The sequence below is a fragment of the Panicum hallii genome, chromosome 6 (assembly GCF_002211085.1).
Source record: "Panicum hallii strain FIL2 chromosome 6, PHallii_v3.1, whole genome shotgun sequence".
NCBI classification, from domain to species: domain Eukaryota; kingdom Viridiplantae; phylum Streptophyta; class Magnoliopsida; order Poales; family Poaceae; genus Panicum; species Panicum hallii.
In genome coordinates, this window is record NC_038047.1 from 45,117,293 (window position 1) to 45,253,346 (window position 136,054).

General features: G+C 47.2%; 18 protein-coding genes and 1 non-coding gene across 24 annotated transcripts in view; 12 read left to right on the forward strand and 7 right to left on the reverse strand.

The window, feature by feature from the left end:
- Nucleotides 1-1,680, reverse strand: part of LOC112897092 — a 6,891-nt gene extending 5,211 nt beyond the window's left edge. For 3 of the 4 annotated variants that reach the window (XM_025965291.1, XM_025965290.1, XM_025965288.1), the window contains exons 1-2: nt 1,555-1,680; nt 1,254-1,479 (exon numbers count right to left, since the gene is read on the reverse strand). Coding sequence is in view for 3 of the 4 variants with exons in the window: in XM_025965290.1 (XP_025821075.1) it covers nt 1,254-1,454 (201 nt within the window). In the remaining variant the exon portion in view is untranslated. Of the gene's footprint in view, nt 1-1,253; nt 1,489-1,554 lie in introns of all 4 variants that reach the window. The other variant, XM_025965289.1, reaches the window with a different exon arrangement.
- Nucleotides 1,681-9,573: 7,893 nt separating this feature from the next.
- On the forward strand, nt 9,574-13,061 carry LOC112897981 (putative low molecular weight protein-tyrosine-phosphatase slr0328). Of its 2 annotated transcripts, XM_025966387.1 has the most exons (7): nt 9,574-10,001; nt 10,649-10,761; nt 10,850-10,985; nt 11,080-11,147; nt 11,875-11,961; nt 12,670-12,774; nt 12,889-13,061. In XM_025966387.1, exons 1-6 carry the CDS (start codon nt 9,659-9,661, stop codon nt 12,745-12,747), a joined length of 825 nt encoding a protein of 274 aa, XP_025822172.1. In that variant the 5' UTR covers nt 9,574-9,658; the 3' UTR covers nt 12,748-12,774; nt 12,889-13,061. The 2 variants fall into 2 exon arrangements, with proteins under 2 accessions (XP_025822172.1, XP_025822171.1); XM_025966386.1 differs by having other exon boundaries at nt 12,670-13,061.
- A 311-nt stretch (nt 13,062-13,372) lies between these two features.
- Nucleotides 13,373-14,518, forward strand: LOC112898399 (predicted GPI-anchored protein 58). Its single transcript, XM_025966722.1, has 2 exons — nt 13,373-13,697; nt 13,794-14,518. Exons 1-2 carry the CDS (start codon nt 13,373-13,375, stop codon nt 14,291-14,293), a joined length of 825 nt encoding a protein of 274 aa, XP_025822507.1. The 3' UTR covers nt 14,294-14,518.
- A 1,073-nt stretch (nt 14,519-15,591) lies between these two features.
- Nucleotides 15,592-26,618, forward strand: LOC112897509 (peptidyl-prolyl cis-trans isomerase CYP71). Its single transcript, XM_025965814.1, has 14 exons — nt 15,592-15,930; nt 16,017-16,102; nt 16,418-16,506; nt 16,697-16,936; nt 17,031-17,152; nt 23,015-23,090; nt 23,343-23,450; nt 23,536-23,712; nt 24,161-24,378; nt 24,520-24,652; nt 24,791-25,014; nt 25,476-25,629; nt 25,724-25,825; nt 26,137-26,618. Exons 1-13 carry the CDS (start codon nt 15,698-15,700, stop codon nt 25,805-25,807), a joined length of 1,944 nt encoding a protein of 647 aa, XP_025821599.1. The 5' UTR covers nt 15,592-15,697; the 3' UTR covers nt 25,808-25,825; nt 26,137-26,618.
- An 817-nt stretch (nt 26,619-27,435) lies between these two features.
- On the forward strand, nt 27,436-30,489 carry LOC112897809 (monodehydroascorbate reductase 4, cytosolic). The gene is made up of 9 exons (XM_025966200.1): nt 27,436-27,672; nt 27,832-27,903; nt 28,225-28,276; nt 28,392-28,472; nt 28,774-28,892; nt 29,021-29,240; nt 29,343-29,461; nt 29,545-29,670; nt 29,804-30,489. Exons 1-9 carry the CDS (start codon nt 27,616-27,618, stop codon nt 30,266-30,268), a joined length of 1,311 nt encoding a protein of 436 aa, XP_025821985.1. The 5' UTR covers nt 27,436-27,615; the 3' UTR covers nt 30,269-30,489.
- Nucleotides 30,490-33,888: 3,399 nt separating this feature from the next.
- LOC112898529 (histidine-containing phosphotransfer protein 1-like) lies at nt 33,889-37,321 on the forward strand. Its single transcript, XM_025966866.1, has 6 exons — nt 33,889-34,048; nt 34,156-34,286; nt 34,390-34,458; nt 35,614-35,685; nt 36,604-36,676; nt 36,889-37,321. The coding sequence occupies exons 1-6, from the start codon at nt 33,998-34,000 to the stop codon at nt 36,922-36,924; spliced, it is 432 nt and encodes a 143-aa protein (XP_025822651.1). The 5' UTR covers nt 33,889-33,997; the 3' UTR covers nt 36,925-37,321.
- Nucleotides 37,322-42,427: 5,106 nt separating this feature from the next.
- Nucleotides 42,428-45,175, forward strand: LOC112897537 (fatty acyl-CoA reductase 1-like). Its single transcript, XM_025965850.1, has 7 exons — nt 42,428-42,710; nt 42,847-42,950; nt 43,115-43,317; nt 43,399-43,499; nt 43,628-44,358; nt 44,433-44,560; nt 44,744-45,175. Exons 1-7 carry the CDS (start codon nt 42,614-42,616, stop codon nt 44,895-44,897), a joined length of 1,518 nt encoding a protein of 505 aa, XP_025821635.1. The 5' UTR covers nt 42,428-42,613; the 3' UTR covers nt 44,898-45,175.
- Nucleotides 45,176-52,472: 7,297 nt separating this feature from the next.
- LOC112897536 (fatty acyl-CoA reductase 1-like) lies at nt 52,473-57,268 on the forward strand. Its single transcript, XM_025965849.1, has 7 exons — nt 52,473-52,944; nt 53,065-53,168; nt 54,913-55,115; nt 55,195-55,295; nt 55,424-56,166; nt 56,272-56,399; nt 56,738-57,268. Exons 1-7 carry the CDS (start codon nt 52,854-52,856, stop codon nt 56,889-56,891), a joined length of 1,524 nt encoding a protein of 507 aa, XP_025821634.1. The 5' UTR covers nt 52,473-52,853; the 3' UTR covers nt 56,892-57,268.
- A 494-nt stretch (nt 57,269-57,762) lies between these two features.
- LOC112896202 (putative fatty acyl-CoA reductase 7) lies at nt 57,763-61,791 on the forward strand. The gene is made up of 5 exons (XM_025964122.1): nt 57,763-58,130; nt 58,286-58,389; nt 59,996-60,296; nt 60,409-61,255; nt 61,405-61,791. The coding sequence occupies exons 1-5, from the start codon at nt 58,034-58,036 to the stop codon at nt 61,556-61,558; spliced, it is 1,503 nt and encodes a 500-aa protein (XP_025819907.1). The 5' UTR covers nt 57,763-58,033; the 3' UTR covers nt 61,559-61,791.
- Nucleotides 61,792-62,733: 942 nt separating this feature from the next.
- On the reverse strand, nt 62,734-66,797 carry LOC112898042 (probable uridine nucleosidase 1). The gene is made up of 9 exons (XM_025966456.1): nt 66,258-66,797; nt 64,926-65,041; nt 64,789-64,848; nt 64,132-64,314; nt 63,931-64,035; nt 63,756-63,852; nt 63,568-63,675; nt 63,337-63,472; nt 62,734-63,114 (listed from the first exon to the last, which is right to left on the reverse strand). The coding sequence occupies exons 1-9, from the start codon at nt 66,319-66,321 to the stop codon at nt 63,006-63,008; spliced, it is 978 nt and encodes a 325-aa protein (XP_025822241.1). The 5' UTR covers nt 66,322-66,797; the 3' UTR covers nt 62,734-63,005.
- Nucleotides 66,798-68,564: 1,767 nt separating this feature from the next.
- LOC112897657 (60S ribosomal protein L10a) lies at nt 68,565-71,547 on the forward strand. The gene is made up of 6 exons (XM_025966009.1): nt 68,565-68,679; nt 68,821-68,854; nt 69,459-69,678; nt 69,938-70,103; nt 70,845-71,050; nt 71,156-71,547. Exons 2-6 carry the CDS (start codon nt 68,850-68,852, stop codon nt 71,207-71,209), a joined length of 651 nt encoding a protein of 216 aa, XP_025821794.1. The 5' UTR covers nt 68,565-68,679; nt 68,821-68,849; the 3' UTR covers nt 71,210-71,547.
- Nucleotides 71,548-73,579: 2,032 nt separating this feature from the next.
- LOC112896617 (probable calcium-binding protein CML49) lies at nt 73,580-76,128 on the reverse strand. Of its 2 annotated transcripts, none has more exons than XM_025964646.1 (5): nt 75,507-76,128; nt 74,756-74,802; nt 74,106-74,281; nt 73,995-74,013; nt 73,580-73,895 (listed from the first exon to the last, which is right to left on the reverse strand). In XM_025964646.1, the coding sequence occupies exons 1-5, from the start codon at nt 75,898-75,900 to the stop codon at nt 73,791-73,793; spliced, it is 741 nt and encodes a 246-aa protein (XP_025820431.1). In that variant the 5' UTR covers nt 75,901-76,128; the 3' UTR covers nt 73,580-73,790. The 2 variants fall into 2 exon arrangements, with proteins under 2 accessions (XP_025820431.1, XP_025820430.1); XM_025964645.1 differs by having other exon boundaries at nt 75,501-76,128.
- A 291-nt stretch (nt 76,129-76,419) lies between these two features.
- On the forward strand, nt 76,420-79,505 carry LOC112896616. The gene is made up of 12 exons (XM_025964643.1): nt 76,420-76,817; nt 76,898-76,962; nt 77,107-77,185; nt 77,371-77,389; nt 77,489-77,608; nt 77,963-78,032; nt 78,125-78,168; nt 78,447-78,488; nt 78,577-78,636; nt 78,748-78,815; nt 79,029-79,086; nt 79,179-79,505. The coding sequence occupies exons 1-12, from the start codon at nt 76,525-76,527 to the stop codon at nt 79,278-79,280; spliced, it is 1,020 nt and encodes a 339-aa protein (XP_025820428.1). The 5' UTR covers nt 76,420-76,524; the 3' UTR covers nt 79,281-79,505.
- Nucleotides 79,506-79,691: 186 nt separating this feature from the next.
- On the forward strand, nt 79,692-80,517 carry LOC112896618. The gene has a single exon (XM_025964647.1). The coding sequence runs from the start codon at nt 79,819-79,821 to the stop codon at nt 80,389-80,391; it is 573 nt and encodes a 190-aa protein (XP_025820432.1). The 5' UTR covers nt 79,692-79,818; the 3' UTR covers nt 80,392-80,517.
- Nucleotides 80,516-87,251, reverse strand: LOC112896615 (kinesin-like protein KIN-5C). Its single transcript, XM_025964642.1, has 22 exons — nt 87,067-87,251; nt 86,798-86,927; nt 86,168-86,326; nt 85,708-86,057; nt 85,489-85,627; nt 85,292-85,389; nt 85,031-85,187; nt 84,191-84,260; nt 84,036-84,112; nt 83,802-83,936; nt 83,613-83,724; nt 83,320-83,406; nt 83,063-83,238; nt 82,801-82,962; nt 82,587-82,694; nt 82,327-82,485; nt 82,168-82,251; nt 81,843-82,048; nt 81,647-81,748; nt 81,296-81,405; nt 81,052-81,203; nt 80,516-80,943 (listed from the first exon to the last, which is right to left on the reverse strand). The coding sequence occupies exons 1-22, from the start codon at nt 87,123-87,125 to the stop codon at nt 80,752-80,754; spliced, it is 3,024 nt and encodes a 1,007-aa protein (XP_025820427.1). The 5' UTR covers nt 87,126-87,251; the 3' UTR covers nt 80,516-80,751.
- A 955-nt stretch (nt 87,252-88,206) lies between these two features.
- TRNAP-CGG lies at nt 88,207-88,278 on the reverse strand. The gene has a single exon. It is a non-coding gene; the product is annotated as a tRNA-Pro (tRNA).
- Nucleotides 88,279-88,702: 424 nt separating this feature from the next.
- LOC112897510 (vesicle-associated membrane protein 727) lies at nt 88,703-91,646 on the reverse strand. The gene is made up of 6 exons (XM_025965815.1): nt 91,489-91,646; nt 91,111-91,336; nt 90,782-90,983; nt 90,569-90,689; nt 89,252-89,314; nt 88,703-89,162 (listed from the first exon to the last, which is right to left on the reverse strand). The coding sequence occupies exons 2-6, from the start codon at nt 91,304-91,306 to the stop codon at nt 89,019-89,021; spliced, it is 726 nt and encodes a 241-aa protein (XP_025821600.1). The 5' UTR covers nt 91,307-91,336; nt 91,489-91,646; the 3' UTR covers nt 88,703-89,018.
- A 19,474-nt stretch (nt 91,647-111,120) lies between these two features.
- Nucleotides 111,121-114,105, reverse strand: LOC112898576 (multiple myeloma tumor-associated protein 2 homolog). The gene is made up of 4 exons (XM_025966914.1): nt 114,013-114,105; nt 112,731-112,820; nt 111,713-111,974; nt 111,121-111,558 (listed from the first exon to the last, which is right to left on the reverse strand). The coding sequence occupies exons 1-4, from the start codon at nt 114,053-114,055 to the stop codon at nt 111,258-111,260; spliced, it is 696 nt and encodes a 231-aa protein (XP_025822699.1). The 5' UTR covers nt 114,056-114,105; the 3' UTR covers nt 111,121-111,257.
- A 3,769-nt stretch (nt 114,106-117,874) lies between these two features.
- Nucleotides 117,875-119,746, forward strand: LOC112896401 (uncharacterized protein At2g27730, mitochondrial-like). Its single transcript, XM_025964356.1, has 3 exons — nt 117,875-118,178; nt 118,335-118,427; nt 119,449-119,746. The coding sequence occupies exons 1-3, from the start codon at nt 118,029-118,031 to the stop codon at nt 119,467-119,469; spliced, it is 264 nt and encodes an 87-aa protein (XP_025820141.1). The 5' UTR covers nt 117,875-118,028; the 3' UTR covers nt 119,470-119,746.
- Nucleotides 119,747-136,054: the final 16,308 nt, after the last annotated feature.

Here is a 136,054-nt window from a genome sequence, read left to right on the forward strand (position 1 = left end):
CGCCTAGCCCACCTATCCCAGCAATGTTGGAAAATCAAAGCAGCTAAATGGCAAGTAGCACCTATGCAACTGAGTAGGAAAATTCAATAAAAAAGGCTGGGCGATGTGAAAGTAGAAAGATAATTTGAGGATTAAAAAATGTGTTCCTTCAAAAGCAGTTTATTGCTACTTTCTTAAGTAATAGCTATCTTCTCTTCTGCATGGTGGGCTGTCCAAAAGGCCATCTTAAAGTTTTAATGTTTCCAAGTCATTTTTTTTCCCGAAGTTTCCAAGTCAGCCTTGGAGGACTAAAATTACAAAAGCAAAGGGTATAAAGCCTTTCCGAACATAAGTGCACTAAAACAGTGGAAGGTTATGCGAACAATTAAATTCCATTAAATTAAAATGCGTGTGACCATTTCCCTCTGTGGCTTTTGAGTTGGTTCAACGCAAACAAGCTAGAATGGAGAAAGTATTGACAGAAAGCATGATGTTTTTAGTATGTGAACAAGGCTGCAACAATTGAGCAATATGATCCTGGTAAGTGGTAACAAAACATAATCCATGACAACCATAGGTTGTATTATAAAAAGGTGGAAACAAAATTCGAGGATGCAACCAGCAAAACCAGATAACCAGCACTTGCATGAGGAAAAGCCATCATCAGGACATAACTAGCTTTTGCATAAGGAAAGGCTATCAGCAGCACCAGGTAGCCAATGTCACTTGCTAGAATTAATTGTAGCATGCTAGAATGCAAGTGTTGGCACACATGACCAGGTAGCCAATTTCAACTTTTTTTTCATGCTAGAATGAAGGAATTAAATTGTGCTAAAACAACACAAGCTTGGTAGATTTTATTTATGCGTATCTAGAAGCAAAAAAAAGGGAATACAGGACAGGAGTTCATGGCTCTTCGTTTCCTGAGGCCTTCATTCTCTAACCCCTCCTCTACCCCAACACTTTGTTTTAAAAAAAAAAAGATGGTGGGTGCCTTTGAAAGGACAAGAAAACTCCTCTTGGGTGCATATTTACGAACAGATGTCAGAATTTGCCCATTTAACCCTTTTACAATAGGTCTACTTCTATATTAGAGAAAAAAAGATTACATCGTTCAAGGACCCATGTAAGCTGAATTGGACATCTCAGTGGATAATTTCCTCTTTAAAACTTAATTACCCAGTAGATCAAGCAACAATGTTAAACACGTCTAACCTGACACCGCATCATCTGCACATATAAGCTCCGAGTTGAAAATGGTATCAAATACTGACCTGGAGAGCGTCGAGGGTGGCAAAAGACCGCAGGATCTGATCCTGGGGAACAGCTGCGGAGACGACAATGTCGAGACAGCCGGAGCTGGTGAAGAACCATCCGAACAGGATGAGCCTTGCAGAATCGGGCCCCTGCTCGAGCTGCAGCTCTTGGCGCGGCCACCAGATCCTGCATCGCTCGATGGCCATCCCGCCGGCCATGGAGCCCTCCCCCGACGACCCCGAACTGGGAACCCTAACCCAGTTACCACCATGCATCAAATCCGAGAGAGGAACGAGGAGCAGGAGCAGGAGGACCCACCTCGTTGCCGGCCGTCTACCACCACCCACCAGAGTTGGAGGTCCAGACGGCGCTTGATGCGCTCCAGGACCTGCGCCTCTCGCCGGCGCTGGACGGCTCCGGCGACCTGGAGGGGCAGATGGCACTCGCGCCTGGGCCGGTCAGTGCGCCTGGCCCATCTGCGGTGCCGCTGGCCAACAACAGCGGCCCGGCCTCTGGGGTGCTGGTTGGGCCCGTGACCACCAAGGCAAGTGGGCCGGCCCGGGGCGCGCCTGCGCAGGAGGCAACGGCAAAGGAAGGCGGCTCAGTTCGTGAGGAGCTGGCCCACGAGTCCGGCCGGGCCCTTCTCCAAACAATGGAGCCTGGGGGGCACTGCGGAGGGCACACCGTGGCCCACGGACCCTGGCACAGCGCTGCGGGCTGCGGCCGCGGTGCAGTGTGCACGCAGACGACGACGACGAAGCTCCGGCCAGTGACGGCAGCGCCCTGCGCGCTCCGGCCATCAGCGATTTCTTCACCACCCTGCTCCGGCAATGCTGCCACCGCCGGCGGGGCGCCGACAACGTAAGCGTCGCACATTCGATATGTCTGCTGTAAGAAGAAGTGCCCGCTTATCATCTAAACCCTCCATGCCAGCTGTGGAGCGCGTCCAACGCAACCTATGGCGCAAGCTCGGCCTCGCCGAAGAGGACTACGCATCCGTCGAGGGGGGCCCGCTGCCGGCGCACATCGTCGCCGCCATGACGGCCATATTCGACCTTGACGACGTCGGCGCCGACATGATCCACGACGCGCCGCTCCAGGATGCGGGGCATGCTGTGGATGACCTGCAGCCCGATGCCGTCTCGGCTGCTTGATGTTCGCCTGGACTGGGGAGTAGTTCACCACATTGCCATTTATCAGCCAAAAACTTATGTCACTGAACTGTTCGTGCACCGCCCTGCTGGCTGCGACCTTCGGGCACGACTAAGACACAAGCCTTGAATGTGCCCCGGCGAACTACGACTTGCGAACTCAATGTCGCCGTAAGACCTTCGAGCTAAACTAATCCTACGTCACACGCCGCATCGACTAAAGATCTCCACAAAACGGCAACACAGATGCATTTTAGAGTACACGAATAACGACGTCAATGTTCTTTGTTGGAACATGCTGTTGAGAATATAAGTAACCGCAGTATTAAATTTCGTATGAAATAAATCATGATGAACACATGAACTAGCATGCATAGATCTAACATACTAGACAGCATAAACAGTATAGCCAGAATTTCATAACACATGCTTAAGAGATAGATAAGATCACAGGTTATGTTCTGAGGTTTGGCTGGAGGGTCGACGACGACGAACCGTCGCTGCTGATTACGACAAAGGCAGTTGGCCGTGAGGCGACGGAGTTGGGTGGAAGACGCGTTGTGGTGAAGATCTTAAGCAGTCGCGCGAAGCGTTTCCCAAAAACCTCATTCGCGGTCTCCCGCTACAGGATCCCAAAAGACGAAGAGTTCCGGAGACCTGCTCTCCATTCACCGGCGCACGCCAGCGCTCGGGGTGAAGAAGGCTACGGTGGTGACGCAGCAGCGAGAAGAGGTAAGATCCTAGCTCGTTTAGATATGTTTTTTTGCCGATGGATCTTATACAGAGAGAGAAGTCAAACCGACCTCGTGTCACATTAGCGATCTAAACCTATTAGATTTAGAGTTTAGATTTATATATATCTTAGACTTAGAGTCCAAGTCACCAAAAATAAATCGCAAGGCGAGGGGCCGGATTTTGGCGGACCACTCACGCTGTGTTGTGCGCCCTCACCCGGGCCCCGCCCTGGCACGGTGGTGTGCGCGTGTGGTGTTTCTCATCTTTTCCCCGTCACATAGTTTAGAAAGGTGGAGATAACCTCCATGTTTATGATGGTCATCCCACTCCTCCACTGACAAGATGAGATCAAGATTTGCATCATTTTCCGTTGCACACATGGATCTTTAAGATTTAAGATTTATAGGAACTCTGAAATTTCCAATGGGACAAGCAATTAATTCTAGCATGTGCGAGGCCTCAACAATACGGCGCGATGTCTTACTGTACATCAAATGATTGTAGCTACCCACCGTCAGATTGCATGATCGGTGGTTCCTCAGGGGGTTCCGACTGAACCAGCATGCGTACAAGGCTGCCCATGGCACTAGGGTCAGAGTGAAAAAAACACTTGTATCGGGGATCGCGGAACTTATCTGACGGTAGGGAAGGATGGATCTTGTGGGGATGCGCAAGAAGTATCCGAACTGGCGCTAAAAAGTTTGGCCCGTTTATTCTTATTTATTCGTGCGGGACTCCCAGGAGCATGCAAGCGGCCAAAATGTTTGTGCCTGGGCGCCCATCCGGGCACGAAATGCTCGTAAACCTGCCGAGATAGGTGAGGCAGCGAGCTCAGCACCCGGTTGCGCCCCGGTGGTCTTATCCCCCTCCCCCGCCGCCATGCTTCTTCGCCTCATCTCATTTTGCCCTAGCTTCTCTGGATCCAGAGACCTTTCACCCAGACACCTTTCGGCCAGATCTGCCACTCGCCTTCCTCTGCCCGGTTGATGAGATTGGGATCGATGGGGCCGCTAAGGCCCTCTCCTACGGCGAGACCCCTTCTTCCATGACGACCGCGCCAAGAGACTTGGCTCCACGCCACTGCCGCCGGCGATAATAAGATGAGAGGAGCCGCCGCCACTGCTCACCAGTCAGACTGAGATTGGGAACAGATGCTAATGACCCAAAGCCCCAACGGTGGGGTGCCAGTGGCAACAACGAGGGTGGTGGCTCTGTGGCAGCAGGGGCGGGGGCGCCCATGGTGGCGGGCCGGGGGGGTGGGGGGCACGGCGACGTGAGGGGAGGCACAGCCGATGGAGCTGGATCCGACCTGGCTCATGCTGGGACACTGCGGGAAGGGAGGGAACCGCCGCCACCACCGGAAGGAGGACGGGGCGGCAGGGTTGGGGGAGAAAGAGTACCGCTGGTAGTGGGCATGAGGGGGCAACGTGGGGCCTGCCATGACAAAAGAATGCCCGGAACATCTCAAAATTGAGGGAGGGAAGTTTTCAGTTCTGCTGCGCCAGGCAAATTTTGGCATCGGCTGCCAAGCGTGGAGACGGGTGGTGTCAATTATTTTTTTTGGAAAAGCTCTGCCGATGCATCTAAGAAGGGAAGCAAGCGAGTTCGAGGATTATAAATGTAATATTACATAGCAAATTGAGACTCCTCTAAACATTAAACAAATTATAACACCGCAGGCTACCCTTCTCAGATTAATTTCATCTTTGACCAACAGCACCACCTGATGCGGCTGCAAGCTTTTTGCTGAAAGACTCTTCTATTTCTTTCCTTCCAAATGTTCCAGGCGGTGTAGGAAAGAATTGCAGCCACTGATTGAGGTGCATCGGGCTTCTTTTCCACCACTCTTCTACGCCTTCTTCCTGATTTGCCGGCGCTTGTATTAACGCCTAAGGTCCAGGTACTGATAAGATGCCAGACATGTCGAGCAAAAGGACAGTGCAAGCACAGATGTGCTGCAGTCTCGAAGGCCTGATCCACAAAGCACAAGGCCGATTCGTGGCCACAAGCTTGTCCGCTGTCAGAATTTTGTTTCGCACTAATAGCCAAGCAAAGAATATATGCTTTCTCTCAGCATGAGCATGCCAAATGGCGTCAGCATCAAAAGAGCAGTAGGTTCCTTTCATCTGAGCAAGATAAGCTGACTTGGTAGTATAAGCTCCATTAGCCGTCCATCTCCAAACAATTTGATCCGGTGCATCAGTAAGCTGAATCTGTTGCACAGCATCCCAAAGCACCACATACTGCGCCATCAGCTCTACTGTATCCATCCTCCAAAGCCCCCTCGTCCAATGTTGGTCTGTGGTATCCTCCTTCACCGTTCTATTTTCCCTCCAAGCCAACTTGAACAGCCCTAGTGCAATATCTCTCGGGGCCCTTCCATTTAGCCAACTGCAGTTCTGGAAAGTTGCTTTGTTGCCATCCCCCAAATGCACAATTGTGCTCACTCTGAAGAGTTGTTTATCGACCTCATCACATGGCGGTGCAAAACCCACCCAAAGCCTGTCAGGCTCAGTCCAAGCGTGCCACAGCCAGCGAAATCTCAATGCTCTTCCAAAAAAATTCAGGTCCAACACCCCCAATCCCCCGAGTCCTTAGGCAAGATAATCTTTTTCCATTTTACTAAGCAGTGCCCCCCATTAGCCTCTTCAGATCCTTTCCAAAGGAAACCTCTTCTTAGTCGATCTATTTTTTCGGCGCCCACTTCTTCAAGGCAAAAACAGTTAGAAAGTAAATAGGCACTGCAGTAAGCGCTTTAACCAAAGTCAGTCTGCCAGCCTTATTCAATAATTTCCCTTTCCAAGCTGGAAGCCGGCCAGCAATCTTATTGATCAAAGGTTGAACTTCTATTCTTCTTAGACATCTAGTGCTCAAAGGTACGCCAAGGTACTTGCAAGGAAAAGATTTTATTTGGCATGGGAAATTTTGCATTACCTCCTCCAAGTCAATGCTCTCACATTTGATGGGATACACTGCACTTTTACCCAGGTTGACTCTTAAACCAGATGCTGTGCCGAAAGCTTGAAAAATTTCCTTGATGACGTCAGTCTCCTCCTTAACTGGATCTACAAAGACTGCAACGTCATCAGCATAGAGGCTGCTTCTTATTTTTGCCAAACTTGTATGAATTGGTGACAGGTTTGAAACAGCCTCCTCCAAGGCCAGCAGGTGCTGAAGAGGTCCCAAGATCAGAATGAAAAGCATTGGGGATAAAGGTCCCCTGACTAAGCCCCACCGAGTGCCTGAATTTTCTACTCTGTACACCATTGATGAGGTGTCGATTTTTGTTTGACCACTACGGGGCCATCCGAGTAAAAAATACCCATGCAAGATGGAACCGAGCGGGAGTACCAGGACAAGATGTGCGGTTGGGATAAGCTCCGCGGCCGCTTATAGAAGTGGCAATGCATACCTGGTGGTGGTTGATTTAACAGCATCGGAGGTAAGACAACGTCGCAACAAGCCATCTGTGGGACCACATTATTATGGTATAAGTGGCTAAATTAATATGCATCAGTGTTATATTGAAGATATAGAAAAAAGACATCTCCACATCATCAGTGTGATATTCAAGAACCACAAACACAAGGGGATGAGGAACCAGGCTAGCACATATACATATATAGGGCTGTTTGGTTCCGCTTATTTTAAGCCCTATCAATACCAATTGTAAAGATTAAATATAGATGAATTATAAAACTAACTGCATAATTTTATGGTTTATTCACGAGACGAATCTATTAAGCCTAATTAATCCATAATTAGCACATGTTTACTTATATCATCACATGGGCTAATCACGAACTAATTAAGTTTAATAGATTCGTCTCGCGAATAAGTCTAGGGATTATGGAATTTATTTTATCATTAATCTATGTTTAGTACTTCTAATTAGCATCAAATATCCGATGTGACGGGATTTAAAATAAGTAGCTAGGAAAACCAAACACCCCTACAGTTGTCCTTTTTCTTTCTTATTGGAAAACTTTCAGAAGCAATAATGTTTTATTAAATACTAGTATATATATTTTAAGCAAATTTTGGTGACAGCACGGGCGTTGCAAAAAGAGAAAGATAATTTCCATACCCATTGCTCTTGTTCAGGGATGTTTGGTTCCACAGGACTAAACTTTAGCCCTATCACATTAAAGAGATCTTATCATTTAGAGTTTAATTATAAAACTAATTGTAGAATCCCTAGGCTAATTCGCGAGACGAATCTAATGAAGTATATTAATTCATAATTAGCGGATGATTACTGTAGCATCACTGTTGCAAGTTATGGATTAATTAGACTTATTAAATTTATCTTATGAATTAACACCTATCTATAAAAAAATTTTATAAATAGATTTTATTTAACACTTTTAAATAGCAAGATTTCTTTTTATACGATAGGACTAGTGATTCGGAAAGAGACCTTAGCGCTGCAGATGCAGGCAGATACTACATCGTGAGAGCAGTGAGGTACGAAATTAAATAAAAGCAACGACACGTGCAAAAAAGACGAGCACGGTTAACAGCGAGGCTTGAGTTGGAATAGAAAAGGCGATAGCAAGTTTGCAGGAAGGCTATTCGAGCTAGCGGAACAAACAAGAGCAACAATAATGCACGCTATCGGCTCAAGAGTATATATAAGACCACTGCTAATAAACATTTTGAAAAAGCGAGGATCCTTATAGGAATGGAAGAAGGGGCGGGAAGGAACACCACGCAAGGTGAGCGAACGAATCATCTATATTTCTAGCGTTTCTCTCTCTCTCTCTTTATATATAACCAATACATATATATATATATATATATATATATATATATATATATATAATAGGAAGTACTCCATCACCTATCTATAGTACAATTCCTCTCATTCGGCACTAAAACACCGTACAATTGCATTATCTTTATATATAATTTTCGCACCAAAACATAGCCTGAGATAGTGGTCACGTCACGAGCAAATACTGACCATCGGATCGGCCAGCCGGACGGTTCAGGAAGAACTTGTCCCGATCATTTTGCAAAAGAACCCTCCGACTTTAAAGATCCAGCCCCCTCTCTCGAGCATTTTTTCGAAAAAGCCTATAACTTTTCTCATAATCAACCGCAGTCCAACCTTTCCGATTTATGAAAATTTGCAAACAAAACCTTAAGTTCTTGTAAAATCAACCCGCCATTCTAGCCCTCTCTCAGATTTTTTTAAAAAAATTCTCAAATTTTAATTAAATCAAACCACAGGCCGTTCCATGCATTACTTCTACATGAGTAACATTATACGTACAATTTGAACAACAAAACACGTTGAAATTAAAAATTGTTAGATATAGAATTTGATTAAAAATTCAAAACTACAACTTTATTATAGAGCAAATTTTAAAATTTAAAACGCTTTCGCAATTTATTTGCACAAATGCTTGCATGCGATCCGTCGTACTACAATATGGACACCAAAACATCTTAAAATTAAAAAATATTCGATACAAAAGTTGCTCAGAATTTCAAAAACTACAACTTTATTATATAGTACAATTTCTAATTCAAAACGCTTGTTTATGTAGGATCCATTCTACCTATGATTCAGACACCGAAATGTCTTTACGTCAAAAGATTTGAATAAAAAATTGTTTAAAATTTCAAACCTAAATCTTTGCTAGGCAACAAACTTTTAAAATAAATGATAATAAAAACATACTATAACCGAAAACACTAATTCCATTTCCATACAAAAATAATATCTACCTAAATAGTGCGTCACGACAATAACGGGCTGAAAACCATACTACCTGTATATACAATAATTATTACTACTCTATATATGAATTAAAGTTCATATCAACTATAATCCGACGATACGAAATACGGGTAATTTTTAGGTTACGGGTGAGAATTGAACCTCAGCGACAGCGAGTAGTATGTTTGATCCTGGGTGGGGAACAGCTGCGGAGACGACAATGTCGAGAGAGCCGGAGCTGGTGAAGAACCATTCAAACAGGATGAGCCTTGCAGACAAGAGTTTTTTGCCAGAGGTTGCAGAGACTTTTTAGTAATCATCATCATCAGATCGATTTGGCCCTTCCTCAGTTCTTTATTTCTTCCCTTCCATTTCTTCGCCAAATACCTTTTTTGACGCGTCAAATTCGAAAATATCTCATGCTTGCTCGACATAGAATTTGATCACAAATGTTTGTTTTAAAATAAGATCACATGAATCGTAGGATGCCTCCACACAGTTAAGATTCAAGTGTCAAATGTAAACAAAAGGTTGTCCTAAAATCAGTATTTGGAAACATTCGTAGTTATATGAATTTACTCCATTTTGAATATTGAAAACGGCATTATTCATAATAAGGAAAAGAAAAGAAACGAAAAGAAAAGCAAAGGGAAATGCTCCGGGTCCGGACCCGAGGTCGAGCACCTTGGCGGGCGAATGTCTCTTGCTGTCTCGGTGCCGCCCGAGAGGGGGGGTGGTGGGGGAAGCCAGAGGCCGCGGGAGCCACTCGCTCCCAACACGAATCCTTCCTAATCCACGCGCCCTCGCCATGCCTGGAGCCGTCGCGCCCACGCTCGCTGCGGCGAGCAGCTCCACCGCCGCGGCCTCCTCGCTGGCTCCGAACCCGACAGCGCGAGGAGACCCGCTAGCTAGCAGGCCGTGCCGCATTGCTGCTCCCGCTCCACTTGTCCCACTTGCGGCCACCGGTCGACACGTTCACGGCTGCCGCGGCGCCCCCGCGCCCCTAGCAGTCGCCAGTCCCCACCAGGCGCGGAACCTTCGCCTCCGATTCGCGGCGGCTGCGGCGGAGGGGATGGCTGCGGAGGCCAGCACGGCGGACGCGGCGTCGGCGGCTCAGGCGAAGCCCTTTGCCGTCCTCTTCGTGTGCCTCGGTCAGTCCCCTCAACCCTAGTCTCCGTTGGCATCCGTCTCCGAGGTCGTGCCCGTGCGTGCTTCTAAAGTATGAACTAGTTCGAGTACCGATTCCCGATTGTCCTCGCGTGCGTGCGGATTGAACTTACCCGTTGCTGCTTCGTCTAATAGCCTTCGAATATCGCTTCGAGTCTGATCGCGATTGGCTCACATGGTGATGAGAGATGCTCATGCTCGCCTGTCAGCTTGTGTTACCGTCTTAGATCCCAATGAAGAAATTCTCACAAATTATCTGCTGCAAGATTAGGAAATATGGCGAGTTGGAAGTGCAATTTGCCCACCCTTTGTTTCGATTCCCTGCTTCATGATTGAGAATTCCGATGACTTTACCTGTGCATCGTGAGGCTTGGCAGTTATGTGTAGTGATTGTTCAACTATGTAGCCACTGCCTGTATCAGTGCACGGGCTGTATGAATTCAGATGCTCTGATACTTATGTATGATCGTGCATTGCTTTTTGCAAATGCTTGGGGTTTTGTTCAATAGTGGATAATCCCATCACGCTGCTTTATCTTGGCTGATTGCGTGTTACACTGCGGAGGTGTCTGAGATATTGGTACATATGTATTTGTCCTTTCTTCAGAGCTTGATGTAAACTATTTGTACAGGGAACATTTGCCGGAGTCCTGCAGCTGAGGCTGTTTTCCGGAATCTCGTAAGCAAGCGTGGGCTTGACTCCAAGTTTCAAATAGACTCTGCTGGTACCATAGGATACCATGAGGTGATACCCTGCATTTATTTACCTTGCTTATTTATACATTCACTCAGTTTGGTAGTGGCATCACTGATAAGGTATTCTGTGGATTCAGGGTAACAAGGCAGACTCAAGGATGAGATCAGCTTCAAAGAAGCGGGGGATTGAGGTGACCTCAATATCCAGACCTATCAAACCCTCAGATTTCCGCGACTTCGATCTTATCCTTGCAATGGACAGGCAGAACTATGGTTCTCTCTCAGGCCCTGTTATTTGTGTTTCAGTACCTCTGGATTTTTGTTGATGTATGCTGCTTGATGCAATTTTGTTTTGAACACTATGCAGAAGATATATTGAACGCATTTGAGAGATGGAGACACAAGGAGCCCCTCCCTGACGGTGCACCCAACAAGGTTAGTGCACTTATTTAAGCTCAACATCTCTCAATCTTGACAAACTAGTATTCATTTCATATACATTTGTTTGGTAATTTTGATTTTGAAGACATACTCGTTCCTTCATGGTAGAAACAAAAGTGAGCCATGTCTGTTGAGGGCAACCTAATATTACCAAGAAATATTAAACTGCACATCTGTTTTACACTTTTAATTTCTTTGCCTATGTATTACTTTCTGTAGACTGATATGGTAATAGTACATCCTTCATATATCTATAAACATGATAGTAGATGAAAGACTATGCAACATTTCAATTGCCCTATTGACTCTTGGTGTTTCTGAAATTTCTTTGGCTTGTGCTACTTTAGCAAAGTACACTTTATTTTGGCATGTGTAATTGGTTAGTTTTATACAGCGTAGGCACTCGCCTGCTCTTATTTGCTTGGTGTGATGCTTACTTTAGTTTAGGGGCTTACCTTGTTAACAATGCCTGCAAAGGGCAATTTTGTTTATTGGTTAATTATCTATGTAAAGAGCACACCTTTCCTTCTCTGCTTGATACCTTTCTTTTATTCTTGCTACTAGCATATTTAAAAAGTTGTAGGGAAACTACTGAATATTGATTCAACTTTTTTATTTTTTTGTTATATACTTAAGGTATGTAATGGCATCATATTTTTTAAAATGTTTATTCATTCACGAAAGCTAACACCTATGCAATTATTACCTGTATATTTATTAGGTTAAGCTGATGTGCTCCTACTGCAAACGACATACCGAGTCTGAAGTCCCAGATCCTTATTATGGAGGCCCTCAGGGATTTGAAAAGGTCAGTAGCATGATGTGCTTTCTACTCAGTAACAAGTTTGCAAATACTTTTTCTATCTTAAGAGATGAGATTTTGTCCCAGGGGCCAATGAGTATGAATGCTGTGGTCCCTCAACATGTTCCTGTCCTAGCTTAGTGTGAACAGGGCATACCTTGATTTATGCTTTCCATTTATGATCGTCAAGCTTGCATTCTGAGTGACTGAGACCATAGATATGCAGGAGCTCTGCCAAGTATTTGTTCATAAAATTTTAAATCTAAACAACTACTGAACTTTAGATGGATTTTGTATAATAACCGTTACATGTCAGCACTTGCTTTTGGAATACGATCATACCTGCAAAGTGAGTTTAGCGAATAATCTTCTTTTGATACGAAGAGAAAAAAAAACTTGCATGTCTAGATTATGATGGTAGCTTGAGCAGCATATGTTGCAATAATAAACTAGATTACATTAACTAACCATGGGAAATAAAAAGCTAGGATTTGTTTCACATCCTTAATTTAATTTTGCTGACAATTCGATGTTGAATCACCAGTTCATGTATACTCTGATATATTCTCTTACTCAGCACCTTGTATAGTTGGATGCGATAACCATTTTACCTTCCTAGCTATTGTCATGTATTATGCCCATCTACATGAGAAGAACATTTGCGTTTGATATGTCTCTTTATGCTAATAAGTGATCTTGGGGCAATGCTTTCAGGTCTTGGATTTATTGGAAGATGCATGTGAGTCACTGCTTGATAGCATCGTGGCAGACAATGCAAGCATTTCTGCATGACCTTGGATATGTACACCTGCAGGCGATGTAAATCTCCACTTTTTCATCAGACATCTTCTTTTCAGATGCATGGTTATCTGTATGCTGTAGCATATATGCGCTGCTGGAGTCATTTGATTGCAACATTGATCATGTTCCCAGGTGCTGGTTGGGATTTGTATCTGCCGCCATCCTTATGCAGCATTCTGATATTAATCCTGTATGTGTGTCGTGGGCTGTGGCATACAGAAACATACTCATCATGGTTCCTTTCCACCCAGATAATCAGAAACAATCTGAAGGGCCTACATTCTTATGCCCATTTGACGTACCAATTTTGTATAGAACTGTAAGAACATTTTGTTTTCTTTCTTTGAATTTTGCAGTATGTTTCTTTACATCTTACACTTCATCCTTCGATCACCAATCATCAGAAACACATTCACAGGCGACATTGGGCGCCGGTCACCGGCGGTAGCACTGCACGTGCAAGAAGAATCCACCGGGCGACTGGCCCCTCGCCGCCGTGTCGTCGGCCATCCACAGCCTGCCCTCCTTCTCCGCCCTGGCTTTGACCATGAACTGCGCCCCCGCCCCCGCGTTGCCGCCGCCCCGGCCGCCGAACCACCAGTCGTGCACGTCCCACATGACGTCGACCACCTCCCCGTCGGCCAGCACGGCGGCGCGGTTGCCCCGGAAGCCCCACCCCACCCGCCGCACCTCCGCCACCTTCTCCCCGTCGATGCTCACCCGCAGCAGCCCATCGCCGCCCCTGCACGCGTGCACGGCCACCTCGTGCTCGTCGCCGCCCTCGCGGAACCGGCACCGCGTGACGTGCGCCGCCCCCGCGCCCCGCAGCTGCTCGCGCCGGCTGACGAGGGCCGCGCCGCGGGGGACGGCGGCGCCGAGGCCGAGGCCGAGGCGGTGGGAGAGCTCGCGCGCCGCGGCGCCCGCGCCGAGGAGGAGCGCGAGTTCGGCGTCGGCCACGACGGCGAGGCCGTAGTCGCGCTCGGGCTCCGGCGTCGCGGACAGGCCCGAGGGGTACTTGGCCTCCGCGGTGTCCCAGTGAACCCCGACGGCCGTGCCGGCGCCGGTGACCAGCGTCCGGCTCCCCCGCTTCTTCTGCAGCAGCACCTGGCGGCTCCCCGCCGCCGCTGCCCATGACGCCGAGTCGCCATCGTCGAATGCGACGGCGACGCCGGCCGCTCCCGCGGCGCTGCGGGTCCACGTGACCCGGACGAGCATCTCCTTGCCCGAGGACAGCACCGCCCTGTACACGCTCGTGGTCGCCGCCTGCAGCGAGCGGTCGAGCGCGCCGCGGCCCGAGACGGAGGCCGCCGCGACGCTGACGGAGCCGTCGCCGAAGCAGGACAGCTCCCTCATTGCTCCGCCGCCGGCCGGTCCGCCGCTGTTAGCAATGGCGACGCCGGGCAGAGCGATTCAACGCCGCGAATCTGGCTGCAGGCACGCTGCCAATGCAATGCATCGGAGGCGAGGCGAGGAGACCACCGAACGGCGTTTTAATTGGGGAGCTTGCAGGGAGGTGGCGGTCAAAGGACTCATTTAACGGCAAAAACCCACTGCAGGTCTGGTCAAATAAGGAATTTTGTTAGCATTAAAACGTTAGGCAATTTGACCAAAGATTATTCTCAGCTGTCAGCATGTTGCAGCCCGTCGCCATTGCTAGGCTAGGCTGCCATCTACCCAACATATTATTTAGTATCAGTTTTTTTTCCTTTATTTTTTGCACGATGGCATTGCTGGCAAGTGACAGGGAGACCGTATCATATTCCGGGCTGGTGTTGGAGTGCTCGACGCCCTAACTCCTAACCAAGCAATGTCTTTTGTTATCGTCGCTATGGCTGTTGTCATGTCAGCACATGTGTGTGTGGGCATTGGGCTGTCAAGGAAGATACCGGTCGGCCAAATCAGGCGCCACGGCTAATCGAGCGGCGACATGGAATGACCCGTCGTGATCCGAGTGAGGATGATGGAGCGCGGGCGCGCTTGTCCTGGACACATGCATGTGTCTTTGAGCTGTGCGTGCGCTGATACCATGGCCGGAATCTTCAGTACTAACTAATCTCTTTCTTTTTCCCTGCTCGAGGTGGTTTTTTTTAATTACACGATACAACTTAGAAACTGGCTTCAAACACTATACGCGTAATGCGGTTTCGATCGGAGCATCGTCAATGGTTCAGAAGAAAAAAAGATTTCCAATAGTCTGGTTTTGGGGTTTTCTCAAAATTTATTGGAACCAAATAATACCCCTAATCTCCAACACTTCCCAAAAATCGTTTTAAAAAAACAAGTTTGCACCACATTAGCCATCAGTGGGTCCGTAACATATTGGGCATGCAATTTGGGAATTATTGGAGAGGCACAGGACTGATTTTGGTGCATAAACAGTGAAAATTGGGTGATTTGTAGGCCAAAATATTAGGCATGGATTTTGAAAAAATATCGGAGGACGGCCATTCTCTTCACATCCAAATCCAAAATTTAATAATTTATTTTTGAGAGGAAAATTTAATATTTTTTGGAAAGGTGTATTGACTATTGAGGATTATTGGAGACACTCCTAACCAAAACTCGTCCGTGGTTGGGCCGCGCTCAACTGGGCCCAATGGGCTTTTCAACGACAAGACGCCACCTCGTTACTAACAGCCCGCAATTTTTTGCGTAAGGACTCCTATACAAAGCTGTTTTCTCAATAACACCCTCCCAAGTTTGGATCGCGACTATTCTCCGCGATCCAAATCTGGGGCTCCACGCTGACCGCCGGATCGCGATCTGGCGGCCGAGATCGAGGCACGGAGGCGGTGGGGGCAGCATTTTGCCAGGGAGGCCCCGCATCTTCTCCAACCATCACGAACCGCTCCTTCCGCCGTTTCGTCAAGCTCGCGCGGTCGCGAACCTCCCCCAAAATCCCCAGAACCCTAGCAGAGCTCTAGCCCCCACCCCACTCGCGATGGCGTCGGAGAGCGAGACGACGGCGGTGTCCACCATAACGAGCGCGACGGTCGACGACGGTGGCGCGCACGAGAGCAAGCGGGAGCTCGGCAGTGGCGCGGCCAGCACCACTAGCGTTGGCCAGGAGGAGGAGGACATGATAGGGCCGGGCCCGGCGCCGGCGAAGCAGCGGCAGAAGCGCCCGCTCCAGTTCGAGCAGGCCTTCCTCGACGCCCTCCCCTCCGCCGCCATGTGCGTCTTCGCCTAACTACTCGTCGCGGTTTGGGGTCAGGATTTTGGGGTGCGTGGTGGCTCACGGTAGTGTTTTGGGTTTGCAGGTACGAGAAGAGCTATATGCATCGGGACGTCGTCACCCACGTCGCCGTCTCTCCGGCCGACTTCTTCATCACTGGAAGCGCAGATGGTGATCTCTCTCACACTCTCGTATCATATCTTAGTTCCTGTGTTATACTGGTTTTTGGTACGGGATGAATTAGCTTATTGCCACCTCTGCTATTTTTTAATTTGTCGGAATGATATGTGCAAGTGGAGAGCTGTTCTGTGCTGTGGATTCAAATTTAGGGCTTAGGTTCTGTGGAGTGCCATTGCTTGTCTTGGTGAACAGCACTATTGAATTGCTTAGATCAATGCAGGAATGTATGTTATTGAGTTAATGGGGAACGGTGTTTGCTTCAGCCTCAAATTGGTGCTTAATCGCCTTGTTTTTCTTTTGTTTTAGGGCACCTCAAGTTTTGGAAGAAGAAACCTGTTGGGATTGAATTTGCTAAACATTTTCGGTCTCATCTCAGTCCCATCGAAGGCCTAGCTGTGAGTGCCCGCATCCTTAAGTTCATTTTCTCGATTCAGAAGGGTTGCTACATTCATGCTATTAATCTTATGATGCATAATAAAGCATTCTTAGGCTTGCTAGTTGCTACTCTGAGTCATTGCTCCTACCAGTGGTAGTGGTAGTGGTAGTACGAGCAACTGCAAATTATAGCATGGTTCAGTAATGCAGGTGAGCGTTGATGGATTGCTTTGCTGCACGATATCCAGCGATCATTCTGTGAAGATATATGATGTTGTAAACTATGACATGATGTTCATGATGCGTCTCCCATTTGTTCCTGGGGCTATTGAGTGGGTTTATCGAGAGGGGGATGTCAAACCAAAACTTGCTGTTAGTGACCGAAATACACCTTTTGTTCACATATATGATACTCATTCTGGTTCAAACGATCCAATCATCTCCAAAGAGGTATTCTGCTGTTGCCATTCATTGTTTGTTTGTATATAATTCCTGTTGATTTACAAGAGGACCCTAACCGTATGAGCTTCTTTATTCTCCGCAGATTCATGCTGGTCCTGTTAAAGTAATGAAATATAACCATGTGCATGATGTTGTGATATCTGCTGATGCCAGAGGACTGTTGGATTACTGGTCTCCATCTACCCTCAACTTTCCAGATCAAGAGTATGTTGTTGCTTGTTTGCAGTTACTTTTAACTTCATGTAGCCCCTAATACATAGTTAGGAAAACATTCTCCAATTCTCCTGAAGAACCGATGCATGCTTGAGCATATGTTTCCATCTTTCACTACCGTGGAAAACTTCATAACTGGAACCGCGTACCTGCTATTATTTGTTCATCACAGTGAAATCTAATTAGGTGCTATTATGTTTAGTAAAATTGCATTTGCTCAAGAAATTACTAAGCGCGTAGAGCAGAGAATTTTGCTGCACATGTATATTCCCACCATACCATGGCTAGATCCTGGGTTGTGTGGATCGGCACCACCCGAGACTTCCTTGATTGATGTGTCTAGGATATATTTCATGTCAAGGGCCGTGTTCGGCAGGGATGCCGGACCTCGACTCCGGAGCTCGTACTCTCGCTCCGTGGTAGCTTCAGCAGGGTTATGCCCCCACGCTGATGACTCGCTCGCCGGGTTATACCCCCCTGGCTCACGGCTTGAGAGAAGAGAGAGACGAGATTGGTTTAACTTTTGCTTAATCCAACTGCGTATGGTTACAAGATATAAATGGCCTCAGGCCCAGCCAACCGGAGCAACAGGCTCCTCTAATTTAGGACTAAAAATAGCAAGCTAATCTCTCTTTCCTTCTTAGCCACGCGCTGATACTCTTTCCTTCTCAGCCACTTGCGTGAATGTTGGCCAGCTGTTCGGCGCGCTCCTGCGCACGGCGCACGTCCCTGGCTCGGCGGCGCCTGGTGTACGTGCGCCCGAACATGACATCTCCCTCCCCGCCAAGAACCAGCTCGTCCTCGAGCTGGAATGCCGGGTACTTGGCGCGGAACGCCGCCGTGTCTTCCCACGTAGCCGATGCAGCTGTAGCTCCTTGCCACTGGATGAGGGCTTGGGGCACACCACCGACGACGCGATAGCGCACGGCGCGTGCAGGCTCGGGGTCGAGGGCGCCATGTCGAAGAGGAGGCAGTGGCGGGGTTGCTGCAGGTGGCTCTCCCCGGAACTTCTTCAGCAGCCCCACGTGGAATACGTCGTGGATGCGGGCGCCGGCTGGCAGGGCAAGCCGAACAGCGACGTCGTTGATGAGCTCGATGACGCGGTACGGTCCGCAAAAACGGGGCTTGAGCTTTCCGGCGGCGGCCTGGGGTAGCGAGGAGGCCGAGCGCTGACGAAGACGAAGAAGCGCCCAGTCACCAACTTGGTAGCTGACCTGACGGTGATGGCGGTCGTAGAACAACTTCTGGGTGGCCTGTGCCTGCTCCAAGCGGCCCTTCACGTCGGCCAAGAACTCCTCGCGCTCCGCCATGGACTTGGCGACAGCCGGCAGCCTGGTGTCGCCCGGCTCATAAGAGCGGATCGACGGTGGGTCGCGCCCGTAGACGACGCGGAACGGCGTGTCCCGCAGCGAGGACTGGTAGGCAGTGTTGAACAAGTACTCTGCCCACGGCAGCCATCGAAGCCACTGTCGTGGCCGATCGCCCGTCAGACACCGCAAGTACATGATGATGACGCGGTTGGCTGACTCTGACTGTCCGTCCGACTGAGGATGGAAAGCCGTCGTCATGTGGAGCTTGGTACCCATCAGCCGCATAAGCTCCTGCCAAAACAGAGACGTGAAGACAGGGTCCCGGTCGGAGACCATGAACTGTGGGACACCATGGAGGCGGACGACTTCGGCGAAGAATGCTTGGGCGACGGACTCTGCGGAGTAGGGATGTGCCAACGGAATAAAGTGGCAATACTTGCTCAGGCGATCCACCACCGTGAGGATCACAGACTTCCCGCGGACGCGCGGCAAGGCCTCCACAAAGTCAAGCGCGACATCCGTCCACACACCCTGCGGCACCGGTAGCGGCATCAAGAGGCCCGCCGGGTGGAGGTGTTCGGACTTGTATCGCTGGCAGACTGCACATGAGCGCACCCAGTCCTGCACCAACTCCTTCATGTTAGGGAAGCGGAAATCACGTCGGAGACGATGCAGGGTGCGCTGAACGCCCTCGTGGCCGTCCTCGTGGACCGCCCGGAGTATCTCCGGTAGCAGCGGCGAGGCGGGCGGTATGTACAGCCGGCCCCCGAACAGCACCATGCCGTCGACGATGGTCCAGGTCGCAGGCCGGGTCCCGGCGGCAATCTCGGCGTGCAGGGCGACCAGGGCCGGGTCCTCGAGCTGGGCCTGGCGTAGGCGGTCAACGAAGTCGAAGCGCGGGCCAGAGATGGCCAGCAGGGCCCCATCCGCAGTGTCTCGCCTGGACAGCGCATCTGCGACGGAATTAGCCGCGCCGGGCTTGTACTCCACTGAGAAGTCGAAGCCCAACAGCTTGCCCACCCAATGGTGCTGTGGAATGGTGGCCAAGCGCTGGTCCAGCAAGTACTTGAGACTGTAGTGGTCAGTCCGGACGATGAAGCTGCGCCCCCATAAGTATGGCCGCCAATGGCGAACCGCCTGGACCAAACCAATGAGCTCCCGCTCATAAGCAGCGAGCGCCCGGTGCCGTGGCGCCACAGGCCGGCTGTAGAAGGCGATCGGGTGTCCGTCTTGGATGAGAACAGCCCCGAATCCATGAGACGACGCGTCGCACTCGACGATGAAGGGCTTGGCGAAGTCCGGCATGCCCAACACCGGCGCGGTGGTGACCGCGGCTTTGAGCTCGGTGAAGGCCGCGGCAGCCTCGGCACTCCAGGCGAAGCCGTCCCGTTTGAGCAGGGCGGTGAGTGGTGCGGCGATGGAGCCGTAGTTGTGGATGAACTTGCGGTAGTAGCCCGCCAAGCCGAGGAATCCGCGGACCGCCCGCGGTGAACGTGGCACCGGCCAGTCCATGATGGCCTGCACCTTGGCCGAGTCCATGGCCACGCCGGCCGCCGAGACCGTGTGGCCGAGGTAGGCGACCGTCGGAACGCCGAACGCACACTTGGAGCGCTTGACGAACAAGGTGTGGCGACGGAGCTCGGTGAGGACGATGCGAAGGTGCCTGAGGTGGTCCGCCCAAGATTTGCTGTAGATCAAAATATCATCAAAAAACACAAGCACGAAGCGTCGGAGGAAGGGGCGGAGCACGTCATTCATGAGTGCCTGGAACGTGGCCGGGGCGTTGCACAGCCCAAACGGCATCACGAGGAACTCATAGAGGCCGTCATGTGTGCGGAAAGCCGTCTTGTGGACGTCGTCGGCCCACATCTGCACCTGGTGGTACCCCGACCTCAAGTCGAGCTTGGTGAAGAACTGCGCTCCATGGAGCTCATCCAGTAGCTCGTCGACGACAGGAATGGGGTAGGCATCCTTCACCGTGATGGCGTTCAGCTCGCGGTAGTCGACGCAGAAGCGCCACGAGCCGTCCGGCTTCTTGACGAGGAGCACCGGGGAGGAGAACGCGGAGTCGCTGCGCCTCACGATGCCCTGCGCTATCATAGCCGCGCACTGCCTCTCCAGCTCGTCCTTGTGCGCGGCAGGGTAGCGATATGGCCGGACTGCCACGGGGGCCGAGCCGGGCTTGAGAGTGATGCGGTGGGCGCGCCCCCGGGCCGGTGGCAGGCCGGTCGGCGCCGCGAAGACGTCCTCGAAAGCGTCCAGCAGCTCTTCGAGGAGGGGCTCGGTCACTGGAGCGGCCGCATGAAGGCGGGGAGTGGCCGGAGGTGCAGTGCCGTGCCAACAGACGTCCCGCCCCGCATGCGTGAAGGCCATGGTGCCTGCCGCCACGTTCCAGACGATGTCCCCCAATAGGGCCATCCAGTTGGTGCCGAGAACAACATCGTAGCCCGCCAAAGGCATGACGTAGAGGTCGACGCGGAACTCCAACCCATCGATGATGACCGGCGCCTGACGAAGAACGCCCGGGCAAGAGATGCGCTCCCCGTTGGCCACTGTGGCTGTTAGGCGAGGGCGCGTCTCAACGGGCAGCCCCGTGCGCTGGGCCGCGGCCTCCCCGATGAAGCTGTGTGTGGAGCCGGTATCGACGAGCGCGGTGAAGGTCGCCGACCCCACGTGCACGCGGAGTTGGATGGTGCTGGTGACAGGCACCCCGGCGACGGCGTGTAGAGAGAACACGGGCGCCTCCTCCTCCGGCTCGTCCTCAGCGAGTTCGAAGCCGTCGATGTAGAAGATGCGGCGACACACCCTGTTGTGGCCGCGCGAATATGGCTCATTGCAATTATAGCAAAGGCCGAGACGGCGCCGTTCCGCCTGCTCCTCCACCGAGAGGCGCTCGTTGGCTGGGCCCCCGTCTCTGGGCGGTGGCGCTGGAAGGGCCAGAGGCGCCTTTGGAGCGGGCAGCGCTGGTTGCGCGGGCACCGAAAGGACGGCCACCGCGGGTGCCGCCGGGCGTGGAACGGGCGCCGGCAGGATCGCCCGGGTCGCCGCCTTGGGGGCCGCCTGGTTGAGGCGATCCAACTCCACCAGCTCCATTTGGCGAGCCAAACTCATGGCCGCCGCGAGTGATGCCGGGGCGTGGACGCGCACCTGGTGGCTGAGCGGGGGCAGCAGACCGCCGGTGTAGAGCTGCACCCGCTGGTCTTCCTCAAGGCGGCCGGCGCGCGGAAGGAGCGCCTGGAACCTGTTGGAGTACTCCTCGACGGTCCCCGTGCGGCGGCATTCGGAGAGTTCGAACAACGGCGCTGAACGCAAGGCCGGCCCGAATCGCAGGTGGAGAAGCTCCTTGAATCGCCCCCAAGGAGGCGTGCCTTCATCGTCTTGGAGCTGGATGAACCAGAACTGGGCAATGTCCTCCAAGTTGTAGGAGGCCATCCACACCTTCTCCTCCGGCATGATGCGCTGCTGGCGGAAATAAGATTCGCACCGATTGATGAACAACAGCGGATCAGTCTTGCCGTCATAACGGGGAAAATCCAGCTTCTGGAACCTGGGCGGCCGATCGGTGTGGTGCTGGCCGTCGGGGCGGCTGTCAGCGTCCGACGACGAGGCCGCTTGCGCCTTGAGGCCCGCCACATCGGCGGACAGGGTCTTCAACATTTTGACGACGTCGGCGAGGCTTGGTTCTTTGTCACCCATGGCCGGATGCACAGAGGAGGACGGGGCCGAGAGTGGTGGTGACGGTGGTGGGGCTGGTGGTGGCGCTGTGGCGGATGGAGGGCTGGTGGTGGCGGTGGGATGGGATGCAGCGGTGGTGGATCGGAAGGATCGGCGTGACACTGATACCAGGTTGTCAAGGGCCGTGTTCGGCAGGGATGCCGGACCTCGACTCCGGAGCTCGTACTCTCGCTCCGTGGTAGCTTCAGCAGGGTTATGCCCCCACGCTGATGACTCGCTCGCCGGGTTATACCCCCCTAGCTCACGGCTTGAGAGAAGAGAGAGACGAGATTGGTTTAACTTTTGCTTAATCCAACTGCGTATGGTTACAAGATATAAATGGCCTTAGGCCCAGCCAACCGGAGCAACAGGCTCCTCTAATTTAGGACTAAAAATAGCAAGCTAATCTCTCTTTCCTTCTTAGCCACGCGCTGATACTCTTTCCTTCTCAGCCACTTGCGTGAATGTTGGCCAGCTGTTCGGCGCGCTCCTGCGCACGGCGCACGTCCCTGGCTCGGCGGCGCCTGGTGTACGTGCGCCCGAACATGACATTTCACATGTGGATGAATAAAGCCTAGCTCTATATTGCTTTAAAAAAAGGGAAATAACATAATCAATGTACAGCTTTAATCCTGTTTTAAATCAATTCCTTGTGTGATAATAGCCTACATAGTTGTTTTTGGTTTGGATCTCTATTAATCCTATAACTATGTCAGCATATTCCTGTGGTTTCCCTTTGTGATGCACTAATATCCTCCCATCTTAACCCCTAGGCTAATGCATCAACTTGGACTTGCAAATAATTGGTATTTCTATGTGTTTTGTGCAGAGTGAGGTTTCGTCTGAAAACAGATACAAATCTATTTGAAATTGTAAAATGCAAGACAAGTGTGTCTGCTATCGAGGTAATTTTTTTATTACTGATATGATTTAATTAGTTTCTTCATTCAGACTAAGTATGCATTTGTATCTGAATTTGTAAACATACTGAACCATATATGATTGACTGAATTTGAAATCAAAGTAAATCATTAGATACAGTAAACAGTGTCTAGTGTATTTTGAAATTTGGCACTCTAAAGAAATAATGGGTTGGACAGTGTTATCCTTCAGGTTGCGCATTGAACAACTATGCTAAATGATTTGGTGCTGTTCAGGTGAGCAGTGATGGAAGTCAATTTGCTGTCACATCCCCTGATCGCAGGATACGAGTATTTTGGTTCAAAACTGGAAAACTAAGACGTGTTTATGATGAGTCCCTAGAGGTAAGAAACTTCCCCCGGCAAATATTTGCGGAGCAAAGGTTATAATATTGTATTCTTATTCCCAATTGAATGTTGTCATTTCTAGGTGGCACAAGATCTTCAAAGAAGTGATGTTCCATTGTATCACCTTGACGCTATTGATTTTGGGCGCCGAATGGCCGTGGAGAAGGAACTAGAGAAAACAGAAAATGTTCCACAACCTAATGCCGTCTTTGATGAGAGCTGCAACTTTCTTATTTACGCTACTCTTTTGGGTATAAAGGTAAGCTATGCTTCTTTCTTTCCCACATTTTCCTTGTTATGGTTTGTACATTTCAGTATTATTAGACTGTATATTATATTCCTTTTGTTATCTTACATTCGTAATGATCAAAGTTTCTGCCAGAGATTCTGTAAGGCTAAAATGTCATAGGATTTTCTTATTCCTATGGGTTTATATCTTATATGGGCCAATTGATGGTTTTACTAGAAGATCATGCCACTGAGATCTTTTTAGTCATTTACTCAAGTCCAAACAAATAAAAATAAGTCATTCAGTGTCTTGATTTCTTCTGTGTCAAGCTGGGGCTCTTCCATGTTTCTCCTGTTGAGTTACATTGCATAAAAATAAGTCATTCTTTACTTTTTGCTGATTGCATATATCATATATGAATCATACTGTTCTTAAATCTTCTGTAAAACCTATTAACCTTGTCATACATGTTACCCAGATTGTAAATTTGCACACGAATAAGGTTTCCCGCATCCTGGGGAAGGTAGAGAACAATGAGAGGTTTCTGAGAATCGCTCTATACCAAGGCGACAAAGGCAACAAGAAGGTTAGAAAAATTCCTTCAGTAGCTGCCAATGTCAATGATAGCAAGGAACCCTTATCAGACCCAACTCTGCTATGCTGCGCTTTCAAGAAGCATCGAATATATCTCTTTAGGTATGCTACTCAATCATCTCCGGAGAGTTTCTTATTGGCCAGTTCTATAGTTTTTGCATGGTGAATTCCTCTTTAAAAGTCTGTTCCATCTGTAGTTTTTGCGTAACATGGTGCTGCCTTTGTATTCTTTTATTGTACCAGTCGTAGGGAACCTGAGGAACCTGAAGATGCAACTAAGGGTAGAGATGTGTTCAATGAAAAACCGCCACCAGAAGAGCTTTTGGCTGTATCAGATTTAGGAAAAACTGCTACGACATCATTGCCCGATAATTTGGTATGTTACTCCTTCGTTTGAAGGAACTTTGGTATCTGAATTGTTTTCTCAAAATTGCTTTTCTTGTGACTTGTGAGGGACTTGATTTCTTTCTTTGATTTTTAACCTATGAATCATCGGCCTTATGCCATATTTCAGGTGCTGCATACTTCTATGGGTGACATTCACTTGAGACTATATCCAGAAGAGTGTCCAAAAACTGTGGAGAACTTCACTACCCATTGCCGGAACGGTTATTATGACAATCTTATATTTCATCGTGTAATTAAAGGATTCATGATTCAGACTGGGGATCCTTTGGGAGATGGCACTGGTGGGCAATCCATCTGGGGCAGTGAATTCGAAGATGAATTTCACAAAAGGTATTTTATATGTTGTTTTTCCCATAGATGTGCAAATAGGAGTATTTGTTTCTGCATCTTATACAACTGGGGCTCTATAAGTTCTTTAGCCACGAAATTTCTTTTTTCCACCCTACTTTTGTCCAGAACACATGTATTCATTTTGCTTTCTAGTTTATCCAAGATACAGCGTTGACCCAGATAATGCAACAAGATGTATTTCATTCTTTTCTGTTCATACCATTTTGATGTGGCCGACCTCTATGGTTGAAAAAAATATTAGCGGAACATTGACAGCTGAATGCAACATTCGTCAGCAGCTTATATTTTTTTGGTGGTGTTAGTTTCTGGCATGCTTATAGGATAAGGATAAGGATAACATTTTGACACTAGTCATTGTTTTTAAAGTGTGGTCAGATGTCATGTGAGCCACCTCTTATCCCTTATAATGTAAGTGACATCTCTGGCGTTTTTTCATGCAGCTTGAGGCATGACAGGCCTTTTACACTTTCCATGGCCAATGCGGGACCTAATACCAATGGTTCTCAATTCTTCATCACCACTGTGGCCACTCCATGGCTGGATAACAAGCACACAGTGTTTGGTAGAGTTGTGAAAGGGATGGATGTTGTCCAGGTATTGAACTTTTTGCAATTCATTTTAGTGGCTGAATTATCTCTGTTCATTTCTATTGCTTTTTTCGTCCTAACTTTATGTTTTGTGCTTGAAGCAAATTGAGAAGGTCAAGACTGACAAGAATGACAAACCATATCAAGATGTAAAGATCTTAAATGTTACAGTTCCCAAGACATAAGCTGCTGCTGATCAGCAGGTCAGTGATTCTTGTCCCGTTCATTCTATTCCTTCAATAATTTTGAAGATTTGGTTCTTGACTCTTGAGCTTATATTTATGAACAAGGCTTGTCTGTTTGGCCCTGATACGTCCATTTTGTTTTTTTAGTTGTCTTTGTTTTTGCATCTTTGTCTGTTTGGCCCTGAACCCCTGATACATCCATTGGGCTTTTTTAGTTGTCTGTCTTCATTTTTGCATCTTTTCTTGTGAACTACCGTGACCGTGGGCTTTTCAATGTATTTTATAGGCTGTCCTTGTTCTCATTGTCTAATGTCTTGTGGCTGGTGTAGGGTTGGGACATTGCGCCTGCACTTCCTTTAGTTCCTTGGTTGGACATTGCTTACCCGCCAAAGACAACGTGCTCGCGTTCTACAAGAAGTTATGCATGCTTTGGTGAAGTGAGCACGGCTTCCGCTACTAAAGACTTTGTCTTATTGGGACCATGCAGTTTTCAGGATCGATGGTGTCTCAGGAATTATCTGAGAACTTAACTAAGTTATTTTCGAGTCCAGAATCTTGGAGCGGAGTGTTTGTATCTTTATAACGAGGAATTAATCTTGCAGGGTTAAATTGGGGGACAAACCCCCCTGGTCTTAGCTGTTTAATTCATGGCAACTGTATGTGGAAGATGTGTCCAGCTGTCCAATGTATAATCATATTCCTTTAAGAGCTGCTGGAACGCCTTTGTAAGGTTGTCCCATATACAAAATTTTTGCGATGTTTCGGCCAAAACTTGTAGTCAGCCATACTGGGTAGACATTATTTTTGTTTTTTGCGTTTTTGTTTGTGCCTGAGATGTACCTTTCAGGGAAGCCGTCTGGGTGTCTCTTTTTTGACGGTCCTATAAAAACTGTTGATGTTGTGGTTTAGATTTGTTAATGGCATGAGAGGACGATCTGTCGAGTAGGACGCGTATGAGCGGAAGCTTGGGTGCGGGTTTTTGTTTAGCCTTTAGCCAAGCTGATGAACTCATCGTCGTTGTCTTCTCCTGAGCTCTTCGCTTGTGTGTTGAAGCAGCCACGAAACTGATTGGATTGAACGGCGTTTGGACTTGGACCCATCAGAGTTACCGTCTGGACGACTCTTGTTTGACTACGAGCCTGTATCTGGTATGCAGGGTGGATTGAATGCGTATGGAATCGGATTTAGATAGCATTTTTTATCATATTTTAACTTGGATACGGATACGGATCCAGATATTCTCGAATATGAATGTAAAATGGATATTTCAAATTCGGATTCGAATTTGAATATTTACTCGATATATAGGATAATATAATTTGGATACATCTATATTTTGGGGAATGGACGGAGCAGTTGGCAAAGTGAAAAAGAATTGACCTGAGACGGGCGTCGTCGTCAGCAGTGACGTGGATGCAACGCCAGCCCGTGTGAGCGGGTGGGGGAGTCAAAGATGCTGACGCGACCATTCCCATGGGGGGAGGAAGGTTGGGTAGGAGGCCTGCTCGTGCCGCGGCCGCCGGCTCGCCACGTGGCACCTGAATTCGTGGGAAACGGCCTCGGAGTCGGAAAGATGCGGGCGGGCGAATGGGAATTGGGGTGGACGGCGAAGCGTTTTCCGGGAAATGGCAACACCGGCCGGAGCTCTCATAAAAAGTAAAGTGAGCGAGCCAACACCCGCAGTTCCCGTCTCGCCTTCCATCTCCCCTCTCTTCTCCCGACGCGATCGATCATCCATCGCCTGCTGCTCCTCTTGCCTCCGCCTCCGTCCGGCGGGCCGGGCTTCCCCATCATCAGATTCAGATTAGATGGCGGCGGAGGCCAAACACTTCAAGTACGTCATCCTCGGCGGCGGCGTCGCGGCGGTCAGTGCCCACCCACCCCTCTCCCTCCCTCCCTCTCTCTCTCTCTCTCTCTCCCCCCTCCTTTGATTCGATTCGATTCTCTCCCTGAACCTGCTCGCCCGATCACCAACCAATTCACCACCATGAGTCCATAACTCGCTTGACTGCTGCATCGCGCAGGGGTACGCGGCGAGGGAGTTCGGCAAGCAGGGCGTCAACCCCGGCGAGCTCGCCATCATCTCCAAGGAACCCGTACGTATTCCCTGCTGCACCCCATCCGTCGTCGATCGGATTAGGGTCCCAAGTTTCGTCCCGATCCTGCCATCTTCACCAACTTTACCTGCGATGCGATTTTAGCGCGCCGTCGAATTATTAGAGTCCGAAAGAAATCTCGTAATGATAATAAGGTGCTTCTTCGATTTAGTACGTCAGGGAACCTGATGGTGGTGCAGTGCTCGATCGGGGTAGTTGAAACAAGGGAACGATCACTTTACGCTTTTGTGAACCTGATGGTGTGTGCGCAGCTGATCACCTAAATGCTTAACCCGATCACTTTACGCTTTGACCTTTCAGGTGGCCCCGTACGAGCGCCCTGCACTCAGCAAGGGATACCTCTTCCCTGAGAGTAAGCCCTGAACGCAAATGCAGAGCAGCGCATCACCACACACTCTGTTTTTCTGATGATCCTTCACACCTTGTTTCCCTACTACTGATCAACGGATGCTTCTGCTGTCAAACAGATGCTGCAAGACTGCCTGGGTTCCACACGTGTGTGGGGAGCGGCGGAGAGAGGCTACTTCCTGAATGGTACTCAGAGAAAGGTAAGCTTTCTCATTTGACCAACATTGCTGTACTTGCAGTATGTTATTTTAGATAAAAAAAACAGTTGCTTTTGCACTCAGCTGCAACTATTATAGGTTTAAGATGCATGCCGAGTTGTGCCTGCTCAATAACCTGGAAAACATTCATCTCCATGATCAAGTTTTGCTTTATTTATTTTGTGCTTGGAGCTCTTGTGAACTGAATACAGCACTGGCAGCAAACTGGAGTCTATTTGACATCTTCAACAAAAACGTGTGGAAATAATTACGTTTTCACAGTTCTGATTATGTTTATTTTCAGGCATTGAGCTGATCCTGAGCACTGAGATTGTGAAGGCTGACCTTGCCTCCAAGACACTGACAAGTGCAGCTGGGGCAACCTTTACATATGAGACCTTGCTCATTGCTACTGGCTCCTCGGTGAGTCCTCAGTTGCAATTCTTCTCCTAAAATATAAAACATCTCCTTTTATGTAATTTTTTAGTGCCAACTTGTTATTCTTTTTATTATCTGATCACTCATGGCATTTATTCTGTTCACGTGCTCAGGTCATAAAGCTCACGGACTTTGGCGTTCAAGGAGCAGAATCTAACAACATATTGTATCTAAGGGATATTGCTGATGCGGACAAGTTAGTCGCAGCTATGCAAGCAAAGAAGGATGGAAAGGTTGTGATTGTTGGAGGTGGTTACATAGGGCTTGAGCTTAGTGCAGCCTTGAAAATGAACAACTTTGATGTCACTATGGTGTACCCTGAACCCTGGTGTAGTAAGTCTCGTTAACCTGCAAGCTTATCAGGCATGTTGTTTTTGCTGAAATCTGAAGCAAGCACTGACCTTTTCTTTACATCCTGAATCTGATCTCTTGTAGTGCCACGTCTCTTCACCTCCGGTATCGCTCATTTCTATGAGGGCTACTACTCTAAAAAAGGAATCAAGATTGTGAAGGGTACAGTTGCTGCTGGCTTCGAAGCTGATGCCAATGGAGATGTGAGCACTGAACCATCTGCAAATTCAGCTTCATAGTGTTTACTCTGAATCTGAAGGCTAACGTTCATCTGAATTAATGACAGGTCACTGCAGTGAAGCTGAAGGATGGAAGAGTACTGGAAGCTGACATTGTTGTTGTTGGCGTCGGCGGCAGGCCATTGACGGCTCTCTTCAAGGGTCAAGTTGCCGAGGAGAAAGGTGGACTCAAGGTCAGTTCACTGCTGTTTGTTTACCTTCATTCAGTAGAAGTAGAAGCCACACTACAGCAGATTCCTGTTGTGAAAGTCAACTGTTGTGTTGATCTCTTGTGCCTTTTGTGACCTGACATTTGTTTTTCTTCAGACGGATGCATTCTTCGAGACAAGCGTTCCCGGAGTCTACGCCATCGGCGACGTGGCCACCTTCCCTCTGAAGCTCTACAACGAGCAGCGGCGAGTGGAGCACGTGGACCACGCCCGGAAGTCAGCCGAGCTGGCCGTGCGGGCGATCAAGGCCAAGGAGTCCGGCGAGTCTGTGGCCGAGTACGACTACCTGCCCTACTTCTACTCCCGGTCGTTCGACATCGCGTGGCAGTTCTACGGCGACAACGTCGGCGACGACGTGCTCTTCGGCGACAACGACCCGGCCTCGGCCAACCACAAGTTCGGGAGCTACTGGGTGAAGGACGGCAAGGTCGTCGGCGTGTTCCTGGAGGGCGGGTCGGCTGAGGAGAACCAGGCCATTGCCAGGGTCGCCAGGGCCCAGCCGGCGGTGGCCGACGTCGAGGCGCTCAAGACGGAGGGGCTGGAGTTCGCTGCCAAAGTCTGAAGCAATTCGACAGATGTAACAAAAACAAATTTAAAGACTGCCATTTGAGCATATTTCTTGGCAATTCTGCTCTGAGCTTTTCACATCACTCGGTGCTTCATAGTAGTTCAAATAGTTGCTAGTCTGTACTGGAGTACCTAATAATCTGGCCTTCTGATTGTGATTTGTAGCATCTATCTCTGTGCATAACTTATCGATCGGGATGTGTTTTAGCTAGTGAATATCTTATTCTTATCGCCATCTTTTCTTTCCATGGGCTCAGCTGCTATAGAGTCCGACAGGAGGAATCATGCCCACCCCTGAAAGCAACCAGATTAAAAGAACCTGAGGATGCCTAGCTAGATCTTCCTGCCAGGCATATCCCTGAATCGAAGCCGCAACTCTGTCCGGTGGATTCTGACAAGATTGAGTGATTCTTTGTCGGACGTCTGACAAACTGAATCAGGCCTAACTACTACTGTCACTTTCCATTTCCCATTTCCTAGGTTTTTAGCTAGGATCTGCATTAGGTCCCAATCTGCATAGAGCAGAATGCAGTCGTTGTCTAATAAGTAACAGCTAGGAGATGCAACAACATTTGTTCACCCTTGTTACATCGACACATCCACTACATATGGAGTTTTTGTATTTCTTGAAAATGTTGTCTAGTTATTATTATCGGAATGGTGCCGAGCTATAAATATTTGCAACAATTTACATATATAACTAAACTTAGTTAAATTTTAAACAAAAGATTTAATAGTTCTTGCTCTATTATTGCTAGATTAGATTGCTGTTGCAAAAAAAAATATCAATGACAAAATTAGAGATCTACTTGTAGACTCTATATTGTTTATATAGATTATTTCTATATATTTTTAATGGGTAAATTAACATGATAAGAAATGATATTTATAAAAATAAATACAAATGAATACCTGCCTCTTGAAGAATTAATATTTACTTGCTACTAACAACATATCTACAATAAATTTAGGTGGTTGGTGGATCATATTAATTTTAACTATTGTATTTGATTGTTTACCAAGACAGATTTCAATTTCTACACTTCTAATATTGAGCTGGCGCCACCTTTATTCCAACAATTAAATTTGTTAGCTACAGACAAAATTAGTTTCACTAGTTGCTTGGTTGGTGGCAGATTTTATTTGCTAGCCTTTCACTTCACGGTTGGCGGTATCTCTTGGTTGATGCCAACTCATGATCCAACGGCTACGGCTAGATTAAGAGATGGCATCCATCAGGAAGTGAAACAATAGTGATTAAGAACAAGGAAATTTGGCATTCTTGCAAATGAGCCCTTGATGCTTGTCGGTTTTAGCTTTTGTATTTGAGGTTGGGTTCAGTTTGCTATCTATGGAACTTTAGAGTTTTTATGCAAAGTAGCATGGCTACGAAAAGTCAAATGATGTTTGTTTGAATATTTGCAATGTTTATATGATTTTCTAAAATTCCTAAAAAATGTATATATCTTTATTTATGAGCGAATTGATAGTGATATGTTTATATATAATGAATTCATGAAATGCATGTCATTTGGGTTTTGCCATGGTAAATCTCCATGGCTTCTCTCTAGAGAAGCAGACATTTCCAAAAGAAACATCTTCTCCCCCTGAGAACATACACGCATGAATGTATGATCTAGGTATATGAAATTAGAACATGTTCAAAAACTTCCTATATTTCCATGAATGAAGAAAATTATATATGTATGCACATACGTATGTGATGAGCATGAGATAGGAAGTTAGGTAGGTATATGGTTTTCAGTCTAGAGAAGCAGTCTAATAATCATGGTAACAGTCGCTAGAGTTTTGTAGAAACGCATACACAAATGATAATATTGTATCATCTATTTAATTCCTTTATGTGCATGACATTCATCTACACCAGGTGCTAACACATTTTAATAATTCAAATTTATAGTATATATGTAACGGCTTGGAGATGCAACATTGTTCGCAATTATATAATATTGATACATCCATTAGATATGGAGCTTTTGTATTTTTTTCTTAAGAAGGTTGTCTAGATATTATTAGAATATTCATCCAAATTGCGCATTACCATATTTCAATAATTTATAGTTTTTTTATATGATAATGGCTCAGAGATGCAATATTTATTCACCATTATTACATCGATTCATACCTTAGATACAACTCTTTTGTATTTCCATGAGAAGGTTGTCTAGATATTGTTGAAGCATTCATTCACGCGAAGTATTACCACATTTCAATAACTTATAGTTTGTTGTATATAGGTAACGGCTTGGAGACGCAACATTTGTTCGTTATTATTACATCAATATATCCATTCAACATGGAGCATTTATATTCTCTTGAGAAGGTTGTCCAGATATTGTCAGAATATTCATCCACACCGGGCGTTATCATAATTTGTCGTATATAGTAAATGGCTCGGAGATGCAACATTCTTTGCCATTACCATACCGGTACATCCATTGAATATAAAGGTTTTGCATTTTATTGAGGAAGTTATCCATATATTGTCGGAATATTCATCCACACCGGATGTTACCATATTTCAATAATTCATAGTTTGTTGTATATGGATAATGGCTCCGAGATAATATTCTTCGCTATTATTATATCGATACATTCATTGATATGAAGGTTTTGTATTTTGTTGAGAAGGTTATCCATATATTGTTGTAATATTCATCCACGTCGGACGTTACCAATTGAATAAATTCATAGTTTGTCGTATATAAGTAACTGCTTGGAGATGCAACATTCGTTCACTGTTATTACATCAACACATCCGTTGGGTACGGAGTTTTTGTATTTCCTTGAAAAGATTGTCTAGTTATTGCCAGAATAGAGTTGAACAATAAATATTTGCAATAATCACAAATATAACTAAACTTGGATAAATTTTAGAAAAATTAATAGTTCTCGCCTTATTTTCTATACTACTCTACTATTTCTAGATTGATGTTGCAAAAAAGAATGAATGACGGGATAAGAGGTCTACTTATAGTTTATTTTTATATACTTTAAATCGGTGAATTAACATAAGAAGAAATGATAATTATGAAAATAAATACAAACGAATACCTTCCTCCTGTAGAATTAATATTTACTTGCTACTAACAATGTATCTATATTAACTTTAGGTGATTGCTGCATCTTATTAATTTGAACTATTGCATTTGATTGTTTAACAAGATAGATTTCAATTTCTACCTTTCTAATTATGGGGAAATTGAGTTGGCGCCACCCTTACTCCAACAACTAAATTTGTTAGCTACAGACAAAATTTGTTTCACTGGTTACTCACTCGTCTTTTATTTCGCGGTAGGTGGTATCTCTTGGGTGCCAACTCATATTCCAACGGTTAGACTAAAAGCTGGCACATACCAGGAAGCGAAACAGTAGTGATTAAAAAATGGCACCAACCAAGTAACAAGTGAAAGCAATCTTATCCGTAGCTAACAAATTTTGTTGTTGTAGTAAATACTGCCTGCTAACCATCCAAAAATTGATTACAGCTAAGATATACAGTAGTCGAGTTGAACGCTTCTACCTCGTTGGGCTAGGCCGGGGAATCTTATTGCTCCCTATAAATAGGGGCCCTCCCGCTCCCATCTCAATCACCTGCTCCATTCCCATTCCAGTTCCCCACACTCACCCCGCTACCCGATTCCCGACGACGAGCTCGGAGCTCCCCCTCCCCTGCTCGGTGCTCGCCGCGACAACCGCAGCCATGGCCGCCGCCAACCAGCTGAGCGCCCTCCTCAACAACATGTACGCCACGGTAAGGGCCTTCCTCCGCCGCACGACCGCTTGGATTTTCGTATTTCGGTGTTATTCGTGCGGAATTCCGGTGGTGGCTGACGAGATTGCGCTTTGCTTTGGTGCTAGGGTTTGCTGGACGAGCAGTTCCAGCAGCTGCAGATGCTCCAGGACGCCAGCGCCCCTGACTTCGTCTCCGAGGTCGTCACGCTCTTCTGCCAGGACGGCGAGAGGATCATCGGCGAGCTCGCCAAGCTGCTGTAAGTTTGATTCCTCACTTGCCATTTCATGTTTGTGATCCGATCGTTGCCTTGGGTCGATTAACTCTGATTCTTGTAATTTCGTGGTTCTGTGCCTGTGCAGGGAGAAGCCCAGCGTGGATTTTGACAGGGTCGACGCATTTGTGCATCAGCTCAAGGGGAGCAGTGCAAGGTGATTTCTTGTTCATACTCTGTTCCTGAAATGCACGTGTAATACTGGTAGGACAGGACATTATTTGTTGTGCTGCCATTTTAGCGCAGGAATCGGGTATGCGGTGCCATTAAAATGGGGGGAATTTAAATTTTGTGTCGTGAAGCGACTGATCTGGCATACACAATTAATTATCCGTATGGATCGGACCACTCAAAGATCAGTTTCCACATTCTATTTGGTCTCTGTGTGGGAACGGTTGCCATTGATTTCATAAATGTCGTGTTCCGTGATGTGGATCCGATAAATATCCTCCATCATGCAGCTCAAAGAGGAAAACTTCACGTTTCCTATTTTAAGTTGTTTATCACATCCGTTTAGGGAAGGGGTTGTTATCTATTTTGTCGATATAGTGTTCCATGACATAGATCTGACAAGCATGCCCTATTCAGCACACTAGTCGAATAACTCCAATAGCATCACCCTACACTGTTCCATTGTATTTTGCTATTCGTATCCCTTTTGGAAAGTGTTTTCATCTATTTTGTCGTTATAGTGTTTCATGGCGTAGATCTGTCGAACATACTCCACTCAGCACACTAATTGAATAGCTCCAATAGCAGCATCTTGCAGTGTTCCGTCTTGAGTGGCACTTCAGATCCAGATGCAGGAAACACGATCCATCCCGGGAATTGACCGTGCTCAAAGAGCACTAGTAAACCCCCTTCCATTTTAGTTCGATGGCTCCATGCTGCCCTGAATTCATGGCCTGGATTTTAAATGGTTTGTTTTTAGGCATGATTTGGTTTTTCCTTATCATGAATGCAAAACATTTTAGGATTTTTGTGTATAAATAGCAACTCTGCTATGGCATTTTGAATAAGCGTGTCATGAAAATAGAGGATAGAATAAGTAGGACGATTAAGGTTCACAAAGTAATTTGTTGTGATTCGATCTCTGTTTGTAGAATTTGGAAGTTTCAGTATAGAATCTGGCTTGCTAAAGTTATCAAATTTTTCAAGGCTTGTACTTGGATATATAAGATCAAAGTGTAGAATATGTATTTGATTAACTCGCAGATCTGAATACAAAGAGCTATGATATGGTATTTGCTTTTTTGTTCTTTTTATTGAATTAATTTTGTGAGTCCTTGATTTTGTATATTTGCCATTTCAGTGTCGGTGCCCAGAAAGTCAAAAACACCTGCATCCAATTTCGCGAATTCTGCCAGTCAAGGAGCAAGGATGGGTTAGTACCTAGTATCATATGCATGAGCTGCTATTTTTATTGGCATTTTTTATATGCATATACTAATGGTCTAATGTCATGTGGTAGCACCTATTATTGATGTATATTGTTCTCTGGCTGAAACTGTCTCATCACTTTTGCACTGAATTAGCTCAGTCTTAATAGGCAGTAGAAATTGCTTGAGTCTTCACAGGTTGCTGGGTTAGGATTATTAGTGCAACGGTCCAAATGAAACAGTTGGCTTCTTATACAAGTCTGAGTGCTTTTCCAGTACACCCAAATTATTATGGCATTCATTTTCAACTGAGGTTGTTGAGTTAGGATAGTAATATCTCTAGTTCAGTTTTGCAGCTAATAGCCACTTTACTTCTTGTCTGCATTTAAAATGGAACAGCCTAACTGGCTTTCATGTATGCCCTAAATATTGTAGGATTCAGCTCTCTGCTCTGTAGAAATAATTTCTCCCATCTGATTTTAATTTTGGAGAACTAACTAGTAAATTTATCTTGCACTAGTTAATCGTCCAATCTGTCAATCCATTTGACTTTCATCCTGCCATATTCTGAAACACAGTTCTTATTTTTACAATTACTACTTGTCTATGTTGATGATTGTGGTGGAATCATTTGCTTGATTGCTTCATGTAACTGCCTATGGGTATAAACAGCTGTTTGTAGATTTAGTACCCATGATCCAAGTATTTATTTGGTAGGGAGGCATGTCCATGGTGAGCAGTAAAGCTCCCTCTTGAGTAGCTTATTGTTCACATTACTTGAAATTTTGGACCCCTAAGGTCATTACTGTGAACAGAAATTCATTGCAACAAGCATTTTCACGCATAGTTACCAATTGTGTGTTCTTTCATGAATTACCAATTAATATTATCTGCACAGTTCACTGAAGTATATTCCTTGCCAGATGCCTCAAAACACTGGACTCAGTAAGGACTGAGTTTTATGATCTACGCGGCAAATTCCAGACTATGCTTCAGGTATTACAATTTGTTTGGTCCCAACCCGGTCTCTCCTTAGCCTGAATGGACCATATGTTTTGATTCTGTTGATATCTATTTGGCTTCTTGTTATCTAGAGTCTGCACAGATGACAAGTACTTTATTATGGCTTTCTTGGCTATTACATGTTGATACCTTATGATGGTTAACTGAAATCATGTATAGAACTGATATTTTGTTCTCTGATGCAGTTGGAGAGGCAGATTCAAGGCTTCTACCCCAAGTAAACCAGAGTTGGGGAGTGGAGCTGCATGTTGGGATGATGCTTACACCTCTCAAGTTTCAAGAACATGCCGAATGCACTCCTCAGTTGGCTTCTGTGAAGCCTGTAATAACGTAGCTGCGAGATCAGCACTGACACCTCTGTGTTTCCTTAGTCGCCATTGTCGTCATCATCTTAGTATCGTCCGTGTCGGGTGATCCATCTTCCTGCAACCAGTCGCAGGTCGTATGGTCACTCCTAGTACTAGTTGCCATTTCGTATTATCCCTTAGGTACCCAATCCGCATAGCGGTTTGAGCTGAAACGGTGTCAAGCTAGTTGGTCGCCTGTGTCCTGGTGGTGTTATTTGGTGAAGCAGAACAATGCTCAGGTTAATGTGGATGAATCTGTTGCTTGGTGACATGTACTGTGCTGTTTGATGTGCTATATTATGTGCAGGTGAGCCTGTTATAGTTATTGGATGGATCATGGTATGATTTGCAGAGTTTCAGGCTGGTGGCTGGCACGTCAAGGGAGGGCAGCAACAGGCAACAGCTGAGCTAGCGGTGGTGGCTGCCTGCTGGTGATGGCCTGTTCAATCGTCAATGGTGGGGAATGGGTCGGCACCTCTAGCCTTCCGTCCCCTCCATCTCCAGGTGACTTGTGCTGTGAATCTGCTTCGGTTGGGTCCCATTGAATTTGTATCTGAAGGATCCAGATAGACATAGCCGCATCTGGTTTCTGGGCTTTTGCAATTCTGCAATGAACTTGGGCACTAGCAGTTCTGAGCATGCCAATGAATGGATCACCACTGAATCTGAATGTCAGTGCCTTGGTCTTTGGCTGCAGAGAAGGTTGAAGTGAAGTGCAGATGGGATGTACCTGTGTGAACAAAGAATGGACGGTCACATGGTGGTGGCGCTTGGACGAAAGGTGTGGCTGAAGCAAAGCTTGTTTGGTGTTGTGACCTAATAACACTCCACTCCAGTTTGGAGAACGTGGTCCAAATGCTACTACAGGATAAATGGCGTTGCCGCGGCAACAGTTGCCACTGGATTTCCTTGGCTTTTATCAACCATCAGCTACCTTGGTTTTCGGTTGCTTGGGCACCATAAAACTTACTAGCCGACAGTGGTTTGTTAGCTACCTTCAAAGTTGGTTCAACTCCTAGTTGTTTAGTTCTGTTGGAGAGAAAAAGAGCATCCAAAGCTAAAGCTAAGGGCGAGAAGAAGAAGAAGAAGAGTAGCAATCATTTTGCCCATCTAGGAAGGAGCCAAGCACATCCCCTTAGCCTTTTGGTGTCACGCTCTTGCCGAGCACAAGCAGGTCAGCAGCATCGATGGCGATTCGCGTCGCAACGCCTGACGCAGATACGGTGATCCAGCTGATGGAGCTGCTTGCAGGACGCAGGTAGTACCATGAACAAACAGATTTTGCTTTCAGGGGTGATCCAGCTGATGGAGCTGCTTGCAGGACGCAGGTAGGACCATGAACAAACAGATTTTGCTTTCAGGGCTCTCAAAGAGTCAAGAGGAGATAATGGCTCAGCCCAGCTCATCCTCCTCCGTATAAGTGCGGACACCAATGGCCACCAGCCAACTAATTAATAATGGCACTATTATTCGCCATTAACGAAATGACAGGCTCATAAACCATGGCAGCAGCAAACGAGAAAAGGATTGCTGCAAGTCACCATCATCAAGTGAAGTCAAATTAGCAGTGGCATTAGTGGTGGCTTAGTCGTTATTTTTGACCGGAGGGAGTAGGTTATTTTAGAATTGTAATAAGTTAAATCTTTTACCTTCATATGATATAAATTTCTTTATCTAAAATATAGTGTACGTTTTAAAAAATATACAAGTCGGTGCCATACTGGAGTACTGGACGCCATGCTAATAATCAACCAGTCTAGTGCTTATCAGCATTAATCATTAGTACCTGTATGCCATGACAATAAGTCCGCAAGGGGCAGCGCGACGTTGAATGAATGCTTTGCTTGCCGGTGTTCCCAGTATCAGACCTACCAGTGATATGATTTCTATAAATTTTGTTCAAATTACACTGAAATTTCAAATCGTTACCTCTGACTTAAAATTTTTAAAGTTAGCTCGGATCCCTGCTACCCCAGCTATAGTAATATTGTTTTAATTACTAAGGTAACTAAGGGCTTAAGGGCATCCCCACCCTCCGTAGGATGATTTTTATAGCATTAATTATACCGTCACATACAATTTTTAGTTTACGTGGCACCATAGTAAATGAGAGAGAGAGAGAGTGGAGGGAGAGGAAGAATCTGGATCTTATGCAAGATCCAGTGTCAACACATAAACCAATACACTAGACACTGCAAGTTGTGCATTGGGAGTGAGGTGATGTCTTCATAATAAATGGAGAACAAATATGATAGGTGGAGAAAAAGAGAACAAATATGATAGACGGAGAAAAAGAGTGAGTTTAATAGAAATCCACACCAAGATATCATGGGCTGTAGAGATCCTGTTTGGTTCCCATAACTAAAGCAAACTGACTAAAGTTTAGTCAATTTATTAGTTTATTAGGGACTAAAGTTCCAAACAAAATGACTAAAAGTGCCTAAAAACGTTTTAGTCCTATTAGCTTCCAAAGAGTAACTAAAAGGAGCTAAAACGAGGAGTTAAGAGGTCTTGCCCTCATTTTAATCACTTTGTTTGGAACTTTAGTCACTTTTAGTCACTTGATCCAAATAGGGCGTGACTAAAATTTAATCGCTAGTCACTTGATCCAAACAGGCCTAGATTGTAGTTTCTAAATGTAGTTTCCGCAATGTAGACACTATCCATAGACACAATGGTTTAAAATTACCCTAGGTGGCAGTTTCCACAGCATTGGTTAGGATGTTAGTCGTACCATAACTCATCTGTATTTTTTTTACCTATATTAGGATGGTGACCATGCTACATGTCTACATTGACCTCCAATAAGAGGAGATAAATGCGACAGTATCAGGTGTTAAGAGAAGGCAGCTACCTTGATGGAGGATGGAAGCTGGACTACCTTGATGAGGCCCCCAAGAGTGGTGCTGGTACTCCTTGATCGATCAATTCATAGATGCCTATTTTCTCGTTCCTAGATCGCTAGGGATTAGAACCACCAGAGCGCTCGGTGCCTCTGGCACGGCAAGTTTTCTCCTGCTCTTTTGCAACAAAGCCCTCCAAATTGATGGAATTTATATATCATATAGTCCTATTTGGTTGGAATCTAAAGTAAAATAGTTTATAATTTTGCTCTTATCTCCCTAATAAATTTACTTATTAGATGTAAAGAAGCGAAAAATTGAAATCCTCATAATTTTTGAAAAAATCATTAGGAAGATTTTGCAGGGACCCCAAACCAAGCAGGATTCCGTCTGGCCATTTCGCATCAAACGGTGCTGAGCAATTCAAAATAAAATGAGTCAGGACTTGGCCATTTTCAGCTGCTAGCTGCTGGTCAGAAGCCATCCGCAGCCGCCGCCGGCTACCCGCCGTTCTGGTCGAACTCGTGGCGTGCTCACCCTGGCCTTGAGGAGCTCCGAGTGGCCCTTACCAAAGAGGCTCTCCTCGACGCTCAGAGCCACCACCCTTGGCATGCTCATATTCACCAAATCGGAGATGATGTGTCTGAGTCGAGCAGGATCACGGAGAGGCAGGGGATACATATGAAAGTTATGGCATTATTGTTAAGTAACATGAGTTAGGTCATTCGAATTTTGCACAGTATCTTTCTATTGGAAACATTGCTAATTTCTTCATGTGGTAAATTCCTTATGCTAAGTTTATTTTAGCTTTTCTTTTTTGTTGACAGAATGCCAAAATTGTTAAACGATGCAATACTTTTCCTTCATAGGATTTTTTAAATCTCATATTCAGACTGAGTATTGATATTTTCGCAGGTTAATGATACGGTTGGCACATTGGCTGGTGGAAGATATACGGAAGCTTGGATTACTCGTTGGTTATTGAATTTGAAGAGTGACCGGTGGATGTAACTAGCACCACAAGACCCTTAGTGTCATTTTCTGTCTTTTTTCTTGTCAAATATATGAACATCCTGCAATTTTTTAACACATGATGTTATAAATATTAAAATATGAGCGAGCTATATCTATGATAATTTTTTATTCATCTCTCATATGATAGGCCGTGCAAAGCGCGCAAAATGTTCTAGTAGTGGAGATAAAGCTTCTAGTCTTTGCTTCTTTCAAAGCGTTGCACCGTTTCTCATCATCAACAGTTGAGCATGAAATTGAGGTCCCAGTCTATTTGCTCTTTATTTTCGATGACTTTGTGAACCTTTCTTTTGTGGATCTACCTTTTTTCCCTGTTATATTAATTACTATGCCCTGGCAGATCTGCTATCTATTAGCTCTTATTAGCCCTGCTGATTCATGTAGAAGAGACCGACCAATCATAATCGATACAGCCATGGATTTGATGATCAAGTGTCCAACTGTCCATCTCCAACTCTCTATCCATGGCAGTGGAATGACAATGACATGGTCCTAATATAATGCACAGGGCAGGGTGTGGGGATCACAGCCATATGGAGGAGGCAAAGGTGTCCATCTCATCAAGACGATCTTGCTTATCATGCATATAAGCAAAATATTTTTTAATGGCAGAGGTTACTGTGTACTAGCTGATCTCAGATTTCTGTTCCTCTTGTACAATATTTTGTTCCACTTGAATAAACTTTTATTTCTCCGCGTGAATAAATGGTTTGCGCTATAATGTCATATAGCAACGGTTTTTACTATACATGAAGGTGTTCAATATGTACTCTATATTATCATATTTGTATCTTGTGTGGACATATTTATACAATGAGTTCAGTCTTTAAAAAGAACGAAATCTTGAAACATTATAACCTTACATCCAGGCTAATTATTCTATTGATGAGATCAATTTATATTCTAGACTATTTTTTTATAAATTGCTGAAACAGTTTGTCTGCATTACTAAAACATTTTTGTCAGTGTTTTGAGCAAAACAGTTAGCACAAACAAATACCTCTTTTGGCCAAATATAGATATCATTTCAGTGGTACGTAAGGACTTGCTCGTTGATAGCGAGGTGCTTGTGGCGACGATAACTTTGTCAATCTCAAGATTTGCCAGCTCTGACTTTAGGGTGAGGTTGCATGCGTGTATTTGCATTCATATGGTTGAGTATGCATACATAATGTGTACGCGAGGGTTCGATGTTTCGTAAAAACAAAATCAAGAAGAAAATAAGCTAACCTCTCCTAGTAACGATCGCAGGTATAGTAACCTCTCTTGTGAAGAAACGGTCAGATAATGAAAACCACGCAGTCTAATCATGATCTGGGAGCGTTTAGACAAGTATGAGTCTAGAAATAATAAATAAACAAATTGTCCAAGAAAAATAGTCTCGGAGTTATTATTGATGCCTCGGCGGGCCTAATAATTATAAGCTGCCCAGCAGCACTGCAGTCCAAACACGTACGTATCTCTCGGCCGATCCCCTCATCACAGGCTCATCAGCTCCTTTTCTTTGTATAGAAAATAGATGCGCACATCACATGGCGTGACCTCCTTTTTGCATTGTGTCTCTCTCCCACATCACTACTGCCTGATGCTAGCTGCTGCCATATATAGCCCCGGCGGCCCTCTACATACAGGCAAGCAAGCAAGCTAAGACTTTGCTAGGTAATAAGCAAGGTATTGGTAGGTGATCGATGGTGTACGGCGATAGCATGGACGCAGCAAGGATCGTGGGGTATTTCAAGGGCAAGAGCATCCTCGTCACAGGCTCAACTGGCTTTCTTGGAAAGAGTATGCATATACATGCCATCTCGTCGTGTCTACTCTTGCTTGCACAGTAATGTTTTAGTTGATGAGACCCACCTAGAGTTGAAAATATATGTATGTATATATCTATATCTCCTGTTTTACATACGTACGCATGCAGTTCTTGTGGAGAAGATACTCCGGGTGCAGCCTGATGCCAACAAGCTGTACCTTCTGGTCCGGGGGACGGACGCATCATCTGCACAGCAACGCGTCCAACAAGAGGTTCGTTCGCTCGCTAGTCGTATCTTGATTTGATCTATGCCTACGTACATAGTAAAATTTAGCATCTTGATTTGGTAAAACGATCGACCTACGCTTTGGAGCGGAGGGAGTAGCTAGCAGCTACTACGTACATACTCTGTAACTCATGATGTAGTTCCGCGCAGGTGATTGACTCCGAGCTGTTCGGCCTGCCGAGGGAGAAGCACGGCGCCGACGGGTTCCAGCAGTTCATCCAAGACAAAGTTGTTGCTCTGTCCGGAGACATCATCCACGAGAACCTCGGGCTGGAGGCTCCCATGCTCAAGGATCTGGCAGAGGAGATCGACGTCATTGTTAACATTGCGGCAACAACAAACTTCTACGGAAGGTATATGTTGCATGAACTGCTTGTTAATAACAATATTTATTTGCATGGAAAACATTTTCTTATTACTGACATGAATTCCAGATATGATGTCTCGTTGGACGTGAACGTGATGGGGGTGAAGCACCTGTGCCACTTCGCCAAGCAGTGTCCCAGGCTCAAGATGCTCATGCAGGTCTCCACGGGTCAGTAATTCATCAATAATCTTTTTAATTTGATGGGAAATGGTAAAATGAACTCGCACCAACTGCAACGCACTGATGATCACTCACTACCAGAAAACAGCAAACTCATCAAGCACTACTGCATGCAGCTTATGTATGCAGCGACAGGGAGGGCCTCATCCTGGAGAAGCCCATCGAGCCCGGCGAGTCGCTGCGGGAAGGCACCTACCTTGACGTCGACGCCGAGCTGCGGCTCGTCAGAGAAGCCAAGAAGGAGCTCGTGATGATGAACTCCTCCAGCGACGGCGACGCCCGCAAGACGGCCGAGAGGAAGGCCATGAAGGAGCTGGGCCTCCAGCGTGCTCGCCACTTCGGGTGGTCCAACACCTACGTCTTCACCAAGGCCATAGGGGAGATGCTGCTGGGGCAGCTCCGCGGCGACATGCCCGTGGTGGTGATGCGCCCCAGCATCATCACCAGCGTCCGGGCGGACCCGCTGCCGGGGTGGATGCAGGGCACGCGCACCATCGACACGCTCATCATCGGCTACGCCAAGCAGAACCTCTCGTGCTTCCTCGGCGACCTCAGCGTGGTCGTGGACGTCGTCCCGGGGGACATGGTGGCGAACGCCATGATGGCGGCGATGGTGGAGCACTCGGAGGAGAAGGGCGCGGCGGCGGTGCCGGTGTACCACGCCACCTCGTCGCTGCGCAACCCGGCGACCTACTCCGTGCTCTACGAGGCCGGCCGCCGGCACTTCTACGAGAACCCGCGCGTGGGGAAGAACGGGGAGATCGTCCCCACCAGAGAGATGTGCTTCTTCACCACCATCGCGCGCTTCCACCTCTACATGCTGCTCACCTTCAAGCTGCCATTAGAGGTGAGCTGTGTATCAATGCAATGTCCTAGCTTGTCACCATCTAGTTGTATCATTGAAATGGATTTGTATTACAGATTCTGCACTTGGTGAATCTGCTGCTTTGTGGGCTCTTCTCGCGGCTTTACAACGACCTCAACCGCAAGTACAAGTTTGTGATGCATCTTGTCGACGTCTATGGACCCTTCGCCTTCTTCAATGGATGGTAACTAATAAGTACCGAACAACTTATAACTAATTGAACTCTAATGCGCAAATTAAATTACGGCACGTCTGTAGATAGAAGAATGGTGAAGAGGCTAGTTGTTACCTCCGTTATTGAAAAAAAAAATACTACCTCCTCCTTAACAATGCTTACATATATTTTACTGGCTGGTGTGATGAATAGTTTTGATGACATGAACTTGGAGCGGCTGAGGCTGAAGATGGCAATGAAGACTCCTGAGGATCACATGTTCAACTTCGACCCCAAGACCATCGACTGGGATGATTACTTCACCAAAATCCACATACCTGGAGTTCTCAAGTATTTGTGCAAGTGAAATCTCATATGCTTGCGCTTCTCCGCCTTCTTCATATAGAAAATAAAGCTCATATATGTTGTGAAAAAAAATACCATTAATCCGTTTGTCGTACATGCATGGGTGACTATCAAGGAAATAAAAGAAAAGGCGGCGTACTACAAGTAGACTACATTGTTAGTACTTGTATATCTTAAATAGTGAGAGACGTATGCGCATGTATTAGGAAGCAACCTGCTATCTGTAGTCTGAACTTGTACTCCTCAAATAAATACAGAGCAAATATGATGAGTAAACTACATGATCTATACCTCCTGCATTGTGTCAAAACTGGACTAGAACACAAAAACCTCATACACATATCCCGTAGACTTGTGATATGTGAGGCAAAAAAAAAAAGAGCTATAGGTTGAGACAGAACTCCAACAATAGCCTTGGAACCCTAGAACGACGTTTGGACACTCTGACTTCTCCAATAAATCCAGAGTGAATAGACACACGAATAAACATGACCACAGTAATGCCATGGAACACAAAAATCCACGGTCATGTCCAGAGCAGACATATCCATGGACACCCTCCAACAACCCTTGAACGACTTTTGGGGTCAGGTATGTCAAAATCCAGAGCGAATAAGAAGGCCAAACAACACGTGGGCTACAGTTCATGCATTGGGCCAAAATTGTCCTAGAATACCAAAATCCACTGACATGTCACACTAGCATTGACATGGGAAGCAGAAAGACCTGCAACGATATGGGAGATTAAAAAAAATGAGCTACGAACAGAGATAACAGCCCTGGAACGACAAGGATGCCTAAAAAAACCATAGCCTATAGCATACTCTTTTCACAAAAAGTTTTCCAAAATTCGAGAAAGTTTTGACTTGCCAATAAATATATATAGTGCGAACAGGAAGACCTCCAACAGATACGGCATATGTTTTTTTTTTTGCAAAAACAAGATAAAGTCTATCGAAATTCAGGATGTTGGCCTCCTCTAGTAAAACAATGGAGCTTAGCTCACCTATTGGGCCGGAAACACGTGATAGAACTTTTTTTTTTGAGGGGGACGTGATAGAACTGCAACAGGAGCTATAGGCCACCTTATGGGCCAAAAAATATCCATGGAACAACAAGAGAGATTATTTAATAAATCATGTGCTATAGCACACGCTTTTTGCAAAAATAATCTACTGTGGTACATGCTCTTTTGCAAAAGCAAAATCCAAAGCGAATAGGAAGACAAAGAAACACAAAAATGTTGGAACACAAAAATCCAAGCACATATGTCCGGCAGACTTACAAGAAGGTGAAAAACATGAGTTACAGCTATAACTATTGGTTGAATCTAAAAATTAGACAAAGTGGCTATCGAGAACTATTGGAATTGGCACTGTGCATTACAACTCACAAGTGACCCTACCATGAGCCCACTGGTTGTTATTTCATCAGCAAAACAGGAGCCCGCTGGATCATTTCAAGCATATATATCGGCGGCACTGTGCTAAACGCGTGCAACACCATATATAGTAGCCTAGCTAAACATAGTTGCTGCCTCCAGAATATGGACGAAACCTAGCTACAACCATCATACCATACCGGAAAACTGAGCATTCGTGTCTGACGCGTTAGTATCGAACATATTTTCATCCGGTACTAACGGGCGAAATTAGTACCGGGTAGAAATTTTCGGTCCTCAGAGGCTATTTAGTACCCGTCAATAGCACCAACCGGTACTAAATCGCCTTGTCTCGTCCATTTAGTATCAGGTAATAACACCAATCGGTACTAAATGCCTCTCCGCGTGTTACTTCAAAACGAAAGCATATATCTCACTCTATCATATGTGCTGTGTAGATGAGATGGTAAGGAAGGTTCGTGCGAGGTTTAAAGTCGTGAGTTCGGATCCCACGGACCACGCACGCGCATATTACATGTGAAATGCACGTGTGTGGGAGCCTCCCGGCTATTCTCAATTTTTTCTTTATTTTTTGGACGTAAAACTGTTTAGTACCGGTCCGTGCTATCAACCGGTACTAAATGTCCCTTTTAAATGTTCCTTTTAGTATTGAGCATTTTGACCGGTACTAAATGATATAGTATTTAGTATCGACCAGGCGGTACGGGTCAGCCGTGGGGTTCTCTAACTATGCGGTTGTCTTTTTTAAAGAATTGAGGACTTGCTTGTCTTCAGCAACCGTACCCCCAATGAGCTTAATTTTTTTTTGGTACGCTCGATGATTCACCTTCCTTCTTTGCAGGCAGTTGATGCCCTTCCCGTAGTGGGCCGGGGTTAGCTTCTGATTGCGGAGCCGTCCAATAATTAATAGGGTATAGGGTTAATTGTATCCATGCTATTATAATTATCCGAGTTTACTAATTTACCATTACAATTCATGATATTCGAAAGCTTACCCCTTCTATGTGTTTCTTAAAATTTATGGACCAAAATATCCTCAGCCTTCTTCTTTCTCTCATCCCCTCTCTCCTTCCTCTCTCTCCATGCCCGCGGCGCTGTTCCTGCTCCACGCCCGGGCCGCCGAGAGGAAGGAGAGAGGGGATGAGAGGAAGAAGAAGGCTGAGGGTATTTTAGTCTTTAAAAAACATATCCAAGGGTAAAGTAGTGGTGTGTTTCGAAAAGCTGAAAAAATTATAATGGCACGGTTCCGATACGATGAATTGTAATAGCAAATCAGTGAACTTAGATAATTATAATGGCATGATCCAATTAACCCTAATTAATAACGCGCGCGCATGAACGCCGGCCAGGCAGGTCGATCTATCTCAGCAGTTCGATCATATGTATATACCAGCAGCATCCCAATTCACAAACAGATCGATGTTGGTTGCTGCAGGTTAGTTGCTGGTGGGCCAAGGAAACAGATCGATCGATGTGCTGCGGCTTTCAGTGCATGCTGGAATGAGCAAGATGCATGGCACAAGTACTTGTTCAGCATCATATCTCCCCCTGCTGATGCGCATTGTGAGCGTGCATCTGCATCGATCATCTATCAGCCACAAACGTTCCAAACCGTGAGATTCAGGCAGGCTCAACATCTTCCTCACACACAACAATTGCTAGACAAGTAGCAGTGGAAGAAAAATCTTTCACCACTACTCTGTCAATGAAATGAAGCTTTAATTTATTCCAAAGAGCGAGAAAAGGGGAAAAAGTGAAACTCAGTATGCACAAAGCATGGTAGCCGGTGATGAGTAGGATCACTCCATCATATTGGACAGCAACCAACATGCAAATAATACTGAGAGGACAGGAGCTCTACTACTAGAGTGCAAAGTAGTACCAATTAAAATTAGTAATACCGCGTATACACCATTCATTGGGAGTTGGCCAAAATACCAACCAACCAACCAACAGAATGGTAATCCTGAGCAGCACTTGCCAAACACGAAAGGTTGACAGAGCAGAGCAACAGTATGTAATGACAGCTCCTGTTACAATCCTGAACTTGACGACTCCTCGAACCAGTAGCTAGTACTAGCAGCAAATACTAATCTCGTTGACACTTGAGAAGATGCATCTCGCATCTTTCTCAGAGTTTGGAAACCATCATTATTGGTACTTTCTTGGTCTAAAAAAAATATTTCTCAGGGCGAGGTACCCGCCGACAGTCATTATTTCCAAAAAGAAAAAAAAACTGTCAGCGAGGCCATACCATACTGCCATGATTACAATGAATGCTAGGCCGGCTAGCTCCCCACCACCCTAGCTAGTGTGGGCTTTGCATCAACGTGTCGTGGAATTCAATCCATCCGACGGCATGCAAGTAAGATACACTGAATCGCTGTGGGTTATCGTATCGCGACGTAGACCTGCTGCAGCCCATACAGCGTGGCCCCGGCGGCCGGCTCGATAGATAGATAGATAGATATTTGTCTCTGCTAGCTTACCCAGGATCGGAGTACTTAATTCTCTTTCAACTCCTTGCTAGATACTAATATGCTTTGGTTTCTGTGTACGTTCCTAATACATAAAGACCTAGCTAATAAACCATGCATGTTTCAGAGATGATTAATTAATTCAAGATATTATATATATTTATTTATTGTCTCTAGTAAGAATTAAGTCAAACAACGCATTAATTGGGCATGCATAAACAGACAGATTCACTTTACTTTTTCCGTTCCACGTACAATAAGAGCTGTACGACGACAATAATGACTAGGCAAAGCACGCACGCCGCCCTGTTGCCTGTTGGTGTTGGGCCAATAATCCTGATGACATTTTCAGTTGTGCACTGGTTTGAATGTTTGATGAGGCCGCAAGTGCGGTACCATGCTAGCCCTACTAGCCTACCTAGCTAGATCCCAACAGAAAAGATATATATATATATATATATATATATATATTGTTCCTCCTCTGGATCTGCTGATTTATGTAGCTAGCTAGCTAGGTTACCAACCATAACCAATCCAGTCATGTGTTGGCTGGCTTTAATAATTCCATGGTTATTGTTCATCTATCTCCCAGCTTCCCAACCATGTCCTCATGGCTTGCCATGCTCCCGTCCATCCATCCATCCATCCATCCTGCGTGAAATAAAGCACACAGCACCCATCAGTGCAGTCATGGTGGGGATACGTACCAGCTAGTATGAATTAAAGGCGTACACACACACACACACACACATATCATGTATATCATCAAGTTCTTGTGTAGTATTCTCATAACATTTAACAAGATACTACTGTGTGCAATATTAATTATGGTTTTGATAGACGAAGCTTATTAAGAACTTTTAACTACACACATCGCAAAACCGTACATACACTCTGTGATGCCTGGTGGGTTAAGAAAGAAATAGTACAAATAAATGTGTGGTTATGATGATGTTAAGTGCAAGCAAGGTCGGCAACTAATAATGGGTTACGTTTTCCAGCTTTTCCAGCTTTGGCAAGACTACAGTTGCCTTCAGTAGCTATTGCACAGGTTGAACCACCAACATTTATATGTGTCCTCCGCGTAGGGCAAAAACCTCTACTACTAGTCTATTAAGCATTTTCTTCCGAAAAGAATGCCAAAGCAAGTAGGGTGCCTACAAGAATCAACGACCACGTATATGGTGTGAGACCCAGGCACACGGGACCGTGCACGTGACGTATTTTTCCTAGGATAAAGGATGGGATATAGCCCACGCTCTACATCTGTTGTAACTACTTGTACTGTAATGCAGTAGGACTACTCATACAGTAGTGAAACTAGTCGGATACGGTAGGAAACTAACCGAAAAGTATTCGGGTAGGACTCCTGGGCTTGTACCCGACTAGAATTTTCATGTAAACCTATCACCCGGACTATATAAGGACGGATAGGGACCCCCTCCAAACAGAGATCACCCGATCACCATCAAAAGCAATATAAACCAAATAGGACGTAGGGTATTACGCTCTCGGCGGCGTGAACCTGTCTAAACCTTGTGTTCCTTGCACCTTCGAGTTTATGATCTCGGCGACACCCTACCTACAAACTAACCACCTCGGGGGTATCCTTCGGTGGGCGTTGCGGTAAAACACCGACATATGGAACTGCAGATTCAAAACAACGGTTATTGGTGGTCAAAACATTTGGATCAAGAGATTGTTTCTGTCGTTGTTTGGAGGAAATATGAGCTCTTTACTAATCCTTTCCCAAACTATTATTGTATCGTAGCTAGATAAATATTCAAACAATTTCCAACTTCAGATTCATGCACCCTATTCATATCATGAATCCATACAGAAACGGAACCGTGCCATGATCCACATTAATAAGGACCAGCGTCCATCTACTACACAGGTGACCACAAAAATTTCGAGGCTACTACTATTGTTTCCATGAACTATTTAGACAAATTGAGATAGGTTTCCCTTTTCTCCAAGAAACTAAAGGTAGTTTTTGCCCTATTTGAAGGATATTTGTCATAGGTAATTTTGAGGACATAGTTACAACACTCAAAAGCAAATCTATCTACAATAAAGGAACAGTTTATAGCATACATTAGTTTTAGGATATACCTAAAGGAAAGTAATGGTTAATTGAAGATCCTATTGATGTCCAAGACGAGCCAAGACTACGATGAATACTATATATGGTTTCTTACCAGGTTCGAGCCATGGACTTATTAAAGTCAGCAGAATGGACTAGACAGCTGAGGGACCAAAGTCACAAGATATTTTTTTTTTGAACTATGAGAGATCATTATACGGCCTCGAATATTAGAGAAAATAGTCTATCAACCCGTGCTCCCGCACGGGCTAATTAGAATTAATATAAAAATAAGACTTGTAGCTCATAATTATAATTATCTATCCCAAGCCCTCTTTTATTTATTAAATATTCTAACACATGCTCTAAAAGATATATTTATCATTATCTAGTTGCAATAGATTTCATTTTGCATCACACCTCCATGTGTACGAATAGATTTAATTGAACCATTTGTTTATGAATTGGTATTCCTATCTCTTCCATCATACATGAATATATGGTGACACATACCATGGCTAGTATTTTTATATAAAAACTAACATAAATAATATATTAATAATGATAGAAATATTAATTTAGAATTTTATATTGGTGACTTTAATATTTTTTTTATAATTATATAATTTAGATTCAGATTTAGGGGTCACTTTAACTTTTAATAATGATATAATTGAATAATTTATATGCAAATTTAGGGGGTTATTTGCATTATTTTTATAATGTCATAGGTGGATAATTTACACGAAGATTAGGGGGTTACTTTAGATTTTTTTTTAATGGCAGAGGTGGGTAATTTAGATACATGTTTAGGAGATTGTTTAGTCTATTTTTATAATAGCAGATGTAGATAATTTATTAGGAAACATAACACGTCCAATGACTATTATATTAGAGTTGTCGGATTAATGACCTGATATTTCTGATTTTTATAAGAATTTTTAGAATTTCTCTAAAAGTGTTCACCTAGAATTCTAGGTGGTTTCACGTGGAGGGTTAAAAGAAGCCTCCAATTATTAGTAATAATAAGATACTTGACTTTCTTGAGGAGAGAAATAAATAATTAAGAAGTACTAAACGCAAGCAAGCGTGCATGATCCAGAAAAAATACTTTAAATTGGTGAGAATAATTCATTCTTCTGCTGAGGTGCATGGATTATTATCTGATCTTCAGATCTGTGTTCGTGCATTTCGCTAGCTAGGCCTTGTTTAGATCCATTAAAGTTCCAAATTTTTACGCTCTCTCTCCATCACATCAATTTTAGGATACATGCATGGAGCAGTAAATGTATGTAAAAAAAATAACTAATTGCACAGTTTAATTGTACATCACGAGACGAATCTTTTAAGCCTAGTTAGTCTATGATTAGATAAAATTTATCAAATACAAACGAAAACGCTACAGTAGCAAAAAGTGCCAAAAGTTATAAAAAGTTGGAATCTAAACAGGCCCCTAGTAGAAGGTGAGAGTAAGATAGGTGTACCGTGTTGAGATGGAGTACCGGGCATACTACGGTGGCTGATCCGATGCAGCTTTCTCTATCTTCTGCCAAAATTTAAGTTTGGTGCAGATGGATGGTCCTCGCACGTTTGAATTAAATTTGGGCCGACCCTACCATGTACAGTGCCGCTGCGAGCATTGCGTATACTGTGTGCTGGCTGGCTAGTAGTTCTGCCTGCGTGCGTGTATAAATACAAGCGCATGGCATTGGCGCTTCTCTGCAGTGTCCTTGCCTGCATCTATCTCCGATCGATCCATCACTTTTCCCAGCAGCAGGAGCAGGCCAGCAGCACAGTGCCAACCATCATATATAGCCTCCTCCATCCCGGCCTCTCCCTCGTCTCTTCTCTATATTGCCGGCTGCATTACACACAATAGCTAGCTAGCTAGTCTCACACAACACAACACAACACAAACAGTGGTCTCTCTCGATTTCGTTCTCGACGGCCTCTGCCGCCTCAAGCAGCAGCTAGCAGAGGAAGGGGTCGGAGATGCTGGATGCCATGGACGCGGCGAGCATCATAGGGTACTTCAAGGGCAAGAGCATCCTCGTCACCGGCGCAACTGGCTTTCTTGGAAAGAGTATGTCGTAGTACTAGTAGCTATGTATACATGCATGAATGTATATATCCCAGCTGTATCATGGATCTTCTTTCAAACCAAACAAGCTAGCTAGATCACGTCATCATGTATTGGATGCAGTCCTTGTGGAGAAGATAATGCGCGTGCAGCCTGATGTCCACAAGATCTACCTTCTTGTGCGAGCGAGCGACGAGCCATCTGCAAAGCAACGCGTCCAGCAAGAGGTACACATACACATGCATACACACTGAACTACTAGGCTTTCTATGAATAATTATTGGTACTAGCCAGTAATAATATCCTGAACCTGCATGCACTTACCTTCCTTAGCGATGTGTTATTAGTTGCTGTTGATCATCAGCTGCTGCTTAATTTGTTCCTCCACTGCCGTTATTGCGTCTAGCCGTGCTCCTTGCATTGTTAACTTAAATAACGAGGGAGCGTATGTACGTTAGTTACAATGTTGACTTGAGACTAACTCTGCATCATGAACGTCATGCAGCGACTTCAACTTGTTGCAAAAAAAGAAAAGTTCAGTTTTATTTATATGTAGCTGATGACATAGCAGATCATCAGGTGAGACGACAGCGCCACCACCTGATCGATCGATGCATGGATTGATTATGTATATTTGCAACTGCACACTCCATGCATGAGATGGAGCTCACTGAATTAAGTTGCTTCGGTTAAGTTGTTGCCATCTCGCTCTCACTCATCTGAATCTCTGATAGATAGATGGAAAATAATAAGCTGCTGCTGTTGGCAAGCAAGCCGGCATGAGGACGTTGCTGCTGCGTACTATATATGAAGCACTGTGTGCAGCAATGCAAGCATCACGATGCAATCAATCCAAACCATCTGAGGAATTGATTAATAAACATCATTGCTATGATGAGCTACCGTTGCGATAATCCATAATTAGTATATATATATATGTTTAATTTGTCCTCCGATCCATATGCATCCGGCTGATCGATTGAGATGGATAGCCAGACGATCAAGTTTGTCTCTGTTACTTGTGTTGAGGGGAAGCAAGAGAGGAGAGTTGGGCAGGAGTAGTAATTGCGACTGATCGGGTGCACATGGGGCTGCCGGCGGCGGCGCCGGCGATCCTTCATGGCGCCACACCTACTCCGGCCGGCCGGCCGGCAGGCAGGCAGGCAGGCAGCAGGCTCCTTCTCACTCCATGCAGCCATGCCTGGATCTAACTTCCATTTCCATCCGTGCCATGCATCTCTCAGCTTCATCTCAGTCGTCAGATCTGACTTCTCATCAGCCGATGGGGTACGGTGAGACGCGGTGAAAGAGAGGTGAAAAGAATAGGGATCATTAAATTTTCATTCATGCGTGATTTACCAGCCTTGGTTATGTCCTTTTGCCTGTCCTAGCAGTAATGACCTGCTGGTGGCTAGCTCATCAGTGGTCGGTACGACTCTAGCTGGCTACACGGCCAGATCGAGCCGGTCAAGCTAAGACCAATATTGTGTGCAGTGCAGTGCAGTGGTATATTGAATGGCATGCTGGTTGTTGATGTGTGTAAATGGGAATTCATTTCTTGTTTTGACTTGTACTAATCATGCTACCGTACCTGCCTTGGATGGTCCATATATATATAAGTCCATCCACACATAGGATACATGCAATCAACAACTAACCTCCAATAATTCAATAAGCTAGGTAAAAGTTAAAGAAAACATATATTATTCCCAAGTATGTACTGTGTACTATTTTCATCTTGCACCTAGCTAGCTACCACACTTATTTATCATCCTATACACAACATTGGAGGGTGCCTTTCATTTGTTGAGAACTAACTGACTAACTAATTAATGGTATTATGTTCACAGACCACACTTGTCCTAGAGTGCTCGCTCTAGCACGTCCTTAAATATAAAGATTTCGTTCTGAGTTTGCCCTAATAAGTCAATACTATATTATTAATGCACTGATGATCGAGTATGCCTGCAGGTGATAGACACGGAGCTGTTTGGCCTCCTGAGAGAGAAGCATGGCAAGGGCTTCCAGCAGTTCGTGGAGGAGAAGGTGGTTGCATTGGCCGGCGACATCATCTACGACAACCTGGGCCTGGAGACACTACCCATGCTGGAGGCGCTTGCCAAGGAGATCGACGTCATCGTCAACATTGCAGCAACCACAAACTTCTACGGAAGGTCGTCGTCTCATCGTCGATCGTCGTCAACATTATATTGCACCAACCACAAACTTCTGATATATGATGACGGCTTGCAGATATGATGTCTCCTTGGATGTGAACGTGATGGGGGTGAAGCACCTCTGCCACTTCGCCAGGCAGTGCGCCAACCTCAAGATGCTCATGCATGTCTCCACCGGTCAGTCATCAGCAGTGATCGTCATCTATTAATCTGCTTAATTATATTATTAGTGATACATAATGGCCAACAACTAGCTAGTACTGAACGATCACGACCGTAATTAACGGCGGCCGGCGCGCCTGCAGCTTTCGTGTCGGGCTTCAGGGAGGGTCTGATCCTGGAGAAGCCCATCAACCCCGGCGAGTCGCTGCGTGAGGGCACCTACCTGGACATCGACGCCGAGCTGCGCCTCGTCAGAGAAGTCAAGAAGGAGCTGGCGGCGATGAACTCCTCCTCCAGCGACGACGACGACGCCGCCCACACTAATAAGAAGAAGACGGAGAGGACGGCCATGAAGGAGCTGGGCCTCCAGCGTGCTCGCCACTTCGGTTGGTCCAACACCTACGTCTTCACCAAGGCCATGGGCGAGGTGCTCCTCGGGCAGCTCCGGGGCGACATCCCCGTGGTGATCATGCGGCCGAGCATCATCACCAGCATCCGGGAGGACCCGGTGCCGGGGTGGATGCAGGGCACGCGCACCATCGACACGCTCATCATCGGCTACGCCAAGCAGAACCTCTCCTGCTTCCTCGCCGACCTCAACTTCGTCATGGACGTCATCCCGGGGGACATGGTGGTGAACGCCATGATGGCGGCCATGGTGGCGCACTCGGAGGAGAAGGGCGCGCAGGTGGTGTACCACTCCACCTCGTCGCTGCGCAACCCGGCAACCTACAACGTGCTCTACCAGTCCGGCCGCCGCCACTTCTACGAGAACCCGCGGGTGGGGAAGGACGGCAAGGTCATCCCAACCAGGGAGATGTACTTCTTCCCCACCATCGCGCGCTTCCACCTATACATGATCTTCACGTACAAGATACCACTAGAGGTCTGCTTATTATGTTGTGTTTTTTCATTTGCTAAAATAATTAATTAAGTTTGTTTTGGTATCATCATCAATTGCTAATTTGTTATGTGATGATGCCGCGCGCAGATTCTGCACTTGGTGAATCTGCTGCTCTGCGGGTTCTTCTCACGGCTCTATAACGACCTCAACCGCAAGTACAAGTTTGTGATGCATCTTGTTGATGTCTATGGCCCCTTCGCCTTCTTCAAAGGATGGTAAAAAATAAAGCTGCTCATACAACAATTACTCCCTCAGCTCGGTTATAAAAAGCTGACCTTTTGATAATTAAAAAGTTTAAAAATACGTAGTAGTTTACATAATCCCACATACTATTAGATTTTATAAACATATTATAATAGAAATTGTGGTCATAGTAGTAGTTTCTCGAATAACATACACCACAAAAGGTCAGAATTAAAGCACCGATAATTATTGACCAAAAGGATTGGACTAGTTAATCAAGCTTGATTCAGTAAATTAAACCGGACCATACCTCTAGTCGTAGTACTCTTGATTTCTGAATTTCTTTCCTTTCCTGATGGTGGTGATGAAGCTTCGATGATATGAACTTGGAGCGGCTGAGGCTGACGATGGCGATGAAGACCCCCGAAGATTGCATGTTCAATTTCGATCCCAAGACCATCGACTGGGATGAGTACTTCACCAGAATCCACATACCTGGTGTTCTCAAGTATTTGTGCAAGTGAAGCCTACTCTCAATTTGATGCATGCTTCTTCACCTTCTCGCTATAGAAAAAAGGCACTTATTCTTAATTTATGGAAAACGAATACCATCCCGTTTGTTGTACCGCCTGCTCTCTGGACCGGGTGATGATCATCAAGAAAAGAAAATAATAAGGCCACTAGATTGATACATATATATAGTTGTATTGGAGAAGCTCCGTCCGTATACCTCTAGTAGTGGTCAAACGTGTGCCTGTGTTAGGTGGCGGCCTATCATCATGAGTATGAACTTGTAATCTGTTTGCTGATATGTAAGTGTCAGTGACCATGAAAAAGATCTGTAATATCTATCTTGCAATGCCAGTGAAATTGACAAGGAAACTAAAACTAATATCAGAAAGTACTTTGTATGTGGTGCTGAAGAAGAATGTTCTCGGATCCAACTTGTGTTTGAAATGAGTAGCTCCTCAATTAAGGATTAATACTTGTAACTATTTGAAGGCCTGCACAGTGGTCTGCAGAGTACCCTAATAAGAATACCTGTACTTGATTATATATACTGTAAAGGATGCTTCATGCTTGTAAAAGTTCGTGGAAGATGTTGTTGTTTGAAGAAAGGAATTACATACGTAGCCATGCATTCACTGTTGTTTTGTTTGGGCTAGCTAGCTACTAGAAGAAGGATGGTTCATCTTGAGTGCTTCATTCTGACGCTGTTAGTTGTAAAATATCTTGTGCTGGCCAGCTTTGATTTCGTGCAGACGACCGTCCGTCCTCATCGCACTTTTTAAATTGTTTGTGCCCACCACACTGAAGCCACGTACGCCAGGCATTAGGTGCCAGAATATAACGCCTCCTCATCAACCTGTGTGTATAAATGTAAGTGCATAGGGGACCTCCTCTTGGCGCGCGTCTCCTGTTACAGACAGTCTCACTTCATCTTCTCACTTCTCACTGGCTGCTGCTAGCAGCCTCTGTGTTATACCTGCAAGCAGGGATCAGCACGCAGCAACTAGCAGCGCCAAACCTCTGTGCATGTGTCTGTCCTGCACATAAGCATCCACAAATTGTAACAGTCTCCTGTCTGAAGCAAATTAAACAAAAGCAAGCAAGATCAGTTAGTTGTTAATTAAGAGACAACTAACCGCTAAGACAGATATAGTAGATGATGGAGGGGAGCATGCTGGACGCTGCAAGGATCATAGGGTACCTGAAGGGGAAGAGCATCCTCATCACCGGCTCAACTGGCTTTCTTGGAAAGAGTAAGATAAGTATCAGTATTGTTACAAATAAGAACTACTAGCTAGCTAGATCATATATATCATGGATCAGTTGATCGATCGATCAAGCTTTTCATGTGCTAGCTGAATGAATTGAATGATGATTTGTGGTGGTCGTTGTGGGCATGCATATGCAGTTCTTGTGGAGAAGATCCTGAGGGTGCAGCCTCAAGTCCACAAGATGTACCTCCTGGTACGAGCCATCGACGCGCCGTCCGCGGAGCAGCGCGTCCAGCAAGAGGTTAGTCAATTCCATCACCACCTGCAGCAGCACACGATTTCATCTCTCTCTCCGGCCTCTCTGCATGACATGCTTCCTCTGGCGCGTGTTACAGTAGTATACTAGCAGTGTTCTATAATTATTATGTATAATAAAAACCGAGTGTTAGTTACAGTGTCGATCAGTCAGCCAAATTCACACTCAATCTTTCTCTACGAAATTACCAACCTGCACGTCAGTTTATATATTAATCACTGGTAGTAACTAAGGATCAGCTGGTGCTTAGCTTATCCATGGAACCATCTTTTTTTATATTGTGTGTGGTTGTGTAGTAGGCTAGTAGCTACCCAATAAGCAAGCTAGCTGATAGATGTGGTGGATGGTGTCGCTTTTTCCTGTATGTCGAGCTAGCACGATACTGCACTGCTGTTTGCTCGCTCTAGTACTGCCCGCAGTCTCTAAATAACGATGACAATTAAGATCGATCGAGTTGTCTCTGCGCAGACATGTTTTGAGTAGCTAAAATTAAGTGCTAAACTTTAGCAATATTAGCACTTATATCTTTGCTAAAGTTTTTAAGTCTTGGCTAAACTTTAGCCCACTTCATTAGCACTTCTATTTGGATGCACTGGTGCTGAAGTTTAGCACTTTCACCTATTAGTATTTGGATCCTAACGGGACCTTAATTATCATACCCCAAACAAGCACCACTGTGCATGCAAACGATGAAACACTAGTGGTGACTAACTCAAGTAGTCATTAGCGGAACCAGGAATTTTGAATAAGAAGGCTGACCGTATATTTTATACTATATGCGAGAAAATATATCAGGATAAATATATATGTGTGTGTCTCACCATTATTTTAGATAGAGAAAATACTTCGCATATGTTCTATTTGCGCTTTATACAACTTCGTAGCATACAAGCAACCATCTGCTAACTTATTGCAAATTTGCAATCTCTTTCTTTTCTAAAATAATGTTAAATATCTTTCTTTTTTTAGTTTAGCCATATTTTCTAAAAAAATTGTAACACAAATTTTAGTTTTCCCACTATACTATGTGTATTTAAGATAAAAAGAAATAAATATGGGCATTTGAGAATAACAATCACTTACCGTGCTTAATGGCCTATATATGCGTGAATTATATGCACGTGGATTGCCTGCTTTCCAAGGGCTAAATTGCATGGCATGATGCCCTGTGCTAGGCGCGTTGACTCGCAACATTTCTCGCTATAGCTTGCAGGAAGCCGAGGCAGAAGCTGTCATGCGCGCGAGCGTCGAGCGGCTTTCAATTTATTGTGAGAGATTCAGATCTTAGAGGGCCATAACATCAGAGTCTTCTTGTCGAATTTGACTTGAATTTGACTAGTATTTAGCTAGCTGCTTGGCTAGATGAGTATTATATACACCGTTTAGTATGTGTTATTGGGTATGGTAAGGACGGTAGCTGAAGAAAGTACAAAGCATCGTTGCATTGATGACTTGTATGTTGAGTTTAAATATAGGTAGGGGTTAAAAATTTTCACGAGTTCCGCCGTTGCAAGTAGTGGTACAGTGGAGTTACAATTGAGAGTGATTTTGTGGTGCTTGCATTCAAAATGAAATATTGCAATGCCTGCAGGTGATCGGCTCGGAGCTTTTCGGCCTCCTGAGGGACAAGTACGGCGAGGGGTTCGACTCGTTCATCCAAGACAAGATTGTTCCTTTGGCCGGAGACATCACCGGCGAGGACCTGGGCCTGGAGGCATCCACGCTGGACCAACTGGCCAACGACATGGACGTCATCATCAACATCGCTGCAACCACCAACTTCTACCAAAGGTATGATGTCTCCTTGGATGTGAACGTGATGGGGGTGAAGCACCTCTGCCACTTCGCCAGGCAGTGCGCCAACCTCAAGATGCTCATGCATGTCTCCACAGGTCAGTCATCACTCAGTCAGTGCTGATCTGATCAGTCTAGCTAGATAGTCTAGTGGCCGGCAATAATAGAGAATCAACCAATCTGAAGTTCTGAACGCACGCACGCGTGCAGCTTTTGTGTCCGGCGACAGCGCGGAGGTGATCCCGGAGAAGCCCATCACGCCCGGCGAGTCGCTGCGGGAAGGCCTGCGCCTCGACATCGACGCCGAGCTGCGCCTCGCCGGCGACGTCAAGAACGCCGCCAGCGGCGGCGGCGGCGACGACGCCGCCCACAAGACGGCGGAGAGGAAGGCCATGAAGGAGCTGGGCCTCCAGCGGGCCCGCCACTTCGGGTGGTCCAACACCTACGTCTTCACCAAGGCCATGGGCGAGATGGTGCTGGAGCAGCACCGCGGCGACATGCCCGTGGTGATCATGCGCCCCAGCATCATCACCAGCGTCCGGGCGGACCCGCTGCCGGGGTGGATGCAGGGCACGCGCACCATCGACACGCTCATCATCGGCTACGCCAAGCAGAACATCTCCTGCTTCCTCGCCGACCTCCGCATGGTCATGGACGTCGTCCCGGGGGACATGGTGGTCAACGCCATGCTGGCCGCGGCGGCGGCGCGCTCGGGGGAGAAGGGGGCGCTGGCCATCTACCAGGCCACCTCGTCGCTGTGCAACCCGGTGACCTACGCCGTGCTCTACCGCGCCGGCGGACGGCACTTCGCCGAGCACCCGCGCGTGCGGGACAACGGCGAGGTCATCCCCAACAGGGAGATGCGATTATTCTCCACCATCCCGCGGTTCCGCCTCTACATGATCCTCACCTACAAGCTGCCGCTGGAGATCCTGCACGCGGCGAACCTACTGCTCTGCGGGCTCTTCTCCAAGCTCTACAACGACTCCAACCGCAAGTACAAGTTCGTGATGCATCTCGTCGACGTCTATGGCCCCTTCGCATTCTTCAAAGGATGGTACATATATATACCATATATATAGGACTACTGTTACTCATCAGATTCTAATTTTTATTATAAAAAGGAATTTGGAAACTTGAAATGAAGCATGGATTTGTGTATTATATTCTCGATGAAATTTCTGAATATCATTAATGGCGATGAAGCTTTGACGACTCGAACCTGGAGAGCCTGAGGTCAACAATGGTGAGGAAGAGCCCTGAAGATGAGATGTTCAGCTTTGATCCCAAGATCATCGACTGGGACGATTACTTTTACAGAATTCACATTCCTGGTGTCCTCAAGTACGTCTGCAAGTGACCAAGACCTGTTTTCTTGCTGGTGCACTACCTTGTCCTTACATGGAGAGAAAAAAAATATGAAACTCTGTTCATACTTCAAGTTGAAGACGCACCAAGTGTTTATTTTATGCTGTAATTAATTACAGTACAAAGGATGTTATAAGTTAAATTTCTGCTAAATGTATTGGTGAAGGACCATATATGATATGAAATAATATTGGTAAAACGTGTGCTCTGTGTTAGCTGGCAGCCTATCTGAATTCTGAACTTTAGTAATCCCTATCTGTCAACTATCTGAATTGTCTCTTGTCTGAGTGTCTGTCAATTACAATGAAAAGGATCTGTAACCTCTTTCTGCACTCTGCAGTGACATATATAGGACTACTATTACTCATCAGATTCTATATTTTATTACAAAAAAAGAATTTGGAAACTTGAAATGAAGCACGGATTTGTGCACTATATTCTCGATGAAATTTCTGAATATCATTAATGGTGATGAAGCTTTGACGACACGAACCTGGAAAGCTGAGGTCAACGATGGTGAGGAAGAGCCCTGAAGATGAGATGTTCAACTTTGATCCCAAGATCATCGACTGGGACGATTACCTTTACAGAATTCACATTCCTGGTGTCCTCAAGTACGTCTGCAAGTGATCAAGACTTGTTCTCTTGCTCGTGCACCTTGTCCATATATGGAGAAAAAAACATATATGAAACTCTGTTCATACTTGAAGACACACCAAACTCTGTTTCTTTAGTGCTGTAATTAATTACAAAAGATGTTATAAGTTGAATCGGCTGTTACGTTAAATGTATTGGTGAAGCACCATATACGAAATAATATTGATGAAACGTGTGCTCCGTGTTAGCTGGCAGCCTATCTGTAATTCTGAACTTTAGTAATCGCTATCTGTCAATTACAATGAAAAGGATCTGTAAACTCTTTCTGCACTCTGCAGTGACAATGAAATTGAGAAGCAAAACAATCAGAAACTCGTGTGATGCTCAATAATGTTCTGTACAGCTTGTCATATGCATTGTTGGCGCTTTGCTTCACATGATTTACTCCTAAGAAAGACTGCGATTGGCAGCTCAAAATTAAAATAGTGCTGAGGAGTCAAGCCAAACTATCCATTTTTCTTTGCCTCAACACACGCAAAAGACCGGGGCATGAAAACAAGGACAAAGAGCTTTGAGAAAAGTATGCGGTGCATACGGGAAACTTCATTTCATACTCGAATGTATTGGTACAAATATGTGAAACAATGTGGAACAATGCTGTCCTATGCAGAGTTTACTTGCATAACCTTTCACAAGGAAGCTCCCTATGTTTCTCAGGACACTGAAGAAAGCTTCCTACTGTCCAGGAACTAGTTACAAGGCAGCTGGGATAGAAGGCTCTGTACTTGTCAAATTTTCTTGGACATTAGAAAGCGAGCATATTGTTAAACGGTTGCAGTTTCTCATGGTGCCATGAGCAGCTTCTTTACAAAGCTGATGACCTTTGGCACATCGACAGTCCATGCAACTGAAATCGGTTTATAGCCTGACCATGGGTTCTCTGAATTCCACCTGCGACATAATGGGAACAAGCAGTTAGAAACAACTGTCAAGTATGCTGAAACATATTGACCCTCTGGGATAACTTTTACCAAGGTTTGCTTATTCCAAGACTTCTAAAGTAATTTGGTGAAATTTAAATCAAAATATCGATGTATATGCAAGGATGTTGAAACTCAAACATTAGATAGGTCAATCAGTTATGAGTTATGCAGAAATAGTAGAGTGGCATACTTCTTCAACCCCTGATCCATCAAAGTGTGTCCAGTGCAAATGCCCTGGGTCTCCACTCTCACCACACCCTTCTTGAACGTGAAGTACTCAGGATGAACTAGAGCCGTGAAGCTCACAGGATCATGAAGGAAAATTCCTGTACAGATCGCAACAGGTCGCAAGTGGGGGGATTTTTTTCATATCTGATGGTACTTGGCAAAAGCATAACAAAAACAGATTATTTTCGTGTACCATGGAAACCATCAGACTTGGCATGCCAATCCCTGTAGAAGTTGCACATATCAGATAAGAACTGTGCATGCTTCCCTTTCGAGTTTCTTAGCTCCAAGAGATCCTCATCTAAAACAACAGAACCTCACATGGTGAATATAGTTAACCCCTGAACTTGATCTAGAAGATCAGAGTATCAATGACCAAACCTGTAAAGCAGACTTGAGTCGTTATGTTAATGCCAACCACAACAATATCTGCTCCTGAGGTAAAAACTATGTCAGCTGCTTCTGGATCTCCATGGATCTGCATAGTTACGCAATCAAGGTTTAATACTTAATAAGGGAGTTGCCTGCTCAAGTACAACGCAGTAAGTTAACATACATTTGCTTCGGCTGCAGGGTTGACATTTCCTGCCGCAAAGAAAGCTCCACCCAGTACAACTATTTTCTTCACCTTGCTTGCAAAGGAAGGGTCTCTTTTGATAGCCTAAGCAAGAACAGAGACACTGAGTCATAACATATAGCAGAACAGAGACTGCACAATAAATAGGTTTAATCCTATGATTGTAACTTGTAAGCATACCAATGCTACGTTTGTCAGGGGCCCCAAAGCGAGTACAGAGACGTCTCCTGGAAACTCAGAGACTGTATTGACCAGGAACTCAGCAGCGCTTTCCTCAACCTTCTTAGTAGTGGGTTCAGGAAGAAACAGATCCCCAATGCCATCTGACCCGTGAACAAAATCAGCAATACGGGGCTTTCCTCCCTAAAACATAAAGTATCGATCATTCAGTTCATCCAAATAAATGCAGTGCTATTTGGATTGGAACTGTACGACAAAATTACTTAGCAAGTACCATACTATAGTTACAGGTAAAATGTGAGGTTCATGCTACATGTAACAAGTATCAACAAGCGAATGATGTGGGTTGTATTATTTAAAAAAAATAGATGGCTACATTAGACCCTAACACATGCCAGCATAAAAAAAAAATGTATTGAATCATGTGCTTCCCTCCAATAAACTAGAAAGACATCTTTATCGTATTGTCAAACTTTAACCTTATCTAAACTCTTTTGATGGATGCAGATCAGGTCAGAGGTTTCAGACATTTTAAATTGATAATATGAAATGCAAACCAAGGTCAAGTAGCGAAGTTGAGATTTATTTGGAAAGAGTAGCAAGTTTCTTGCAGTGTGTCATGAACATGACACAAGGGAATATCATGAGCTATCTTACCTTTAGGGGCTCAGGGCTGCCCTCTGCTACTGGAACTTCAGAATGCCCTGCTCTCTCGCACTGTCCATGTAAAATTCAGCACTGTTAGAAAATCCAAGAAACTAATGAAACAAAATCCAAACATCTCAAATTCTCACCAGCAACAGCGCATTACGTGTTGCACCCTCCGTGCTGACGTTGCCAAATATCGTCGTCAACCCAATGATTTCCACACTTGGTGCTCTGAACGCCATTAGGATTGTCATGCTATCATCTAGAAATAGGATTGAGGAGAGAACAGACAGTGAGAATAGTATATTGATTCCTTACAACTCGAATGCCTTCTGGGAACAAGATTTACAGTAAAGAATTCAGATATTATTACAGATGAATATGGGATACGACAGGACGACCTTTCACTTCTTGTCTCTCAACGTTTAAAGTCAGTGTAGCGTTTGCAAATAATGCATACTAGTATTCCAACTCTAAATCTATTAGTCATGTCATTGAATGTTTAGTTGTAACAGGTCAATAAAGTTTGGCTTGCTAGGAAGACCAAGCTCACGTAATCACTCAGGCATATTATTACTACTATATCAAATAGGCATATCGATTACGCAGTCAACAAGCTGAAATTGCTTGTGTCAGTTCACCACGACATCTGATTCTGATATACTATGTACTAGTAGATTAGTTCATATACTGAGTTGACAGTGTGTTACACTCATACGGCTGCTTGTTTTAACATAACATGTTCAGTAGTATGATTGGGCTAGGAGACAACAGATAGGTGGTGTGTGACGACATTCGTCAATGCTAGGATCATTGCCATTAGGCACCCATACAACTGTCACAGTATGGGTTCCCTCATAGCATTCATGAGTTATTTTGCTGTGAGGTTGCAGCAACTAGCAAGTGTCTACCGGAAATCATGGCAACATGACCGTGGCTACAAAATTTAGTAGGACAGACCAGCACTGTCAATTACTAGCAGATTAGCGAACCAAGATTGCAGCTTTACTACCCACTACTCTGGTCTCTAGAGTGATTGATTAGTCAGTAGAAGAGAAGATGACACGTGATGATCGAGTTGGTGGGTGGCATGCCACCATCGTTTTCACCGACGGGTAGGATTAGGAAGGATCCCAAAGGCCAAAAAACACCCATCATCAGCCCATCGTCACGTGCGAGTAGAGTTAAAAAATTGTATAGCTGGCAATATTCTGACAAGGGATTGGAACAAGAAACGAAATTGCTGGTGCTGGCACCCTATCCTACGGCCTGCTTCGTGTCTGTTCCCTGTGTGTGTCTCCACAACAACTCCATTGTTGTTGGGAGTTGGCTACGACGAATTCTTTAGAAGAAGAAAACAAGAATCGAAACTGATGCCTATCGAGAAGAGGAAAAATCGAAACTTCAAGCGAACGCAACAATGGACGGCACGGACGCAATGGAGGAGGAATTGAATTGAATTAGAAGCGGGGACGCACCGATGCCGGGATCCGTGTCGATGATGAGCTTGTGGCGGCGGATCTGGTGGCCGTCCTGCCCCATCCTCGCCGTGGTGAGGGGCAGCAGCAGCGCAGTAGGACTGCAGCGGCTCCCCAATCTGAATCTGAACCCTGGAGTGAGGAGCCCCCGAGCGGAGGAAGAGGAAGATGACGAAGAGCGCGAAGCGGGAGAGGGAGATGGCAGGTGGAGGGATGCAACCTCCTCTCTCTCGCCCTCCTGCTGCTTCTCGTCTCGTGGATTATGCCTTTTGGCCTGGCCTTTTTGGCACCCTTTTGGCCTTCCTTCCTCTTGTTCTTGTCAGGACAGGAGGCTTGCTTTATAGATGAGACGAGACGGGGACGAGACAAGGAGGAAGACGAGTCGGAGTTGCAGTGGGGGGATGACGAGAATAAGTAGGCGGCGTGTCGTCAGCCAGGACTTGGAGATGATGATGACGATAATTGGATGGATTAGCAGGCTTGATTAGAGTCGGATTAGTTAATTACTCGGTAGCAGGGCTGTCAGAGGAAGAAGAGGTTGGGGGAAAAGGGGGAGCAGCAAGCAGAGAGCCATGGTGACTGGTGGGCGAGCCTCGACATACATATGGTCGCCGGGGAGGTGGTGGCGCAGCCGTCGGATGCGGACGCACGGTGGATCCACAAGAGGACACGTGGATGGCCGCGGATGCGACTGGGATCCTCCCAGTGTTTGTCCGGCCTGTGTACCAAAATTTGTGTCGAGACGGAAGCGGATAAAGAAACTACTAGAGTACTAGCAGAGACGTTGATGTTTACAAAACCGCCTAGACGAAGTCAAGAAGAGACAAGAACGAAGCGATCGATGGAGTTGCCACAAACACACGCGGCCGGCCGGGTCAAATTAGGCTTGGTGTGGCCGGGATTAGAGTAGACCAGCTAGCCTTGGTATCGATCGAAGAAAACTTTTTTTTTTTGAGTGGTGGCATGAAGTTGCTGGTTTGTTTCAGTTGGATTTCTTGGGATGATTTTTAATTCGGCTTACAAAACGGCTTCAAGCTACAGTTTTGCCTTGATTTACGCAAAACAGGTGAGCCGAATGGATTCCTAAATCTGCAGCTGTCGTTACTGTGTGCTCATGCCTGTTTATGGGACGAATGGAGCAGCATGTATTCAGTATGCACGGCAAGAATATCCACAGGGAGCCGTGACTTGTCTCGAGCAATTCGAGGCCGGTCGCTCTTGCTCCCCTGGAAATCACCGGCCAGCAATTTGCTGTTGGCGCTAGCCGCTAGACAATCAATCCCAACAACCCTTGCATGCTAATGGCTTACTTTGGAACCGATGATGCGATCTCATCTGCTGCCGATATGATCGCCAACAAGCAGACTGGATGATACGGGACAATTAAGGATAGATAAATAAAACAATTAATTAGGAAGGAAGCTTGCTCGTGCTCGTGGAACACAGCGAGCGAGCGCCAGGCTGCCTCACCTACCTTTGCTTCTGTTTTCACCTATTTCATTTCTCAAGGACTCATCACCCATGCGCGGTGCCATGGCCTGCCTGCCTGACTGCTCGATTTATTTCCAGGAAAGATGATTTCTGCTAATTGTTCGGACCTGCGCGCCTGCTTTTCCAAGATGCTGCTGCGGCCGCCGCCAGCAGTTCAGGCGTATGTGTCCGGATCGGAGGATGGGATGCCTGAGCCTGATGATGGATCCAATGCAAAGCAAACCCAGCAGAACAGGGCATATTCCTTCCTGCAAGCCTGCGCCATCTGTCTGTTTTCCGCCTGCAACCCAGCAGAACTCTTGCCGTTGCTGCTCGTGCTCCTCCCCTACAATTTTCTTTTCTGGACCAGGACTACCAGACTTGTGCATCATCACGTTATCTCCTTTGAGACTCTTCTACCAAAAAAATGTTTTTTTTTGATAAGGCACCCGTGACCATTGATTTATGATGATCCTTCTCTGTCAAAAGTCAAAACGCATGAATCCTGCATTGGCATCATCAATTCATCATCAGTCTTGTTGCTTGGATGCAGTAGCAACAAGCATCAGGCCTACTGCATACGGGCCTGCAGTAGTAGGCCCAGAGAGCTGGAAGGCGGCCCGTCGTCTTCTGGGTGGTGTGAGCAGGGCCCGCCCGCGGTGTGGCAAAAGCCACAAAGAAGGTGGGCCCATGTTCATCCCTTCTTCCTGCCCAGCCCCGGTGTGTGGCAAGGCAAAACCCACAGAGAAGTATGGGCTGCCGGCCCAAACGGCCTATAGCGAGCGTCCTCGCCCGCATCCGACGGCTGGGCGCCTCGACACGCGGCGTCCATCGGGAGCTCGCTCTAGGGTTTTCCTTCGTCTCCCTCCCACCGCTGCTCATATAACTCCCGGCGCCGCCACTTCCATCCGCTTCTCCGTCTCGCTCGCTCCGTCGCCCGCCCCGCGCCAAGGTATCCATCCTCCCGCCGGCCGCCGCCTCTCCTGTGCTCGGCCCTCTATTCGCCAAGTCTCATGTTCTCGTGCCGTGTTTGCACTCCATTTCACCGGATCTGACCCCGCGTTCTACGTGTTCTTGTCTGTTCTTCCTGCAGGGAGTTGAGTTGAGTCACCGGTTGCAGCCATGAGGTACTGCTGGTTTCTTTTCCTTCGTCGCGTCTCTTGTTTTGTGCATGAACTACTTGCGATAAAAAATGCAACTTTATTATGGTTGTCTTGTCGATTACCGTGTTGTAGTTTCCTCCTTCCGGGGATGTTTTCACCTGAAATGGTCATCTAGGAGATCGCTGGCTGCTTTAGGGAGTTGATTGCTTTCCTGCTTTGATTGAAAATCATGAGATCGACCTAATGATGATATGAAATTTCTGAACCCCCTGTATCACTTACTTTTCTTAGTCTATGCTTAATTTAGGCGTGGTCTTTTCAGTCTGTGCTAGTCAGGGATCCAGTGGCACATAGTCGTCAACGTAATGAATCCACATGCCACATAGGAACCTAATGCTTGTGGTCATTCAAACAATGAAATTACATGTGACAAATGATTAAGTTGCTTCGCTTTTGTTATGATCAACTGTCCCCCATTATATGTTCTCTGGAGTTTCCTTATTACAAGGGATAATTCAATGTCGGATCATGCTAGAGAAGATTTTCTGTCCAGAGATAGGATAAATGTACTTTCTCGTAGTATAAATTCTGTGCACTTACTACTTACCATACTGCAAATCTGCTGCAGTAAGTTGCAATCCGAGGTTCTCAAGGATGCCATCTCCCAGATTGTTGGGGATGCCAAGGAGAAGAATAGGAAGTTCACTGAGACCGTTGAGCTTCAGATTGGGCTGAAGAACTACGACCCGCAGAAGGACAAGCGTTTCAGCGGCTCTGTTAAGCTGCCTCACATCCCCCGCCCAAAGATGAAGGTGTGCATGCTTGGTGATGCCCAGCACGTTGAGGAGGTATGATATGATTAATTTATTTAGTAATCTACTTACTCATAGTGGGCATATTGAACTGAAAACAGATGCATTTTGGATTGCTTAACTTTGGCTATGCATTATGATGGTAGCCCATCATGTGCTTGCTGTCTTCAATTCCGTAGCATTTAAGTCTGTATAACTTTGCTCCAACTGTATAAAATTTCCTTAGATAAACTATCAGTTTTGCTATTCTGTCTAAAGCAAATTTGTCGTGCTAACCATTTTACTACATGTGCAGGCTGAGAAGATAGGACTTGACTACATGGATGTCGAGGCGCTCAAGAAAATGAACAAGAACAAGAAGCTTGTCAAGAAGCTTGCCAAGAAGTACCATGCTTTCTTAGCATCAGAGGCCATCATCAAGCAGATTCCCCGTCTCCTTGGTCCTGGTCTCAACAAGGCAGGCAAGTAACCCCATTTTCTGACATGACTGTTTCTTTCATCTAATTGCTTTTACTGCCATGCTGTTAGATACGATGCTAGTTTCATATTAAATAAAAATAAGAGGAAATTCCTTATTTGACACTGCTAAAAATAGTGGTTCCTTTTTTGACCCTGAAAACTTTAGTCTCCTCAATTTGACATTACTTTTAACTTTCATTCCTTATAAGACACTCTGTTAGATTTTCCATCCAATGCCCGTCAATTGCCATGTAAAAAAGATAAATTTGCCCCTTTATTCATCAACGCGCGCTTGAGCCATCACCTGCAACTTGAGGTACTGAGGTGGTGCCATTGACTTCACGGAATCACAATCAGGGGCAGCGGTGCTGGATCCGGTTGGTTCCTGGGCAAGCCGCTTGCCTCGCTTTGCACGGAAAGGATCGCTGTTTTGTTGAGCAATAAACTCGCTTTCTGTGAGAGAGCCGCACAAGGCTGCACAGTCAACGGAGGCGAGCGCTATTTATTTTACCAGTGTCAAATAAGGAATATTCAAAATGTTGTCTTGCCTGCACTGAATGAAATCAATAAAATTGTTACACACTTGTTTCAAGGCCATGCCATCTCATTGTGGTAATATTAACTTCTTTACTTTGGTATTTTATCTTTACAACAAATCCCAGCTTTGTACCTTTATTTTTTTTGCCATGTATTGTCTACCTTGACTACCTGCTTATTGTATCATGCCTATTGTGCCTCTGCAGGCAAGTTCCCTACACTGGTTACCCACCAGGAGTCTCTTGAATCCAAAGTGAACGAGACAAAAGCTACAGTCAAGTTCCAGCTGAAGAAAGTTCTTTGCATGGGTGTTGCTGTGGGTAACCTCTCCATGGAGGAGAAGCAGATCCAGCAGAACATCCAGATGAGTGTCAACTTTCTTGTGTCCCTTCTGAAGAAGAACTGGCAGAATGTGAGTGATGAGTTTCTAATTGAGTCTGAGATATTACTGGTCCAGTTCCAGATAAACGCAAGTGGAAGGACCAGGTTATAACATGTTGTGATTTTTGTTTTCCAGGTGAGGTGCCTGTACATCAAGAGCACCATGGGGAAGCCATACAGGGTGTTCTAAGTCTTGCTGCGATCCTTGTGAAGTTGATAAAATACTAGGCCTCTCCAGCTGGGCTTGTCTTAAAACTTAGATATGTACCCATCAGTTTTGTGCCTGTCAATGAGAATGTCGAAGTATTTGGTTCTTAATCTAGTGTTTCCTTTAATAGAACCTGTGGAGGAATGCTTTTGGGATTTTATGCAGTTGCAGCTTGTGTAATGGTTCTTTTGCTGCTCCTTGTCTCTTATTTGCAGCTCGGCAGTTTCGAATGAGATCGTGACCGGTGAGAATGAGATCGTTGGTTATGAACTGCATTCGTATGCATGGTTTTATCTGAAAACAGGACATTAGTTATGAAATTGTCAGTATTATTGGCTTTGTCGAATCTGATGCGTTGTTTGTACTATGAACTGGACAGTATCAGCCTGAAGTGTCAGTAGGCCGCAAGAAGGGCAACGTGTCCCACTATGAACTGGTAGGATTCTGTGCTTGCGTTTGTCCATGACATTTCAATGATCAGAGCACAATGCAAGTAGCATTTGGCTGTCCGTGCACCGTGCCCGATCGCCGCCGCCGAGGCGGCTGTCCCTGTCCGCTTGTCTCCTGGCGAGCGTGAAGCCAAGTTGTGGTACGTCCCCCGTTCTTAAGTGCCACGACCTGTGTTCTTCCCGTTTGAGCAAGGTTGATCTTTTAGCCTACTACGGATCGGACATGGAAAATTAGATGCAGTGGGTTTTGAAAATTGATTTCTCCTTTAGTTCCTCTCAATCCAAATTTATAGAGTGATTGTTTTTCTTAGTCGTTAGCTGGACCTTGTCTTGAAATATCAAACTTCTACCTTGCCATGAAAATCCTTTGCTGTGATGCCCTGAAACAGATTATTAATAATGTTGATTTAACTTTGGTATATGAGAGCTACACGAGGAAACATCCTCCATTTTTTTGGGAAAAACATACAAAATCCATATTGTTTGCGCTAAACCGGCACCGGTCTAATTTTATGTTCCTCCCTGTACATATAAGAAAATACTTCATCAATAGTGTAACACTATAGCTTGCCTCCCCAGTTTTGAAATTTTAGGCTGCAGACATCACGGTGCACGCCGGCATAAGAGTGCACATGAAGTATAAGGGGGCCATTGCCCCCTTGGTTCTCCTACTAGCTCCATCCTTTCTATGGGAGAACATTTCCACTAAAATCGTGATGACTAGAAAGTTGCAAATATGATCGTCTAAACAAAGAAACTAGAGATGCCTGTACATGTCAGTGCAAGTAACTGATCATGACATGATGTGATTCATGTTTCATGTGCGATGCCCGTACATCAAGAGTACCATGGGGAAGCCGTACAGGGTGTTCTAAGTCTCTTATATGATCCTTGTCTTACAACTTAGTTTTGTTGCCCCGATGGCTTTCTATAATAGAACATGTCGATGAAGCCGTTTAAATTGTGCCTCGCCTCCTTATGCAACTCTAAATTTTTGACACCAACTGGAATGAGGTCTTTGGATATGTGGTGCATCCAGATGCATGTTCTCATCTGAAAACTGTCCGGTTCTGGAATTTTCATATCTGTGGTTCGTTGAATCTGATGCATCGCAGTTTGCCCTAATATAATGGTACTATGTCTTTGTGTCGCTGTTTGCCCGAATGTAAGGTTGGGTACAAAATAGGACAACGGAAGCCTGGGTGAGCGAGCACTGAACTGAATGACCTCACCCTGGGGCTGGAGCCGTAAGTGCAAGGCATCGCACGACACAACGGCTGTGGTGAGGCGTTGGACACCAACATGGACATGGCACCTTGGCCGAGACACCGCCAACGCAGCAATGGTGCTCCGATCCCCACAATCGCCAAGCATGCAGGACGGGCTGGCCGTGGCTGTGGTGACCATGGTCATGCATGGACACAAGTCACTGGCGCGATACGGAGCAGCAGGATGTGCGGCCAATGCGGAGTCCGAGGTAAAAAAAAAAGACTCTTCTTATAAAAATAATCAGTGGACAACTTAATACTCTTTGAATATCGATCATGATATTTCAAAAACAACACAAGCAATAAATCATCAGTCGGGCATGTAGGGTTGCATGTGGAGCAGACGGCCTTGCATTCGTCCCGCAAGAGTTTTCTGTGCAAAATTTCAGGGTGACCTTCCTCCCACCTAAGGACATGGAGTTCAAGAGCCGAAGCCCCGGTCCCTTTATAAGTACAAACGGACCAAACATTTACATTCCTGGCATCCAGGATTGAACAGGTATCTGATGATCAGGATGAACCTGCGTTATAATGCTGTGCGTCTTGTTGAAAAGGGCACACTAGCTTGGTAGGTCTAGAGAGGCAAAGCAAGGCCTTATTTATCGTCCTTGAAAGATTTCATAGTCCAGGCGATGTAAATTCCATGAAACTGAAACCCTCCCTCTAATTTACAAAACCAACAAGATATGCATTACCAAGTCACTAGTTACAAAAATTCCCATATACACAAACTAGGGAAGAACCATGATGACTAGAGAATACGTCTTTCGAAAAAATGATGACTAGAATACAAATGTACAGCAGCTTGATTGGTCTAAAGATCAAAATTAAAGGAACCAAAGAAATCTACGGGACAATGAAAGGGATGACCATTGACAAGAATCCATCATATGTAAGGGTTGCTGAGCCGGTGTATCGGGTGTCCTTCTCCTTGAATTTCTCAGTTAAACCCTGAAAGAGAGCGTAAAACAAATATGTATCAGTAATTACGAGTAGAGATCCTTATTTCACTCCGTAGGCTGTAGCATGCAAGAAAGAAAACTAACATACCTTCACAATCATGCCACATCTACAAAAGCAGAAAGATATAAGGTCAGGTCACACATGCTCAGACGAGGATAAGTAATAGAAAGATTTTTTTTTTCACAACAAATTACTTACTCCACAAAGTTGTCAAAGTCTAGCGCACCATTGCGAGGGACACCATTGTTGTAATTCGCTATAAGAAGCTCTATGACAGAAGGTGGAACGGCATATCCAAGGCTGCGAAGAGCTTCTGTCAACTCACGGGAGTCAATTTTTCCGCTCCGATCCCTATCGTATCTGTCAAAAATACCCTAGAAGGTGGCATGAAAAGAATCGATAAGTAGATCCACTAGGTTTGGATCAAAACAGCTAGATGATGGTGCAATAGAAACAGAACATGATGCTGATACTATTTTTTGCTTTCTGACTTCATTCATCACCGCACATATTTGGAGCACCAGCTGTTTGAGTTACAGAAACATGGTCTCCACTCAGACTGTTCTTTTCTTAATAACCAGCCAGCCCCGTTTGATTATGCACAAGATTCCTCTATAATGAAAGACAAGTTGACGATCTGTGCTACTTTATGTATAAACCATTTGTTATTCTAAGTGGTGCAGATCTAAAAACAATGTAAGCATAAAATAAGTGGAGTACACCACAATGAGACGCACCAAGTGTAAGCATAAAAAAATTGGAGTACTCCACAATGAGACGCACTTGGTAGGTCTAGCAGCTGTGCATTGTGTTTGTAAATTGAAGTGCAAAATTCTGCAATTACTCACCCGCCATTGCCCAAGGCAATTCCAGAGGGATACAAATTGTGCTGGCCCTGCAAGATGAAAGCAGTAAGAAAATCAGTGCTTGTATATGCCATTTCGAAAGAAGAGATGAATGCTAAGTTGTTAGCTGGTGCAGGCAACAGAACGATAGTAATAAGAAAGAACATGTCCCCTAAAAAGAGGAAAGAGCAGTAAAGTAAGCTACAATGGCGTGCTATTTTAATTTTTCTTAGCATGCCTGAGCATTCATATCATCTGAAGAAGCAGAAATACAGGAAGCTAGCGTTGTACCGCTTCAGGTTTAAGCGCATACTAAGCTTAATCTTGTATCCCAATTCAAGTTGCCCAGCGAAAGGAACTAATCGAAATCTAACAAATTTTGAAGCATTTCGTGACGGCAATGGCAGTAAAGCAACTCCGTCCATAATAGATATCTAGTGTATATTTCACTAGAAACAGCGAAACACCAAATAATCAGAAGAAACTGTAATGAGGAGGCCAAAGATCTAGCAGGGTTGACTGCTGAAAGTACTCCAGTTCGTAAGATGGGCTTGACAACCAAATATTTCGCTTCTGTCTCTGGTTAATTGGAATGCGAAATTCCCGTTAACGTAATCAGAAAAAAAGGAACCACTTCTAGACTATATCATCATTTGGAACGATCTGTGGCAATCTGAATAAGTATTTTTGGCACTCCTAGTCCTATCAGGAGCATGGAGTGGAGAAGAATTGAGGGATGGGGTCATACTCATACCCATCCGTGACGGCGATGAGGAGGCCGGGTCGTTGAAGAGGAACGTGAGCAGGCGGACGGTGCGGATGCTGAAGCGGTGGTAGGCGGTGGAGAGCGCGCCCTGCAGCTCGTGCTCGTCGATGGCACCGCTGCAGTCGCGGTCGGCGGCGCGGAAGGCGCGCTCGACGTCCGGGTGCGTCCCCGGCGGGAAGGCGACGGGGACGAAGCCGTATCCGAATCCCCCCGCCGCCTGAGGGGGCGGCGGCGGGTAGGCTGACGGGTAACCGCCGTATCCGTATGAGGAGGGCGGCGGCGCGGATGTGGTTGGCACGGGCGCGGGCGGCGCCGACGGCGGCGGCGTGTGGCTGCTGTATCCGCCGCCGTAGCTGTGGCCGTAGCGGTTGTAGTCGGCCATGGGAGGAGGAGGAGGAGTAGAAGCGGTTTTCTTCTTGTGTTGGTGAAGCGGTGGGTGGTGCGGCGATGGAACAGGAGCCGTATTTACCTGCTGAGAATCCGAGATGTACGGTGTCTTTGCGCGTGTTGATCAGATCATGCACGCGCACGACGCGTCATGGAGACGAGAGGCAAGAGGAAGGAAGATGTGAAGAAGAAATGGGCGGCTAGTTATCAGGAGGAAGGCGTGAGCGACCTGGCTAAGGAACCTCCACCTCCTGTGGGCGACGCCGCGTGCGTACCAGAACCAACGAGACCGCCGTTGGTTGGAGCAACTAGAGAAAGCTTTTTGATTGCGTTCCCGATCGCGCGGCCGCCGCCGGCCAACCGTCCGTCGCCGCCGCCCGCCTTTTTCTCCTCTCTTCACGGACCACGAAATACACCACATGCCAGCGAGCCATTCACCGACCGGTCATCCACGGCGCGGATCGCAGGGGAACGAGTGGACCAAGGGACCCCACCCACTCCACTCCGCTCCGCTCCAGCTAGGCAGCTAGTAGCAGGCAGCCCGCTCCAGCTCCACTAATCGCTCAGCTTGGCGCCACGAAAACCACCACGCCTCCGCACCAGTCGCCGTCGGGCTCCAATGCAATCCATGGCTCCGGCTGCCGCTCCTCCCGCGGCGCCTCTCCTCCTCCCGCGCCGCGCCGCATCCGCGCGCGCCAGGGCCGCCTCCCTCGTCGCCGTCAGGGCCCAGCCGGACACCACCTCCGTCGCCTCCACCTCCGCACCCGACCCGCCGCCGGATTTCAAGCCGCCGCAGGGGTTCAAGCCGCCCGAGCCCAAGAAGTTCGCGGTCAAGGAGGGGCAGCAGGGCAGCGTCCTCGGCGCCTCGCTCGCCATCCCCCTCCGCCTCGGCACCGGCGTCTTCGTCCTGGGGTGCGCACCATACCTTCTCTCGCTCGCCCTTCTCGTTTTCTGTAACCATAGCGGGTGTATCGCGTCGATTCAATGTGCAGGTACTCGCCGTCACTTGTTTCTCCGTCAGAGATACCATCAGACCAGTACGCTCTGGAATTCGGAGGTGAATTCAATTTATTCGAATTCCTTTCGCTTTTGGAAATGACGCACAATAAGATACAGTTAGCGGGACAGAGTGGTTCTGTAAAGTTTTCATGTCAAGCAATGCAAATACTGCGCAACTGCATACACGTGTTTCTTTTTGTAGCTTGGAAGGTGAAGGAGGAATCAAAGATAGGACAGTGCAAACGACCAGAAAAGCCTATTGAGATTTATGAATTTGAAGGGTACGGCCTTCCTTTCTGTTGACCGTTTGACAAAGAAATACTATGTTTATATCCTTCTACCTCCCCTCTGTGTCTAATTGTACCTACTTTTTTCTGTACCAAGACCAAATATTTTGTTTTCACTGCGTACCCTTGCTGACCTGTTCTTTTTCTTCAACTGCTGGTGTATTCTTCCGAATCTTCAGTTGTCCGTTTTGTCGAAAGGTGAACATTTCCAGTCTCCTTCATCTGCATTTTGCAGCTGTCATTCTTCATGTAACTGAACAATTTTGCTCTTTGTATTCGCCATGAAAAAATTTGCAGGTCAGGGAGATGGTATCCGTCTTGGACCTAGATGTATTGTTTTACCCTTGTCCTCAAAAAGGCCCAACATTCTGTCCTAAAGTCCTCGAGATGGGTGGAAAGAAACAATTTCCTTACATGGTACGCCGCCATCCTTGATAAATTCAGATACTCTCTGGCATCTTAGCACTTTTGGTCATATTCAATTGCTTTGCTCCCTCCTTCTGCATATTTCAAATACGGAAATATTGTGTATAATTATACTTCATAAATAAATATGTTCATAGAATTACCATTGTGTATAGACTTTTGACTCGACAGCAAGATGAGTTTTTGTCAGACTGATGTAGTGTCAGTGTGCTACTATGAAGTGTGTCATTCTTCCTTCGTTGAGGAAAACAGGGTGTTCTTCTGACATTTTCCTATAAATAAATAAAAAAAGTTATGTGGCGAAAAATCATTTCAGTGCTTATAGTTATATATAATCTATTGCAGGTGGATCCAAACACAGGGGTAGCCATGTATGAATCAGATGATATCATAAAATACCTGGCTGACACATATGGTGTGTATTCGACGTATTTCCGTCCCGTTTACCTTTGCCTTGCAGGGTTGTTTGTTCCCATTAGCCTCCTTTCACTTGTGCTTGTATTTCAGGTGATGGAACCGTTCCAATCATGCTGTCGCTTGGTCTGTTGACAGTAAGTAACTACATGTCCAGAAGTATATGATATGTTTTAGCTCAGTACACCCATTAATCCAAAGTATATGCCCAATTAGGCAATTATCCAAGAACAAATGACATGATTTAATTGAGCGTCCAATTATCCAGGAATATATGGCACGTTTATTTTTATCTCTCTATATGGTATATGCTTCAGTTTTTTTTTCCAATCCGATGATTCAAGTGGTTTATTACCTGCCAGTGCTGAGCTATTCAGTTGTTCAGTTTTTAGAACTTTGTACTCATTGCTTGTAGGCAATCACGGCAGGGCTTGCTACACTTGGTCGTGTTGGAAAGGTATGCTGTGAATATATAACCAGGCTCATTACATGTTGCCCGCTGAATGTTTTGCTTGAATCAGGGGCTGACCTGTTATTGCTTACAGGGAAATTCCTATACTGCTTCAAAAGTTCCACCTCAGCCGATAGAGATATGGGCATATGAGGTCTGAATCCTAACACACCTGCTTATTCATAGTGTTCAGGTCATCGTTGCTACATATTGCAGCTATAGTGCCAGTTCTGGAGTCTGAATGGCTGACGATCTATTTTCTCAGGGATCTCCCTTCTGCAAATTAGTACGAGAGACCCTCGTTGAGTTGGAATTGCCACATTTGCTACACAGGTACTGAAAATGCTCAAAAACCACATGTCCTTAAACAATTTGTTGATTATGCTGCCATCATAACAGCCTGAAACGCTTCTATAACTGATCTTCATGCTTCTCGTATAGTAACTAAAATGGGCTAACATCAGGGTGACAAACTGCATCTTACTAGCATTACATAGTTCTTCATTTGATATATGTGCTCTAAGTAACTCAAAATCATCCCTGCAGCTGCGCGCGTGGCAGCCCCAAGCGCCAGGAATTTTTCAAGAAAATGGGAACTTTCCAGGTTTGCGTCCTTGCTGTTGATCCCTCAAACGCTTAACATTCTTGATTTGGATGCCTAGTGGGTGATATATGTTTGTATTACTGTCTTGGCAGGCGCCTTACATCGAAGATCCGAACACTGGAGTCAAGATGTTCGAAAGCGCTGAAATCATAAACTACCTGAAGGCAACATATGCCATTTATCCAAGCTCGTAGTGCTAGTACCTGCCATATCTCAAGTGCTCATATGTAATCTTGTGTAGATCGTCTAATTTTGTTCTTTAGAAAAAGAATTAGGAAAGAAATGTGAGCCTCAAATTATGTATGATGCACAGCCGATTTTATCTATGCAGAGTTTGAACTCTGAAGTGATATTGGAAATTATATGTTCTTCCTGTCAATAAAAGAAAAGATATAGCGAGTGATGTTGCTTTCCAAAAACACAGTGATGTATGTACTGATGATGATGATGACGTTTGTAATGTAGTAGTCGCTAAATGAACTGTTCCTTTTTTTGGATCCTTGTTCCTTGTTGTTTTGTCAGTGATTGATCAACCCTTGGTCTGGGAGAGAGGCAAATCGAACCATTGGTTCACAAATCAACGCCACTGAATGAGCTCGCCGTCCAGTCTGGATGAGGTCGCCATCACCAAAGCCTCGCCAACACACAACAGAGAAGAAACCCTGCAAGCCGGCAACCTGATTCGCTCTCCCAATCCCAACCAGATCACCTCTCACTAGTTCTCTCAGGGCCATGGGCAGCGCGTCGTCCCCGCCGTCGCGGCGGCGGTGGAGCTGGGGCTCGGCGCTCGCCGGCGCGGCGACGACCGCCGCCGCCACGGCGCTGCTGCTGTGCCGGCCGCGGGACCCCCGCTTCGAGCTCATCTCCATCAGCCTGTCCACCTTCCACTTCCGCCCGCCGGCGGCGCTGGACATCGGCCTCACCCTCACCGTGCACGCCACCAACCCCAACGTCGTGCCCGTGCGCTACGGGCCCTCCACCGTATCCATCCTCTACGGCGGCGCGCACCTCGGCACGGCGCACCTCGACGCCGGCGGGCAGCCCGCCACCTCCTGCCGCCTGCTCCACCTCCCGGCGCGCCTCGACGGCGTCGAGCTCGCGCACCGCGCGCGCTCCATCATCTCCGACGTCGCGCGCCGCCACATGGAGCTGGAAGCCACCGTCGAGATCGCCGGCGAGGCGGCCGTGCTCCTCTGGTCCCGGCCCTTCTCTGTCCGCATCGACAGCCACATCACCGTCGACCCTATCCTCCTGGAGGTGGTCGAGCAGGAGAACAGCTCGGAGATGCAGCTCTACCTCGCCTGAATTTTACTACCTGCTAGACTCTGCCCAAATCATCTGTAGAAAACCCTACCGCTTATTTGTGCGATGCTCAAAAACCTTAGCAATTATTTGCACAACGCGATGGAACATTCAGATTCCCTTGCGATTCAAAAACATTTGGGTAAATTTCTGATTATCCACATCAGCAGTATCACACAACACATGAACACAATGCTACAGATGATGAAACGAGGAAAAGGGAAATGCACCTGGGGAAAGCTAAGGCAGCTCACGCCCCACAGTTAACCTAGCACACAGCAAGGACTTCAAAACCGGCAAATTGGTGCCCACAAATTAAATTACACTGCACACAGGGATGTGATGGTGGTGGCTTCCGTCGTCTCAGTTGAGTGTCGCGAGGGGCGAGCGAGGGATGAGCGACGGCTTGGGCTCCTTGCTCGATTCGTACGGGTGGTTCTCGCGGAACTCGTTCGCCAGGGTCTCCATGGGCATCGCCCGCATCGACTCGATTGTGCCTTTGCTTGGTACGTTCGGCTCGGACCTCACCGGAGTTTCACCAGTCGGCTCGTAGTCCTGCAACAGCAGCATTTGTAGGGGAGTCCAGACAAGAGATGTAAATTGTCAATGCAACAGAAACTCATTGGAAGGAATCATTGATGATTCCACCGATCTCAGTCTCACCTTGTAGCTGCTTTGGAAAGCCTTGTCAGCATGCTTGTTGATGCCGGCAGCCTGGCTTGAGTGGTTCTCTTGCAGCTGTTGCAGCTCTGCAAAGTGAACCTCTACCGTTGACACTACTCTTGAGCTTGATTTGCGCGACTCTTCCAGTAGATCTGAAGCAAATTGACGTGTTAAGACGTTCAGATCAGATAGGGAACTTTACAAATCTGAGTAAGATGATCGGATTGAGTGACAAGAATAGTACCGTCAATGTCCTGGGTTATGTCCTTGCTGCTCTTGGCTGCATGTTCTTCAGCCACAGCTCGAGACCATGCAATCTCAACTTCATGTTGCTCATTGTTCTCAACTGCCGATCTGAAAAATCAACAGCAACCAAACTATATTTAAGGCCAATCAACGCTCGGGTACTGCAATACTGCCCCTTGCCTGCTTATCTGCTACCATACGAGTTATTTTGTTGAGAATGTCATTCGTATGTTCCAAGATTATATGTTAGCATGCAAACCATGAAGAAAGTAGTGATTCTCAACAAATGCTAAATGAATCTTGGCTTGCCATATTAAGAACTGAAGGTAAAGAGGAATAATCTGCTTGCCTGACAAGTGCATCAACTTCAGTGACGTGTTTTTTGCTGAGATCGTTAACAGCTGCATGTGACTTCTTCCATTGCTGAACAGCAGAGTCAACAGTGCATGCACTGGGTACATCAAAATACAAATGATTGATCAGACAATACAATTTTTAAGATATAAGCGAGTGAACAAAAATTCCATTTAACCATTCAGACATACCATTCCTGTAGCATGGTTTCCATTCGACAATGCTTAGCTGCAGAAGAGCTGGACCCAGTTTTGCAGTCATTCTCCGCCTGCTCTGCAAATATCTCCCACTTCCTTTTGGCGTCTTTAGTGACACACTCCATAGCTGATGTGTGTTCATCCAAAAATGCCTTGTTTCCACGAGCAGCATCACCAAGAGAATTCAACCTAACACCGACCTGAAGGAAAACATCATCAGGATCCTATTATAACACTGAACCTATATACAAGGCCCCAAGATTTTTCCACCGATATTAACAAAATGAATGCAATATTAAAATCATAAGCATGCACACACCAGCTCTCTTTGTCTAGTAATGTGTTTAGACACTAAACTGCTTATGTCCGCCAGAAGCTTCTGTTCCTCTGATTTTGATTGTTCCTGCACCAGCTACGGTATTAGATATACACCAACCAAATTTTGGCAGTGAGTGAAAAACAAGGATAGATGTCTCACCTCATAAGCAATCTGAAAATCTTCAATGCTTTTCATTTGTGCTTCATGTGTGTTGTTTGAGTGGCTATGCAACTTTGACGTTTCCTCAACATATTTGTCAAATAGCCCAATAATAAAGGTAGACATCTCTTTTGTTCTGTCCAAGCTAATTAGGAAACTCTACAAAACAGCAGGAGCAAACTCCAAGTAAGACTTGTGGTCAATGTTAAAATGTTAAATATCTTCAGTGAAGTGTGAGACCAACAGAAATTATAACTGACCTCCCTTAATTCTCGAGTGAAGTGTGTAAGCTCGCTTCGGTGGGTAGTCAACAAGTTATGGATGTCACTAAATATATTCTGTGCCTCTCCCTCCACACAAGCTAGTAGCTGTGAACAAGGATATTGCCATGAGAATAGATAGAACAAAGGTTAGGACCAAATACTAGAGGGCAGTACATGTTGTTTAAGCCAGACAAGCAACCAAATTACTTGCCTGGTCAAGACTGCAGCAGCTTGCAGCAGACAGTGATGATATATCTTCAAGTGTGGCATTTGCACTTGCTTTATGTAGCAGTACAACATTTTGGAAGGCTTCCATATGAGACATGTATAATGATTTTGAAGCCAAAATTTTCTTTTTCAGCTCAGAAGTGGCCTTCAAATGTTCAAATAAACATAGTTAATATACAATATGAATTCATGGAGGTAATTGGGTCAAGAATTAGCATGCCAATTAATGTAACAATAGTATGTACCTTGTCATGGGAATCAACACAAGACTGACACAAATGTTCCACGGACTTTAGGTGCTTATTTTGTTGGTCTATGGATGCATTAAGTGTACTGGATAGAACACCCAACTTCGAAGCAAGGTCAGTTTGGAATGTATTCACAACTGACCTATTTGTGGCACTTAGCTTGTCTCCCCTAGCTATTTCATCATAATCAACATCCTGTTAGTACAAATGACAATGTTAAGAAAGACAGTAAAGAGATGGTCCTAAACACTTACCGATTTTTGAATAGAGTGAAGCATTATCGCGACTAGATTTTTCCAGGTCTGATCGCAGAACACAAGCTTGATGTGTTAAAGCATTTTCTGTCACAAGAACGAGTTAGATCACTGTTAAAACCTATAACTCAATGTAGAATTTGGGGAAAACAAAACTCTAGAACTTCTACCTCTATTGCTTGTCTTGCTGTACATACATATACATTGTTATGGGCTGGGCCTATTACACATGCATGGCCCAACACTCAAACTAAATGGATGTCTGGAGTGGACAATGAGATATAAAATGATACCTGCTTTCTTCTGCTCTGAAATTATGAAGTCCTTCTCCTTAAGGTTATATTGTGCCTGTTTCAGATCTTCTTTTGTCGTAGAGAGTAGGTTGCTTGTGTGGTCCAGACATTTCTAACCATAGTACCGAGCTATAAGCAATAAAGTTTAAGTAACCCTAAAGTAACCAGAGTAAGAAAAATACAACTCACCTCTGTCACTTCAAGCTTTTTGCTCAAATCAGCAGAATGCTGAAGCTCAGAATCGTACTTCTGTTGCAAATCGCTAATTAGCTTCTGGTTTGCTTCCAAAGAAGCATTCATTTGTTCGATCTGATCAGCCATTGCCTTGATAAGGAAAATTAGAAAGAACAAGTCATTTCAAGGGTGAAAAAGAATATTTGGCCTTCAGATAGATTTGAAACATCATGGTAAGGCAAACACTACCTTTCGTTCATTTTCCTCCTGCTGATATCTATCTTTGGGGATGTACACTCCAACTTTTTCTCGAGCAGCATATACCTCTGGGAAGTAGACAAGTTTTATGAGGATACCATTTCACCATCCTGATGAGATGAAATGACTGTGTATTCACTACTGACCTGCTTTAAGTCGGTCAATTTCACCATAAAGATCTTTAATTAATGTTGATTTCATCATTTTCTGATTGACCTGCAACATAGAAATATATAAGAAACAAATCCCAGGTGTCAACAGGTATTAACCAGCAGCATTGAACTTGTCCAAAAGATCATTTTTTGGCTTTGGATCCTTCAAAAATAACACTGACAAATATCTGAACTACTTCCATTGGATACCATGTTGAGAAAGCCGTTCTTTTATAACACGCCACTAGTAAATCAGTTTGCGATGCTAGTATCAAATGAGATGGCAATAATGCATAAACAAATAGATAGATCCAAGTTAACAACAACTGAACAAGAAAAAATATAAGAGAGCGGCACATTTTCTTTAAGCTACACAAGCAGACAAATTGCTTGCCTGGTCAAGACTACAACAGCTACAGTTCATGCCAAACATTCATCAGCACAAGCCTATGACCACAGTTTTCACTTGAGAAGATCACCGAACATGTATGCATATGAAAACAGTTGCTACAGCATAACTACTAAAAGAGGGGCTAAGTGGGTGGCTGGATAAGTGAATAGAATATTGCAACTGAAGTTAGGTTTTTCTTTTATTCTGGACATACTAATCGTTAAATTCACATAGTAAAGTTCATTTTATATGTATCCCAACACAAAACTTCCATCTAATTATGTCTACAAGTTTGATCTACCATTTGCCTTCTCAGCCATGGCTTCAAGAACATGTCGAAAATTTCTCTAGAAGAATAAGGATAAAAAGATTTTTACATTGTAAACAAAAATATAACAGAAACAATGAACACCAGTAAATCAGAGAAAGCGGAGCCAAATCACCTCAGGCCTGTTCTTGATGCTCTTTGCTCGGTGTGCATAGTCCAATGTACTCAAAGTTTCTTCAAGGCAATGCACGGAAGGTGAAACAGTTGCAATAATGCAAGTCTTTGTTCTTCCTCCGAGTGAATCGCGAAGCAATCTTGTGAGTTTACTGTCCCTGAAGACAAGAGAATTTTCAGACAAGTTAGCAAAGATCAACTACTTTAGACAAAATAATCAACTATTGTAGACAAAATAACATTATTAACTTATTCTTCTTACCTGTAAGGAACATGTCCTAGGTGCTCTACCAACGCCGTAATCACACGCCCCAAAGTCAGCAAGCTTTTATTAATTTCACCAGCCTCCCTTGCACGGCCCTATAATCAAGAGGGAGTTTCTTACTTTAGAATGCTAATTGATACTCATAAATGAAGGTATGAAAAAGCAGCATTCAGGCTAGTCATACTATACAGTACCTCCCTAGCTCCAGAACGAGAGATGTTCTCGGAACCAGCCAAGTCAACAAGATTTAACTTCCCGCATTTTATCAGTTCTTCTCCTTCAGGGGTTGCCTCTTTTATGTGAATAGTGATAGAGAAAAGGGAGTGTGACCGACTGAAATGTTAGGGGTGGTAGTGAGCACTTAAGTTTGCCTTAGCAGTACAATTGAAAAGAAGACAGCGGGTGAGATTAACCTAGATTGTTTATTCAAAAGAGTCTCTGCAGTGCGCCTCTTTGCAGACCCTCTTTCCAACAGAGAAAATATTTCACTTGCATTTGTAACAATTTCTTCCTCAAGACCTCTAACAAGCACTCCGCCCTTGCCGTCCTCCATAAGAGGTAAGGTTTTCTTCTGTCTATCTTCTAGAGCAACCTTAGATATCTCCTCAGGTGCAAGAAGATCTGTGATTTCTTCATTGTACAGCTCCAGGAACGTGACTTTAACACTGTACTCAGTATTCTGCCTCTCCAGGGTATCAAAGATCTGCTTCACTGCCCTAGGTATGACTCCAGCATCTGCAGGTAACTGGCCCTTTGGCCCGCTCTGCAAGCATTCGAACACAAGAAGTCATTATTGCGTTGGCTCTCCTAAACACAAGAAACCAACCTAGAAACATACAGTCATGAAATACAGCATCAGCAGTATAGACTTGCCTTTGCTCTCCTGCACTCGCCTTCCATGGTATATGTCTTTCCTGTGCCTGTCTGGCCATAGGCAAATATGGTACAGTTGAATCCCTCCAAGACCTCATTAACAATAGGAATAATCGCCTGGTCATACAAGTCCTGCTGCTTTGCTGTCGGCCCAAAAACCTGGAAAACAAAGTGAGGGTACTGCATGTTAGAACCCTGCACCTGGCAACCAGAGCTGGAACAGAATAAAGTCCGTGGCCGCTTGCGCCAGCACTAGCTTCTAGCATAGACCACTGAGACTAGCTGAATTAAATAAGAGTAAATCATTAGTGCTCCAGATGTCTACAATGAAGTATAACTGTTCGAATTCACAAGCTAGGCAATTCCACTGCAGATTGAGCTTGTTCGGATGCAGCAACAGCTTTAATTGTTAAGTTATCATTGGTATTAAAATGTCCCCTAGAGACCACTTAATCAGCGCGACAGCCACTCAAATTTTGAATTAGTCACACTGAAACAGCAGTACCCACAGCATCACCGCCGGAAAACCAAGTGCACGCCAACAAAGGGGTGAGGGTACCAAATCCAGCCATTGAAACTGCCAGATCTCGGGAAATGGGGGTCGGAAAATGTGGGGAGAGAGCATCAGACCTTGTCGAAGGTGAAGACCCGGTCGAACTGCTTGCCGGCGATGGTCTGCGTGACGGCGACCTCCCGCTGGTAGTCGTTGCAGGTGACGACCTGCGGCGCGTTGTTCCTGAGCTCGTCGTCGCTGAAGGGCCTGCGCCGAGGACTCGTGCGGTTAGTGCTGCGGATCTGGGGCAGGGCGACCTGACGCTTCACCCGCGCGCCGATGGAGAGGGGCAGAGAGAGGGAGGGAGGGAGGGAGGGGTGGGGAACGGCGGTGGTGTGGCGCGTACCTGCATCGGAGGAGGACCTGCACGTTCACCGCCTTCTCCTTGTCCTGCCGCGACGACATGGCGGACGCGGCGGCGAAGGGGGGCGGTGGCTCGGAGGAGAGGGGATTTCAAATTTTGTACGGCGAGGTGGGGAGGAGCGGGGGTGCGGTGGGGGAGACGGAGAGGGAGAATTCGAAATTTTGGGGGACTAGGAGAGGCGTTGCTGCTTGCGGCAGCCGCGTGGGATTTATGCGGCCGCGCCCCGCCGTCACAGCCGTTGGATCCAAACGGGGTCGCGACGCTCGAGGTGGTCCGTGTGAACTGGGCTCGCTCGGCCCAGCAGGCCTGTTAATATGGTGGCGCTTCGTGTGTTTTTTTTTTTTTAAAAAAAAACGGTGCAGCGTGTGAATTGGCTGGACATGCTTTTGTAAAAGAAAACGAAAACAATAAAACACTCTGATGTTTTACCTTGTCCTGCAAAAAATAAGTACCTAAAATTTGAGCAAATTCTCCCTAAAGGAGTCACCAAGGCTCGATTTGGCCTCTGAACTTTTGAGTTGGAATCCTGAAACCCTTTTCTTCAGTCGAAATTAGTAGTAACACAACTTATGAGTCAATTTACCATCATACCGGGCAGGTGCAAGTGTTTCTTTGCCCTCTCCTGGTCCTGGGAGAGGGAAAGAACAAACAAAGAAAATGATCTCATTCCTGTTGGTGACTCGTCGCTTGTATAGTAGGTGCAGCCTCACATCACATTGGTCGACTTTGAACCAACGAAACAAAAGTGTTTTGAGGACCAATATGGACAGAACGAGATATCAGATACCAAAATGTCTACTGCCCCCTAAATTTTCTTCAAGATAACATCGGCTAAACATGGTAAAGAAAACACTCTGTGCATTTACTTAGAAATTCCGTGTGTTCCATTACGAAACACTTTGTGCGATGGCTTCAAAATACAACTAGCTCCGTGATCTTGAAATGGGTCAAGGGTCTGGATCAACGGGCACAGAGCGTATGTGATCTTAATACATTCATCCAGCCAGATCACGTGCTCAGGTCGACAAAAAGGTTAGTTCATCGCTCACAATTCACAAAGGTTCTGTAAAAGCAACTAAGCAAGCATAGGTCTCAAGTAAATCTTAAATAAAAAAAATACATGGGGTGTTGCGAGAATCGAACTCGCGACCTCTCGCACCCGAAGCGAGAATCATACCACTAGACCAAACACCCTTTTTGTTTTGACAGTTTTCGAACGCATATCTCAATGTTCATACTGTCGGTTCTCTGACCCGACTTGCACGGCGAGATCCCACTTTGGGAGAATCATCCGCTGATCCACAGTCTCTTCCAGTCTACACTTCGGTGGTGTACTTTTTACAGGTTCCGAAAGGAGGGGTTCAGTGTTGTTCTCTGAATGTTTCAGCTTCCGATTATTGGCTGGACATGGCAAGAAACTGTTTGCTCGCTCAATTATCTTCTGGGAATTTCAGCCGATCCAGGTTTATAGACATCAACTTCATGAAGTAGCTCGTAGTAGACATCATCGTAATTCGCAAAACTGAACAGGCAATCTCTGTGGTCCAGGCTTTACTACTTACTAAGCCCATGCAGATGCGCAAGTGAATCGATGCAGGGAAACACAGCTTGGCACCAGTAAAGAAGGACAGAAGGTCCTGATTCCAAATAATAAGAGCTTGCATTTTGGAATGTACAGATAATAAAGGTCATAGTGTCATATCACCTTCTCCCACAAAGTTATCTATCACAGGTACTCCAGCTGCCTACCATTATCATATGAAACACGGCGAGGAGCGCACGGAATTAACATCCGCTACACGATACCAATACCCACAGCATGACAGAAACACGATTCGGTGACCATTCTGTGCATGTGAAACGGGCAACAACACATCAAACACTTTAGAGAGAGAGAGAGAGAGACAAGAGGCCGAGCAACGACTTTGAGCGATCTAACATTTGAATCCCCTGCAGACCATCAGCCAAAGGATGAGAATCAGAGCCGCAATGCCTCCACCAACCATCAGCTTAAACCTTAGGTTCTGAAGCCACATCTTTCGCCTCAGCTCTCTGCCATGCCTGTGGAAGGTGTCAGCCTGTAGTAAATTTAACAAAACAGTTCTCAGTCAAAGTCAACCCCACGTGTTTCCGCACAAAATACACGCATCAAACATTGAGTAAATACCTGCGATTGTAAGGTCTCAGTCTTGCCCACCAAAAGCTCAATCTTCTCACCACGGTCCAATATCTGCCCAGAAGTCCAGCACAGTCAGAGACTCATTAATATGGTCCAAACATTAAAGGTAGAACTTCTGGTTAAGTTTAAATATATGGAGCTGTGACCATTGATCGCAGTACTTCATATCCTGCTGAATGCCAATTACAATGAACAGTAGAGATGGATTGCTGAACCCCTACAATCTACAGCTATGTCCCAAAAAACTTGCAAATTGCAATACTGGCGGGTCGAAGGCTTATGGGATAAGAAGTAGGAAACCTTCCAAAAAAACAATGAACTGATCAGCACTAATCATTTGTCAACAACAACAACAACAATGGCATGTCCTGGTCTAAAAAGATCCTGCCATTACTTGTTCAAACTGTACCTAGTGACAACTAGATGTTCCATTACTTGTTTATAAAATGCACCAAGTATATCCACCCAATGTTCATGAACCACTTCTTAAGTAATTATTTATGTACAGGAAGGTCAGATTTAGCACATGGAAATCTATCCAACAGAAACTTCAAAAACCATTGTTTCTATCAAGCTGCAGGTATTATGTGATCCCCTAGCTATTGGGATGTTTCATAAAGCAACTCGTTGCTTAAACACAAAATGAAATGATTTGTGCTCAAAATAACATGATATTGTCTCCAGATATGCCATTTGAACAGAACCCATAAATTATAAGCGTATAGCACAGCAGAGTTCAGAGCTTCATCTGTGCAAACTATTTGCCCTTCAGCAGTGAAATGCATGCCCATGATACCTCTCTGGATGGTAAACATTTAGCCGAGCACAGACCTTCTAAAAATAATTTCTAGATAGAACAATGAACTGCTCAGCACTAATAATTTCTCAACAACAATAGTGGTACGTCCAAGTCTAGAATAGAAGGACAAGACAAGATTCAGCCATTGCCTGATCAAATTGTACCTAGTGACACCTGTTAAAGTTGTTCCTAGTGACACCACCAGATGTTCAGTAATCAAGGAACTTCAAAAAGATATCGTTTCTAGTTTTCTACAAAGGTGTAGGTATACCAGTACATGTGATCGCCACACTACTGTGACTGGTTGGCTGGTTGCTCAAACACAAAAGGAAGTTAACTGTGCTAGACAAACCATGGTACTATCTCCAAATATGTCATCTGAACAGAACAGAGAAAGTATGGGCGTACAGGAAAGCAGAGTCCAGAGCTTCATTTGTGCAAAATTTGTTTGTCAACAGTGAAATGCACGCGATTCCCAGATTGTAAATATTAAGCTGAGCACATACCTTCTCAATATTATCCATCATGATCCCTTTGACTTCCGACAGGTGGGCTTTCACCCTGGAGAGCTTGTTAATTTCCTCTGGGTGGTTAACACAATACTGCATATGATCCTTCAACCTCGGGCTACAACGACGAAACACAAGAACTAATCACATACTCCTCTTCCATGGGGCAGAGCACAAAAGGCTAATTTGACAGGAAGGATGATTTCATACCCGAATTCACGGTCAAGGTTGTAGGCAATGCTGAAGCGGTCTTCGAACAGGAAGTCGTCCTCGTCCGCATCATCAGCGAGCGGGTGCAGCCCCTCCTCGTCGATGCTGGACCCATACCGCTGCATGAAGTCTTCCCTAACCCTCTCTAGGAAGACGAAGGGCACGCTCCTCCCGGCCGCCTCATCCGCGACCACTAGGAACACTACATCAAACAGACAGCATGTGTACAATGTTGGGCAAGTCAACTCGCGGTTCAACACCACATCGCAGAGGGCGCATCAATTAAAGGAGGGGGGGAACAAAACAAACAAACAAAAAAGGCACGGTACCGAAGCCGCGGTCGACGAGGAAGTTGAAGGTGTGGCCGTCGCAGGAGTAGGTGGATCTGGTGCTGTTGGGGGGCAGCTTCTGGAGGCACTGGACGGCGACGGTGCTGAAGTTGCCGGAGAAGGCGGTGTGCTCCGCCAGCACGACGGAGCCCTTGGCCACAAAGCTGTAAATCAGCGCCTGCTTGCTGCTGCTCATGGCGCACAGACGCCGCGGAACGGGAACGCCCTAGCAATCGACAAGAGCGCGGCCGTATAGAGCCCGCGATTCGCCCAGGGGAACGGAATTAAATTAAACCGGTAGCAAGCAATTCGATCGGATCTCAGGTTGGGCGAGGTCAATCTGGGAGAGGACGGGAGGAGGTGGGGGAGGGGGCGAACCTGCGAGAAGCTTCTGCTTCGTCTCCCTCCTTCCTTCCGTCCGTCCCGCGGTGGTGAGTTCGGAGAGGAGGAAAACTTTGTGCCCGGGGTGGGGGATTAATCCAATTTTTGACCCTTTTTGCAATTGCTTCGTCCTGAGTTAACCATCTTGCCCGAAATTACGTGTTTGCCCCTGCATGGCAGCACCCGAGTGTTTTTCTATTGCAGCCGGTGAGTTCCACTCGCTCGCCTAACCACTTGCTACATGTTCTTTTCTGCGATTTTCCACTCGCGTGCTCTCTCTTATACTTACTACTACAAGACCGTGATTCACACGGATGCCTTCAAAATGCTTAAACACCCCCATTCTTTAGTCATACACGGCGATCAAAAATTCAGTAGTGAAGATTGGCAAATGTACAGTTAAACCAACCATCCAAATTATGAACTTCTACATCATTTGCTTCATGCTGTAGAGTTGGGGCGTTAGCAGATGCAGAATCGTAAGATATCTTTCTTCTGTGAAACCAAAAGGATCAACCTGCTTGTAAGTGTTGGAGTGTATCGTGCCCATTGGGCCCATGTGTATTACAATAACTATACCCTGTTAGGGTTTGTGTTGAATAGGAAAAGCATCTCTTCTATATGGTATCAGGTTAGCTTGCTCTCCTTCTCTCCTTCTGCCCGCCGCCGCCGCCGCCGGCCACCATGGCCGGCCGCCGGCCGCCGGCCCTCTCCTCCTTTCCTCCCCTCTCCTCTTCCTCTCCCTCCTCTGCTCCCGCTCCGGCCGCCGTGGGCGCCTGGGCTGCCGGCGCCCGGCTGCTGCCGCCCGGTTTCCCCGCCGCCGCGCTGGTCCTCGCGGGGGGGCCGGCCGCGGGCGCCGCCGCTCCCCTGCTCCAAGACGCGGGGGGGCCGACCGCGGGCGCCGCCGCGGGGGGGCTGGCCGCGGGCGCCGCCGCTCCCCTGCTCCAGGACGCAGGGGGGCCGGCCGCGGGCGCCGCCGCGGGTTCCGCCGTGAGCGCCGCTCCTCCTCTGCTCCAGGGGCTGCCGGGGCTGCCGCCGGGTGCCGCGGCGGGCGCCGCCGTGGGCGCCGCAGTGGGCGCCGGAGCTCCTCTGCTCCAGGCTGCTGGCGCCCTGGGCCCCCTGCAGCCCGCCACCACTGCTGCCGCAGCAACTGCTGACGCGGGCGCTGGGGCTGCGGGACCCTAGCCGCGCGCCGCCGTCGATCTGGCCGCCCTGCGGGCCGCTGTGCGGCTGCTGCCGGCCGTGGGCGCTGCGGGCCCGCAGCCCGTCATCGATGCCGCGCCTAGTGCCGCTCAGTCTGGTCTCGGGATGGCGCCCGAGGATGCACCGTTCTCCGGCGCCTTCCGAGGACAGCAGGCCGACGCCGCTCGCGCCGCGGCCCTCCTCACCGCCAAGTCGGAGGCTTCAGCCGCCCAGGAGCGGGTCTGTGTGGCTGCCCTCGCCTGGGAGCGCGAGCGCGCCACGGCCGCCGCCCTCGCTCTCCGGGTCGTCGAGGAGGAGCGCTACCTCCGCATCTCCTCCGGCCAGCCTGTCGACCCTGAGCCCGGCACCTCCTCCTCCTTTCGAGCCCCGTCCGCTGGATCTGGAGCCTGGTACGATCCGACCGACCCCTCGGTCGCCCAGCTCCACCTCCAGGCTGCTGGTGTCCAGAACATCAGGGCCCTGGTCTCCGTCCTCCTCGACCCCGCGTCCTCCTCCTACAGCCGCTGGCGGGACCAGGTCCTCCTCACCCTCCGCCGCTACGCTCTCGACGACCACGTCCTCGTCGACTCGCCGATCGAGGCGCGGGACGTGACGTGGCTGCGTCTCGACAGTGTCGCCATGTCCTGGATCTTCGGGACCATCTCTCTAGATCTTCAGGACCTCATCAGGACCCACGGCGGCACTGCGCGACAGGCTTGGGTGGCGCTCGAGGGGCAGTTCCTCGGCAACGCCGAGTACCGCGCCCTCCAGCTCGATGCCACCTTCCGCACTTTCATCCAGGGGGACCTCTCCGTCGGTGAGTACTGCCGGCGGATGAAGAGCATGGCTGATGCTCTTCACGACCTCGGGGATCCGGTGTCCGATCGGATCTTGGTGCTCAATGTCCTACGGGGCCTGAGCAGCACCTACGACCACCCGAAGTGCTGAATCACCCGCCAGAGGCCCTTTCCCACCTTCCTGCAGGTCCGGGACGACCTCGCTCTTGAGGAGCTCACCAGGGGTCTTGCGCCCGGATCCTCCTCACCCTCCGCCGCGCTTGTTACCGCTCCACCATCCTCCTCCGCTGCTCCTGCCACCTCCCTCCTTGGGGCTGCTCCCGCCGGGCAGACCGGAGGAGGGGGGGCCGTGGACGTCGCCGGCGACGGGGTGGTGGTGGTGGCACTGGTGGCCCTGCTCCTGGGGATACCAGTACCGGTGGGGGCCGTCGGAGCGCGTCGACCTCGGCTCCTGCTCCTGCCCCTGCCCCTGGAGGTACGCCCTGGCCATCCTTCAGCAACCCGTGGTCAGGGCGCATCTCGATGTGGCCGCTCTAGGGTCAGGTGGGGGGCCTTCGTCCTCAGCTCCAGCCGGCGGCCCTGTTCACTGGTGCTACTCCTTTTTTCGCGCCATCCTGGACCCCGCCCGCTCAGCCTAGCCAGCAGCCGACCTGGCCGGGGGGGGGGGGTGGGACCAGGCCGCTCTGTCGCAGTCCTTTAGCACCATGGGACTGACACCGCCGGTCAGCACCGAGTGGATCGCCGACTCGGGTGCCTCGTTCCACACCACTCCTGATGCCTGTATCCTCTCTTCTGTCCGACCCCCACACCCCTCTTGTCCTTCTTCTATCATGGTTGGTGATGGGTCTTGCCTTCCTGTCACCGCCGTGGGTTCTGCTCCTCGTCTTCCTAATGTTCTTGTTGCTCCTCGAATGGTTCACAAACTTCTTTCCATTCGCCAGTTTACTGCTGACAACTCTTGTTCTATCGAATTTGACTCCTCTGGCCTTACTGTGAAGGATTCGGCTTCCTGGCGTCCTCTTCTCCGATGTGACAGCCCGGGGCCCCTTTACACCCTTCGGCTTCCTGCTTCCGCTGCCTCGCCTTCGGCTTCTTCGTCTGCTGCTTTTGCCGTGACACCTTCTTCCACCACCTGGCACCGCCGGCTTGGTCACCCCGGCCGCGACGTTTTGGCTCAGCTCAGCCGTAGTACCGATGCTCCTTGTACTAAGGCCCCTGCTGAGCACCTCTGTCATGCGTGCCAGTTAGGTCGTCATATTAGACTTCCGTTTTCTTCTTCTTCTTCGCATGCTGCGCATGTTTTTGATCTGATTCACTGTGACCTGTGGACATCTCCTGTACTCAGCATGTCTGGTTATAAATATTATCTGGTCATTGTTGATGATTTTTCTCATTACTCTTGGACTTTTCCTTTGCGCACCAAGTCTAAGACCTTCCCCACCCTCCTCCACTTCTTTGCCTGGGTGTCCACTCAGTTCGGCCTCACAGTTAAGGCCGTCCAGTGTGACAATGGGCGAGAGTTCGATAACTCCACCTCCCGGTCCTTCTTCCTGTCTCGGGGTGTTCAGCTGCGTATGTCTTGTCCGTATACCTCTCCTCAGAACGGCAAGGCTGAGCGGATGATTCGCACGATGAACGACGTCGTGCGCACCCTCCTGATCCAGGCCTCTCTGCCCCCGTGCTTCTGGGCTGAGAGCCTCCACACTGCCACCTACCTACTTAACCGTCTTCCGTCCACTGCTTCTCCCGCTGCCACTCCACACCATGCTCTCTTCGGTACCCCTCCTCGCTACGACCACCTTCGGGTCTTCGGGTGTGCGTGTTACCCTAACACCTCCGCCACCGCTTCTCACAAGCTGGCGCCCCGATCGACTCGTTGTGTGTTCCTCGGGTACTCCCCTGACCACAAGGGGTACCGATGCCTTGACCTCACCTCTCGCCGCGTTCTGATCTCCCAACACGTCGTCTTTGACGAGTCGGATTTCCCCTACTCTACCTCCTCTACACCTTCTCCTGACCCCGAGCTGGAGACTCTATTTCCGACTGACCCGGTGGTTCAGCCACCGTTCCCTGTCTGTCCTTTTCCTGCAGGTTTCCCTGGCACGCCGGCACCGTCTCCGGTGATCCCTGCTGCGTCGAGCGCGGCCCCGGTACCCGCGGTCGCACCACGCGCGGTTTCCGGACCTCCGGTCGTGCCGCGCGCGGCCCCAGTGCCTTCACGTGCATCTGCGCGGTACGCCCAGCCGGTGCAGGTGTACCGGCGTCGCTCGGCGCCGACCCCGACACCACCGCAGTACACTGAGCCGGTGCAGGTGTACCGGCGTCGTTCGGCGCCGACCCTGGCGCCGCCTCCTGCTCCGGAGGCTCCTGCGACGCCGGCGCCGTCGCCGCTGCTGCCTCCTCCGGCTCCCTCTCGTGCCGAGCCGGAGGTATACCACCCGCCAGTCATCCATCGGGATCCTCGGCATATCCATCCCATGGTGACTCGGCGGATGGCCTCTCAGGCCGCGACTCTCTCCGCCGCCGAGGGAGAGCCGCGTGTCTCTCCTGTACCCTCGTCTATCCGCGACGTCTTGGCGGATCCTCACTGGCGTCGCGCGATGGAAGAGGAGTATGCGGCTCTTCTTGCCAACCAGACGTGGGACCTCGTGCCGCGTCCGTCTGGTTGCAATGTGGTGACTGGCAAGTGGATCTGGACGCATAAGCGTCGGGCTGATGGCACACTGGAGCGCTACAAAGCTCGCTGGGTTCTTCGGGGGTTCACACAGCGGCCTGGTGTGGACTATGATGAGACCTTCAGCCCTGTCGTGAAGCTTGCTACGGTGCGCACTGTCCTGTCGCTTGCGCTCTCACGCTCTTGGCCTGTGCACCAACTGGACGTGAAGAATGCGTTTCTTCACGGCACTCTGTTCGAGACTGTCTACTGCTCTCAGCCAGCGGGATTTGTGGATTCGAGCCATCCGGATATGGTCTGCCGGCTCAACAAATCTCTCTATGGGCTGAAGCAGGCTCCTCGGGCTTGGTACTCTCGGTTCGCCACGTTCTTGCTGACATTGGGGTTCACCGAGGCCAAGTCTGACACGTCTCTCTTCGTCTACCGCCGAGGGGATGAGACCTCTTATCTGCTGCTCTACGTTGATGACATTGTGCTCACAGCCTCGAGTCAGCAGTTGCTTCAGAGTGTCATCTTCTCTCTGCGGCAGGAGTTTGCTATGAAGGATCTCGGTCAGCTCCACCACTTCTTGGGCGTCACTGTTGAGCCTTGCCCGTCTGGTCTTCTCATGCACCAGCGGCAGTACGCACTCGATATCTTGGAGCGGGCTGGGATGACTGATTGCAAGCCCTGCTCCACTCCTGTCGACACTCAGGCGAAGCTGTCCGCCGATCTGGGTGATCCGGTGGCTGATCCTACTGCCTACCGGAGTCTGGCTGGTGCTTTGCAGTACCTCACCTTCACCAGGCCGGATCTCACCTACGCTGTCCAGCAGGTCTGTCTCCATATGCATGATCCCCGGGAGTCACACCTTGCTGCGCTGAAGCGTCTCCTCCGCTACGTCCGTGGCACTGTGGACCTCGGCCTGGTTCTTCACCGCTCGTCTTCTGCTGAGCTGGTGGTCTACACCGACGCTGACTGGGCTGGCTGCCCGGACACCCGTCGATCCACTTCCGGCTACGCCGTCTTCCTGGGCGGCAACCTGGTCTCCTGGTCGTCCAAGCGGCAGCCGGTTGTCTCTCGCTCCAGTGCCGAGGCGGAGTACCGGGCTGTCGCTAACGGCGTTGCGGAGGCGTCCTGGCTTCGACAGCTCTTGGCGGAGCTCCACAGCCCGCTCGCCAAGAGCACGATCGTCTACTGCGACAACGTCAGCGCCGTGTATCTCTCCACCAACCCCGTCCAGCATCAACGGACAAAGCACGTGGAGATCGACCTACACTTCGTGCGCGACAGAGTCGCAGTCGGCGATGTTCGGGTCCTCCATGTCCCGACTACCTCCCAGTTTGCTGACATCTTCACCAAGGGGCTGCCCTCCTGAAGCGTCCCCCCCCATCAGGGAAGACTTAAAAGTGTTGACTTATCAGTCCCAGGAGGCTGATAACACTTTTATTACATCAGATGGTACATCACCGTACAACTCTACGCGGTAATGGGCAGTGCAGCGCCACTATCGCGAGGATTACAACCAGAACCCACACAACTACACTAGCGACGAACAAAGGATCATCAGAGTCTTGCGCCATGCGGAATCCAACGGTGACCTCAGCCACAGGCAAGACTGGGTGCAGGACGAAACCCTACTCGTTATCTTCGGGGATGTAGTCTGGGTCTTCCACTGTAAAAGTAAGGAAGGGGTGAGTACAAACGTACTCAGCAAGTCCAACCACACCCACGGGGGGGTATAGTAGAAATTAATGCACGGGACAATCCAAGGATAAGGTTATGGTTCATTTGCGGAAAACTCTATTGTATGCAGGGGTTTGTTTTAAAAGCATTTTCAAAACAGGTTTTCTTGTACCAAAGAACACACGGTGTTGATCCACACAGGATCCAAGTTTTAAACTGCTACCGGACTCCCCGTCCGCCGTAGCACACGGCACAACTGCCGGACACTTTCCAAACAACTCACACCAGCCCATTCATTCCTAGAGATAAACACTAGTTGTGTGACCACACCGTAACCTGCCCAATACCGTAGGCACGGCTATTCGAATAGATTTTAACTCTGCAGAGGTGTGCAACTTTACCCACAGGTGGGGTACCACAGCACGAACACCTTAGTGCCGGTGCAGATCCCAACAAAGCCATTACCCACCTTAGCTAGACCTGACTAGCCACCACGGGATCCATCAAGGGGTCATTCGACCTATCTCCGAGGTTTAACCGGGGCATAAGTCACACAGATCTTATCCCTTCTCCTTGATCACCCGTTGCTCTCAGCTCTCCTGGTGGCTATCAGACTAACCAGTGGGATTTATGCTAAGCCGTTGCCCATACAACGGTCAAGTGGTTCGCACGACAAGAAGCTAGGTGAGATGTCACATCAACTCGGTCCTTAGGGGTGACAAGATGGATATCTCCCTTCCTCGCTCAACCACACAGGTACGAGCACACCAACGGCAATTCACACAGAAATGCCATCCATCCCGTCTAACTCGTCTTTCAAAACCACATTGTATCCCTTCCCACACACACACGTTTTCTTTATAAAATCAGGTGGTCAAGGTAGGGTTATCTCAAACAAGGGTGGCTATCCTACCATGTTTTCAGCACGCAAAACCATGCAATTTTATAAAACAGGCCACTGGGTTGTGTTTATAAAAACTAGGATAGAAACATGCATCAAAGGGCGGGATTGAACTTGCCATCGTCAAATCCTTGCGGGAAGTCCTGGTCGAAGCACTGTCCCTCGGGTTCGGGGTCGCGGAACTGGTCCTCGTTCGCTTGGTCACAGTCGGGACCTTCCTCGTTCACTCCGTGTCCTACGACGCAATCAAACAAACACACAATCAAGCACAAAAACTAAAAGCTTTTATCGTCGAGCTTGAATCGGAAATAATTTAGTTACGGAGTTAGGGGTGATATCTTTGGGTGGTTTCTTAATGGCATGGCTAAAACTATACTAGAAGCGGAGTGGTAAAGTTTCGGGTCAATCGGAGGTCGTTTCGCACATAAAATGACGCGCTAAAGGTGGTTTCAGGGCTTAAACGGGGGTCCAGGGGCTTGGTAGTAATTATCTAAAGAGGGCAGGGGTTTGTTTGCGAACCCTAGAAATATCCAGAGTATGCAAAAGGGTGTCGGGCGTTGTTGGGTTTTTATGTAATGGAGGGATTCAATTCGAAATAATAGGATGGGCAGGGTTTCTTTTGCGAAAGGGGGCTATTAGAGAGGGGGGGTCCTTATTTAGAAAAGAGAGCAAGGGCAGGGGGTTATCGGGCATTTTGCCCATTCTTCCTCCTCTCCCGTTGACAGGAAACAGGGGAGGGAGGAGGAGGTCCGGCGGCGGGGATTCCGGCCGGCCCGGGGCCTGGCGGCGGTCGAGGCGGGGGGGAAAAGAAGGAGGGAGGTGAGGGGGTCCTATTCCCCTCCTCACCTCGGCTTGGGATGCAGCGAGGAGGTGCGACGACGGGGGCCGGCGGGCGGCGGCAGAGCCAGAGGCGGTGGTGGCGCGGCGGGCTTCGGGGAGGGAGGCGCGCGGTGGCTAGGCGTTGGTGGTCGTCGGGGCTACGCGGGGCCCTATTTATAACCCGGGGGAGGCGGTGGAGGGGTGGTCGCGACGGTGGCCGGTGCGGGGCGCCATTAATGGCGCCTCGGCCGCTTGCCGTCGTCGCGATGCGGCATTCGTGCTCGCGTGCGCGTACGGCGCGGCACGGCGCGGCCAGGGGGCGGGGCGGTGCACGTGGCACAGGGCGACGGCGCACGCGGTCGGGCAGGGCGCCAGCGACGGGCGGCGCGGCACGCGCTCGTGCGCGCGCGGGCGGCGCGGCGAGGCGCGGGCCAGGGCGGGCGTGCGGGCGACGGGCGGCGCGGCGAGATGCGTGGCCTACGCGGGACACGCGGAGCACGCGGGGCGGGCGCGTGCGCGGCACGGCCGGGGCGGTGCAGGCGCTCGGCCTGGGCGGCGTGCGGGCGCTCGGGAGCAGAGGCAGGGGAAAGAGAGGAGAGAAGGAGAGAGAAGGGAAAAGGAAGAAGGGAGGAAAAAGGGAAAAAGAAAGGGAAAGGGAAGAAAGGAAAGGAAAGAAAGAAAGAGAGAGAGAGAGATTGGAAAAAGAAGAAAAAGAAAAGGAAGAAATGGGAGGGAGAAAAAGGAGAGAGAGGGGGGAAGGGCGTGTCGGCGCCGGTCGCGGCGGCGACCGCGGCCGGTCGGCCACGCGCGCGCGGGGATTCGCGCGCGGCACGAGGAGCGCCGGCGCAATTTGCGGCAGCGGTCGCGGCCGGTCGGCCACGCGCGCGGGATTCGCGCGAGGAGAGGAAAAAAAAAGGAAGGGAGTCGCGTCTGCGTTAATCACGGCAGACGGTCGCGCGTGGGCGGGCGATGCGGAACGGAACAGCACTCCGGTTAGGGTTAGGGTTTTGACGTCGAACCGTTTTTACGAATCACTCTAGCGCATGATTTTATTAAGTGAATTTTCAGGGCGTCACAAACCTACCCCACTTAAATGAATCTCGTCCTCGAGATTCGGCTGACTCCTAAACAGATGGGGAAATTCTTTCTTTAGAGCCTCCTCGCGTTCCCAGGTTGCTTCTCCTATTCCGTGTCTGCTCCATTGAACCCTGCATATCCGTACTTCGGAGTTTCTTGTCTTCCTAGTGACAGTGTCCAGAATTTTGACCGGTATTTCCTGGTATCGCAGATCCGGCTGTAGATCGATTGTTTCCGCCGGCACATGTTCTCCCTCGGGTATCTTCAGACACCTTCTCAATTGCGAAACATGAAATACTGGGTGTATATCTGACATTTCTTCTGGTAACTCTAGTTGGTATGCCACTGCTCCGACTTTCTTCAGAACTCGATACGGTCCAATGTATCGAGGGGCCAATTTTCCTTGTACTTGGAACCTTCGTGTTCCTCGAATGGGTGAGACCTTGAGATAAACAAATTCTCCCGGATTGAAACTTATTTCTCGCCTTCTCTTATTTGCATAGCTCTTCTGTCGGGATTGAGCCGCCTTCAACTTCTCGCGGATTTCCGCTACTTTTTCTTCCGCTTCCTTTATTAGTGCGGGCCCTACTAGCGCACGTTCTCCAACTTCCGACCACATCAAGGGAGTTTTACACTTTCTCCCATAGAGGGCTTCGAATGGCGACATGCCCAAGCTGGCTTGGTAACCATTGTTGTACGAAAATTCTGCATAAGGCAGACTTTGCTCCCAATCATTTCCATAGGTCAGAACACATGCTCTCAGCATATCTTCCATAATCTGGTTCACCCTTTCGGTCTGACCATCCGTCTGTGGGTGGTATGCGGAGCTAAAGTCTAGCTTAGTACCCATAGCCTTATGCAAGCTTTTCCAAAACCTAGACGTAAATTGGGTCCCTCTATCTGAGACAATTCTGCTAGGCACTCCATGTAACTTTACAATATTCTCCACATAAAGCTTTGCCAGCATTTCTCCACCGTAAGTGGTTCGTACAGGTATGAAATGAGCCGACTTAGTGAGCCTGTCCACTATTACCCATATGGAATCGTGTCCCTTCTGCGTTCTAGGCAGACCCACTACAAAGTCCATTCCTATCTCATCCCACTTCCAAACCGGGATAGGCAAGGGTTGCAATAATCCTGCCGGCTTTTGATGTTCGGCCTTGATCCTTTGGCAGGTATCACAATGCGCCACAAATCGCGCGATGTCCGCTTTCATTCCACTCCACCAATATTTTCGCCTTATGTCCATATACATTTTGGTGGATCCTGGGTGGATGGAGTAGGCCGAGTTATGGGTTTCGTCCATAATTATCTGCCGGAAATCTCCATTCTGGGGCACACAAATCCTATCCTCGTACCATAATGCTCCCTTATCGTCCACTCTAAAACCTGGCGCTTTGTTCTCTCCAGTTTGCTTGCAGATCTTTACTAGCTCCTGATCCGAGCTTTGAGCCTCTCTAATTCTATCCTCTAGGGTTGATTGGACGCTTAACACATGGCTGGAACCTCGAGGAACAATGTGCACGTTTAATCGTGCTATTTCCTCGCGTAGATGGTCATCCTCGGGTCCATAGCTTTTCCGACTTAAGGCATCGGCTACTACGTTTGCTTTCCCGGGGTGATAATGAATTTCCAAGTCATAGTCCTTGACCAACTCCAACCATCTTCTTTGCCTTAAGTTTAAATCCGACTGGGTGAAGATATATTTCAGACTCTTGTGGTCGGTATAAACCTCACACTTATTTCCAATCAGGTAATGTCTCCAGATCTTAAGGGCATGCACTACGGCTGCCAATTCCAAGTCATGGGTCGGATAGTTCTGCTCATGAGTCCTGAGTTGGCGGGAAGCATATGCAACGACTTTCCCATCCTGCATCAGAACACACCCTAATCCTTGTCGGGATGCGTCACAATAAATGACAAAATCCCGATGAATGTCCGGTAGGGTCAGCACTGGGGCGGTTGTCAGTCTTCGCTTCAATTCTTGAAAACTTCTTTCAATGGATTCTGTCCAAGCGAACTTTTTCTCCTTCTTAAGAAGTTCCGTCATGGGTCGGGCTATCTTAGAGAATCCCTCAATAAATCTCCGATAGTATCCGGCTAATCCAAGAAAACTTCTGATTTCACTTACGTTAGTCGGTTGCTGCCAATTGGATACGGCTTCAACCTTCTCTGGGTCCACTGCCACGCCTTCCGCGGTCAGAATGTGACCAAGGAAAGCTACTCTCTCTAGCCAGAATTCGCACTTGCTGAACTTGGCATATAACCTATGTGTTCTCAGCTTTTCCAATACTACCCGCAGATGTTGCTCATGTTCCTGAATACTCTTGGAGTAGATAAGTATGTCATCGATAAAGACTACGACAAACTTATCCAGCTCGTCCATAAATACTTTGTTCATGAGGTTCATAAAATAGGCAGGGGCATTGGTTAGTCCAAAGGACATTACGGTGAACTCAAACTGCCCATAGCGGGTGACAAAAGCTGTCTTAGGGATGTCACTTTCTCTAATCTTGAGTTGGAAGTACCCTGACCTTAAATCGATCTTGGAAAAGTACTTGGCTCCCTTAAGCTGATCGAAAAGGTCATCAATCCTGGGGAGGGGGTACTTGTTCTTAATGGTAACCTCGTTCAGTGCCCGGTAATCTACACACATCCTCATACTCCCATCTTTCTTTTTGACAAACAGAACCGGGGCTCCCCATGGCGACGAGCTTGGTCTAATGAAACCAATTCGTTGCAGTTCTTCTAGTTGCTTCTTTAATTCTGCTAACTCAGATGCCGCCATCCTATAGGGTCTTTTGGCTATAGGGGAGGTTCCAGGGATAAGGTCAATGACGAATTCTATATCCCTATCCGGCGGCATACCGGGAAGTTCTTCGGGGAAGAGGTCGGGGTATTCGTTTACTACCGGGACTTCTTCTAAGGGCTTGGCTTCCATGCTAAACATCATTGAGTCAAACTTACTATCCCGGGTGTGGCAGATCACTTGTACTCCCTCGGAGTTTGTTAGGTGTACCACCTTGTCGGTACAGCCTATGAGACCATTGTGTCGGCTTAACCAGTCCATTCCAAGGATTACGTCTATTCCCCCTGACTTAAGTACTACCAAGTCTGCTAGAAATTCTACCCCACTTAAATTGATCCTTACCCGTAGACAGCCTAATTGACAATTGATGTCGCCCCCAGGCGTCCGGGTTAGTAGGGGTGTTTTTAGTAGTACCGTGGGTATTTTGTGTTTTTCCACAAAGCTCGAGGATATGAATGAGTGCGATGCTCCAGAATCAAATAGTACTGTTGCCAGAGCTGAGTTGACTAGGTACTCACCGAGCACTACGCCCTGAGCTTCTTGAGCTTCCTGCGCGTCGATGTGATTGACGCGGGCTCGTCCAAAGGATTGCTGGGGCTGCTTTGCCTGCTGGCTGTTGTCGTTGTTGCGGACAGGCACTCGGTTGGCACCGGTCAGGGCTGGTCTGGGTCCATTCACCGAGTTGGAGAAGGCTGACGCGGCCGGCTTATTCTTGGCGTAAGGGCAATTGGCAATGTAATGCCCCACCTCGCGGCAGTTGAAACAGGCCCTAACATTATTGTTGTCGGGGGTGACCTGGTTTGCATTACTCTGCGGGGCCCTCGTGGTATTCTGGCTCCTGGGCGGGGCCTGTGATCCTGTCACTTGCGACTGAGTCCTATACTGCATCGGAGCCTGAGATCTTGGTGCTATGTAGTTGGAGTTCCTCGGCTTTTGGAAGCGGTCCTGCTGGCGGGCCTTGCTCTCCAGGAATTTCCGCTTGTTGTCCTTCCGCTCTTCAGCTTTAGCCCTTTCCGTGAGGATAGCTTTGTTCATCAGGGTGTTGAAGTCCGGATAGATCTGGGGAGTAAGCAAGGTCCGTAGCTCCGGGCTTAACCCCTTCTTGAACATGTCTTGCTTCTTATCGTCGCCGTTCACTTCTTCCGGCGCGTACCGGGCCAATTCTATGAACCGGTGGGTGTATTCTTCCACCGTCATGCTTCCCTGTTGTAGTGCGCGGAATTCATCCGCCTTGCGCTTCATAGTGGCTGAAGGGATGTGGTAGCGGCGGAACTCCCTTACGAATTCTTCCCAGGTGATGGTAGAGGCATCTTCAGCTGCGGCACAATAGTTTTCCCACCAAGATAATGCTGTTCCGGTGAGCTGGTGGGCTGCCAGAAGGACTTTATCCCGGTCCTGGCATTCGAATGGTTCGAGCTTCCTCTGAATCACTCGCAACCAGTCATCAGCATCCAACGGGTTGCAGGATCCGGCGAAGGTAGGTGGCTTGGTCCTTAGGAAGGCCGTCAGCTTGTCGTTCATGTTCTGCCCTCGGGGTTGCCGGTTAACGAGGGCGTTGGCCAGAGTTTCTAGTATGAGGGTCTGGTTGTGGATTATTTGGGCCAGATCTCCGAGGGGTGGGGGAGGTGGTAGTTGCTCTCCTTCTTGATTTTCTCCTCGGTTCTGGCTTACTTCTTGTTCTGCCTGAGGAGGATTCTGCCCAGCAGTCTGTGCTCTGGCACCAGCGGCTGCGGGGTTCCGGCTACGGGAGGTCCTCGTGACGCTCCGGGGAACCATCTGTTGGTTGGGTAGAGTGGGGTTACTATTATGTGATGTTTAAGTTGTTTAATTCATATATAAGGCAGAATTTACCTCCTGCCAGAAATTATATAGCAAGCAGCACACAACAAAATAGCACACAACATTACAAACAACAAGCACAAACAACTTTATTACTGCAACAGGGGTACAACTTGGGGTAAGGCTAGGTCTCGTACTACTCGTCCGGGATCAGGCACGACTTAAACAAAAGCGGCTGGGGACACGTCACTAGGGTGGCGTCGATCATTCTACTCGTGGGGCGTGCCTTCTCCTGGGGCGGGGAGCGTGAGTGATCCTTGCTCGCCGTCCTCTGGATTTCCATTGGTCGAGGGTTGCGCTGCAGCATTTTCTCCAGCGGCAGCAGCAGAGCTTCCAGGATTCTCGGGTGGTGCTGGTGTGCTTCCAAAGAGCGTTCCCCATCCTATGACGGGTGTCCCGAGTAAAACATGGTCTTCTCCAATTGCCGGGACTGGCGTTCCGCTTCGGGTCCAATCTTGCATACGCCGGTCTCGAGCTTGCCTGAGGCTCTCTTGGGCTACGGCTTCGCTGCTAACCGCGGCTGCGGCTCTTGCCTCAGCATGGGCGGCTCGGATCTGCTGCAGTCTTACTGCGAGCTCTGCTTGCTCGGCTCGATGGGTCTGCTCCCTTAGAAGGTTGGCTTGCTCATCAAAGAGTTGGTCTAGGGCGGCTAGGTAAGTGGCCACTTGGTACAGGGGGCCTTCTTCGTGGCGTCGTCGCTCCAGGTTTCTCATGCGTGCTTCCCAGACTAGGGTTCTGATGGCCGGCGGGAAGAACTTCGCTGGCGTGGGGGCGAGGTGTTCTTCGAAGATCCGGCACAAATAACGGAGCGCTTTTCTGATGGCCAGGGGGTAGGTATCTTGGTGTCTAAATCCTGTGGCGGTCGCTCGCCAAGGCTGGATGTCGGGGTAGCGGTTGCTCCTGGCGATGACCAGGATCACCCTGCAGCGGAGGGTACCATGGTGCTCGTACTCTCGGCTGTAGTACCTTGGACGCTCCGTAACGCCAAGGTCTTCCAGGGTGTTGATCAAGAGGCTGGGGAATCCAGGCGCAGCTTGGCAATCGCCCTGGGTCCATCCTTCCTCAGCCATCTGAAACAGAGACAGGGTAAACAACCTGGTACAGGTGCAAAAAGGGAGTAGATGATGTTTATTATTACAACAAGGGGGGTACAGTTTTCGTGGTCGTTAGGGTAAGGTTTTAGCTAGGGGTGCTAATCCTATCATGGGGATTCTTCCTCGGTCCTGATAGAGCGCTTTTTTATTGGAAGGAACCGATCCATCTCATTCTCGGTCTGAGTACCCTTATCCCAATGGGTCTCCATGGGTTCTTCTTCTTCTTCCTCGATCCATCCACCTATTCCGTTGCGGTTCTCGTACTCTTGCATCTGGGCTTGGAGGGCGGCTAAGGAGTACTCGGCGTTTGCGGCTCTTGTCCGTTGTTCCTCCAGCTCCTGGGTTAACTTTTCAATCCCATGGATTAGCTTCTTCAGTTGTGCCGACTGTTCGCGGCAGAGTGCATCCAAGCCAGTAAGGTAGATGGATAGGTGGGAGACCGCATCTTCTAAGTCTTCTTCTTCTCGTCCAAGTCTCCTCATCCGGGCAATCCAAGTGCGTCCACTTCTTTCAGCGGGTGGGAAAAATCCCATAGGGGTCCGCTGAAGGTGGTGCTTGTAGAGCACACGCAGCCGTCGCAGGGCCTTACGAGCGGCTTTTCGGTACGTGTCGGGAAAGCGAAAGCCAGTGGTGGAGATGAACCAAGGGTCCACATCAGGGCAGCGGGTGCTTCTCTCCACAAAGATCATCGTGTCGCACCGAAGGGTGCCACCGGAGATGTATTCTCGGTAGGCGTACTCCGGCGTTTCCATAACCCCAACGCGTTCCAGGCTGAGCAACAATAACTTAGGAAGGCCAGGCTCTGCGTAGCAGACTCCGTTGACCCATCCGTTGTCAGCCATCTGGAATAGGGTAAAAACCAGTGGTGAGTGTCAGTGTAGAAAAATATCTAAGTCCGAACAAATCCTAGGGCTTGAAAAGGGGTTTCGTTCCTAGGGTCACGTCCTACGGCCAGCCTACGGCTCTGATACCACCTGAAGCGTCCCCCCCCATCAGGGAAGACTTAAAAGTGTTGACTTATCAGTCCCAGGAGGCTGATAACACTTTTATTACATCAGATGGTACATCACCGTACAACTCTACGCGGTAATGGGCAGTGCAGCGCCACTATCGCGAGGATTACAACCAGAACCCACACAACTACACTAGCGACGAACAAAGGATCATCAGAGTCTTGCGCCATGCGGAATCCAACGGTGACCTCAGCCACAGGCAAGACTGGGTGCAGGACGAAACCCTACTCGTTATCTTCGGGGATGTAGTCTGGGTCTTCCACTGTAAAAGTAAGGAAGGGGTGAGTACAAACGTACTCAGCAAGTCCAACCACACCCACGGGGGGGTATAGTAGAAATTAATGCACGGGACAATCCAAGGATAAGGTTATGGTTCATTTGCGGAAAACTCTATTGTATGCAGGGGTTTGTTTTAAAAGCATTTTCAAAACAGGTTTTCTTGTACCAAAGAACACACGGTGTTGATCCACACAGGATCCAAGTTTTAAACTGCTACCGGACTCCCCGTCCGCCGTAGCACACGGCACAACTGCCGGACACTTTCCAAACAACTCACACCAGCCCATTCATTCCTAGAGATAAACACTAGTTGTGTGACCACACCGTAACCTGCCCAATACCGTAGGCACGGCTATTCGAATAGATTTTAACTCTGCAGAGGTGTGCAACTTTACCCACAGGTGGGGTACCACAGCACGAACACCTTAGTGCCGGTGCAGATCCCAACAAAGCCATTACCCACCTTAGCTAGACCTGACTAGCCACCACGGGATCCATCAAGGGGTCATTCGACCTATCTCCGAGGTTTAACCGGGGCATAAGTCACACAGATCTTATCCCTTCTCCTTGATCACCCGTTGCTCTCAGCTCTCCTGGTGGCTATCAGACTAACCAGTGGGATTTATGCTAAGCCGTTGCCCATACAACGGTCAAGTGGTTCGCACGACAAGAAGCTAGGTGAGATGTCACATCAACTCGGTCCTTAGGGGTGACAAGATGGATATCTCCCTTCCTCGCTCAACCACACAGGTACGAGCACACCAACGGCAATTCACACAGAAATGCCATCCATCCCGTCTAACTCGTCTTTCAAAACCACATTGTATCCCTTCCCACACACACACGTTTTCTTTATAAAATCAGGTGGTCAAGGTAGGGTTATCTCAAACAAGGGTGGCTATCCTACCATGTTTTCAGCACGCAAAACCATGCAATTTTATAAAACAGGCCACTGGGTTGTGTTTATAAAAACTAGGACAGAAACATGCATCAAAGGGCGGGATTGAACTTGCCATCGTCAAATCCTTGCGGGAAGTCCTGGTCGAAGCACTGTCCCTCGGGTTCGGGGTCGCGGAACTGGTCCTCGTTCGCTTGGTCACAGTCGGGACCTTCCTCGTTCACTCCGTGTCCTACGACGCAATCAAACAAACACACAATCAAGCACAAAAACTAAAAGCTTTTATCGTCGAGCTTGAATCGGAAATAATTTAGTTACGGAGTTAGGGGTGATATCTTTGGGTGGTTTCTTAATGGCATGGCTAAAACTATACTAGAAGCGGAGTGGTAAAGTTTCGGGTCAATCGGAGGTCGTTTCGCACATAAAATGACGCGCTAAAGGTGGTTTCAGGGCTTAAACGGGGGTCCAGGGGCTTGGTAGTAATTATCTAAAGAGGGCAGGGGTTTGTTTGCGAACCCTAGAAATATCCAGAGTATGCAAAAGGGTGTCGGGCGTTGTTGGGTTTTTATGTAATGGAGGGATTCAATTCGAAATAATAGGATGGGCAGGGTTTCTTTTGCGAAAGGGGGCTATTAGAGAGGGGGGGTCCTTATTTAGAAAAGAGAGCAAGGGCAGGGGGTTATCGGGCATTTTGCCCATTCTTCCTCCTCTCCCGTTGACAGGAAACAGGGGAGGGAGGAGGAGGTCCGGCGGCGGGGATTCCGGCCGGCCCGGGGCCTGGCGGCGGTCGAGGCGGGGGGGAAAAGAAGGAGGGAGGTGAGGGGGTCCTATTCCCCTCCTCACCTCGGCTTGGGATGCAGCGAGGAGGTGCGACGACGGGGGCCGGCGGGCGGCGGCAGAGCCAGAGGCGGTGGTGGCGCGGCGGGCTTCGGGGAGGGAGGCGCGCGGTGGCTAGGCGTTGGTGGTCGTCGGGGCTACGCGGGGCCCTATTTATAACCCGGGGGAGGCGGTGGAGGGGTGGTCGCGACGGTGGCCGGTGCGGGGCGCCATTAATGGCGCCTCGGCCGCTTGCCGTCGTCGCGATGCGGCATTCGTGCTCGCGTGCGCGTACGGCGCGGCACGGCGCGGCCAGGGGGCGGGGCGGTGCACGTGGCACAGGGCGACGGCGCACGCGGTCGGGCAGGGCGCCAGCGACGGGCGGCGCGGCACGCGCTCGTGCGCGCGCGGGCGGCGCGGCGAGGCGCGGGCCAGGGCGGGCGTGCGGGCGACGGGCGGCGCGGCGAGATGCATGGCCTACGCGGGACACGCGGAGCACGCGGGGCGGGCGCGTGCGCGGCACGGCCGGGGCGGTGCAGGCGCTCGGCCTGGGCGGCGTGCGGGCGCTCGGGAGCAGAGGCAGGGGAAAGAGAGGAGAGAAGGAGAGAGAAGGGAAAAGGAAGAAGGGAGGAAAAAGGGAAAAAGAAAGGGAAAGGGAAGAAAGGAAAGGAAAGAAAGAAAGAGAGAGAGAGAGATTGGAAAAAGAAGAAAAAGAAAAGGAAGAAATGGGAGGGAGAAAAAGGAGAGAGAGGGGGGAAGGGCGTGTCGGCGCCGGTCGCGGCGGCGACCGCGGCCGGTCGGCCACGCGCGCGCGGGGATTCGCGCGCGGCACGAGGAGCGCCGGCGCAATTTGCGGCAGCGGTCGCGGCCGGTCGGCCACGCGCGCGGGATTCGCGCGAGGAGAGGAAAAAAAAAGGAAGGGAGTCGCGTCTGCGTTAATCACGGCAGACGGTCGCGCGTGGGCGGGCGATGCGGAACGGAACAGCACTCCGGTTAGGGTTAGGGTTTTGACGTCGAACCGTTTTTACGAATCACTCTAGCGCATGATTTTATTAAGTGAATTTTCAGGGCGTCACACCTCCTCGACCTTCTCGGAGTTTCGATCCAGCCTCAACGTAGCCGGTGGCTAGTCGTGGCTGCGGGGGGGTATTTGCCCCTTGTTCTCTCTTCTTGTCCAGTCTTGAACACCGCTGCACCGGTTGTTCAGACTGCGGGGGGGTGTTGGAGTGTATTGTGCCCATGGGGCATTGTGGCCCATTGGGCCCATGTATATTACAATAACTATACCCTGTTAGGGTTTGTGTTGAATAGGAAAAGCATCTCTTCTATAGTAAGTATGTACATCGCGATTGTTTAGAGCATACTAGTAGAGTTCAACTGATGTGTTTCAATTTCGATGTTTATCACTGCATACGCAACACGGCAACGGACCCAGCAGTGAGTGTCATCAGTTCAGCACAGGCACAGACAAGTCAAGCCTCCCTTTTTATGCCCACCTCAAGAACAAAGATGTTCTTTCCAGGTTTATACTTGAATAAACCTATATAAAAAAAAAACACGGCAACAGACCCAACAGTTGGGGTTGTTTGACGTGGTTATGATTCCATACATTCACCGGGTATGGAGATGAAGTAGCCTGGAAAGAAGAACTCTGTCCTGAATTGGTGAAGCATGCTTAATTGGGCAGGTGAATGGCCAAGCGCGATGCACACCCCAAACCTTGGACCGGAGTATAAAAGGCCATTCTACTCTTAACAGAACATCAATTGCGGAGAGAATAAGGACAATGGAATTCAAAAGGCATAGACATATCCATTGATTTTACACTACATCAAGCAAAAGCAGATCATCCTTGGTGTGAAATATCATACTAAGATACAGTCATACAGGCGCATAACCATTATCACTCAGAATCAGAGTCATGCCGCCTGCTCTGCTTGTCTTTGCGGTGGCGCTTAGATCTGTCCTCTGAGTCGTGCCTCCTCTCGTGCTTGTCTCGCTTTCTTCCCTTTCCGTCATGCTTTACTCGTTTTCGCTCCTTCTCCCCTCTCCTCTCCTCACACTCCCGCCGCCTTTTCCCCTTCCTATCGTCCTCTGAATCTTCCTGCTTGGCTGCTGCTGGAGGGTCACCTTGCTCAGGTGGCATTTCAGTTTCAGGAGGATCAAGCTTAAAAGAACTAGATTCTCCCTCGTCGCGAGGAGCCCTGTAGTCAAGGTGACAAGTTCGCTAGATTTGTAAAATGTTCACCAAATAACATTATGTAACACTGTAAGATCAACTAGATCAATTGAACACTTATTTCAACATGATACTGCATTTCACAAGAGGAATGGTTATTCTCAAAACTGGAAGCTTACTTGTATAAGCCTAGACCCTGCACTTGTGCAGCTTCAGCATGCCCTGCTCCCAAGTCCTCCGCAGTTGATCCTCTCTTAATCAGCTCAGCATATTCATGCTTATCCAACCGATTACCCTGAGGACGATTGCTGCGCTTAGGAGCTAAGCCAAGTGCTTCTCGCATAGCCTGTTCCTCCTCTTCCTTCACTCTCCTGATTTCCTCCTTCAGGGCATCTTCTGTGTCAGATTTCTTATCCCTAGCATACCAGAATAGGTCCTTTCCTGGAAGAGATAGTCACAATCTATCATATCAACATGCAGAATTCACGAGACTTAATTAGCAAATCACAGGCATCAAGTACTTGATAAAGAAGCATGGCCACTACAGGATGCTACAGCACAAATGTGACAGAACCATCGAGACACTTGACATGTCCTACCAGATAAAGGAAGATGTCATAGCCAAAGTAGGAGTCCCTATGGTACAAGCATTGCAAAAGGTAACAGAAACAGACACAGCATTATAGAACCTCGCTCGCTGGACCTACAGTCCTATATAATGTTCACAAAATATTCTTCCTACCCATGGAATAACTAGAAAGTTGTATTGTGTAAGTGCTTAACTCCGATTGTACCAGGAATCTATTAGTTTAACTTAAGAGGCATTAGTAGGTAAGTAGGCTAGCTAGCTCAGTTTATGCCTTTATCTACGATTGATTTGATTCATCTAAACAGAAATAGTATCAATCCAAACCGTCGGAGCATCAATAATTTATTCAATCTAACAGAATTAAATACACCCTTTACTTTAATAACACATATGCACAACAGTGCACTGGTGGCAAGTTAAAGCATTCCACATTCCAGGACTAAGTTGAGCAGGAAAATAAAGAACGAGACATAATACTACAGTTTGAACCTTATAACAGAGCAGCAACATAGGATAACCAACATTTCAATATTGCGTCCAGAACATTCAGTAAGTGCAGCATGTAAAAAGGGGGACAAAAGGTAGATGAAAGACATGATAATATTTACCTTTCTGCCATCTACCAACAGGGGCCTTAACACTATGGCCAAGGTAATTCTCTCGATACTTGTCAACCTTCACATCATCCCATTTGAATTCTGTAGGAATAAAATATACACTTAGCACCACCTGTTCCATGGCATATAGTGATGAAGCTAGAGTGCAAATAAAGCAAGAAAATGGAGACAGTAGCACATGATAACAGCATGCAGAAGAGTTTCTAGCAAAGATTAAAAGGTAAGCTTTTGCACGATAGCAGGTGAGGATTTGTGGCACAAGGAAGGTTACACAATTAACGAAAACAAACTTCTAATTCAAAGAAGTGCGTAATGAAGCAAACCAGGCAGCATTCAGGACCTTGCAGGATTTAAGTTCACAATGCGTAACTTGCAGCAAAAGAAAGGCATAGTATCTAAAGAAATACATTTGAACTGAGAGCAATCAGCATAAGATATGGTAGTGAGTGAGGCACCAACGCCTGGTGGGTGGAAATGATCTCCTGAATTTATTCCATACAAAATAGCACTGACTGGAAGTTATTCTTGTTATTTTCATGGATTACAGTTTCCAATTGTTACTTGAAAGATATATGCTTATCCCCTTTGGTGCAACTGACACCTGAAGTTTAACAAAGGGGATTAGCTTTGTTTTTTTTTCTTTTCTTGACTACTGTTAAGATCAAAGCGTGAACTATGAATGCATATGTATACAGTAACCACAAATTTCTAAGACATCATATAGAATTATAGATAGATGAACAGGCAGACATTTTGCATGAACATGAATAATTTCACCGTGGCAGCTTATCCTGTTTCTTTTTTGGGGAAAGATGACTTGATGCCCCATCCATTTGAGTCTATAGGCTAGCAAGACCTCAGAACTATTGAGCTGACTACATACTTAAGCCTAGATAGAGATCGCCAACTGCCACAGAATCTGCACGAGCAACAGCTCGTCCGAACACCAATTTTTCCAGAGTCTAACGAAATCCCATCTCCGCAGCCGCACTAGGGCCGTGCAAGGTGCAAGCAGCGCCCTGGGGCCACGGAAACGCGCGTAGAAGCACGATGTGTTATTTCAAAAAAAAAAAGAAGCACGATGTGCTAAACAATTGCTGGCCTAGAGCCGCACGGATCGGCTAAAACATCCACGGCGAAGGCAATTTCCCAGCGGCCGCGCCCATCGAAAGTTCGAAACCCTAAGCAGCAAATCGCGCGGCGGATTTCCTTTTCCGCGCAGCGAGCGAGATCGAATCGAGACGCGGACGGGACGAGGGGGAAGGGAACTTACGATCTCGGCCGCCGCGGACGCCGCCTCTGGTGGGGTGGTACATCTCGGCGCTTCCACGAGACGGTTCCGGGGGGGGGGGGGGGGGGGATTTCTGGGGCGAGACGGTGACGAGTGACGAGGAGGAGGAGGAGGAGGAGGAGAGGTCGGCTACGGCTACTCGTGGGCCGGGCCCTGAGACCACCAGTAAAGTGAACGGGTTACCATTTGAGCCCACTGCAGAGCCGTCTGGTAAAGTCAACGGGGCACCATTTGTTTTAGCGGCAACAGTGAACTTTTCAGCTCTTAATTTATGCACGAAAAAAAAAGAAATACCACGTGATTCGAATTTGTTTCCATCTCTACAACTAAGAAAAACTAAATGGTGAAAAAAATTTCGCTCGTACGTCGTGGACCCGACAACCGTCGTCCTGTCGAAAAAATACCACGCGCCATTCGATCCGCCCTACGCCCTCCCCTCGTGCAGCCTGGCGCCCTCCTCTCCTACTCCATGCCATGCACCTCAGGTCGTCGCTCCTCCACGCCGTCGTCCGCCTCGCGCCGCCGCTCCACGCCACGGCTGTACCTCCTCCATCGCGCCGCCCCAGCGCCTCACCCTCCACCGTGCCGCCCTCCCCTTCGAAGGAGTGAAGGAGCACAACTTCGTCCGGCCTCCATCCCGTGCCCTTTGGTGAGTCTTTCTCTCTTTCCTCGCTGATGCTTCTTGCTCTTACCCCTGATTTGATTTGCTTCGCTCATTCCTTCGATCTGTCGATGCGTCCGCTTGCTCATCTGGATTTGTCCCCCGCCTGGCTCGCAGTTCCGGTTTCGGAATCTTCTAGGTTATCGTCAGCCAGGTGGTTTCTCGACTCCATCCCATCTGATACGAGGCTTGTTGGTCTGGCGCGTTCTGATTCCTTGCCCTCGAGAATAAAAATGGAACTGATAAACCAGCATCGTCTTCATCGCATAGTTGCTTATACACTAGTGTTACCAGTGAAGGAGTAAAGAAATTCCAACCATCCCTTTCTTTGTTTGTATTTTCAGTTTTGAAAATGGTGGAACTGATCCAACAAGATTCGTCATATTTCATTATGGATGGCAATAAGTCAGAATAGAGTGCATATATATCTGATAATATCTGATAATGCAACCAATCTGCTACATTGCTCATGCTTTAAACTTGCATTCTATTCAATACTTAAATAGCTTATCAGTTCATATTTATGGTATTTGCGTAGCTACTGTCTATAGTTTTACAAACAGGTAGACTAAGGTACTAAGAAGAATCGCGAGTTTCAGGAAAATGGGATGGTCAGAGCCTCACCGTGGAGATGATCCAACAAAAGTCCCTGCGCACATAGAATTTCTCATACCTTGAATTTTAGTCTGTGTGTCAATGCAGTTGTAGTTTTGAACTTTTGGGTTTTGAGTCCTGTGTGTTAGCAGCTACATGTAATTGAGTTTTGCAAAAAGAAAAGAACTTAATTCATTTGTTGGTCAATGTCGCATGTTTCTGGTAGTTTCATTGTAGCATAGGTGTCGTGCCCTTTTTTTTCCCTGAAACTGAAAGCTCAGTGTTTCTACTTATTTAGATTCTACATTTTAAAAATAAAATTATTTAGATTCTTCGGTTGTGCAAAAACTCAGTGTTTCAGTTCAATTCATTATGGCAGGATGCATGTTATTTTGATTCAAATGATTGGATAACTTAAATTCAGTTTGGGAGAGTTTTTCAAGTGATTTGTCCATATTTAGCCATCCTATATGCGTGTTTTGCTCTCTGAGAAGCTTCTGATAGCTGAGGAATCAGTGTAGGATACATGCCATGCCTTTATTTTTGAAACTGAGAGTTAGAGGTTTCTATTTATTTAGCTTCTCCTAATGTGCTATATATCTGTAGTCCACCAGGTCATGAGTTAAAATATTTTTTAGGTCCTTCTGCGCATGTTAGAACCAGCATGCTACCTAAATTTTTTTAGGATCTGTACTAGCTCCTTTCTGCGCATGTTAGATACATAAAACCCTGCAGTAATCATTCAACTATGTATTTATTCAGACTTGTTTTCTGATGGTGCCATGATCTATTGCAAAATTCATCTATTCAAACTGTTACCTGAGTTCCATATTAATATCGATGTACTTGAGCCAGGTTTCAAGTACTTTGATCTTTTTCACGCTTCTTTGTTCCGATCAGTTAGTAGCCAACAAGAATGTCAAGATAATTTAAACTGATTTCATAATGCTGTTGTGATCCCTATCCATAAGCTGTGATGCTAATCTGTATATTTCTGATGGTGCTAGAAGAATCTTCACTCTACTATTTGAGTTGATTTGTGTAGTGTTATATGAAGATTGCACATTAGCATGTTCACTGAAGGAGGTGACGATGTTTCAGGCTTGCAGGAATCCAAAGTGCTCCTTTGATCAGCTATGGTTTGATGTTTGGTGGTTTATGCACGTCGGATCACTCCAAGGTAAACCTGATGTCCATGACTGTTACGCAAATAGAGTAATTTTAGTTTGCAAATTGGTTCACCATGACAGTTTGTATGCTCTGGAATTTGTATCCGCTATTGACGAATGATTCATCAGGAGATGCATGTTTATTGGACACCCTATATAATTTGGAATAAAGTGTTGAATTGCTATTGCACCTGTTTGATCGATTAATTGCCAGTCTCAGAACTTGTTTGATTACTATGGTGCGATTAGCAAATTATTATAAGCTCAAGAAATAAATAAGAAGACCAAGGAGGAACTCTGTATCTTTGCCATAATAATAAGAAAAGCGCCAAAAGTTATGTGTTAGGCTGAACATCCATGCCTGCTGAGCTTGACAAAGCAACACAACCACCACATTAAATATGCTTCTGAAATGTGGAGTGTAATCTAAACATCTCGATATTCTGTTGTACTCAATTGCTAGGCATTTTACAAAAAGGCTCTCTTTTCGAATTGGTGATATTTAGGTGTTTTCAACAAGTACTACATCAGTTCGTTATCTGAAAGATGATTTCACCACTGCTACTTCAACTTGGAGCTGCAGAAGTAAGCTATTCTTCCATTTTTATCCTGCACTTTAATATATTACCCATATTCAGAGGTTTTATATGCCTCGTATTGAGTGAGCTTGAGATCGTAACCATTTTCCAGTTTAGAAATGGTTCAAATTATGTATACACGGTATGAATCTCTGTACTGTAAGCTAAAATAGACCATAGAGATCAGCAATGACCTGTATGGTAGAGCTCTTGGATATGTGTTTAGGAAAAAAATACTCTTTATTTGTTGCAGTGTCTTTTACATTTCGATTTTAAAGCTTTAACTCACACTACATCTGAACTGGTAGTATGATAGCCACCTTTATGAATTAGAGAAGGAATTTTGATTTGACGCAGTAAGTGTACTGTGAATTTATTGTTTTATCCTTGCACTGGAAGAACATAGTAATCATATTTATCTTTTATTTTATTTGGACTTATAGAATTACGGTAGTACTTATTTTGCAACAATATTTTCATTTTATTCTTAGCAAACCATAGTTATTTCATAATGTTGTGTTCAATACTATTTCTCCAGTTGGTTACACATCAAACTTGGATATGGTTGTTTTTCCCTCTTACATTGAAATCAGTAACATCTCGTACCTGTGTGTATTTTTCTTACAATTTGATTGATATAGATAGTACCTATAGATATTAACTATTTGCTGCAGAGATTCTTGGCTTCTGCAATTTTATCTCACATTTGTATTATTATTATTACTATTGTTGGACATATCTGTATCTTACTCACTCTCGTAGCAACGCACGATTAAAAAAAAAGGAAGAAGGAAGAATCCAGGTGGATTTCGAGAAGGTTGGCTTCTTCCTTCCCCTTTCTCGCGCACCTCCAACACCCCAGCGAGGCCACACGAGCTTGTGCTATTTCTAGACCATTCGAGTCGAGGCGAGTCCACGCACCCTTCCACTCCAAGGGCCCAACGCCCCAACCCCACCGCAGGCAGATTCCATCGCGGCGGCCAGAGAGAGCACGAGATGGCGATGCGGTCCGCGCTGACCTCCCTCCCCGCGCGCCTCCGCGCCCCCTCGGCGGCGGCGGCGCCCGGCGCCCGGCGCCTCCTCAGCGACGGCAAGGGCCGCGTGCTCAGCGAGGAGGAGCGCGCCAAGGAGAGCGTCTACATCCAGGTCCGTCACCGTCGCCACCCAACCTCCCCGTTGACCATTGACCATTTCTCCGGTCGGGTGGTCACGTTGCGCCCATGGCTGTGTGCTGATGGACCGAGACTGACGGTGTTTGGGTTTGATCTGGGGCCGGCGGACGGCTGCGCTGCTTGGGAGCAGAAGATGGAGAGGGAGCGGCAGGAGAAGCTCAAGAAGAAGCTCGAGCAGGAGAAGGCCGACGCCGACAAGACCAAGCCCGCCGACGCCGACAAGGTACGGTACCATCGTTCTCTGTACGTGTATGGCTTTGGGCGACACGGACAGAGCTCTCTCATCTGTTTGCGGAAACTGCATTGCTTGTTGATGGTCCATGCTCCGGCTCATTTACTGCAAACTTGTAGTGCCAAAACCGTCCGTTCCCCGACAGGTAGATGCTGAATTGATCCAGCTACGATGGGGTTGGGATGGGTTCCTCTTATCTACTGAACAAAATGGACGTGGATACTGCCGTCATGGGGGGAACACTGAAAGCGCATTTTGCAAGTTTTTTTTTCCTTTTACACAAGTACATTTTGCAAACAAGGTTCACCCATGTATTACATGTGGGCTATGCACTAGTTTGATTCAATGTTTCATTAGTGTCTTTTCAGATCAGAGGATTTGTGTACAAATCTGTAGGATTCACTAAAGGCAGGGATTTAAGTAATTTGGAGAATGAGTAGCTGAGTACCATAATACTGCCGACCCTACTCGAGCCAAAGAATGGTCCATGAGGTTAATTATGCATAAATTTCAAACACAAACTAATGTCATATTGAGGTTAAGACAGAATACTAGGTATATATTTTCATAACACTTAAGTTGTCATTCCTTTGCTTTCCCCATGGCCTATAAATCCCACAAGCAAAACACCGTTGTCCACTTGTCCCCATAGATATCTCTAGGTATCAGTGTCAAATTATATTTGCTGTCCATGCTATACATAACCTTTTACATACTGGGTTAGTTCCTTTTCTCCATACGCTTAGAAAAAAGAAAATATCACGAAGCATCCCCTCTTAAGGTCGTTTGGCCGCAGAACCCTGCAGGAACCACCCCCACAGATTGTGAATAAATTTGGCAGAGGCTGTTTGATGTGTTACTAAAGAATCAAATTTGGACTGTAGTTTGGCATTGCATATAATTGTCAGACCTGTTAAGATCATTTAAAGACAGTTTGTTGATATTAAGCTTAATTCCCCGTAGCATCAGTTTGCGCCTGTGTACTTATTATGTGCTTGTATGATGTATGCAGAAACCAGAGGGATCTAACTAGAACGGGCATGATGCTGTTTGAAGGCGTGCCTCGGATGGATCTATGTATTTCAACATGTCCATCAATGAAAGAAAATAAAATTCTGTAAAACGTTAAGTGCAGTGGCTATGCTGTACTTCCCGTTGCCTGCGCATTGGCATGTTGAAGACACCATCAGTATTTCCAGTCATAACAGTATTGCTGTTGAACCTCTTATGCTTCATATGTGTGTTTGCTTGTGGTGCTTTCTTGCCTTTCTATGATAAACTGGCCTTGTGAGAACCAGTTTCTGGTCGAATGTTGGTGATGAAATGCGTTGCCGCAGAGTTTGCGGTGACAAGTACGTGGAAGGTTCTTATTTTCTATATAATCCGACTAGTGATAAACCAGTGAAAGATGAAGGATGGCTCTGCGTCTACTATGCTACTATCTCTGCAATGTAATGGATGTGTTTGCATTCCTAGAACTGAATGATTCCAAGGGAAGCGTCCCTCTCTCATAGGATAAAGCAACTGAATTACAAAGTCCACCAGACCAGAGATCACAAGGATGAAAAGGCCGCCCCTCCCGGCATGCAAAGGATACCAGGCCCCTGTAGGCAGGCAAAAAGGACGGACAAATTCTTAACATTAATTATAACAGCATATCAAGTTCCCAACCAACAACTAAGCACAGCCAAAACATTCGGAGACAGCTTGAGGCCCCTAAGTTGAGTAGGCTCCTTCAAGGTTGAACTCCATGCCTGCATTAGGGAACTCCTGATGTCTTTGAATCTTACCTTATTAGTTATTAGGGATTTTTAACGGCTGGATTGGCACTTGCTGCAGCTTGACAATACGAACCACTTTTGCCTTCGCAGTTACTTGTGTCACTGTGTGAAGATCCACTGTCCAACATAGAGAAATAACAGCAAAATATTAAACACCAGGAACCTACATGTCTCCTTATGTATCCAAGGAACGCAGCATCCTCCCTGCAGATCAAGAAAAAAAAATGGTGGAATTAGTAAACGTGAGTAATCGAATAAACATTCGATTCAACTTGCATGTTTATGTTTATGTCATGACTTTCTTCTTGTAATTCCAAAAGAAATGCTATTAATAATGTCTAGAGTTTTTCTTTAAAAAAAGAACGACAAATATCCAAACCCAGGTGTATAAGCCATTGTGGTAAAGTTTCAAAAATTTCTTTTAGGTGACACTGAGTTTGCTTGCAGCAAAGGTGTGCTGTTTCATGCCTCTTATATTATATTGAATCCGACCAAGGTAATACCCATTTCTAAAGCCTGAACTTTTCCAGGGCAGGAATAATACCTTTACAGGATTTTATCTTTGGCCTAACTCATAAATTCTAACAAACAAAAGGAATATCAAGGGAGCAATTCTGATGACAGAACAAGGTAAAGTGCATTATTTTCATATAGGATACACGAGGTAGAACACAAGATCCATTCAGAAAAAAGCATGCACGCTTTACCCCCAGTACTATCTCTAATAAAATGATGGGCATGAGAAAGAATAGTCAAGAGACTTACGCCTTCTTTTTGGCAAACCAATCTGCCACGTCGGACGTACTGGATGAGAAAGTTGGCTTCACTCCAGCAGAATTCACAAATTCCGGCTTCAAGGTGTGAACTGAGGGAACGCTACTTGCCGGGATGCCTGTTCCAGAAGAAGCACGAGTGCGCAGCAGTGTGTTGAAGTACCTTGTAGCCTGCGTCGGGCAGGACCAGAAATCAATTCAGAACATGAATTTGTTATTGATATTTATTTTCCAAGACTAGACAAAAAAACACATGAAGCATATATAAGCAAAGAATTTGGCTCAACAGCACTTATATTCTTCCACACACACACACACACACATGCGTGAATGGACAGGTTGATTGTATCCCTGAATTGTTCTTCTACAGTTGTTATATCAGTATTCTACAGCATGCGCAAGGCAAAGAAATTCTAATTCCTAGCACGTACGTGACCATGAGTGGCAGGGAAATTGGGGGGCGCCATGCTACGATGTGCAGAAGCTCCATTCGAAAGGTTATGGAGGGTTCTAATGCCGCCTTCCTGAGAGGGCGATAACAAGATGAGAACGTTCGCAAACAAAAACGAGAAAATTTCAGCAACGAAGAATAGAGTGGGGAAAATATTACTTACATAGCCATGAATCCTAGAGTTATTGGGAGCCACCGTGGTATGGTGCGCTGCAGGTACATGATTATGGATCCTGATGCGCCTTCCTGGAAGAGTGATAACAAGATGAGAACTTTGGTCGGTCTTTTGAAAACAAAATGGAATTTTAGACACTTTCAAGTAAAAAAATGAGAAATTTCACCAATGAAGAAGAGAGGCAATAAAAAACAGAAATTCAAGCAACGAAGGATTAAAAAAAAATCATCTCCGCCCAAACATTCCTCTCCGCCCCAACAGGGATTGGTCTGTACGTACCCAAACCGAAGCAAGGCGGGTGACGGGCTCGCTGGACCTAGACATCCGGGAGGAGAGTTTCTGGAACAGGAAGCGGCCGGCCATCTCGGCTTGATGGCGATCCGCGGATCTGCGAAGGCTAACACTCGCGACTTGAGTTGATTCCCCCCAAAAAAGTTTCCCGAGTAATATCGCACCCTGGGCGGATTGGCCTGGGATGGATGGATTTATGGTGGCTTGTGCCGCGCAGCTATCGAATTCGACTTTCCTTGTATACTCCCATCAAAATTTCCATGCAACCAGAAATTCAAGTGCCTGCCTGCGGGAATACTAGGGGTCGCGCGTGCCTGCGTGCCGAAGCGTCGCCGAAGACCGCCTGAGTCGCTGCAAGTGGGCCCAAGTACTATTCTTTCGGGGAGGAAGGATTGCTGGGGCTGGGGAATCCATCACCGCCGGACTTAGGAGGGGGTGGGAGGGGCGCAGGGAAGGTAGGCCGCAGCGGCGGGCTGTTGGGGCGGCGCGGCAAGGACGCGGGGACGCCGCCGGCCGCCAGCGGTCGGGCAGACAACCGGTGGGCGGCGGTGGCGGGTTGCAGGGCGGCGTATTCGGCGGCGGCCGGAGACGAGGAAGGTTGACGGTGGCGGAGGCCGTCGTGAGCCTTCTGCAATGCGACTGCACGCAGTCGCGCGTGTTGCAGCGAATAGCGCCCGCCCGCCTGCCTATACGTTGAAGATGATACCGCCGCCGCGGCCGAGATTGTTTCCCTCTCTTCCCCGCTTCATTGTCATTGGACACAACCGATTCATCTGCTGGTGTGTCTAATAAGCTAGTATCATGATTATGAATTAGTAACTTCAGTCAATTTTCAACCTAATTGTTTCGAGTTCCTTATAAGACCCTGCTCGGATCCCTTCATTTTGAGGAATTGAAATCTACTTAATACAGCAGGCTATTTATCTTGAAATATGACATTCTACAACTTTTCAAAGTATATATATAAGTTTATCTTAAATTATGAGGGGTGAGAGATAAAAATTATTAAAATTTATTGATTCTATGAATTCTCATGTTAGGTTTCTAATGTACAATTTATAACGTACTTTTCGATTCGCTTTTCTGTAGCAAAAGTGCAGTGCATAAGGTAGTGTTTGGATCCAAAGAGCAAAAGGGCAAAAATTTTGCCATTTGCCAAAAGTGGCAAAAGTTTTGCCATTAGGGGTGTTTGGATCCAAATGGCAAAAATTTTAGCAAAAGCTCATTTAAATCTCTTTTCTCCCTCTCCTATCCCCTTTCCTGCGGCGGGGGAAGGCCGAGGCGCGGGGTTGGGCGGCGGGGGCGGAGGCCGAGTGTAAGCATCTAGGCCCTTAAGGTATGTTTCGGTGATTAATGACAACCATTATTGTGACTAATGAGTTTGTGCAGCCTTATAGATCATTATTGCTCATTTGGTTATATGTCAAAAGAGGCCCCCAATTTTCTTTATTCAAAAAGGCGATCTCGGCATTCAACTCTATAATATGTCAAGACTAAGGATCTTTCTAGTCCTAAGTGTCATAAGGTTGAGAAGGACACTTAGGTTAGTATAGGTTTTATAGTTTTGTAGTGATCGCACTATTAAGAGGGGTTTAGGCTTAGTAACTTGAGCATGGACATGGTCATTTGAAAATGGATGCACACAATGGTCACTCAGGTTTCTAGAAGCTCAAATAAGTGGTTCTCAACTTATATCTCAAGAATATTTGGATTTCATTCAAGACTCAAGTCAGAACAGGCAAAATCAGAAAAATCCTATTCACCGGTTTAACCGACGCTTCAAGTTTTATATACGTCGGTTAAACAAGGTCAGCAGAGTTTGACAAGTCAATTCACCGGTTCAACCGATGATATTTAAAAAGGGACGTCGGTGCAGTTGTCCAGAGACTCGGTTTTCAGTTGATCAGTGGACAGCTACACTCACCGGTTAAACCGACGCTATTTGAAATTGGACGGCGGTGCAGTTGTCCAGTGACTTGGTATTTCTGTTGATCAATGGATGATTACACTCACCGGTTAAACCGATGCAACGACGGTTAATCTGCCCAAGCTGTAACGGCTAGTTTTCAGATGTGGCAGTTTACATTCACCGGTTAAACCGACGATGACTATTGGAGGGACGTCGGATTAACCGGCGCTACGCAGTTTTCTGGCAGCTTTTTCTCCAACGGCTCTATTCGTGTGAGCTGCCCATATATACCCCTCCAATGGGTCATTCTAAAACTCTTGACACCAGGCAACATCCAAACACTCATACTATAGTCAAGAGCCACCTTGAGCTTCAACATTTCAAACACTTGTTCATTCAATCATTCAAGAAGCAAGATTAAGGACTTGAGTAGAGAGAAGCTTGTGTGCATCCATTCTTTGTGATTGGTTCTTGCTCAAGTGAAGGCCTTAGCTTGTTACTCTTGGTGATTGGCATCACCTAGGCGATCTTGGTGATCGAGGTGATTCTCGCGGAGCTTGCCAAGGATTGTGGAAGCCCGGAGAAGAGATTTGTACGTGGCTTGATCTCCACCACACCGGGATGGTGAACGGAGACTCTTAGTGAGCGCCCTCGTCTTGGTGACTTGGGAGGTGACAATACTCTTTGTGAGTGTCACAACGTGGATTAGGGGTGTGTGCCAACACATCGATACCACGGGAAAAAATCCGGTTGTCCCTTGTCCACTTTACTTATTTCAAGCATTATCTTTCATGCAATTTGTTCATGTGCTTGATTTAGGGATCACTAGTTAGCTCTACCTTGCTAGGCTTTATCTTTTTTCATCTTAACTAGCTTGTGTAGGTTGTTTAGCTATCCGGTTGGTGAATTGGTGCCTTTCTAGTTTTGCATAGGTTAAGGTTGTTTTATCTTGTTTTAGAAATTGAAAAAGGCCCAATTCACCCCCCCTCTTGGTCCATGAGAGCTCATCCGATGTTGAAGATGATGGAGAACTTGCTCTCATGATGAGAAAGTTCACACGCTTGAATGAGAAGATCAATAAGAAGGGCTTCAACTTTGACTCCAAGAAGGGAATGTTCCGGCCAATGGATGTCAAGAACAAGATTTGCTACAATTGTGGCGAAAAAGGACACATCCATCCAAATTGCCCCAAGCCGGACAAAAGAAGCAAGGATAACAAGGGTAAGCATCGCCATGATTCAAGCGATGATGAAGAAGAGGAGAGGAAGAACAAAAACAAGAGATTTGGGAAGAAGAAGACCCATGACAAGAAGACCAAGCTCTTCCCAAAGAAGAAAGGGCACACCAAGAAAAGTTTCTTGGTGGAGAAACAAGAGTGGGTGACCGATGTCTCATCAAGCGAAAACTCAAGTGATGAAGAAGACATTGTCACCATCGCCCTCACCAATGAAGAACCTTCTCTACCTCCGCCTCCTATGTGCCTCATGGCAAAAGGTAACACCAAGGTATGTGAGGTAGATAGTGAAGATGACAGTGATGAAGAGCTTGATCCTAATGAATTTACTAACCTCATCAATGAGTATACATCCGTCATCAAGAGGGAAAAGGGCAAAGTTAAAGTTCTTGAGAGCACTCATGCTAAGTTAGAGCTTGCCCACTCCGACTTACTTAGTAAGTACAATGACTTGCTCAAAAAGCATAATGAGTCACTTGTACTTGCTAAGCAAGTTGAAGAGAGCCACAAAAAGCTCAAACAAGAGCATAGGGAGTTGGCTCACAAGTATCAAGAACTTGAATTTGCTTATGAAGTAATTGACCCAAGTCTTGAGAAAGTTGTTCTTGAAAAGGTCAATGCTTCTACCTCATGTGATGACCTACTCATTGATGCATATGCCACTAATGTTGTGCCCAAGCTTGCCTCTTCTAGGGAAAAGGAATTGATGGATCAAGTGGCAAGCCTCAAGAGTAGTGTGGAGAAACTCTCAAGGGGAGAATGTATCCACAAGGAGATTCTCTTCAACAATGCCCGTGACTATGGTAAGAGAGGTCTTGGTTCATTTCCGGAGCCAAACATGGCTACAACTCCTTCTTCGGAGATCAAGACAAGCTTCATCAAGGAAGTTGGTTCATATTGCCAACATTGCCAAGTCACCGGGCACCACACTAGAGAGTGCACTTTACCATCACGTACTCTTCCTAAATTACCCAAGAATTACTCATCAATGTTTCAAGATAATCATTTTCTCTTGAGTAAAGTGAAGGGCAAGGTGAAGGCCAAGTTCATTGGCAAAATTGCTAAGGAGTCGAAGAAGAAGCTCCCCAAGCAACTTTGGGTCCCAAAAGCTCTTGTCACACATGTGCAAGGCCCAAAGCTTGTTTGGGTTCCGAAAACTCAAAAATAAATTCTCATGTGTGTAGGTGAACTACAAAGCCGGTGGAAAACATTGGGTACTTGATAGCGGTTGCTCTCAACATATGACCGGCAATGATAGCATGTTCACCTCACTTGAAGACCCCGGCGATCATGAACATGTCACCTATGGTGATAACTCAAAGGGGAAAGTCTTAGGTTTGGGTAGAATTGCAATCTCAAAAGATTTATCCATTTCAAATGTTTTGTTTGTAGAAGCACTTAGTTTTAACCTCATTTCTATTGCACAATTGTGTGATCTTGGACTAACGTGTACCTTTGACAAGAATGGTGTTGTAGTGACTTATGAAAAAGACAAGTCATTGGTATTTACGGGGTTTAGGCATGGCAATATTTATTTGGTGGATTTCTCTTCAAAGCAAACAAGCACCATGACTTGCCTCTTCACCAAGTCGTCTCTTGGGTGGCTTTGGCATAGAAGAATTGCTCATATTGGTATGAGCAACCTCAAGAAAGCCCACAAGAGAGGGATGATCACCGGCATAAAGGACGTCACTTTTGACAAGAACAAGCTATGCAAAGCGTGTCAAGCCGGGAAGCAAGTTGCAACTCATCATCCTATCAAGACGATGTTGTCTACCTCCAAGCCGCTCGAGCTACTACACATGGATCTCTTTGGTCCAACTTCATACAAGAGCATTGGTGGTAACCTCTATTGCCTAGTAATCGTTGATGATTTTTCACGTTACACTTGGGTCATGTTTCTAGGCGATAAGGGTGAAACTCCGGAAATCTTCAAGACATTTGCAAGAAAAGCTCAAAGGGAATATAATTCCCCAATCGTGAAGATTCGGAGTGACAACGGCACCGAGTTCAAAAATATGAAGATTGAAGAATGGTGCGATGAAGAAGGAGTCAAACATGAGTTTTCCGCCACCTACACGCCCCAACAAAATGGTGTGGTGGAAAGAAAGAATAAGACACTCATCACCCTAGCAAGAGCAATGTTGGATGATTATGGCACGTCCGAGAAGTTTTGGGCGGAAGCAATCAACACGGCGTGTCATGCATCCAACCGAGTGTATCCTCACCGACTCCTCAAGAAAACTCCATATGAGCTCATCACCGGGAAGAAACCAAATATATCATACTTTCGGGTCTTTGGTTGCAAATGCTTCATTTATAAGAAGAAAAGGCTCGGTAAGTTTGAAAGTAGATGTGATGAAGGTTTCTTTCTTGGTTATGCATCAAACTCCAAAGCATATAGAGTATTCAATCAAACCTCCGGGTTAGTTGAAGAAACATGTGATGTGGAGTTTGATGAATCTAATGGCTCCCAAGAGGAGGTTGTTGGCTATGAGAATGTAGGGGATGAAGAGATTGAAGAAGCCTTGAAGAAGATGTCCATTGGGGATATCAAGCCGGAAGAGGTGCATGAAGGCAATGATCAAGGGGGAGGACCTTCCTCATCTACACCAAGCACCTCCACGGCACCCCTAGTGGATGAAGATCAAGATAAAGTTGATCCACTACCTCAAGAAAATGTGTCAACGCCAACACCCCAAGTCCAAGAACAAGAAGACCAAAATGTTCCACCACAAGCACAAGTCACTCATGATCCACCCCAACAAGCATCCACGCAAATACCGCTAGTGAAGCATGGTCGCATCTCCAAGGATCATCCAATTGGTCAAATCATTGGTAGTCCTTCCAAAGGAGTAAGAACTCGTTCTAAGCATGCTTCATTTTGCGAACATCACTCGTTTGTTTCTTGTATTGAACCCACTAGCATAGAGGAAGCACTTGAGGACTCGGATTGGGTGATGGCCATGCAAGAAGAGTTGAACAATTTCACCCGCAATGAAGTATGGGTCCTCGAAGCTCCTCCGAAAGATAAGAACATCATCGGCACAAAGTGGGTCTTTCGAAACAAGCAAGATGAACATGGGGTGGTGGTACGCAACAAAGCAAGACTTGTGGCAAAAGGGTTTTCTCAAGTCGAAGGTTTGGATTTTGGTGAAACTTTTGCTCCGGTCGCAAGACTTGAAGCTATCCGCATCCTTCTTGCTTACTCTTCACATCATAATATCAAGTTATATCAAATGGATGTGAAAAGTGCGTTCTTAAATGGCTTTATTAACGAACTTGTTTATGTTGAGCAACCTCCCGGGTTTGAAGATCCGAGGAATCCTAATCATGTTTATAGGTTGCACAAGGCACTCTATGGGCTCAAACAAGCTCCAAGGGCTTGGTATGAGAGGCTTCGTGACTTCCTAATCATGCAAGGCTTCAAGATCGGGAGGGTGGACACCACCTTGTTCACAAAAGACGTCAACGGGGATCTTTTCATTTGTCAAATATATGTTGACGATATTATCTTTGGCTCAACTAATGATTTACTAAGCCATGAGTTTGCTACCATGATGTCTAGGGAATTCGAGATGTCCATGATTGGCGAATTGACCTTCTTCCTTGGTTTTCAAGTCAAACAAATGAAGGAAGGGACATTCATTTATCAAGAAAAATATACTAAAGATATCTTGAAGAAGTTCAAGATGGATGAATGTAAGCCAATCAAGACACCCATGGCAACCAATGGGCATCTCGACTTGGATGTGGACGGTAAACCGGTTGACCAATCCCTCTATCGCTCTATGATAGGGTCTTTGCTTTACCTTACCGCATCTAGGCCCGATATAATGTTTAGCGTGTGCTTGTGTGCCCGTTTTCAAGCTAACCCTAAGGAATCACATCTTTCGGCTGTGAATAGGATCCTTCGGTATCTCAAGCACACCCCTAGCATAGGCTTGTGGTACCCCAAAGGCGCTAGCTTAGATCTCTTGGGATACTCGGATTCGGATTTTGCCGGAAGCCGTGTCGATCGCAAGAGTACCTCCGGGGGTTGCCATTTGCTTGGGCGTTCTCTAGTTTCTTGGTCGAGTAAGAAGCAAAATTCCGTGGCTTTGTCCACCGCGGAAGCGGAATATATAGCAGCCGGTGCATGTTGTGCCCAAATTCTATATATGAAGCAAACCCTTTTGGATTTTGGTGTGAAACTAGGAAGAATACCACTCCTTTGTGACAATGAAAGTGCCGTAAAAATTGCCAAGAATCCGGTTCAACACTCTCGCACAAAGCACATTGATATTCGCCATCACTTCTTGCGTGATCACGAAGCCAAGGGGGACATTTCCCTTCAAGGTGTGAGATCCGAGGAGCAATTGGCGGATATTTTCACAAAACCTTTAGACGAGAGTACCTTTGTTAGGCTAAGAAATGAGCTAAATGTGTTAGATGCGGCAAACGTCATGTAAGTTGCCATGTCATATAGAAAAATGCATACATATAGGACTCTTGTCTAACCATGGTAAGATAGTGATGAGCAAGGGTTTAGCTAGAGGTGGTGGTCCACTTGTTTTCCTCTAGGCTTGTAGAAAGGCTCATCATGATGAAGCTTTCCGTGGGATCAAACTTGACAAGTAGATCTTAAATTCTCGTTATGCATTTCTTGTCATATAGTTGTGCATCTCATGTTTACCTTCCTTTCGCATGTGTTTGTAATTTGCATTATCATTGCATGCGTAAAAGTCACAAAGGAGATCACTTGATGAAAATGAGACTTGTTTTACGTGCAAGATCTTAATTCTTGAGAAGTGAAAAGAGTAAAGTGTTAGGTGCGTTATTGCCTAGTGAGCAATGTCATTGTGAGTTTGAAGCTTTCCTCCTTCAATATTCCTATGACATGGCTCATACATTTTAAATTGGCGCTTTGTCTCTTTTGCGACTTAACCTTGATCTTGAAAAGAAAAACTATTTAAAGTTATTAAGCTATCCTATTTTGAGGGGTAAAGTCGCCTATGCAAGTCCATTAACTTGAGTTTAGCTGAATCTTATAAGTTCATTGGACTTAGCATAGAAAAGTGAGCTGAGAGTGGGTTTTTGGGTTCACCGGTTAAACCGACGTTCAATGGATCTATACCCATCGGTTTAACCGGCGTTACTAAGTGTCAGCCTCAGCTCAGTCATTTCAGGCGTTCAACCGGCGTATACAAAGTTTGCAGCATCGGATCAACCGATGAACAGAACACAATTCTGACCTGAAAATCAACTGTTATTTGCATCATTCAACCGACGAGTTCATTTTTCAGATCATCGGTTCAACCGGCGTACAGACACAGATTTGGCAGGGTTTCTGGTAAACTGCACCGACGCAATCAACCGGTGTTCAAAACCTAAGCGTCGGTTCAACCGGCGATAAGAAAAACTGCGGGGTCCACATGTCATATTTCTCTCTTGCCGGCTCATGACCCACTCTCTCGCATTCGTGTTTTTGCTCGACCCCTCGTCTTCGCCACCGCCTACGTCACACCGTCGCCATCCGCCGCCGCTCGCCGTCCGTGCGCCGCCGCTGCTCGCCATCCGTGCGCCGCCGCGTTCCCGCGCCCGTCGCACCGCCGTCGTCTGCGCACGCGCACTTTCCGCTCCGCCGCTCGCCGCACTCACGCGCTGCCGCCGCCGCCTTCCACCGCGCACCTTCTGCGCCGCCGCCGCCTTCCACCGCGCACCTTCTGCGCCGCCGCCGCCTTCCACCGCGCGCCAGCCGCGCCCGTGCACCACCTCCGCGCCGTCACACATCACCGCCCGCGCGCACTCGCACCTGCGCCCGAGCAACGCCCACACATTGTGTCTCCACCACTGCCACCTTCCACGCCGTGCCATCGCATCCTCTGCACACACACTCGCCGCCGCATTACACCGCATTCACGCCGCGCTTCCATTTGCTTGACCTAGTTCGTTGCGCCACGTCGTGTGTGATCGAGATGGGTCGTGACAAGAGAAAGGGTAAGGAGATCGTGGTTGAGGAGCCCGCGCGCAAGCGGACTCGCGCAGCGAGAGAGGCCGAGAGGGCCGAGATGGTGGCTAAGGCCGCCGAGGAGCAGGCGTCCGGACGTGCTCGTCCGTTCGCGATCAGAGATCCGGCAGCCAGGGGCAGAGGCAGAGGCAGAGCGATGGGCCGAGTCAGAGGTGCCAGGGCCACCAGAGCCGCAGCAGCAGCAGCAGAGTCAGCGCAGTCAGCTTCAGCGGCAGAGTCCGAGTCAGAGTCAGCGACAGACCAGTCCGAGCAGTCTCAGGGGCAGGCCACACAGCAGTCACCAGCTCTACGACGTTCTGGCCGCACCCGGCAGACGTCCCCAGAGGAGACTTCACCTGCGACCGAGCGTCGCACCGGACCTAGGACGCGAGGAGGCCACCAGCCACAGGAGCCTCGCAGGTCCACAGCAGCAGCAGCAGCAGCTCGACGAGCCGAGGCCCTAGCGGCCGAGCGCGCAGTGTTCCGCATGGACACTGTCGTGCGTCTGGAGCCAGGCGTACTGCTCCAGAACTTGACCAAGGCCAATGCGGCGAAGGTCAAGAGGCTCAGGTGGAGTGTACAGGAGGAGGAGTGGTTTCCTGTGACACGAGACAGCAGGGTCGATCGCAGATTCTGGACACTTCTACAGGCCAGTTTCTACGAGACCTACCAGAGGCGGGGCCACAGGATATTTCCGCACAGAGTACTTGACTGGGTTTCACTGAGGACAGCAGCAGGGGGAGCAGATGTCCGCGAGCACTTTGAGCACTTCAGAGGTCTGCCCAGGTTGCTCTCGATTGAGAGGAACAGATACATTGAGGACTGGGTCAGAGTTTTCTATGCCACTGCTTGGATAGCCCCAGAGCGCAGAGCTGTTCACTTCATGTTTGGGGGGCAGGTATTTGGATTGTCCAGAGCGACACTTGCTGGGATACTTGGAGTTGACCTTGTTGACGTCTCTCTGCACGAGATGGTCTACGGTGATGCAGATCCACCACGCAGGGCTATGATTGGCGGGATTGCACCTTCTCACGAGGCGATCTCTCAGTGTTTTCGTCAGCCATTCCCTGCTTCCTACGCCAGAGTCCCTAGCCTGCTGACCCCAGAGGCCTACGCAGTTCACATGGCACTCCGGAGGACTTTGCTCCCGAGGAGTGGCTACCCAGAGGGGTTCACAGGTCTGCAGCAGCTACTGCTTCTTCACATCCTTACTCATGAGCCGTTCGACATTGTTGACTTCATTTTGGCTGAGATTGAGGATGTCATCACTGACGGGATGGGTGTCGTGCGTCAGTTTCCATATGCTCACTGGATCAGCTTCATTTGTTCTATGATTGTGCCAGCTGAGTCCCCCGTCAGTGCAGTTTACAGACAGGACGAGGTCCCATGGTTTCCCGTCTACAGACCGACAGCACCTTCGGACCGGAGGAGAGGCAGGCAGGCTGATAGAGCTGCCATGGCACGATTGTCACCGGAGGTTCAGGCCCGAGTGGCCCAGGAGGACGAGGCATTACTTGCTGCCGAGGCACAGCTTCCCGGAGGAGATGATGAGATTCATTGGTCAGACCTAGAGTCAGACTCCTCCGAGGATGAGGAGTACTTCCCTGCACCAGCACCAGCTAGTCATGATCATGAGGCAGGAGGTTCAGGAGAGCCAGCTCCAGTGACAGCTGCTACTGCTACAGTTTCTGAGTCTCAGGTGTCTCAGCCGTCTGAGCTCACCGCACTCCTACAGCAGCTGGTCACACAGCAGAGAGAGGATCGTCGTGCTCAGGAGGAGGCCAGGAGAGCCCATGAGGCACAGCTTGCACAGATCCAGAGGGAGGCCGCCCGAGAGCGAGCTGCTACTGAGGAGCGTTTCGTCGGTCTTATCGACAGAGTCTCTCAGAGGACGGACGCTCAGTTCCAGCAGATGCAGCAGGGCATGATGGCGATGTTCGGGATGATTTCACAGTTATATTCTCACACCGGACTCGCCCCTCAGCAGCCAGGACAGTCAGGCCTTCAGGGCACCGGAGCACCTCCACTTGCAGTCACACCAGCTCCGGCCACTACTGCTCCAGCTTCTTCCGCGACTCCAGAGATCATGTTCTCACTGTCAGCACTTCTCGGGTCTGCGAGTCGTCCTATCTTCTCCCCTCTGCCTGCGACCTCACTTTTCCAGGAGTCACCCACAGCGGTGCAGTCAGTTGGCCTCCCCGCAGTACCACAGTCATTACCTTCAGGGGGAGGCGGAGAGGTGTCCTTAGCCCAGCAGTCTTCACAGCCGGCAGCTTCAGCACTCACCACTTCAGATGTTGACACATCTTCTGCTGAGCCGGCTACTACTTCCACGGACCCTCTCCCAGGCAGTGCCAGCACCAGGGCCTCGACGACTGCCTCGACGACAGCCACACCTCCCGTCAGCTCAGCACCAGCCGGTCCTTCAGATCAGCAGCTACCAGCAGTCACTGAGGATCCACCGTCCGACGACGACGACGACGACGATGACCCGGATCGCTTCCTCGCCGTCCCGCGGCACTCAGATCAGTAGCCTTTTTGTGCTTTGATGCCAAAGGGGGAGAGGGAGTCAGGGGGAGGGTAGCAGTAGAGAGAGCTCGATCTGACTTTTGATGTTTCTTATTGTATTATATTTGATGTTAGTTCATGGATATGTACATTTGTCACTTGAGCATGCTGAGCTTTTGAGACATATCTATGGATTTCGTTTGAGCCTTTGAGCTTTTTGGTTCCTTTCTTTTCGAGTTTGCCTGTGTTTATTCTTGCCATATCCTTCACGCTCTCTCGGTATTTATGTCTGTGTTGTCATCAATCACCAAAAAGGGGGAGATTGTAAGCATCTAGGCCCTTAAGGTATGTTTCGGTGATTAATGACAACCATTATTGTGACTAATGAGTTTGTGCAGCCTTATAGATCATTATTGCTCATTTGGTTATATGTCAAAAGAGGCCCCCAATTTTCTTTATTCAAAAAGGCGATCTCGGCATTCAACTCTATAATATGTCAAGACTAAGGATCTTTCTAGTCCTAAGTGTCATAAGGTTGAGAAGGACACTTAGGTTAGTATAGGTTTTATAGTTTTGTAGTGATCGCACTATTAAGAGGGGTTTAGGCTTAGTAACTTGAGCATGGACATGGTCATTTGAAAATGGATGCACACAATGGTCACTCAGGTTTCTAGAAGCTCAAATAAGTGGTTCTCAACTTATATCTCAAGAATATTTGGATTTCATTCAAGACTCAAGTCAGAACAGGCAAAATCAGAAAAATCCTATTCACCGGTTTAACCGACGCTTCAAGTTTTATATACGTCGGTTAAACAAGGTCAGCAGAGTTTGACAAGTCAATTCACCGGTTCAACCGATGATATTTAAAAAGGGACGTCGGTGCAGTTGTCCAGAGACTCGGTTTTCAGTTGATCAGTGGACAGCTACACTCACCGGTTAAACCGACGCTATTTGAAATTGGACGGCGGTGCAGTTGTCCAGTGACTTGGTATTTCTGTTGATCAATGGATGATTACACTCACCGGTTAAACCGATGCAACGACGGTTAATCTGCCCAAGCTGTAACGGCTAGTTTTCAGATGTGGCAGTTTACATTCACCGGTTAAACCGACGATGACTATTGGAGGGACGTCGGATTAACCGGCGCTACGCAGTTTTCTGGCAGCTTTTTCTCCAACGGCTCTATTCGTGTGAGCTGCCCATATATACCCCTCCAATGGGTCATTCTAAAACTCTTGACACCAGGCAACATCCAAACACTCATACTATAGTCAAGAGCCACCTTGAGCTTCAACATTTCAAACACTTGTTCATTCAATCATTCAAGAAGCAAGATTAAGGACTTGAGTAGAGAGAAGCTTGTGTGCATCCATTCTTTGTGATTGGTTCTTGCTCAAGTGAAGGCCTTAGCTTGTTACTCTTGGTGATTGGCATCACCTAGGCGATCTTGGTGATCGAGGTGATTCTCGCGGAGCTTGCCAAGGATTGTGGAAGCCCGGAGAAGAGATTTGTACGTGGCTTGATCTCCACCACACCGGGATGGTGAACGGAGACTCTTAGTGAGCGCCCTCGTCTTGGTGACTTGGGAGGTGACAATACTCTTTGTGAGTGTCACAACGTGGATTAGGGGTGTGTGCCAACACATCGATACCACGGGAAAAAATCCGGTTGTCCCTTGTCCACTTTACTTATTTCAAGCATTATCTTTCATGCAATTTGTTCATGTGCTTGATTTAGGGATCACTAGTTAGCTCTACCTTGCTAGGCTTTATCTTTTTTCATCTTAACTAGCTTGTGTAGGTTGTTTAGCTATCCGGTTGGTGAATTGGTGCCTTTCTAGTTTTGCATAGGTTAAGGTTGTTTTATCTTGTTTTAGAAATTGAAAAAGGCCCAATTCACCCCCCCTCTTGGTCCATCGATCCTTTCACCGAGGCGCGAGGTCGGGCGGCGGGGTCGGGATGCGGGATCGGGCGGGTTGCTGTTTTCTTTTGCTATCTGTTTTTTGCTGTTTCCTTTTTGCCATAGGGTGTTTGGGTCCAAATGGAAAAAAAGAGCAAATTTTTTGCTATTTGCTCTTTTGCCAAAGGATCCAAACAGGCCCTAAGTATCTCTTCCATATAGTCAATAATAATATACAAATATATTACACATACAACTGTATTAGCTTAATTAATTTATATTTAAATTATGATTATTAGAATGGAATTCAATTTCAAGGAAAAAATCCAAACGAGGTCTAAATAGAATCAAACCTTATTCCACACTATTTCCATAAGATTTCTCTTTCTTATTCTTATAAACAAGCCCCGAAAGGACTTATTTGATCATGATTTATGTTTTCTCTTTCTCTTTCTTTTTATTTGTTTCGAAAAAGATATCGTCCGATTCTCCTTCTATTGATTCTTTTCAAGAGATCCCGAGGAAAAGAGTTAGATTTTCACCGAGCTTAAACAATATGCTGACGGTCTATTAAACCAAAACCATCATTTTTTAGCTACTGGGCCTAT

Coding starts and splice junctions, on each gene's coding strand:
- LOC112896401 (XM_025964356.1), top strand. CDS start 118,029: ATGGCGATGCGGTCCGCGCTGACCTCCCTCCCCGCGCGCCTCCGCGCC. Junction 118,179..118,334: donor AGGAGAGCGTCTACATCCAG/GTCCGTCACCGT, acceptor GCTTGGGAGCAG/AAGATGGAGAGGGAGCGGCA. Junction 118,428..119,448: donor AGCCCGCCGACGCCGACAAG/GTACGGTACCAT, acceptor TGATGTATGCAG/AAACCAGAGGGATCTAACTA.
- LOC112898042 (XM_025966456.1), bottom strand. CDS start 66,321: ATGGGGCAGGACGGCCACCAGATCCGCCGCCACAAGCTCATCATCGAC. Junction 64,036..64,131: donor CCCTGACAAACGTAGCATTG/GTATGCTTACAA, acceptor GTTCTTGCTTAG/GCTATCAAAAGAGACCCTTC. Junction 63,676..63,755: donor GACTCAAGTCTGCTTTACAG/GTTTGGTCATTG, acceptor CTGTTGTTTTAG/ATGAGGATCTCTTGGAGCTA.
- LOC112898576 (XM_025966914.1), bottom strand. CDS start 114,055: ATGTACCACCCCACCAGAGGCGGCGTCCGCGGCGGCCGAGATC. Junction 112,821..114,012: donor CGTCCGCGGCGGCCGAGATC/GTAAGTTCCCTT, acceptor TTATTCCTACAG/AATTCAAATGGGATGATGTG. Junction 111,975..112,730: donor TGTTGGTAGATGGCAGAAAG/GTAAATATTATC, acceptor TATCTCTTCCAG/GAAAGGACCTATTCTGGTAT.
- LOC112896618 (XM_025964647.1), top strand. CDS start 79,819: ATGGGCAGCGCGTCGTCCCCGCCGTCGCGGCGGCGGTGGAGCTGGGGC.
- LOC112897657 (XM_025966009.1), top strand. Junction 69,679..69,937: donor ATGCCCAGCACGTTGAGGAG/GTATGATATGAT, acceptor CTACATGTGCAG/GCTGAGAAGATAGGACTTGA. Junction 70,104..70,844: donor TCCTGGTCTCAACAAGGCAG/GCAAGTAACCCC, acceptor GTGCCTCTGCAG/GCAAGTTCCCTACACTGGTT.
- LOC112896617 (XM_025964645.1), bottom strand. CDS start 75,900: ATGGCCGACTACAACCGCTACGGCCACAGCTACGGCGGCGGATACAGC. Junction 74,803..75,500: donor GCCGTCACGGATGGGTATGA/GTATGACCCCAT, acceptor TTCATCTTGCAG/GGCCAGCACAATTTGTATCC. Junction 74,282..74,755: donor ATTGCCTTGGGCAATGGCGG/GTGAGTAATTGC, acceptor GCCACCTTCTAG/GGTATTTTTGACAGATACGA.
- LOC112897536 (XM_025965849.1), top strand. CDS start 52,854: ATGCTGGATGCCATGGACGCGGCGAGCATCATAGGGTACTTCAAGGGC. Junction 52,945..53,064: donor AACTGGCTTTCTTGGAAAGA/GTATGTCGTAGT, acceptor TATTGGATGCAG/TCCTTGTGGAGAAGATAATG. Junction 55,116..55,194: donor ACCACAAACTTCTACGGAAG/GTCGTCGTCTCA, acceptor GACGGCTTGCAG/ATATGATGTCTCCTTGGATG.
- LOC112896616 (XM_025964643.1), top strand. CDS start 76,525: ATGCAATCCATGGCTCCGGCTGCCGCTCCTCCCGCGGCGCCTCTCCTC. Junction 76,818..76,897: donor ACCGGCGTCTTCGTCCTGGG/GTGCGCACCATA, acceptor TTCAATGTGCAG/GTACTCGCCGTCACTTGTTT. Junction 76,963..77,106: donor GTACGCTCTGGAATTCGGAG/GTGAATTCAATT, acceptor TTCTTTTTGTAG/CTTGGAAGGTGAAGGAGGAA.
- LOC112898529 (XM_025966866.1), top strand. CDS start 33,998: ATGGCCGCCGCCAACCAGCTGAGCGCCCTCCTCAACAACATGTACGCC. Junction 34,287..34,389: donor GGCGAGCTCGCCAAGCTGCT/GTAAGTTTGATT, acceptor GTGCCTGTGCAG/GGAGAAGCCCAGCGTGGATT. Junction 35,686..36,603: donor CAGTCAAGGAGCAAGGATGG/GTTAGTACCTAG, acceptor ATTCCTTGCCAG/ATGCCTCAAAACACTGGACT.
- LOC112897537 (XM_025965850.1), top strand. CDS start 42,614: ATGGTGTACGGCGATAGCATGGACGCAGCAAGGATCGTGGGGTATTTC. Junction 42,951..43,114: donor AGCAACGCGTCCAACAAGAG/GTTCGTTCGCTC, acceptor AGTTCCGCGCAG/GTGATTGACTCCGAGCTGTT. Junction 43,318..43,398: donor ACAACAAACTTCTACGGAAG/GTATATGTTGCA, acceptor CATGAATTCCAG/ATATGATGTCTCGTTGGACG.
- LOC112897510 (XM_025965815.1), bottom strand. CDS start 91,306: ATGAGCAGCAGCAAGCAGGCGCTGATTTACAGCTTTGTGGCCAAGGGC. Junction 90,984..91,110: donor CCTCGTCGACCGCGGCTTCG/GTACCGTGCCTT, acceptor TGTTTGATGTAG/TGTTCCTAGTGGTCGCGGAT. Junction 89,315..90,568: donor TGATGGATAATATTGAGAAG/GTATGTGCTCAG, acceptor ACTTCTGGGCAG/ATATTGGACCGTGGTGAGAA.
- LOC112896615 (XM_025964642.1), bottom strand. CDS start 87,125: ATGTCGTCGCGGCAGGACAAGGAGAAGGCGGTGAACGTGCAGGTCCTC. Junction 83,407..83,612: donor TTCAGAGCAGAAGAAAGCAG/GTATCATTTTAT, acceptor TTCTTGTGACAG/AAAATGCTTTAACACATCAA. Junction 82,049..82,167: donor TTACTAGACAAAGAGAGCTG/GTGTGTGCATGC, acceptor GTTTTCCTTCAG/GTCGGTGTTAGGTTGAATTC.
- LOC112897809 (XM_025966200.1), top strand. CDS start 27,616: ATGGCGGCGGAGGCCAAACACTTCAAGTACGTCATCCTCGGCGGCGGC. Junction 29,462..29,544: donor AAGCTGATGCCAATGGAGAT/GTGAGCACTGAA, acceptor AATTAATGACAG/GTCACTGCAGTGAAGCTGAA. Junction 29,671..29,803: donor AGGAGAAAGGTGGACTCAAG/GTCAGTTCACTG, acceptor GTTTTTCTTCAG/ACGGATGCATTCTTCGAGAC.
- LOC112896202 (XM_025964122.1), top strand. CDS start 58,034: ATGATGGAGGGGAGCATGCTGGACGCTGCAAGGATCATAGGGTACCTG. Junction 58,390..59,995: donor AGCAGCGCGTCCAGCAAGAG/GTTAGTCAATTC, acceptor CAATGCCTGCAG/GTGATCGGCTCGGAGCTTTT. Junction 60,297..60,408: donor GCTCATGCATGTCTCCACAG/GTCAGTCATCAC, acceptor GCACGCGTGCAG/CTTTTGTGTCCGGCGACAGC.
- LOC112897509 (XM_025965814.1), top strand. CDS start 15,698: ATGGCGTCGGAGAGCGAGACGACGGCGGTGTCCACCATAACGAGCGCG. Junction 24,379..24,519: donor CATCGAATATATCTCTTTAG/GTATGCTACTCA, acceptor TTATTGTACCAG/TCGTAGGGAACCTGAGGAAC. Junction 25,015..25,475: donor GAAGATGAATTTCACAAAAG/GTATTTTATATG, acceptor TTTTTCATGCAG/CTTGAGGCATGACAGGCCTT.
- LOC112898399 (XM_025966722.1), top strand. CDS start 13,373: ATGACGTCGACCACCTCCCCGTCGGCCAGCACGGCGGCGCGGTTGCCC. Junction 13,698..13,793: donor CGCGCCGAGGAGGAGCGCGA/GTTCGGCGTCGG, acceptor CGGTGTCCCAGT/GAACCCCGACGGCCGTGCCG.
- LOC112897981 (XM_025966386.1), top strand. CDS start 9,659: ATGCCTGGAGCCGTCGCGCCCACGCTCGCTGCGGCGAGCAGCTCCACC. Junction 10,002..10,648: donor CGTCCTCTTCGTGTGCCTCG/GTCAGTCCCCTC, acceptor CTATTTGTACAG/GGAACATTTGCCGGAGTCCT. Junction 11,962..12,669: donor GCCCTCAGGGATTTGAAAAG/GTCAGTAGCATG, acceptor CAATGCTTTCAG/GTCTTGGATTTATTGGAAGA.